The sequence below is a fragment of the Bidens hawaiensis genome, unplaced genomic scaffold (assembly GCF_021521415.1).
Source record: "Bidens hawaiensis isolate Kalapana, Puna unplaced genomic scaffold, B.hawaiensis_p1.1 tig00043463_1, whole genome shotgun sequence".
Taxonomy (NCBI): domain Eukaryota; kingdom Viridiplantae; phylum Streptophyta; class Magnoliopsida; order Asterales; family Asteraceae; genus Bidens; species Bidens hawaiensis.
Window position 1 is genome coordinate 16,288 of NW_027505831.1, and position 127,116 is coordinate 143,403.

At 37.1% G+C, this 127,116-nt stretch overlaps 7 protein-coding genes and 3 pseudogenes across 11 annotated transcripts; 7 read left to right on the plus strand and 3 right to left on the minus strand.

Annotated features, from left to right (window-relative positions):
* Positions 1-24,644: 24,644 nt before the first annotated feature.
* LOC143615511 (homeobox protein ATH1-like) lies at positions 24,645-27,695 on the plus strand. Of its 2 annotated transcripts, none has more exons than XM_077088618.1 (5): positions 24,645-24,765; positions 25,365-26,334; positions 26,920-27,257; positions 27,350-27,410; positions 27,516-27,695. In XM_077088618.1, the coding sequence occupies exons 2-5, from the start codon at positions 25,408-25,410 to the stop codon at positions 27,648-27,650; spliced, it is 1,461 nt and encodes a 486-aa protein (XP_076944733.1). In that variant the 5' UTR covers positions 24,645-24,765; positions 25,365-25,407; the 3' UTR covers positions 27,651-27,695. The 2 variants fall into 2 exon arrangements, with proteins under 2 accessions (XP_076944733.1, XP_076944734.1); XM_077088619.1 differs by having other exon boundaries at positions 27,498-27,635.
* Positions 27,678-30,861, minus strand: LOC143615512 (histone deacetylase 2-like). Of its 2 annotated transcripts, none has more exons than XM_077088621.1 (13): positions 30,738-30,861; positions 30,600-30,655; positions 29,622-29,739; positions 29,474-29,536; positions 29,310-29,378; positions 29,054-29,220; positions 28,910-28,974; positions 28,776-28,822; positions 28,638-28,682; positions 28,507-28,557; positions 28,339-28,425; positions 28,168-28,255; positions 27,678-28,089 (listed from the first exon to the last, which is right to left on the minus strand). In XM_077088621.1, the coding sequence occupies exons 1-13, from the start codon at positions 30,822-30,824 to the stop codon at positions 28,001-28,003; spliced, it is 1,032 nt and encodes a 343-aa protein (XP_076944736.1). In that variant the 5' UTR covers positions 30,825-30,861; the 3' UTR covers positions 27,678-28,000. The 2 variants fall into 2 exon arrangements, with proteins under 2 accessions (XP_076944736.1, XP_076944737.1); XM_077088622.1 differs by having other exon boundaries at positions 27,712-28,089; positions 28,168-28,250; positions 28,334-28,425.
* A 1,227-nt stretch (positions 30,862-32,088) lies between these two features.
* LOC143615515 (uncharacterized) lies at positions 32,089-34,301 on the minus strand. Its single transcript, XM_077088623.1, has 6 exons — positions 34,042-34,301; positions 33,374-33,444; positions 33,257-33,294; positions 32,688-33,158; positions 32,510-32,600; positions 32,089-32,406 (listed from the first exon to the last, which is right to left on the minus strand). Exons 1-6 carry the CDS (start codon positions 34,181-34,183, stop codon positions 32,320-32,322), a joined length of 900 nt encoding a protein of 299 aa, XP_076944738.1. The 5' UTR covers positions 34,184-34,301; the 3' UTR covers positions 32,089-32,319.
* Positions 34,302-39,317: 5,016 nt separating this feature from the next.
* Positions 39,318-45,245, plus strand: LOC143615510 (glycine dehydrogenase (decarboxylating) A, mitochondrial-like; annotated as a pseudogene).
* A 2,965-nt stretch (positions 45,246-48,210) lies between these two features.
* On the plus strand, positions 48,211-49,575 carry LOC143615513 (zinc transporter 4, chloroplastic-like; annotated as a pseudogene).
* Positions 49,576-74,011: 24,436 nt separating this feature from the next.
* On the plus strand, positions 74,012-78,677 carry LOC143615520 (putative splicing factor 3A subunit 1). 2 transcript variants are annotated; one of them, XM_077088627.1, is made up of 3 exons: positions 74,012-74,100; positions 75,772-77,967; positions 78,052-78,677. In XM_077088627.1, the coding sequence occupies exons 2-3, from the start codon at positions 75,865-75,867 to the stop codon at positions 78,319-78,321; spliced, it is 2,373 nt and encodes a 790-aa protein (XP_076944742.1). In that variant the 5' UTR covers positions 74,012-74,100; positions 75,772-75,864; the 3' UTR covers positions 78,322-78,677. The 2 variants fall into 2 exon arrangements, with proteins under 2 accessions (XP_076944742.1, XP_076944743.1); XM_077088628.1 differs by lacking the exon at positions 74,012-74,100 and adding an exon at positions 74,126-74,483.
* Positions 78,678-83,447: 4,770 nt separating this feature from the next.
* On the plus strand, positions 83,448-85,739 carry LOC143615514 (putative splicing factor 3A subunit 1; annotated as a pseudogene). The gene is made up of 2 exons (XR_013150489.1): positions 83,448-85,043; positions 85,141-85,739. The product of XR_013150489.1 is annotated as a putative splicing factor 3A subunit 1 (transcript).
* Positions 85,740-103,044: 17,305 nt separating this feature from the next.
* On the plus strand, positions 103,045-105,085 carry LOC143615508 (beta-fructofuranosidase, insoluble isoenzyme CWINV3-like). Its single transcript, XM_077088617.1, has 5 exons — positions 103,045-103,928; positions 104,009-104,167; positions 104,251-104,489; positions 104,694-104,784; positions 104,861-105,085. The coding sequence occupies exons 1-5, from the start codon at positions 103,047-103,049 to the stop codon at positions 105,065-105,067; spliced, it is 1,578 nt and encodes a 525-aa protein (XP_076944732.1). The 5' UTR covers positions 103,045-103,046; the 3' UTR covers positions 105,068-105,085.
* A 241-nt stretch (positions 105,086-105,326) lies between these two features.
* LOC143615517 (uncharacterized) lies at positions 105,327-106,119 on the minus strand. The gene is made up of 2 exons (XM_077088625.1): positions 105,546-106,119; positions 105,327-105,462 (listed from the first exon to the last, which is right to left on the minus strand). Exons 1-2 carry the CDS (start codon positions 105,807-105,809, stop codon positions 105,346-105,348), a joined length of 381 nt encoding a protein of 126 aa, XP_076944740.1. The 5' UTR covers positions 105,810-106,119; the 3' UTR covers positions 105,327-105,345.
* Positions 106,120-113,430: 7,311 nt separating this feature from the next.
* LOC143615516 (putative ADP,ATP carrier protein At5g56450) lies at positions 113,431-118,377 on the plus strand. The gene is made up of 2 exons (XM_077088624.1): positions 113,431-113,933; positions 117,309-118,377. Exons 1-2 carry the CDS (start codon positions 113,565-113,567, stop codon positions 117,942-117,944), a joined length of 1,005 nt encoding a protein of 334 aa, XP_076944739.1. The 5' UTR covers positions 113,431-113,564; the 3' UTR covers positions 117,945-118,377.
* Positions 118,378-127,116: the final 8,739 nt, after the last annotated feature.

The following is a 127,116-nucleotide window of genomic DNA, read 5'->3' on the forward strand; positions in this document are numbered from 1 at the left end:
TCATTATTTTAGTCAGGTAATAAGCCTTACCTTTCCTCGGCTTAATACTTCCTAGATACTCGAGCAGTACTTCTATGCCGCTTAGCCTTTTCAACACTCGCCTTGATCGCCACTTCACTTCGGCACGCAAATCGAGGCACCCAATCTTCTCGGCACGCACTTCGAGGTGATCGTCGGGTTGTAAAAATGGTACCACCTTATTGCTCGGAACGTCGTCGGGGAGTGGTACGAATATCGAGGTATGGCACGTTTATCAAGGAATCGGGGCACGGTTTTCGAGGTGTATCGATGGCACAAATTTCGAGGTTTAGAGAGAGAGTAGGGAGATGATTGTAAACTGAATTTTGGTGTGAGTTATGAAGACCCCGGACCATCTATTTATAGGCAAAAATTTGGGTCCCATCGCGGTACGCACCCGCCTTCTGGGCACCCGTCGCGTACCGCGACGTAGCCTTGGTGACGCACACCGTAGGCCTGCCACGTGTCGCCACGTGGCAGACGGTGTGCCACGTGTTGACATGTGGAGGACGATGTGCCACGTGTGGCCACGTGGCGACCGGTGTGCCACGTGTGGACACGTGGTGAAAAAGTGTCAGGCGTGTCAGGCCACGTCATCGCGGTACGCGATGACGTAGGCTCAACGGCGATCGCGTATCGCCGTTGACGTCTTCTAGAACGTTTGACCAAGCCCCATCGCGGTACGCGATGGGCTTGTTCTTTGCCCCGTCACGTAGCGCGATAGGACAAGAAATCAGATTTTTCATTTCAGCCCTTGGAGTTTGGAAGTTGGCATAATTGATCCCTAATATTTGGAAACTTGACATTTTTGGCCCAAAATTTCCCGTGATGTTACATCCTCCCCACCTTGAAATAAATCTCATCCTCGAGATTGCTTCACGAGAATAAGTGGGGGTATTTCTTTCTCATTTTAGACTCGAGTTCCCAAGTATACTCGGGTCCTCGTCGGGAATCCCATTTTACTTTCACTATTTTCAAAGTTCGTCTTTTGAGTTTCTTAAGTTTTGAATCCTCGATTTGAATTGGGCGTTCAACAAATTTTAATTTCTCATTGATTTCTACATCTTTTAACGACATCGAGAGAGATTCATCAGCTAAACATTTACACAGATTCGAGATATGGAATACATCGTGTATCCCTTGCATTTCCTCGGGCAGTCGCAAACGATATGCGATGGTACCAACTCGTTCAAGTACCTCGAAGGGTCCAACGAATCGAGGGCTTAACTTTCCTTTCTTGCCGAAGCGAACTACGCCTCCATAGCAAGACTTTCAAAAGAACTTTATCACCGACATTGAATTCTAACGGCTTACGACGGACATCGGCGTAACTCTTTTGGCGATCACGTGCCGTCTTAAGTCGTTCACAGATTTGGATAACTTTGTCGGTAGTTTCTTGGACTATCTCGGGTCCGGATAATTGCTTATCTCCAATTTCGGACCAACACACGGGCGTTCTACATTTTCAACCATACAACGCCTCGAATGGTGCGGCTTGAATACTTGCATGATAACTATTGTTATATGAAAATTCCATTAGGGGTAAGTGGTCATCCCAACTTCCACCAAAGTCTATCACAGAAGCTCAGAGCATATCTTCCAACGTTTGAATCGTCCTTTCGCTTTGCCCATCAGTTTATGGATGATAGGTAGTGCTAAGGTTTAACTTCGTACCTAACGCTTGTTGGAAGCTTTTCCAGAAGTGAGACGTGAAACGACTGTCTCGATCAGAAATAATGGACAATGGAACTCCATGTAAAGCCACAATGTTGTTAACATAGATACGCGCTAATCTATCCATACAATCACCCAGATAGCATTGTGTTGTCGAGTCGTCTTCGAGAGTTTGGTAATGAAGTCCGAAGTGATTAACTCCCACTTCCAAACGGGAAGTTCGGGTTGCTGAAGCAATCCTGAAGGCTTTCGGTTTTCAGCCTTGACTTTCAAACACGTCAAACATTTCGCCACATGCGAAGCGACATCTCTCTTCATTCCATTCCACCAATAGTTTGCTTTAAGGTTATGGTACATTTTGTCGCTCCCGGGATGCATCGTATATTTAGACTTATAGGCTTCGTTTAAGATCATCTCACGCAATCCTGCAACAATTGGTACCCAAATTCAGTTTCCCATTCAAAGAATACCATCATCACCTTTGACTAATGAGTCTGTAACAACGTGAAAATTTCGAGGTTCAAAGTATCAACTTTCCAAAGTCTAGGAGTAAAATTGCCAAATTCCAAACTTGAGGGTTAAAAATGAAATTATGGTTTTCCTGACCCATCGCGCTACATGATGAGTCAGAAGAGACTCCCATCGCGTATCGCGATGGGGTGTCTGACAATGTGTGACACGTGTGCCACGTGGCACTGGTTATCGCCACGCGTCACCACGTGGGCAACAGTGCGGTGCCTGCCATGTGTCGACACGTGGCAGGTCTACGCTGTGAGTCAGCAGACCTATATCGCGATACGCGATAGGTCTGCTGAGCAACCTATCGCGTATCGCGATAGGGACCAATTTCAGCTCTATAAATAGCAAGTCCGGGATTTCATATTTTCACATCCTAAACAGCTCTCTCACTTCTCTCTACCTTCTCTCTAAATCCCGAGAACCCGACTCACGATTCACCTCGATAAACGTGCCATATTTCATCGTAAAGCGTTGTCCCGATCCTTCATTTGTGTATAACGTTTCCTCGAAGTTGTGCCACCCTCCACCCACATACCAAGAAGGTGTTGTTATAATGGCAATGAATCTCGATAAGCGGTTGTCGAGAGTTGAAGTTTGGCGTTATCGATTGACGACCAAAGAGTTCAAGCGGCGTTGGAGTTCTGCTTGAGTCCCTAGAGTTTCTGTACGCCATTAAGGTTAGGCGTAATGATGAATTCAATATAATTCAATATTATATTAAAGGCTTAAGCCTTAAGTCGAGGTTATACTCGATACCTCGATAAAAGAAAAAGAAAAGAAAACATAACAAAGAAACGAATGAAAATATGATTATGAATATTGTTGAATACGTATATATGTGTGTAAGTATATATGTAAATATTCTTTGTTATGAAATATTATTTAATGAAAAAGGAGTATTCTTAAATAATAAAAGAAAATGATTACGTTTCTTGGAGAAGAAGAAACGTCGGGTTTTTAATATAAACTAAAGGTTTATAATTTACTTTTAAACTAAAGGTTTTCAAGTAAACAAGAATTGAACTAAAGGTTCAATCGAGGATTGAGATATAAGACTAAAGGTCTTAAGCCGGATCGTGTATCCGACTAACAAATATTTATACTCATACTATAGGTGCGAGATAAAGAAAGGGAAAGACCCTTGGACGGTGAGTGGAAGCCGATCCTAAAGAGACAAGGTGAATACGCCCCCAAACTTTTACTTATTTAAAATGAGTCAAACTTGTTATTTGAAATTGTTTACAAGGAGCTATGTGTTCCAAAAACCGTTATGAATAAGGGTATAAACCTAGCCCTCAGGCTGTGGTATACGTATGTCTGGATCCTTACATAGGTGGTACTATGTGATGTATGGGCATGATCGCACCACCCTTGGTCGTAGGACGCTCTCCTGCAGGGAGTACGACCTTATGTGTATATTTACGGGTACTTAACTAAGTCGAACGCTGTGGTGTTTGCTGAGGTGACCTAGCGTAGAGGCTCATATTTATAATGTGTTATTTGACTTTGTTATTCCTAAGCCACGTTGGGCCTAGGCAGGCGTAGTCTCGAGGTGTAATAAAGTAAAAGATAATATTTTTGCGTCAGCGTGTTCACCAGCATTCGTTGTTGACGTATTTTATTACATTTTGCAGTGAACAAAGTTAGAGCTTGAAAATGACGAAGTACTAATATCCGATGGCTCGGATTCTTTTTTTGTATAAGTTTAACATGGTTGTTTGTAAACATAAAACAAGTAATCTTTTGTTAATAACTTTAAATGGGTATTTATAATTCCCGTCTTTTGAATGTTTATATCAATTACATTTTCGATCCTTAAAGTTTTATAAGCCTTCCGCAACATAACGCAACTCTGAATTATTTACAAACACGATACCAACATGTGGGTCGCACTCCTAGGCCCTAGATGGGGGTTGTGACAGGCTTGGTATCAGAGCCATCGATCTTAGCGAATTGGGTATCATAAAACAATACCCAAGCTTCGATCCAAGTATAGGAAACTATTTGATTATTTGTTTTAAGGATAAGATAGGCTGGTAACCTTTCTATCCCTCTTTACATTCTAAACTACCCAAATTAATAGATGTCATTCAAGGCTCTCATGGAGAATTTTACTCGCAAGGCCATGGAAGCCGGTATAGCCGAACCTTACCCCGAGGATAACATGAGCGATGGATTTTGTGAGGCATACTTCAACCAAGATGTGGAACACGATTTGTTCAAACCCTTATACTACCCTGGAAGTTAGCATTACCCGATAGAAGTACCGATAGTCCACCCAAGCCAAGTGTTGAGCCACCGAGACACTCCAGCTATCACCCACCAACCATACGGATGTATCAACCATCACAAGAACCCACAAAACTATCCCACTGGATATTTCCCAAATGCACACCCATCCTACACTTTCCTTTCAAACCGACCCATGAAGGAAGAACCACGAAGCCCATCCTCCGATTGGATGCAATGTCATTCCGACCCATGCCGATGGTTTACCGGAAGCTCTACTTTCAATGATGTAAGCTCCCAACCAGAGAATAATGAAGGGCCGTCCCGCAAGCCCAAGATGAGGGTAATGATGCCCTACAAAAGCCCGAAGAAGATGAGGACCCTGTGGAGGAGTCCGAGGAAGAAATGGAAGAAGAGCATCCTGATAACTCTAACGAGATGACAAGCTCAATGAATGGATCACTCACTTCCAGAAATCCAAGCTACGGTTTCGTCGATCCGTATGTTCAATATTCGGAACAACTAAGGAACCAAGCTTCGTCAAGCTTCTCGCCATTTCAAGGGAGAATTCCATCAATTCAAGAACAAGCGGATGAAATTCGCGAGCAGAACCAAGCCGCCAAGACATACCTCTACCTTGCATCTGATCAGACTTATGTTCCGTATCCTGAGCCGCGGAACCATTACGAGATGGTAACACTGGGTTATCGCGACCCACCTCCGCAGTACGGATACCCTAACATAGTCCCGCAGATGTATGAGGAACATTTGGATCGTGCATTGCATGAGGACCGTTGACTGGAGAAAGAAGGTAGATGAGGAAGAGAAGAAAAAGAAGAAAGTTGGAAAAACACTCCTTCGTAAATGCAACAAACTAACGAAGGTAGTGAAGAAGTTCTTGAAGAACTGAAGATGGAAGAATACGATGTGAAGTTTGTGTAAAATAGTTTTGTATGTTATGTGTATGAATAAAGAACGTTTGAAACGTTCTCATGTAATGATAGGATGATATATATATCGTTGAAACGATATATATATGTATGTGTAATAGAAAATATTATATATATATATATATATATCTTTTACGATATATATATGTGTGTGTGTAATAAAAGGTGTGTTTAATAAAAGAAATGTTGTTAAAATTTTCAGAATTAATTGAAAAAGATAAAAAGAAAATGTCTGAACAAATCAATAATAACGAAAATGCTCGTAAAGAAAAAGAAATGAAAGACAAGGGGAAAGGCCCCTGAGAACGAGCGAGAGGAAGAAATTCCCGAGAAATATATGAATAAAATTCAAAATATGATTAAAGATGCTGTTAGGGAAGAATCCGCGTTTAGATCTCAATCTAGACAATCTAGACATTCTCGAACTGCTAATCCTTCCGTTCATCCTTCTCAAAAATCCGAAAGGTCTCGACCGAATCCGTCTCGTGTCGAGGAAAGTGTGCATGAGTCTAACGCCGACGGCGGAGTTAGACGTGAGTTCAAGAAACTCAAGATAAGTGGTTGTTCGTTCAAGGACTTTAAATACTATGGACGAAAGAGTTCCATGGTGACAAATGGGCCATCACAACTGTGAGATGGCTCGAGGAGATGGAAACTATTGTTATAACAAGCAAGTGCTCCGAGGAGGAGAAAATTCAATACTCTGATTTGATGTTCAAGGGTGTGAAGCGCATGAGTGGTGGAATGCGTTGTTGATGAGTAAGGGAAGAGATGTGATGTGTGGCCTGACATGGGAAGAATTCAAGGCCATGGTGATGGGAAAGTTTTGTCCTATGCACGAAACTGACCAGATCCAAACGAAATTTCTCAATCATAAGGTTGTAGGGACAAACCTTAGGGAATACAACACTAAATTTCTTGAATATTGTCGCCTTGTTCCCCAGCTGGTTAACCCTGAGTCAGCAAAGTCACAAGATACATATGTGGATTTCCGCGGGAAATCCGTGACATGGTAAGGTCCCACTTACCCCAAACCGCTGACTCGGCAATGGAGTTGGCTGGTTATTTGATGGGCGGCATGCTCCGCAATCGAGAAGAGGACAAGAAGGTGCCAACAACAACGGCTGCTCAAGGAAAGACTGGAGGAGGTTCCAACTTTAAAGGAAAGGGCGTTAAACCGAAACAACTCTACGCCATGCAAGACATGTAGGAGATACCACAAGGGCCGATGCAATTACGCCCCGTCTTCTAAAGTTTGTGAATCCTGTAATCGTACGGGACATGATGCTGATAGTTGCTGGAAGAAGAAAATGACTTGCTTCAATTGCAAGGAAATGGGTCATTTAAGTTTTGAGTACCCAAAGAACAAGCCCGATGTTGGTGGTGCGGGTGGAAGTGGTCAAAATAAGAAAGGAAACGCTCGAGTCTTTGTACTTGACACAAAAGGGTCGCTGATGTGCCCAAGACCATAACCGGTACGTTTCTAGTCAACGACACCTATGCGAGAGTTTTATTTGATTCAGGTGCCAATTTGAGTTTTATAGATTATAATTTATGTAGTCTATTAAACGAACCATTCCAAAATTAGATAAAACTCTAAGCGTCGAGACTGCTAACGGTGAAATCGTTAAGATCTCCGAAGCTCTTGAAAACGAAAAAATCCTTTTACCCGGTTATTTGTTACCTATCTGTTTGTTACCCATGAGTCTTGCTGGTTTTGATATTGTACTTGGTATGGATTGGTTATCCGATAACCATGCCCGTATCATCTGCAATAGCAAAACTGTTGAACTTCAAGCCCCCGATAAACGAACGATTCGAATTGAAGGGGAGAAAGACGCTGGCCAAGTTAGCATAATCTCCATGATTAGGGATAACAAATGTTTAAATCAAGGATGCCTCGCATTCATGGCCTACGTCATTGAAGAGTTTAAGCCAAAAGAAATCAAAGACGTTCCTATCGTTTCCGAATTTTCTGACGTTTTTCCTGATGAACTCCCTGGTATTCCTCCCGATCGCGAAGTAGAGTTTAGAATCGATCTTGTTCCGGTACTGCTCCGATCTCCAAAGCTCCATATCGCTTAGCGCCGACCGAAATGAAGGAGTTAAAGAAACAACTCGATGAACTTCTTGGAAAAGGTTTCATTCGACCGAGTTCGTCGCCCTGGGGAGCACCAATTCTATTTGTTAAGAAAAAGGACGGTTCCATGAGGATGTGTATCGACTATCGTGCGTTAAACAAAGTTACAATCAAAAACCGATATCCACTCCCTCGTACTGATGACCTTTTCGACCAACTTCAAGGTGCTAGTTTCTTTTCGAAAATTGATCTTCGTTCCGGCTATCACCAACTTAAAGTCCAATCCGAAGATATTCCAAAGACTGCTTTCCGAACAAGGTATGGACATTATGAGTTCACGGTTATGCCGTTTGGACTTACTAATGCTCCGGCTGGGTTCATGGATATGATGAACCGTATTTGCAAGCCCTACTTGGATAAATTCGTTATCGTATTCATCGACGACATACTTATTTATTCAAAGTCAAAGGCTGATCATGAAATTCACCTTCGTACTTTGCTTGAAATTCTTAGAACCAAGAAGTTGTACGCTAAGTTCTCAAAATGTGAGTTCTGGTTGCACGAAGTGCAATTTCTTGGTCACATTATTAACGTCAGCGGTATTCAAGTGGACCCCGCTAAGATTGAAGCTATCTCTAAGTGGGAGATTCCAAAGTCGCCAACCGAAATTCGAAGTTTCCGGCCGGCTATTACTGTAGGTTCATCGAAAACTTCTCTCGTATCGTCGTTCCCTTAACTTCTTTAACTCGTAAAAACATCAAGTATGAATGGGGAACGAAGCAACAAGAGGCGTTCGATATACTCAAACAAAAACTCACCCAAGCACCTATCTTGGCTTTGCCAGAAGGTACTGAGGATTTTGTAGTCTTTAGTGACGCGTCTCATTCTGGTTTGGGATGCGTACTAATGCAACGAAAGAAAGTAATCGCCTACGCCTCTCGACAACTCAAAGTACACAAAAAGAATTACACGACTCACGATCTAGAGTTAGGCGCCATAATCTTTGCACTTAAGATATAGAGGCACTATCTCTACGGAGTAAGATTTACCGTGTACACCGATCATAAAAGCTTGAAACATAATTTTGATCAAAAAGAGCTTAACATGCGTCAACAGCGATGGATGGAAACGCTCAATGATTATGATTGCGATATTGTTTACCATGAAGGCAAGGCCAACGTTATGGCCGATGCCTTAAGTCGCAAAGAGCATGAGAAGCCCAAAAGAGTTCAAGCATTGCGCCTAGAGCTTCAAATCGATCTTTTCGAACAAATCAAATCCGCGCAAACTCAAGTGATCGATGAAAACCAAATCTCCGATGAAAAACGCAATGGCACCATTGACTCGTTAGCCAAGGGTGACGACGGTATCCTTAAACTTGGCAATAGGATTTGGGTACCAATCGTTGGAGGTTTGCGTGAGAAAATCTTGAACGAAGCACACAAGTCTAAATAAATGATGCATCCCGGAAGTGATAAGATGTACCACAATCTAAAGGCGAACTATTGGTGGAACGGGATGAAAAAGGATGTCGCTTCTCATGTTGCGAAATGTTTGACTTGTTTGAAAGTTAAGGCTGAACACCAAAAGCCTTCGGGATTGCTTCAACAACCCGAACTTCCCGTTTGGAAGTGGGAGTTAATTACTATGGATTTCATTACCAAACTCCCAAAGATGACTCGACAACATAATGCTATTTGGGTGATTGTGGATCGCTTAACAAAGTCCGCACACTTCATACCCATAAATGAGTCATATTCTATGGATAGATTAGCGCGTATCTATGTAAACACCATTGTCATTTTGCATGGAGTACCGCTGTCTATAATATCTGATCGAGACAGTATTTTACGTCTCATTTCTGGAAAAGCTTCCAACAAGCTCTCGGTACAAAGTTGAACCTTAGCACTGCTTATCATCCGCAAACTGATGGGCAAAGCGAAAGGACGATTCAAACGTTGGAAGATATGCTCCGTGCTTGTGTGATCGATCTAGGTGGAAGTTGGGATGACCACTTGACCCTAATGGAATTTTCGTACAATAATAGCTATCATGCAAGTATTCAAACCGCACCGTTCGAGGCGTTGTATGGAAGAAAGTGTAGAAACGCCCGTGTGTTGGTCTGAAACTGGAAACAGTCAGTTATCTGGACACGAGATAGTCCAAGAAACCACCGACAAGGTTATCCAAATCCGAGAACGACTTAAGACGGCACGTGATCGCCAAAAGAGTTACGCCGATGTCCGTCGTAAGCCATTAGAATTCAAATTCGGTGACAAAGTCTTATTGAAAGCCTCGCCTTGGAAAGGCGTTGGTCGCTTCGGTAAGAAAGGAAAATTGAGTCTTCGATTCGTTGGACCTTTTGAGGTACTCGAACGAATCGGCACTGTTGCATACCGGTTGCGACTTCCTGAGGAAATGCAAGGGATACACGATGTATTCCATGTTTCGAATCTGCGTAAGTGTTTGAGTGATGAATCGTTGGCTATGCCACTTAAAGACGTTGAAATAAATGAGAACTTAAAATTTGTAGAACGTCCAATTCAAATTGAAGATTCGAAAACAAAGAAGTTAAAGAAAAGAACTTTGAAAATTGTGAAAGTTAAATGGGACTCGCGTAGAGGGCCCGAATATACTTGGGAACTCGAATCGGAAATGAGAAAGAAATATCCCCAACTATTCTTGTAAAGCAATCTCGAGGACGAGATTTGTTTCAAGGTGGGGAGGATGTAACAACGTGAAAATTTCGAGTTCAAAGTATCAACTTTCCAAAGTCTAGGGACTAAAATTGCCAAATTCCAAACTTGAGGGTTAAAAATGAAATTATGGTTTTCCTGACCCATCGCGCTACGCGATGAGTCAGAAGAGACTCTCATTGCGTATCTCGATGGGGTTTCTGACAATGTGTGACACGTGTACCACGTGGCACTGGTTATCGCCACGCTTCACCACATGGCAACACTGTTGCCACGTGTTGCCACGTGGAGCGGTGCCTGCCACGTGTCGACACGTGGCAGGTCTACGCTGTGAGTCAGCAGACCTATATCGCGATACGCGATAGGTCTGCTGAGCAACCTATCGCGTATCGCGATAGGGATCAATTTCAGCTCTATTAATAGCAAGTCCGGGATTTCATATTTTCACATCCTAAACAGCTCTCTCACTTCTCTCTAGCTTCTCTCTAAACCCCGAGAACCCAACTCACGATTCACCTCGATAAACGTGCCATATTTCATCGTAAAGCGTGTCCTGATCCTTCATTTGTGTATAACGTTTCCTTAAAGTTGTGCCACCCTCCACCCACATATCAAGAAGGTGTTGTTATAATGATAGTGAATCTCGATAAGCGGGTTGTCGAGAGTTGAAGTTTGGCGTTATCGATTGACGACCAAAGAGTTCAAGCGGCGTTGGAGTGATGCTTGAGTCCCTAGAGTTTCTGTACGCCATTAACGTTAGGCGTAATGATGAATTCAATATAATTCAATATTATATTAAAGGCTTAAGCCTTAAGTCGAGGTTATACTCGATACCTCGATAAAAGAAAAGAAAAGAAAACATAACAAAGAAACGAATGAAAATATGATTATGAATATTGTTGAATACGTATATATGTGTGTAAGTATATATGTAAATATTCTTTGTTATGAAATATTATTTAATGAAAAAGGAGTATTCTTAAATAATAAAAGAAAATGATTACGTTTCTTTGAGAAGAAGAAACGTCGGGTTTTTAATATAAACTAAAGGTTTATAATTTACTTTTAAATTAAAGGTTTTCAAGTAAACCAGAATTGAACTAAAGGTTCAATCGAGGATTGAGATATAAGACTAAAGGTCTTAAGCCAGATCATGTATCCGACTAACAAATATTTATACTCATACTATAGGTGCGAGATAAAGAAAGGGAAAGACCCTTGGACGGTGAGTGAAGCCGATCCTAAAGAGACAAGGTGAATACGCCCCCAAACTTTTACTTATTTAAAATGAGTCAAACTTGTTATTTGAAATTGTTTACAAGGAACTATGTGTTCCAAAAACCGTTATGAATAAGGGTATAAACCTAGCCCTCAGGCTGTGGTATACGTATGTCTGGATCCTTACATAGGTGGTACTATGCGATATATGGGCATGATCGCACCACCCTTGGTCGTAGGACGTTCTCCTGCAAGGAGTACAACCTTATGTGTATATTTACGGGTACTTAACTAAGTCGAACGCTGCGGTATTTGCTGAGGTGACCTAGCGTAGAGGCTCATATTTATAATGTGTTATTTGACTTTGTTATTCCTAAGCCACGTTGGGCCGAGGCAGGCGTAGTCTCGAGGTGTAATAAAGTAAAAGATAATATTTTTGCGTCAGCGTGTTCACCAGCATTCGTTGCTGACGTATTTTATTACATTTTGCAAGTGAACAAAGTTAGAGCTTGGAAATGACGAAGTACTAATATCCGATGGCTCAGATTCTTTTTTTGTATAAGTTTAACATGGTGGTTTGTAAACATAAAACAAGTAATCTTTCGTTAATAACTTTAAATGGGTATTTTATAATTCCCGTCTTTTGTATGTTTATATCAATTACATTTTCGATCCTTAAAGTTTAATAAGCCTTCCGCAACATAACGCAACTCTGAATTATTTACAAACACGATACCAACTTGTGGGTCGCACTCCTAAGCCCTAGATGGGGGTGTGACAGAGTCAATGGTGCCATTACGTTTTTCATCAGAGATTTGGTTTTCGTTGATCGCTTGAGTTTGTGCGGATTTAATTTGGTCAACAAGATCGATTTGAAGTTCTAGCCTTAACGCTCGGACTCTTTCGGCTTTTCGTGCTCTTTACGACTTAAGGAGTCAGCCACAACGTTGGCCTTACCTTCATGATAAACTATTTCACAGTCATAGTTGTTAAGAGTTTCCATCCAGCGTCGTTGGCGCATGTTGAGCTCTTTTTGATCAAAGATATGCTTTAAGCTCTTATGATCAGTGTATACGGTAATTCTTACTCCATAGAGATAGTGCCTCTATATCTTAAGTGCGAAGATTATGGCGCCTAACTCTAGATGGTGAGTAGTATAATACTTCTTGTGTTCTTTCAATTGACGAGAGGCGTAAGCGATTACTTTCTTTCGTTGCATTAATACACATCCCAAGCCGGAATGAAACGCATCGCAAAAGACGACGAAGTCTTCAATACCTTCTGGCAAGGCCAGTATAGGAGCTTGGGTAAGCTTTTGTTTAAGTATATCGAACGCCTCTTGTTGATTTGTTCCCCATTCGTATTTGATGTTCTTTCGAGTCAAGGAAGTGAGGGGAACAACGATTCGAGAAAAAATTTCAATGAACCTTCGATAATAGCCAGCCACACCCAAGAAGCTTCGAATGTCGGTTGGCGACTTTGGGACCTCCCACTTAGAGATAGCTTCAATCTTAGTGAGGTCTACTTGAATTCCGTTAACATTGATGATGTGACCAAGAAATTGCACCTCGTGCAACCAGAACTCGCATTCCGTGAACTTGGCATACAATTTCTCGATCCTAAGAGTTTCAAGTAACGTTCGAAGGTGATTCTCATGATCGGCCTTAGACTTAGAATAAATTAGTATGTCTTCGATGAATACGATCACAAATTTATCTAAATAAGGCTTACAAATACGGTTCATCATATCCATGAACGCGGCCGGCGCATTAGTAAGTCCAAATGGCATAACAGTGAACTCATAATGGCCGTATCTTGTTTGAAACGCAGTCTTTGGAATGTCTTTGGATTGAACCTTGAGTTGGTGATAGCCGGAGCGGAGATCGATCTTGGAAAAGAAGTTAGCACCTTGGAGTTGGTCAAAGAGATCGTCGATTCGAGGAAGCGGATATCGGTTCTTGATGGTGACCTTGTTGAGAGCTCGGTAATCGATGCACAATCGCATGGATCCATCCTTCTTATTGACAAAAAGTATCGGCGCTCCCCATGGTGATGAACTTGGTCGTATAAATCCTTTCTCGAGAAGCTCGTCAAGTTGTTTCTTTAATTCTTTCATCTCGGTTGGTGCAAGGCGATATGGAGCTTTAGCGATCGGAGCAGTGTCGGGAATGAAATCGATTCTAAATTCTACCTCGCGATCGGGAGGGATGCCGGGGAGTTCGTCGGGAAAGACATCGGCATAGTCGGAATCAACGGGAACGTCTTTGATTTATTTGGGTTTAGATTCTTCGGTGACGTAGGCCATGAATGCTAAGCATCCTTGATTTAAACATTTGTTAGCCCTTATCATAGAAATTAGGCTAACTTGGCCAGCGTCTTTATCCCCTTCGATTCGTATGGTACGTTTGTCAGGGGATTGGAGTTCAATGGTCTTGCTATTACAAAGGATACGGGCATGGTTGTCGGATAACCAATCCATACCCAACACAACATCAAAACCAGCAAAAGTCATGGGTAGCAATTGAATAGGCAAGGTATAACCGGCTAAGAAGATTTTTCCGTTTTCTAGTGCTTCGGAGATTTTAATAATTTCGCCATTAGCGGTTTCGACGTTTAGAGTTTTATTAAGTTTGATTAAAGGTTCGTTTAATAGACTACAAAACTTATAATCTATAAAAATTAAATTGGCTCCTGAATCAAACAAGACTCTAGCATAGGCATTGTTAACAAGGAACGTACCGGTAATAGTTTCCGGTGTCTCGGCCGCTTTCTTCGTATCAAGGACGAACACTCTTGCATTGCCCTTCTTGGGCTCACTCTTCTGACCGCTACCACCCGCACCACCAGCCACGGGTTTATTTTTGGGGCATTCAAAGCTAAGATGTCCCATCTCCTTGCAATTGTAGAAGGTCATCTTCTTCTTCCAACAATCGGTCGTGGCGTGACCGAATTTGTGACATGACGAACAAGGACGGGGAGTTAGATGGCATCGACCCCTATGGTACGTTTTGCAAGTTTTGCATTGTGGTTTGCCGGAGTTGAAGCCAGACCTTCGTTGGTCGACTCCCTTACCCTTGAAACGGGTATTTCCTTCCTTCTTCATATCTTGTGTCGTCACGACCCTCTTATATTCTTCTCTGTTGCGGATCATTCCGCCCATTAAGTATCCAGCCAACTCCATCGCGGAGTCGGCGGTTTGAGGCAAGTGCGACCTTACCATGTCACGAATTTCTCGTGGTAGCCCCCATATATAGCGTGTAACCTTGCTGGATTCCGGGGTAACCAGCTGGGGCACCAAGCGACAGTATACGTGGAATTTGGTATTATACTCACGAAGGTTCGTTCCGACAACCTTGTGAGATAGGAACTTGGTTTGGATTTGGTCTGTCTCATGCATCGGACAGAACTTTGACAATATCAATTCCTTGAACTCGCTCCATGACATGCTGTACATATGTACATATCCTCCCTTCCTCTACTCAAGATCAAAGTATTCCACCATTCTAAGGCCTCGCCTCTAAACATCAGGGCAGAGTATTGAATCTTCTCTTCTTCCGAACACTTGCTCATAATCACAATTATCTCCATCTCTTCAAGCCACCTTACAGTCGCGATGGCTCCCTTATCGCCGTGGAATTCTTTTGGCCCATAGTACTTGAAATCCTTGAACGTACACCCACAAATTTTGAGCTTCTTGAACTCTTGACGAACCCCTCCATCAGCGTTCGACTCGTGTACACTCTCTTCCATACGAGAAGGTATAGATCGGGGTTTGGAAACAGATTTTTGGGAAGGATTTTCAGAGTGGGAATGTTTTGTTTGTCGATATTGGGACCTAGCCATTGATTCTTCCCTAACGGCATCTTTTATCGTCTTTAGAATTCGATCCATAAACTTTTTGGGAATTGGATCTTCTTGTTCTTTTTCGGGTCCCTTTCCTTTTTCTTTTTGTTTATCGGCTTCCTTTCGGGGAGCCTCAAAGTTATTACTTTGTTGAGACATTTTATCTTTTTCTTTTTATTCTTTTTATCTGAAATTTAACGAATGCTCTTTATTACCACACATTTTTATTCCATCATTCGTATATACCATACAGGGCATATACAAGGATTATTACAACATACATATATATATACATTCACATTCGATGTATATATATTCTTATCCATACATTATTCATCACATTACACATAAACTTGAGTACACACACGCTTCTTCTCTTGAAACACACCATCACCACCACCCTCTCAGTCCTTCAAAAACTTTTTAACAACCCTCGTCAGTTTGTTGCATTTGTGGAGAAGCTTCTCTCCTATCTTCTTCTTCTTTTTCCCTACTTCAGCCATCTTCTTCCTCCAGTCATCAGTCTCGTGCAACGCGCGATCCAGGTGTTCTTCATATGACTGCGGAATAACGTCGGGGTATCCATATTGTGGCGGTGGGTCATGGTAACCCAGCGTCACCATCTCGAAATGGTTTCTCAGTTCAGGATACGGGACGTAAGTCTGATCAGATACAAGGTAGAGGAATGTCTTGGCGGCTTGATTTTGCTCGCAAATTGAATGGATCCTTCCTTGAAATGGCGGGAAGCTTGACGAAGCTTGGTTCCTTAGCTGCTCAAGATACTGAACATACGGATCGACAGAACCGTAGCTTGGGTTGTTGGAAGTGAGTGATCCATCAATGGATGTTGATATCTCATTGGGGTTGTCGGGATGCTCTTCTTCCGGTTCGGTTTCTTCCATAGGATCCTCCTCTTCGGGATCCTCCTCTTCTTCCTCCATAGGCTCTTCCTCCTCTTCCATATACTGAGTGGCTTGGTTGATCATCGTGGGCATCTTGAAACTCTCGTAAGGCATCGTCACCCTCATTCTTGGTTTGCGGGATGATCCTTCGCCATTGTTGGGTTGTGAGTTGACTTCATGAGCGGTAGAGCTTCCAGTATGCCACCTTCGCTGGTCGGAGTGGCACTGCATCCAATCGGAGGATGGGGATCTTGGTTCTTCCTTTATGGGTCGGTTTGAAAGGAAGGTATAGGATGGGTGTGCATTTGGAAAATATCCGGTTGGGTAGTATTGTGGTACTTGTGGTGGTTGGTAGGTGGGAATTTCCGAGGGGTGGTATGTTGGTATTTCCGTGGGTTGATACATAGGCATTGTTGGTGGATGATAGCTCGAGTGTCTTGATGGTTCGATTCTTTGTGGTGGTGGACTATCGGGTAATTTAATTGGGCATTGCTCAGTCCCGGGGAAGTATATTGGTTTGGGTCGTTCAATGTATTGGTCTCGGCTGAAGAAAGCCTCAAAGTAATCTTCACTCATGACGTCCTTTGGGAATTTGTAGTATTTTCTTGCTCTTCTTGCTTCACGATCATAATACTCCATTAATTTCTCATAAGACATATTTGGGTGGTGTAGAATGTAGAGAGGGAAAGAAAGGGTTACCAGCCAATCTTATCCCTATTCAAATAAACAAGTAAATTATTTTCCTATGCTTGGATCGAAGCTTGGGTATTGTTTTATGATACCCAATTCGCTAAGATCGATGGCTCTGATACCAACCTGTCACACCCCCATCTTAGACCTAGGCGTGTGACTCGATAGTTGGTACCATATTTGTAAATAAATCAGAGTTACGATTGTTAGCAGAAGACTTTATAAAATATAAGGATTAAAGTTGTAAAATATTTACATTACAAAAGTTGAGACGAAAGTCCTGATTGGATTTACTTGTTTATAAGTTTTAACAAAAACATCATGTTATAGATTTAAACAAAATTTATCCGAGCCATCGGATTCTTGAGCCTTCGTCCTTTAGCTCTAATCTTGGTTACCTGCAAAATGTTATAAAAATACGTCAGCAACGAATACTGGTGAATATGCTGACGCGAAAACATTTTCTTTTACTTTGTTACCCCTCGAGGGTTACGCATGCCTCTGCCCATCTTGGCTTAGGAATAACAAAGTTAAAACAATATCATTATAAATTCGAGCCTCTACCTGGGTCACCCCAGCAAGACACCGCAGCGTCCCGACGTACTTAGGTACCATAAATATACACAAGGTCATTCTCACTCGAACATACTTTGGTTCGGCCCATCGTGGCTGGAGGTCGTGACCAGGCGTGGTGCGATGTGCCCACCGCATTTTACCACATATGTAAGGATCCAGACAAACGTATACTACAGCCTGAGGGCCAGGCTTTTACTCTTATTCATAATGTTTTTAGAGACACTTAGTCTCATGTAAAGTTTTACACATAACACGTTTATTAATTTGAAAACAAGTTTGTAAAAGTGGGGCGTATTCACCTTTGATCGGGATCGGTTTCCAACACCGTCCTTGCGTACTCTTTCTTGCTATCTCGGACCTATAGTACGAGTATAACTTTTATTAGTCGGATATACAATCCGGCTTAAGATCTTTAGTCTTATTACCTCGATGAACCTTTAGTTCATTTCTTTTACTTTAAAACCTTTAGTTTTAGAAGCAATATTTATAAACCTTTAGTTTATTATAAAAACCCGACGTTTCTTCTTTTCTAAGAAACGTATTCTTTTCTTTTATCATATAAGAATACCCTTATTACTTATATAATATTCATAACAAAGAATTATATATAATTCACATATATAAATATACTTTCATATTCTTTCTTTTCTTTGTTATATAGTTTCTTTTCATAATCATCGAGTATAATTCCGATTTAGTGCATTAAGCCTTTAATATTATATCATTATTTTAGTCAGGTAATAAGCCTTACCTTTCCTCGGCTTAATACTTCCTAGATACTCGAGCAGCACTTCTATGCCGCTTAGCCTTTTCAACACTCGCCTTGATCGCCACTTCACTTCGGCACGCAAATCGAGGCACCCAATCTTCTCGGCACGCACTTCGAGGTGATCGTCGGGTTGTAAAAATGGTACCACCTTATTGCTCGGAACGTCGTCGGGGAGTGGTACGAATATCGAGGTATGGCACGTTTATCGAGGAATCGGGGCACGGTTTTCGAGGTGTATCGATGGCACAAATTTCGAGGTTTAGAGAGAGAGTAGGGAGATGATTGTAAACTGAATTTTGGTGTGAGTTATGAAGACCCCGGACCTGCTATTTATAGGCAAAAATTTGGGTCCCATCGCGGTACGCGCCCGCCTCTTGGGCACCCGTCGCGTACCGCGACGTTGCTTTTGTGACGCACACCGTAGGCCTGCCATGTGTCGCCACGTGGCAGACGGTGTGCCACGTGTTGACACATGGCGACCGGTGTGCCACGTGTGGACACGTGGTGAAAAAGTGTCAGGAGTGTCAGGCCACGTCATCGCGGTACGCGATGACGTAGGCTCAACGGCGATCGCGTATCGCCGTTGACGTCTTCTAGAACATTTGACCAAGCCCAATCGCGGTACGCGATGGGCTTGTTCTTTGCCCCGTCACGAGCGCGATAGGACAAGAAATCAGATTTTTCATTTCAGCCCTTGGAGTTTGGAAGTTGGCAGAATTGATCCCTAAACTTTGGAAACTTGACATTTTTGGCCCAAAAATTCTCGCGATGTTACAATAGTCGCTCAAGGCTTGAGTTATAATGTCGCCGTCGTTATGCTCGCTACGCCAGCCGGGCCCCTGCAACCGATTACATATCCCGGCAAATTTTTGACAATCGGCGTTAAGCCCCTTCCAGTGGGCTTGAACCGCTTCTTTTTCCCGGTAGTCTTCGGGTTTATTGATCATCGCGAGCCAAGCTTCAAAGACTTTCTTCCAAAACATCCCGGTGGCTTGAAAGTTAGCTACAAATTAAAATTATTTGTCACAATTAGTTCACATTTTAATAAACACTAAATACATTTTTAATAAATACTTAATATTAAAAAACTTACCGACGTCGGGATCCTCCGAAATGTTGATCCAAGCCCTTGCGAGGGCCACCTCCTCCTCGCTCCAATGCTTGTATGGATCACGTTGCGCCATCGGCAACCCCGATTGTTTCTTTTTGTGTTTACGGGTCGCCTTTTTGCTTGAACCGGAGGCCCGTGACGTTTGCGTCTCCGGCACCGTCACCGGCTCCGACTCCGGTGGTGTAGACCCGAACGCCGGCATTATGTTTTGCGGGCTGAGATAGTTGGCGTACATGTTTAGGTTCGGGTCGGAAAATTGATACGGATAGCTCGGTTGGTTCGGGTTCATCGGGTTCCATTGTAAGTTCGGTTGGTTCGGTTGGCTCGATTGCGAACCATACGTTTGACAGAAACCATGGAATTGGTAGTTCGGTTGGCTCGATTGCGAACCATACGCTTGACCGAAACCAGGGAGTTGGTAGTTCGGTTGGTTCGGGTTGTTTCTAGGATTCATTTTGTTTATTTTTTGTAAGAATTTGGGTATGATTTGTGTATAAAATGGACATAAAATGGAGAAGAAGAGTGTATGTTTATATATATAGTTTAATTTTTATTTTTTTAACATTTGACCGCTGTCAAACGGTCATATTATTATAATATCATTATTTTTCTTCTCCAATCGGCGACAAGTAAACCCCGCCCCCGCCCCTTTTCGCCCAATTATCGCCGAGGGGGGGGGGGGGGTTCTAGCCCTTCATCGCCCCATTTCGCCCCCAACCGTCGCCCATTACACATGGCCTTAGTGTTTTTCAGATTTTTTATGATAAATATACGATAATTGTAAGTATGTTGTTTAAAATATGTTGAGCTTAAAATTTAAAAGTTAAAAGATTATTTTAAACTTGATGGTTGAGTAATCTGGTTGCTAATTGATGAAGTATGAGATTGGGTCTTACCTTTTTGGATACAACTTTATAATCAATAAACAAGATTGTGGCTATCAAAACTGTCTCAAACATTTACTATGATTATCCTTACTAAATTGAGTATTATAAAATTTACACAAATCAAAAAAGTTGAATGAATACCGGTTGGGTGGTTGTCAATTGGTAAAGATAAAACTTTTAAACACTTTTGTTTAAAAGTGAGAGGTTTTTTATTCAAGTTTCAAAAAAAAGGATTAAAAGAAATTTGTCGTTAAATAAAATATATAAGTTGAAGAATAGAAAGTGTGAAAAATATCATTATAATGTGTTTTGTGTACACCCGATACATGTATCATAAATCTTTACTGAATGCGACATTGGATCTATCTATTTTTGAACGCGATAAAGTTTCAATCTAGTAAATTGATAAATGAATTATCCGTGTTATCAAAGGATTTCCTGCGATTCTTTCTAGTATGGAATGAGTCAATCATCCACTTTGGTATCTTATTGAACAAAAATGAGATTTTAGCCATTTGCATCAAGCTCAAACTTCCTTCTTGCATGCGTGCCCCTCCAGAAGCACACACTATAATAAGAGGTAGAAATTCTTTAGTAGCGTATTCAATCAAGCGGGTAATTTTCCAACAAAAATACATGCATCCACTTATCCAACAATAAAATAGCAAACGAAAAAGATATATAAATAAATAAATAAATAAATAAAAGATAATCTATAACCCGTCATATTCCATTTAATGAAGTCACGGAAAACACGTGAGCGTTATATATATAAATTTTTTTGAAACAAAAATTTCATTCAAAAAATGAAGAAGGCCTCAAAATAGACCAACCCACAACCCCTAATGAAGTCACGGAAAACACGTGAGTGTTATATATATAAAAATTTTTTTGAAACAAAAATTTCATTCAAAAAACGAAGAAGGCCTCAAAAAAGACCAACCCACGACCCCCACTTACAGCATGTACGACGGGTATTTCACCCAGTCTTTCCAATCAATCCTATTACATTTCTTTCTATATTTTAACCATACGAACGCCAAGGACTTAACTATGGAAACAACCTCTACCACCTTCGGATCAGAGTCTTGAAACACCACCTTGTTCCTTTCTTTCCATAGAGCCCAAATAGTCACCATGAAAATACCACGAATACGCTTCTTCTTCGCAGCAGAGATATTTCTCGAGTTCGGCCAATGTAACACGTCTTCGAGAGAGCCAAAATCAGAAAGATTCAGTCTACTCCATAACTAAACTTTGGTCCACACCTCAGACGCAAACCTGCAGTCAAAAAGAATATGACTAACCGTCTCGTCTTCCAATCTGCACATCGGACAACAGTAGCAAGGCAGCACGATCTTTCTTTTGCACAGCTCTACTCGCGTGGGGATCCTGTCTTTCACAATCCTCCAAACCAACATATTGACCTTAATCGGCACCCAATTAACCCAAGGAAAGGTTAAAATAAAGTTTAAAAAAAGAAATATCAACCTATGGATCAAATTACTGACAATTTTATAGTTTAATGAAAGTAACTATGATTGGGAAGAAGTAGGGCTATCACATTTACCCGAAACTCAACCCGAAAAAACTTGTATTCGAACCCGAACTGAAAAACGTGAACCAAAGAAATGACTAACCCGAACCTAAACCTAAGTAATTCGATGTTGGTTTACGGGTTTGATTTATAAGTTTCGGGTCAACCCGAATAAACTTTTAGTTTTGAAATTAAATATATTTTTAGGAATAACACGCTTAGTCTTAGCCACTAAAGTTATCAAAAGCTTACCTTAATCGATTGTTGTCATTCCAAGTTCCAACTATTATGGATCGATTGCTTATTGTTAGTTTATGTTTTACGTTTATTACTAATAGCAACCGTAATCGAACAACCAAATTACGTCTTATTAAAGAAGATTATGGTTCGAGTTAGTTACTTAGTTTTATTTTTCTTTTGAATTGTTTTATCAAGTTATGTTGGTTTATTATTTGATTATTTGCATTATGAGCAAAGAATAATATGTTGTTTTAATTTTAGTATCGAAGTTTTTAATTTTCTTTTTTTTTTGTTTTGTTTTCTAGGATACCCAAAATCCAATTAACCCAACTCGAAAAAACCCGAACCCGAAGAACCCGAAACCCGAAAAACGAACCCGAAGAACACCCTTATTAAGAAGGGTAGAAAAACACAATGTATTTTATCCGGTTTCCTATTTTTTAGACAAAAAAAAAACTTTTATTTCGTTTACTTTGGTATGATTTAGTTTTGAAAATAAATTTCTAGTTAAAAAGAATACATATGACTTATTATTTGTCTTATGTTAACAAAAAATAGTGAAGCTAACGCGGAATGAAAGCAATAAAAGTGCTATAGAAAACCGAAACGGAAGAAATATATCTAAGAAAATGTTTCTTTATTCATAAGTTGTGCTACTAGTTTGCACAATAAGTTCGGTATAACCGAACAAGGATTAGGGTTTTGTTGAGAAGAAAGATGATATGATAGTGTGGGACAACAATTGAAAGTTTAGTGTATTTAAATCTGGTAACCTTTTAAACAAATAATAAAAACCGAATTGTTAAAAACAAATTTTAGGTGGATTATTATTATTATTTCTTTTTTCACCTTTCTTTCACATTCCATCGATCCAAGTATAATATATTTCCTTTTATTTTTCCATAGAGAGGTATTGTAGTCTATTTCACTCACTTGACATATATGTTTAAATTTTAAAATTTTCACTCATTTTTCCTGCCATATATGTAACACCTATCTTTCATATATAGAGTAATTTTTTAAGCACTCCCTCACATCCTTTAAACGGCTACAATTTTTTTAAAAAAGCCCCTTGACTTCGTCGCCACAAAAGCAGGAAAGGCTCAATATGGTCAAAAACGCCCACTACACTCAGTCTTAGGTCATGTGTAATGACGTATTATGGGGTGTTAAATATGTATTTAAGGGCATAGAAGCTTTTACAATAAAACTCATATGTATTTTGAAACAGTAATAATTGAAGGGGGCATTAAGAGACATTATTCATTAAATATGAATTTTGAAATGGTATTGATTATGCATGGTCTTACCACCATCCAACAACATCACAAAACCCCTAAGGTGAAATTTGGACAAACTAGAGTTACACTTACCCAAGGTGTAAATTCATTTAATATTATCATAAGTTGGTAACTATATATATTATGCATTAACCAAACAAGTAAAAGAATAACAAGTGTGTAGGAAGAGAGTAACCGTACAAGGTGGTGGGGTGGAGAAAAAGTAATAAGTGAAAGCATTTATTTAAAATAGATCTCCTGCAAGATTTCATTCATCTTCATACCCACAAAACCCTCCATTTTAGCTTACATCATCACTTCACACCCCCCCCCCCTAGTAGAAACAAACCCTACTCACTGCAACCAAATAGTAGCCATTTGTAACAAAAGTAACCAACTTTCTTACCCAAGATTCACACTTTCCCCCAAAAATGGTTAAAAAAACCAACACCCTTTTTCTTCTTTCTTGATTCTTGATCATAATACATCATATAGATCATGCTCATCATACTCATCCTATAACCCTAATCCTACTTTGCTTTCCATTGGGCTTTCAAGTTCATATGTAATCAAGATTTTTAAGTGTGATGATTGCAGCTTTAGAGAGAGAACAGGAAGAAGTAAGGGTAATGGGTCCCCCCTTTTGTTTTGTTTTGTTTCTGGCTAAAGCCTGCAACAAGAAATGAGTGGCACTGCTGCACCATTTATGAGTGAGTAATAAGAGTTTTTTTTTTTAGAAATAAAAAAAAAAGTTTTTTTGAAATTAAAGGGTGTTCTCATAAAGTATGTGTGTTTGGTGTTAAAATTGATTGGGTCCATTTCCAGTTCCATTATTGTTTGTTTCCTATCATCATATAATGTAGTAATGTAATGTAATTTCTCCCCTCCCCACCCCCTATTCTTTTGGCTTTTTGGATCAGAAACAGACTGACTTTATATGCTTTTAATGGTGTACTCATAACACAAGTGACCTTCATTTTCATGACCAATTTGTCTGTCTTGTTTACTTTTAAAAAACCTGTGGGTATTCAGACAGACTTATTGTTGTGTTTGCGTGTCTGCTTCAACTGGGATCACCAGAGCAAATAAATAGTAGCAGTGATGATCATCATCATATATGATTCTTTACTCAACTTTCTGTTTCTTGGGTTCTGTAAAAAAATCATAAATATCTCATCTTTATTATTTCTTGTCCATGCAACAAACCATAATATTCCCATTTCACTTTTTTTTTTTATTATTTCTTCCTTGTTGTTATTGGCTCTAAAAGATCCTAAGCCACAGCAACCATAGGCCACATGTCTCTTTATTTGTCACTGTTTACATGCCTTTTAGCATAGTACTATTACTACTACTCTCAAACTCCATTTTCAAATGCTTGATGATTTATGTCCTCACAGAAGCTGTTTAATTGATCCCACATCAACAAACAACATCTCACCCTCTTCTTCACTTTAAACCTCCAAAAAAGTAAACATTATTTCAAGTCTTTTGTTGGAGGGTAGGCTACTGTTTCTTCTTCATCTCATCTTTAAATGCTTGCAAGGTTGGTTTACTTTACTTCATCTATTATTCTTGATTTTTAAGTGGATTTTGACATCCCAGTTGGACCTATATTATAAAAGGATGATTGTTGCTTACACAGTTAGTCACACACACTCTTGCCTCCTTTTATACCATAATAATATACTGATTACAAAAATGTTTAATTAACTCTTGCTTTTCTAGTCTCGTCTTTTTGTTATTTACACGATTTAGTTGTAGAATTTTGAAAAATTGAACCAAGACCCTTTATATTATAATTATTGACATGTTGGAGCATTGAGTAGCTATGATCCTTTTGAATTATTAGAAGATATGAAAAAATGATAAATAGTTTTTGGCACTGTTTAAACAGGGATATGATGGTGAGGGTTGAGCTTTGAGAAGTCACTTCTTGCCAGTGAAAAAACTTACATTCCAACTAAGAATGTGTCTTGTGTTTTATCTTTATGATGCACCATTTTTGTTTCTTCCTTTGTTAGCTACTATTTAGAACAGGATGTCTTGAATTATTATGTTTAAACTGTTGGTTATTATCCAATTTATTATAAAACATCCACTTTCAATATATCTTAAATTTATGATATTGTTTTGATGTTTTAGGTAGTTCAGTTGGAAGTTGAATTGTTTTCATCTCAATTTCATCATGGAGAACAATGGATTCAGTGTTCCAATGGGTATACCTGGAGAGAGTTTCATCATTCAAGATGAAAACTTTTTTGGTCAAAAATCATTTCTTGATCAAAACCACAATAGTATTCCAGTATTTCCTGTTATCCCAAATGAACCCACAAATGTTTCAGGTATTACAAATCCAAATGAACATTTTGGAAGTAATTATCTTCCAAATAACCATCACATAGATATTCCCATTCCCATTCCCATTCCCATTCCCATTCCCATTCCCGCTACTGCTCTAGCTTCCCTTCTTGCCTCTAGACACGGTCAAACCGAAAGCCTAGATCACCCTCCTTTTGACCCTCTTGATCAAGCTCCTAAAAGTGTTGTTCCAAACAACTATTTCCCTGATAATTTTGGATATGATGGAATGATGCTTAACGATATCAACAGGAAATGGGAATCTAACAAGGTTTTCACACCTACAACTGACCGAGTCGGGTTTAATACGCATCCAAACGGGTGGGTATCGCGCAATAATGATAATAATAACCCGAGTGCGAGTTCAGATGGGAATGAGCTATCTTTGAGTCTTGCCACGTGTTCAAACATAAGTAATCTTTCTTTAAGTGGAAGACAATTGGGTATTGTGGAACAAGCAAGTTCTTGCAACAGTAAAAGTATCTCTTTAGGGTTTGATTCTAACACCACTAGGCCACCAATTCAGATTTTGTCAACTTCATCTGGATCAAATGGGTATCTTCATATGATGCAGGAGATTCTTACAGAAATTGCAAGCTATTCTATTGGGAATCTTGATCATATGAGCTATAAGCAGATTAGTTTTGATGATTTTTCGGATGGAAGTAATAACTTTGACTCCCAATTCAATCCGGTTTTGAAATCGTATGGTGTTGAAGAGAAAAAGAAGCATTTGCTGGCTTTACTAGAAATGGTATGTAACCAAGTATTAAGATTTTTCTTAATTTTAATCTCTAACTGATTACTAGTTTAAAAGAGAGTAGATTTGCATCTCTTTTGTGTCTAAGACTGAAGATTTTTCTTGATTCTGACTTTTGACCATTTACTTGATCAAGAAGACCTAAAAGTCAACTTTCTTTTTTGTCAACAAGAATCACAATTTTCTTGATTTTATTTTCAACTTATCAAACCAAAAAGGGTTAATATTTCAAACTTTTTGAAACCAACAATCACATGTTTCTTGATTTGATTTGGTAAGAAGTTTTCAGTCTGACAAAAACTTAAAATTTCTAACTCTTTTGTGACAAAGGTTCACAAGTTCTTTGCTTTCTCTGTGACTGGAAAACAAGATTTTTGCATTTTAAATTAAGTTTTAACCAACTATTTATCAAATTTCTTTGTTAAACAGTGCATTTTTCTTGTTTGTAATTATGCATCAATTATTACCCAAAAAGACTTAAAAGTTTCCATCTTTTTCATGACCAAGAATTAAGTTATAACTTTTTAACTAACTACTTGTCTAAAAAGAGCAAAAGTTTCTGACTTTTTTGTGACCCAGGTCGACGAACGGTACAACCAGTGCTTGGATGAGATTCACACAGTGATATCAGCTTTCAGTGCAGTAACTGAACTGAATCCTCAAATCCATGCTTGTTTTGCACTTCACACAATTACTTTCTTTTACAAGCATTTAAGGGAGAAAATAAGTAATCAAATACTATCAATGGCTGCCAATTTCAATGCAAGGGAAGAAGAGCTTTCACCTTTTATACCAAAACAATGGCATCTTCAGCAACTAAGAAGAAAAGAACATCAAATATGGAGACCCCAAAGAGGGTTGCCAGAAAAATCGGTTTCTGTATTACGAGCATGGATGTTCCAGAACTTTCTCCACCCGTAAGCTACTTGCTAATAATACTTTAATTTAATCTTATAAAATATGCAGTTATATTATGTTTTATAATCTATAATCTTAAATTTGCTTGCAGGTACCCTAAGGATGCAGAGAAACAACTGTTGGCTGTAAAAAGTGGATTGACAAGGAGCCAGGTACCATACGCGAAGTACATTCACCAATAGTGTTTCATAACGGGTTTGGGTCAAAATGAGTGGGAATTTTCACTTTTTTATAAATAGTGTTGTGTATGATCACAGGTATCTAATTGGTTTATAAATGCTCGAGTTCGTTTATGGAAGCCGATGATTGAGGAAATGTACATAGAGATGAACAGACGGAGGATTCGTGATGAAGAAACTAGTAATCATAGAAACCAGCAATATCATATTTGAACATGACTGAATCCGTTATTTAGTCCTGTATTCTCCGCTTATTATGGCAAAACTTAAGCCATATTATGAACTTTAATCTAAGTATATATTAATTAATAATGATTTATATTATATCTACTATGGGTTTTAATCATTATTTCCATCTAGAGGTGGTTGGATAATGCTTGTATGGGTCAAATAGACTCGAATTGAAGTTCAAGTTAATGCAACTAAAATTTTATATCAGTCTTGTTTTTTGGCTTTTATTACAACCAACTCTATATAACATTCTTTGTTTGCTAATTTCCATGTTTTACCACAAGATTACTACAACATGTAGAGACACTTACCAGGTGGGGTTGTATCTTGGATTAGGTGCCACCCATGGTGATTAATGATTTGTTTGAAAGGTTTATAATCGAGTCAGCAATTACTCTGGCACTTGTCTTCATGTAACCACCTGAAACACACATTTTCTTTTTGTTGAAAGTGGAAAAAAATATATATTTTACACAAAACGATATGGTGGTTTTTGAACCTGATGTCAGCATTACGAGTGGGATATTCTTATCGTGAGCAAACTTGAAAACCTTCTCATCTCTAATTGTTACCCCTTGAGGACTAATCTGTTATAATTTAATCATCTTAACATAAATCTCATTGTTTTGTATGTTTTAGTTTAACTGCCAAAATATAACTATAACATTACCTTAAGTCTTCCTAATGGGTCACCATCTAAGATATCAGTTCCAGCATTGTAAATCACAAGTTCAGGATCAAATGCATTCTCTGCAACCTAGAATATCACTCCAAGTATCAATGACAATTCAATGAAAAATCCAGACACAATGATTTAAAACAGAAAACTAACATTTACCTTAAGTGCTTCATCCAACATCATCAAGTACTTCTCTGTAACGGTCCCACTCTGTCCACGTCGTATAATTATGTAAAGTTATGAAGCACGTTGTCACAATATATAGAAAATTTAATGAAGGAATCACTCACTGGAACTTCAACTCTCTGATCAATATATCTCCTTGCCTCATAATCCTAAATAAGATAACATCATGGTGCAGGATAATAAGTTAGTCCCACTATTTAGTAAATAAACTGAAATTACGTATGATCTAGGAGGAAACTCACAAGTGGATAGATGTTAGGATTATACATGTCCAGAATATAAACTCTTCCTGCAAGCAACAAGATTCAATATATTGACTTATTTGACCATGTATCATAATATGAAAAGAACACATATAAGATAATAAAAAGCCTACTGTCATTTGAAAAATCCTTTTCATGACCGTTTCCTTGATGAGCATCAAGATCAATTATCATCACCCTGAATGTATTAGAAATACAGCAAGTGAGTTTCATCAAATGCAGTTTAAACTTCAAATGAGTTTGTAAATACTAAATACCTTGAAATATTAAGACGGACAAATGCATAGAGAATGCAAAGAGATATGTCAGCATAAGCACAAAAGCCACCACCACGATCCGCACAACAGTGGTGGAAGCCGCCACCTACATTGATAGCGCAACCTCGTTCTTTAGCAAGTTTAGCTGCCAGAATGGTTCCTCCCACCTAAATCCGAAGTAAAGTTAAGAGAGAACATAATAAATAATATCAAATAAATTAAGAAAAGAAGATTATGAAATAAATATCCAACATACCTGTTTACGGAAAGGGTAAAGGACCTTCTTCTGAACGAGGCAGTTAGGAAACACTGCAACAGGAGGGACCTAAATTCACATAAACAAAAAAAAGAGCAAAAAATCAATTTCTTCAAAAATATAAGAACTGTGTAGAAAGGTGACAAGTGAAAGATTTACCCGACCTCAGTAATTACGGAGACGTTGAGACTGCTTTTGAGACTATTTAAGTACGATTCTGAATGCACCTGCCACTCACAATAATCATAATAAAGTTAGCTAAAAGAGGGAAACAAACAGTATCCATAATATTCTAATGGATGCAATTAATACCACTAGAAGATCATCCTTGGTTGCTTCTAGAGGCTCAACTATACGAGTTTTTTCCAAAGTGCCATTTTCAATGAGAAACCCGCAGATGCGACCCCATTTAGAAGAATCAAACGGGTGGCTGCATTATTTAGAAAACACATGCATATACATAAATATCTTAAAAGACTCACTTTCCCGGACAGTAGTAATGTCAAGTTGGGATAATGTAATACCAGATCCATTATACATAATGAATTATTTGAAACAGTTTAGTTGAATATATCAGATCAGGATGTAGTTTATCATTATCCTTGTTCATAGATGTAGTCTTAACTCACTTGTAATGAGCAAGTACATGTATGTTCTACCCAATTGGGATACAATAAAAATACCAGACAGTTTTCACACACCAACACTGTAGTATTCTTCAAAGAACTCTTTTAACCCAACATGGAACAGACACTTCTGAGTTCTGACTACTTTCCATATAGTTTCATATAACTATATGTGTGAAATTGTTATGATATGACTGTAGAGGTATAACAATTTCCTGTGCGTTATACCTCTACAGTCATATCATAACAATTTCACACATACAGTCATGAAATACGTATCGTGTATCCACATATTCTTGTGTATCTATATTTATTCACCTAAACACTAAGTGATTTATTATATTTGCAAAGTACAACACATCTGCGAATCTAATTAGTCAAAGTCATTATTATGAGAAAAAGTCCGATCCACGACTAAAAGCGTACATACGAAATCCAAGTATCTCATGACTAAAACACACCGATAAACGATAATATCGTAATTTTCCCTATCTTTCCTTACGGAGAAGTGAAAATGCCTATCAATGATGAAATTCTAAGTAACATTTCTAAATATTCACAGTTGAATCATATCAGTAGCATCATGTATTAACAGTTATACTTTGAAACTGTGAGTGAAGTGTAGAAAGTTAGGTTTAGGTATTCAATAATAATTTTCACTTACAGCTTCTCAATACCGAGAAACGAGATGTCGTAAGCAGTGGAGTAGATAATCGGAGCCTGATTGATTATCACAAAAATAATACTATTGAATGTGAAGTAAGTTGAATCCAAAATGAAGAAGAAACCATCAGTAGACTACCTTAGAGAGTGGTACATCAAAATAGAGGTTGCTGGACAGTATTCGGTTCCGTCGGAGTGCGTCGGCGGATGAAGGTTGAGTGGACATGCTGAGGAGACAAACAGAGGCTGACGTCACCCTGCGGAAGTTGATTAAGAATAGGTGGACTACAAGTGAGGTGGACAAGACGAAGGTACAAGTCTTTAAGCAAAGGGTACATTCATAACAAAAGCGGTTGCGGTGACGGTCCATCCATGGTAGTATGACTGACTTAGATGCATTTTTTTAAGCTTCTTTTGACACGTGTCTCAGAATTAAACATTTTTAATAAACAATTAAAATAGTTTTTTTTTTTAAATTATTAAATTTACTTAAAAAAAAGAATTTACTATATATTACTAGAGTAAAACAATTATTTATCTAAAACTATAAAACCAGTAAAGGAAATATGGATCAGTTGTTCGTCTCATGCGATTTTGCCAGAGACCATACGCTATAGGTATTATTGGGGGCTCTCATGGGGCTTCGAAGCCCCTCCACACCTAAGGAAGTGGTGATGGGACCATGTGTTTGTCTCCCTCTCATACACACACATACATATATATGTATATATTATATATATATATATATACTGGGGCGCCCAATGAGCTTTAAAACACAGCGAGACGTTATGGAGAAGGGCACCAAAGCCCCCCAATGTTCACGTGGTGCTGTCGTGGCACTGTGGAGAGGCTTCGATGCCCCCCACTATAGAGAACAGTATTAATGGTGTAAGATTCTATTCTTTTATACTTTTAGAGCTATATAATTATTAGAGATGCATAAGCACTTGGGTTATTTATTCAAAAGAGAAAGCGAATGTGTTTCATGTTATTATCCTTTTACACGGTTTGGTGTGTGAAAGGCGAGGAGTTCAAAGGAAAGACGGTTAATAATGAAAATAAAATCTATAATACATTATATAACTTTATGCATTGACTGTTCATAGTTGGTCTTTTGACATGGAAGTTAAATGACTAAAACAAATTTCTATACTTGGAAGAATTTTATTCATTAAATTGTTTGAACAAGTTATTTTGAGGTAACGACTGTTTTAATACAGTGTCAAACATGATCATTGTTCACTCTACGATCAGGCTCTTGATAATTCAGTTTTGGTTTATCGACAACTACATTAGACTTCAGTTTCAACGATGACGAGACACTAAACACATTTCCAACACCATTAAGTTTTCTTCTTCTTTTGGCCCTTGCATCAGAATATATATTTCAGATATTTGATTAGGTTTTTAACGGTTTGAGATTTTATGATTGTGGTGGCGGTTGCAGATTGATGTCCTTGTTTCTTAAAACGATATAACATACCGTGTTCCTGTTGCTAATGAAAGCAATTAATAAACAAATTAATGAAAAAAGTAGCAGATATCATAAATATAAAAGAAACCTAAAAGGCGATAAACTATCCGCTTATCAACAGGCAAACAACTTATTATACAGACGATGACATACTCGAAAGTAAAACGTTAACACACAAAACAACCATAAGCTTATTTAGAAAAGTCAACCGAGTCAAACTATTAGTTTATCAGAACAAAAAAGTACCTCAGGCTCCATATTTGGGAGCCTTCCAAAGCTTAAAAGCAACTTCATGAAGAAATCTATCAGCTGGTATTGTAAGGTTTCCATCATTCTACATCAATATTCAAAAATTGTATCAATGACATATACAGAATTTGCAAATAACATATTTGATTGATTGATATTGATATTGATATTTGATTTGAGTTATTTACCTCCTTAAAATCTTGAAAAGAGAACGTTTTCACTGCATCTTTTCGAGTAACAGCATCTTGCCATTGAGCAAACAACATTGGGCAATAATCTCTGTTAAACAACGCTAAAATTAATACAACCACAAGCCGCCATTAAACACATGTGATACATACTTGTAGCATTTACTTTTTTTTTTACCTTACATTACTCCTCGGGTTGCTACCTTTCATTGTGTAACTTTGACGAGGGTACAGTGAATCTAAACCTGACTTCATAATTCCATTATTATTCAAGATGGTAAAATTGGATTTATCATCTTCTGAAACTTCCCCATAGCTTAACACGACAGATAAATGAAGCCGAGAACCTATCTGTGATTTAGGTTTTGTCTTGGATATTATCTCACCAACTAATGAATTAATATATTCTTGTTCATGAGCTCCAATGTGTACAAAAACTAGATCAAACTGATTTGTATCGAGAACTTTATTTTCTTGAAATCCAAGCAGATTCAGCAACTTAATAGCAACAAGATTAACGGGTGAGTCAGCAAGTGAACGATCGTTGTTAACTAACTCGTTTGAGTCTAGCACCGAAAGTCCAAGTTTGTCTCCACATGACTTCAAACTTTTGTTTTCGGTAACTAATGCTGCTTTTACTCCCATAAACCTACATTGATCAAAACACGCAATATCTATTCAGTAAGCAAATCAAACAATTCGTTCACGAGTCTGTATAAGTAATAAGCATTATGGTTGTGATATTACCTCTCTGATATAGATGGTGTTTTGAGCTTGTCTTGATTCTGGAAAAGTAACAAAAGTTAAAAAGTGAAGTTACTATAAATTTTAGTAAAACAATATTCTAACGATAGAAAATCTAACCAAAGCGGGAAAGTCGTCGAATGCGTCCACTAAATTCAGAAATTCTCCAAGTGTTTGACCATCCACGTTTTCTGAAAAATAATGTCTTAAGTAAATAAGTAAAGATCCACAAGTATCAAATCATACTTACAAATTTCAAAGAAAAGATGAACATATCTTGCGGGAAAAATACTGATATGTAGTGAACAAACTCGAACTTCTAATGTAGTAAAATCGTCAAAATATGTATTTCATGTATGAACATATATAAAAAAAATTATCAATTCAATTCCTATACTAAAAAAAAAACCAGAAATATTTTCAATTTTTCATCATCTTGATCAACAATGTACAAGTGATTAACCTTAAATAATTCCATTAGCATTTGATACTTTTGGTTTCCTAGAGGCTGCAGAGCTACTTAGTCGAGTCCAACGGGCCATGAATAGTAATGTTACCGCCGCTAGATCTATGAATGTGATTTCCAAAAGACTTAGTTTCGTTATCCAAAAAGGGCTAGCTGCTTCTAATTCGATGTAAAAACATAAACTTTACACAAGAAAAAAATAAAATTCCTCAAAATCTAATAAACCCTGTTGGTGATCTTTGTGAAAAATAAACCTAATTTGACTAATTGAGCATAGACTCAAAAGATAAGTAACCAAATTGATGCACATTAAAATAAATACCAGTAGGAGGTAAGTGTGGAAGAGATAAGAAGCCACATAAAGATTGAGCTGCTAATGCATGGAGATGGGTGTGAGACGGGTTGACGGATCTAGCTAATCCGTGGCCGTACAACACCAATCCTCTGCTGGGTTTGTCAGCCATTGATTGAACTCCGATGGTGTAAAGGGGTTGCGTTGATTCTCAGTTCAAAAAGCCAGGGATTATTACAAGTTTGCAATTGCAACTAGGTTTGTCATAACAAATACAGTATTCTTTTATTTTTCTATGCTATTTGCAATGTGTTCCTAAGCTTCGTTTAACAAGAGAAAGGAAAGGAAAAGAAAGAAAAATGTGTGTTTTTAATTCGTATTTCCGAGTTTAATGAATAGAAAGGAAATTAAGCATTTTGTGTGTTCTCGAGATGGAAGGAAAGGAAAAGAAAAGAAATTTGCATTTTCACTATTATATCCTCAATCTTCTCATTTCAAGATCCCGTTTACTGCAAAACCTCTTTGAGGCTTTTTCACAAACACCTGGCAGACAATATTTTCAAAACAATATTTTGACCCGCAAAAGAAGGATCAAAAAATGATCAGCGGATATTAAAAGGAAAGCAAAGTGTTGAAACTCAAACCAATGAAAACCTGATTTAAGGAGAACTTAAATGGCGTGGAGAAGAACGAATAGACGGCGTGTTAGGTGATAATCGAATGGACGGCGCTTCGTCGGAGTAAGGTGATGATAGAGATGAAGATTTTCCGGTGAGTGCAGTGAGTTTAGAAAGATGATGGGAGATGGGTTGATGACAGTCTGCTGCTGATGATGATGATGATGATGATGAGGTATAACTGGAATTGAAATATGAATATGATGTTTGTGTTTCTTTTCTCCTCTCAATTCTTTCCATTCCTTTCCTTTCCTTTCCTTTCCTTTCCTTTCCAACCATTTCTTTTCATAAAAAAAACTCAAGAACACAAATTCTCTTACTTTTCCTTTTAAATCCTTTCCTTTCTCTCCTTTACGCCCCGTTCTTGAGCTTTTTTAAAGGAGAGAAGGGAAAGGAAAACTAAGGATAGTTAAAAAATGGGTGTTCTTGAGTTTTTTTAGGATGGAAAGGAAAAGAGTAAAAGGAGTTAGGAGGGATTAAATTAATGTATTTTTCTAATAAGTTATCCTCCCAAAAATAGGATGATTACTAAGGATAACTATTTTTTAACATAGTTATCCTTTCATTTCCTCTAATTTCCTTCCAGCTCAAGAATACACCTAATTAAAAAAAATTTCTTTCCCTTCCCTTCCCTTTCTTATCCTTCCCTCTCCTTTCATTTTATTTCCTTGGTTAAAAAACTCGAGAACAAGGCGTTAGTGAAGCTCTGGAACACAGTCTTGAAGTCAACAATAGTAATATTGGGCATTTGTAGAAAACTGGTTTTAAGCCGGTTTGTAACCAGACCTAACCCGTAGGCTTGGCACTGGTTCGTATTCTCATTCTTTGAAACCGGCTTATAACCCGAAATGGTTGTAAAAAAAACCCGGCTAAACCTGTATTTTTGTCCCAATCCGGTTTGTAAACCGACCTGAATCATTTTGATAGATTTGAAGTTTCGTCTTTAAAAACAAGTTTGTAACCCGAACTGGTTTGGCCCACTGGGCTATCAAAGCAGGTCGGTTCATAACTCAAAGTGGTTTGGGATAAAACCCGATTTGTACATGTCTACGGGCTACTTGCAAAACTCGATTTTGAATTCCAATTTCAGTTTTGAAATGCTTTTCGTTTTCGGGGTCAAGTTCACTTTCTAAGAAATTTTACACTACCGTACTTCACGATTGCATATATGTTTTTGGGATTATTTTTATAAAATAGCACGTGTGTAACACCCAGCTGCTTATACCAGCCATCCTTATATTCCTCTCTATCCCGTTATTAACAAATTATCATTTTCTAAATGCTACAAATAACACAAAGAAAAAGTTGGATGCACCACCTTCGGTTGTGTGAATGGTAATAACAATTTTTTCATGACCTCGAATATGATATTAAGATAACTGGATTTGGGATGGCCAGTATAACCATTTAAATAATGAGTCATATTCGGATTAACCCACAAATCCATTTAAGTTTCAAAATTATTTATTCATTTTCCTTTCTAGAAACAACTGTTTAATTACTTTAATTTGTTTACTGTTTACCGTAACAGAATTTGATTTATCATCAAAACTGGTATCCTTTTCTTTTCGGAGACGAAACTTCAGTTACTTTTTGGCTTATATAGTTATATTAAATGAAATTCATTTGAATTTCGCAAATTATGTCTTCGATTAAAAAATTCTTATGATATATTGATATACTTTTTTCGGTTAAAACTTCATATTAAAATCCTTTACAATAAGGTTGGTTGTTGTGATAAGGCTATTAAAAAAACAAAACCGAAAACCAAATTGTATCCGTAATGAAAACACCGAATCTGAATTTAGAAATCGATTTTCGATTTGGTTATAACGTAATTCCGAACTCGATTTACGTATTTGTTTTTCTTTTTAAGCGATAGTTTGTTTTATTCAGTTAACCGAATCGATTAAAACGTAAACCATAATAATTGTTTTGTATATGACACATTCATTTTTTAGCTCATTTACAATATGTAACCCAAAATCCATATCCATATTAGACCCTGGGCTATTTTAAGTGTTAAAGAATATGAATCATGTTAGATGTCCTGTTATGTTTAAGAGTTTTATGGTTAGAATGATTGTGTGGTTGGCTGGTTATATATTTAAGACTATTTAATAGTTTAGATGTTTTATTATGACCTTTAACTTTTGATTTAGGATGCATATTATGTTTTGTTTCTTTACTATGGTCTTTAACTATTGTTTGGATCTGAAACACAAGCAAAAATTAATTTTAGGCCAAATTGTTGTTTTGGATGAATTCAATTAATATGGTTTGAATCAGTTTGTTTGGTTTTAACCAAAACCGAACCGAATTGAATTCGATTCGATTACCCCCTTATTGAATTCAGTTAACTTTGGTTTTCGATTAGGGGTACAAAAATCCCATAACCGAACAAATCAAATAAATTGTTACCAAACCATTAAACACCCCTAGTGAGGGCTTTAAAGCCCAAGTTAAAGCGACTAGTCATGTTATAGCCTTACCCTTTTAATATCATGTTTTGGTTTAAAGTCTCATTATCACTTTAAAGTCCTCTCTCTTTAGCAATTAGGCTCCACATGTGTTGAAGCCCCTCATTTGCCTCTCGATAATAAGTTAAGCCCCTCCCATCAGGCTTTAAAGCCATGTCATATCCTATTTTAAAGCCCCTTTTACAACCCACAACAAGCCCAATTAAAATATAGTTGTAGTCAATGTTGTTAAGACTGGACCGGACCCACCAGTCGGACCGGTTTGACCGGAAATCGGTCCACCGACCGGTCCGGTTATGTGCAGCTCGCTCGGCTCCCAGTGAACCGGCTGGTCCGAATCGGTTCAATCAGTCCGACCGGTAAACCGGACCGGTTGAACCGGTTTTCTATGATTCTAAAAACTTTTTTTCGGCCTTTCCCGTCATTTTTTTCCCGAAATTGTTCGGCCGATCCGACCGGTTGAATTGGCGACCCGGTAGCCTGTCTGGTTTGACGTCCGATCCGGTTATGAAAACATTGGCTGTAGCATAATTCAATCTATTGACTAGACACAATTAACAATTAACACCTCATAATAATAACAATAATAGTACGTGATTCAAGTCATGACACTTGTAAAGTCCATAATATCAAACACTATTAAGTATTATCATAGAACTATTTATAAGAAACACCCAAAACATATACTGTTTTCAACACTTGTTCATCAACGTATATGGACCCCCTTGTCATTTTCTTCCGAGAAACTAGGAGAGATATTTTTATACGAATGATTGACAACACACTTGGTGTTTTGGTGTGAGGTTGAAATATAAGATAACGTGAGTGTGAAACAAAATCCAATATTACTTACTTCCACTCCAATTTTACCCTAAAATATCCCATCTAGAATTACATACTCCACTTAAACCCAATCCAAGATATCGATCCGTTGCACGCCACATGTTCGACGAATTGCCTAAGTGAATACATTTGCCCACTTGGCTTTGTCTTTGTCTTTGAGTCACACGACTGGCTTTAATTGCTCGCAGTTACACATCAATCGACTCATCTACACGTGTTCTTTGCTGTAATAATAAATTAATTGTCTCTATCTAAACAGTCATCCATCATGCCAGATCTCGTATCTATAAACTATACACACATTCATATCTGCTCCTTCAAATTTAATATCCAAGCTTGATTTGAGGCCGATACTCAAATAAAGTTTGTTTAGTTATTCGGTCCAAGCTCGTCAAGCCTTAACGCGCCTTGGGTATTTCCAAGTTTTACCCTTTCTCGATTTTATGTATTTATTTCACACTGTACACCCGAGCTTTGACTCGTTTAAGATTTTTTTTTTCAAAATATATAAAATAAATAAGAAACTATGTATATAAATTAATGAATAAATAGTATACGAGCCGAGACCAAGCTTGAAAAAGTAATTCACAAGCTGAACTCGAGCTTTAGAAAAAAAGATCGAAACAAGTCGAGCTTGTGCGCTCATAAGTCAAAACGAGTTGAGCTCGGGCTCGGTTTGGCTCTTTTACACAAATCCAACCTTTATTCAAAATAGACATAATGGCTGTAAACGAGTCAAGCCGGTGTGAGTTCGAACTCAACCTCGAAATTAAACGAGGTGGCTCGGCTTAGCTCGATCATGAGCTCGAAGTTAAACGAGCTTAAGATTATGACAGTGGCGAAGCTTGGACTAAGACAACCGAGGGGGGGCCCTCAAAATTTTGGCCAAAAACGACGAAATTTACACTGCGTATAAACTTTTCGGGGAAAAACGGGTAAATTTACACTAATACGCAAAGAAACAGGGGCGGGTCCACCCTGGCCCCAAGGCATACTTGGCCCCTGCGAGCCGAGCTTTGGCTTGGTTACAAAAATGAGCCAACTTGGCTTCGGTTGTTTGAAATCAAGTTTTTTTTAACTAGAATTATTCGAGCGAGCTGCGAGTTTTTTGAGAAGTCTATATTTGAGTTACAACATGAAACTTTGGGATGAAATATTAAAGTAAGTGTATACTTGAGGACCAAAAACATAAATTATTATCCTACATGATGACAAGTGACTAGTTGAACATCACATTTGAGGCCAGTGTAATACCGTTAACTCCTTTTTATCACCACCACCACCACCTTGAGTTGATAAGAAAAGTAGCAACAAACATAAGAGCATTCTTGCTCTTTTCTTTATTGTTATTGTGTTTGATTCAGTCAAGTTCATTAGAACTCACCATACACAATGGAGCGCGCGCGCAGGCTCGCAAACAAAGCCATCCTCGGTCGTCTAGTTTCACAAACCAAGCACAACTCATCATCACCAGCTTTATCTTCACCTTCACGGTATGTTTCCTCGTTATCTCCTTACGTATGCAGTGGCACACACGTTAGATCAGATAGGAACCTTAACGGGTTTGGTTCACAAACTCGGTCCATATCAGTTGATGCATTAAAACCAAGTGAGACTTTCCCACGTCGCCATAACTCCGCCACACCAAAAGAACAAACCGAAATGTCTGAATTTGTCGGTTATCCGAATCTAGATTCACTCATTGATGCCACTGTGCCCAAATCAATCCGTCTTGAATCGATGAAATACTCCAAGTTTGATGAAGGGTTAACCGAGTCACAAATGATTTCAAACATGCAAGATTTAGCTTCTAAAAACAAGATCTTTAAGTCGTTTATTGGTATGGGATATTATAGCACATCTGTGCCTACAGTTATTTTAAGAAACATTATGGAAAACCCCGGTTGGTACACGCAGTACACGCCATACCAAGCGGAAATTGCACAGGGTCGGCTCGAATCCCTGCTCAATTTCCAAACCATGGTTACTGATTTAACCGGTTTACCCATGTCAAATGCTTCATTACTGGATGAAGGAACTGCAGCTGCTGAAGCTATGGCTATGTGTAACAATATCCTAAAGGGTAAAAAGAAAACCTTTATTATTGCAAGTAACTGCCACCCGCAAACTATCGATATCTGCAAAACTCGAGCCGATGGGTTTGATCTAAAGGTGGTTACTTCGGATCTTAAAAGATTTTGATTACTCGTCTGGTGATGTGTGTGGGGTGCTGGTTCAGTATCCGGGAACCGAGGGTGAGGTGTTGGATTACGGTGAGTTTATCAAGAACGCACATGCGAATGGGGTGAAAGTGGTCATGGCTAGCGATTTGTTGGCTTTGACTATTTTGAAACCGCCTGGTGAACTCGGTGCTGATATTGTGGTGGGTTCGGCTCAACGGTTTGGGGTGCCTATGGGGTATGGTGGGCCCCATGCAGCGTTTCTTGCAACATCTCAAGAGTATAAACGAATGATGCCCGGAAGAATTATTGGTCTTAGTGTCGATGCTTCTGGAAAACCGGCTCTGCGTATGGCGATGCAGACCCGTGAGCAACACATTAGGAGAGATAAAGCAACTAGTAACATTTGCACAGCTCAAGTAATATTATAACTTTTTAATGGTGCTTATTACTGCAATAATACATTTGTTTCAACAATGTAACACATATTTTTAATCATATAGGCATTGCTTGCAAACATGGCTGCTATGTATGGTGTGTATCATGGGCCAGAAGGACTAAAGACCATTGCCAAACGGGTCCACGGTCTAGCTGGCACATTTGCTGCAGGTTTGAAGAAACTTGGAACTGTACAAGTTCAAGATCTTCCGTTTTTTGACACCGTGAAAATAACATGTGCGAATTCATATGCAATTGCTGACGAAGCTTACAAGCATAAGATCAATCTTCGTATTGTGGACAAAAACACTGTAAGTATGTTTCCAAGATGCTATTTAGTATTTGCATATTCATTTTTTACAACTTTTCCTCAAACATGTTCGCACAGATTACTGTCTCATTTGATGAAACAACAACAATTGAAGATGTTGATTCTTTGTTCAAAGTCTTTGCATTGGGGAAGCCTGTGAGTGTCCCCATTTCTTTGTTTTACAAATATTTGTATACCTTTTATGACAGAAAATTGAAGGGTTTTTTTCTTCTAGGTGACATTTACTGCTGCATTTATTGCACCAGAGGTTCAAGATACTATCCCTTCTGGGCTTGTGAGGGAGACTCCGTATTTGACTCATCCAATTTTTAACGCGTATGATTCTTTCTTATATTATTTGCTTCAAAACTGGATTTCTGAGCTTCAAGAATCTTACTTTTAGTTACATGTATAGAAAAAGAGCATTTATCGTATTGTTATATGTCATCTACATGATGATAAGTTGTAGTAATCAGAGTAACAATGAAAAAGTTTTCGTCTTTAATTCTTTATACGAAGATCGGTTTCTTTAAGTGTCAGCCTTCATTTTTATGTAATTTTTTTAGGTATCATACGGAGCATGAGCTACTAAGATACCTTAGTAAGCTACAATCAAAGGATCTATCACTGTGTCACAGTATGATCCCCCTTGGATCTTGTACCATGAAGCTTAATGCAACGACAGAGATGATGCCTGTGACCTGGACCGCCTTTGCAGATATTCATCCTTTTGCTCCTGTTGATCAGGCACAGGGTTATCAGGTAACCGTAGTTTTCATTTCTATTAATACAATTCATTTCCTTTTCAGAATTCCAGACTATGTTAAGTAATCTTTCTTAAAAATTTTGGCAGGAAATGTTCAAGAATTTAGGTGACTTGTTGTGTAGCATTACTGGATTTGATTCTTTCTCTTTGCAACCGAATGCTGGTGCTGCTGGAGAATATGCTGGGCTGATGGTTATCAGGGCATATCATATGGTATGTGTAAATTAGTTGCTGACTGTGGTCAACTTTAAGTGTAAAGTTATATAATAAGTTGCTGACTGTGGTCAACTTTAAGTGTCAAAGTAAAATAACTGAGTTGTTGACTTTGGTCAACTGTAGGCAAGAGGAGATCATGATAGGAATGTATGCATTATCCCTGTGTCAGCACATGGAACGAATCCCGCTAGTGCTGCTATGTGTGGAATGAAAATTATTACTGTGGGAACCGACTCCAAAGGTAATATTAATATTGAAGAGGTGCGCAAGGCTGCTGAGGCAAATAAAGACAAACTATCTGCTCTTATGGTAAGTAGATGTTAGTTAAATGTTTTTATTTGCTGCAACCGTATATATACTTAGTTTGTTTAATTGGAGTTCAGGTTACCTACCCTTCGACTCATGGAGTTTATGAAGAGGGTATTGATGAGATTTGCAAAATTATTCATGACAATGGAGGTCAAGTTTACATGGACGGAGCAAACATGAATGCACAGGTATATTAAATTATTGAAGCCAATGCTATAATTTTAGAAAATTTAATATATATTTGGGAGAATTTCTTATATATTCTTAAAAAAATGTCAAATATCTATATACCCAACCTAAACTTAAAATATCATATATACCCTTTATAAGATGAACATTTAGTTTATGACCTTAGTACCCCTCTGAAATATATTACTTTTTTAATCTTGTTCTATCTTTTCAATTAATCTAGTTTAGACAGTCGAAAATTATTACTAATGACACATGAATCATGTGAGATTAAGAAACTCGGTTACAAATAATTAATTGTAAAATATTTTGGCATTATAAGTTGTTAAAAATGAACAGAAGTAAGCAGTACTTATTAAATAATTAAATATAATATATCTAAAACAAAGAAATTCGATAAGAAAATAAATAGTCATCACAGTTTTTCAGTTCTCGGCTGCTTTTGTACTTTTTGGTATGCACGATATGAAATAAGTTTAAAGAACTTATAAGAGAGAATCGATAAGAAGGAAAATGACTTGTTTCTGATGAAGTGATTAAATATTGTATTTGAGAAATATATTTGCCAGTGAGTAAGTATAACGTTTAAAGTTAAAAATAAAATATGAAATTTTAAAGCGTTAAGAAAAATAAAGGTAAAAGGGTCATTTCAATTTGCTTTTAACAAAATGGGTAAATCTGAAATTATAATTAGTTTCTAGGGGTGTGTATGATATTTTAGAAGTTTTTTAGGGGTATATATGAATTCACCTTATATTTTTGGGTTGTTATTATAGGTTGGTTTGACAAGTCCAGGGTGGATTGGTGCTGATGTGTGTCATCTAAACCTACACAAGACATTTTGCATTCCACATGGCGGTGGTGGGCCCGGGATGGGTCCCATTGGTGTTAAGAAACACTTGGCACCATACTTGCCTTCACATCCTGTGGTAAGTACCACAAACAATTAGTTGTGAAGATGTGTTCTTACTTTCTATATATTATGTAATTGTACATCTTGATTCAGGTCTCGACAGGTGGCATCCCGGCCCCTGACCACGAACAGCCACTCGGTACCATTGCTGCAGCCCCGTGGGGTTCGGCTCTTATCTTGCCAATATCATATACATACATTGTCATGATGGGATCTCAAGGAATAACAAACGCATCAAAGATAGCTATTTTGAATGCAAACTATATGGCAAAACGTCTCGAGGTCTCATTTCTTACCTTTTTTAATAAACTACATATCCAATTCTTGAACTTTGTATTATTACATTGCAGAATCATTATCCAATTCTTTTCCGCGGTGTGAATGGAACAGTTGCCCATGAATTCATTGTCGATTTGAGACCCTTGAAGGTAATTTTAAAATTTTAATTAGTGATTACCTTAATCAAGCTTGTTGATGCAGGATCATCTCCTAATTTGAATTCAGTTTTTAATATCTTTTATTATTTTATGTTTATTTAGTTTCCATGATTATCTCTTTTTCGTTTTAGTATAAATAGGGTGTTAGGGTATGTTTGTTAGGTAGTTTTTGATTGAGTTTTAATATAAAGAACATTGTTCTTGGAACTTCGGTTCGATTTATCGTCTTTTGATTAATCATGAGTCTCTCGAGCCATTGATTGCTTCCGAAACTGCATCACTTGTTAATTTAAGATCTCTGTCATTTCTAGACTACTGCTGGAATAGAGCCAGAAGACGTTGCTAAACGTCTTATAGATTACGGGTTTCACGGTCCCACAATGTCATGGCCAGTTCCAGGAACACTCATGATTGAACCCACTGAAAGTGAAAGCAAGGTATGATGTGGAGAGTAAAGTTTTCATTTTTATTAAAGTTATAATATTATTTTACTTAAAGCGCGCAATGTTGTATTTGTAGGCGGAGTTGGACAGGTTTTGTGATGCTTTAATCTCCATCAGAGAAGAAATAGCAGAGATTGAGAAAGGAAAAGTTGATATCAACAACAATGTCATCAAGGTATTAATGTTGTCATCAGTTTAATTGTTTTGGGATAATGGTTTCTTCATGAATTGTTTTAGTGATTTGAGAGAATTTATGTTTGTAGGGAGCTCCTCACCCGCCACAACTACTCATGGCCGACAAGTGGACAAAACCATACTCTCGTGAATATGCGGCTTACCCTGCTCCATGGCTTCGTGCTGCTAAGTTCTGGCCTACTACATGTACGTCTCTCTTTCTCTATACACACACACACACATAAATGGGAGGGTTCCAGACAGAACACCAAAAATGGCTATGTTACATATAAAAGAACATTAAACAAATTTGTTTATATGTTTTTTTTTTCATTTTTATGCGTCTACCTACACGCCTACACATGTGTAGGTTATGTGTAGAAATATAGCCTGCCTACACATGCTTTACACATGTATAGGTTCTATAAACAATCCGTTTTTGTTTATATTTCAAGAGATTTATAAACATTGCATTTTAACCATTTTCTTATATTTTAATATTTCTTAAGATTGAAAAAATAAATGAATTATTGAAGCTGAATATTTGGTTATGATGTTTTCGATAATAACATAATCATTTTCAAAACACATATTCAAAATTTCAAACACCCTTGTAAATGACAAATGTCTTACTTTTTCAAAAGGTATACTTTTCTGTTGTGTCTTCATGTGATAAGTAATTAACTATCGCTTAATTGTGGTGACAGGCCGTGTAGATAATGTGTATGGTGACCGCAACCTCATCTGCACCCTTCAGCCGCCACAAGACTATGAAGAGAAAGCTGAAGCGACTGCTTAATTATTAATCTATCAACCACCACATGTGCTTCAAGGTTCTTTCTCAGATTTTTACTTCAGTCTGTTCTTTTATATACATGTTTCATGTTGTTACACCTTACGGCTGTTGGATTTAATGATACTAGTGTAATCATGATTATCGGATGCATTTATAACAGTTCCTTATAATGTACAGCTTTCAAATACAAACACATAACTAACTACATAAGCTATTCAATCAATGTAAGTTATCAGTAAAATCTAAACATTAACTTTTAAATGAAAATTGCGGTCAAAATTAAAACTGTTATAGACATTTTGTGCTTTGCTTATTGGAACTCGTCGGATTGGTTGACGCGAGACGCTTTTTTGTAAAAACACTTTGAGCAACTTTCCAACATGTATGTCAATTAACAAGTCATCTCTTTTTGAATGAGTGGTGTTTCTGTTATTGTGGATGGTCTTATAGGGATAGTAAAAAACATTACAAGTTTCGTAAATTAAATATATTGATTAAGATATGTAAAATCTGCTAAGATGTTAAATAAAACACCCTTCAAATTGTACCCGCCCAAACCAACATTCGTTCTTTTTATTCTCTGTGAATTATCCAATTGAACTTTGTTGCATGCAAACGGAATATTTCAATATGAGAGTGATCTTTTATTCTTTAAAGACATATATCCATGCCTTAATCACGCATTCCAAAACCACATCAATATCTCCATCCTCTCCACCATCATCTTCCGTGCCACAATCTCCAACCCTTGATACGTGCAAAGTAAAACCCTAAACAGAAATTTTGTGGTTGGTTGTTAGAATTAGAAGCTAACACATTCTTATGTCTACTTTGCGCGTGCGCGAATGAATGTATTTATTAAATATTGACACCCAATAGTGTCACGAGTAATGAAACAATATGTGGCGCCCCGATGTATAATCCGCCTTTGGTCGGGGTGTTACACGTGTCCCGGTTGCATGTTGTCAGATCGTACATGATGACTCACTACGGCCCCGTGCTTCCTGAGGCACGGCCCCGTGCTTTTTAGTGACATGTGCTAATTCTTTTTGTCGTTTCTGAAAGGTGAGCACGACCCCGTTCTTAGGTAGGCACGCCCCCGTGTTTTATTATGACATGTGCCAAATTCATTTTGTCTTTTTTAGAAGGTGACCACGGCCCCGTGTCCATTGAAGCACGTCCTCGTGTCTAGTTGTCTGCTATTTTGTCTTTTCTTGTAGATTTTTGTCTTTTCTGATAGGTAAGCACGACCCCGTGCTTTCAGAAGCACAGCCCCGTGTTTTGCTGTTTTCTTGGGTTTTCTTTGGTTTTTCTTCGGTTTTTCGTTCGTTTCTCCGTTTGAGGCTTGGATTCACCTGAAAATACATTTCAACATGATAAGTAGTTATTTTAACAATATTATACGATAGAAGTTGCAGTTTTTAGAGATTATTTGATGCTAAAAAGATGTATATTTTTATATACATCAGGGATTTTGACATAAAGCCTATTGCTTTAATAGTATAGTTAGATGTGCCCACTTTTAACTTTCAAGAGGGTTTAGACGGGAGGATGAAAAAGAGTTTTACGGTGATAAAAAAACCACATTGTTCGTGCCGGTTATCATTCTGACGAATACGATGGGTATTTATGTATGTCCCAAAGGAATTCACGTGAATGCCGTGATTGGCTTATATAGTAGAGTCCTTGTGTAGGTCGAGAAGCCACAATGTTGCACTTTGGTACCAAGCACATGAAGAAAAACATCACCTTCTTGGAAATCAGGAATGATGGCATTGACTATAGACATCTCGTTTGGAGAATGTGTGCCACCGAGTTACGCGGCCAGTATATGAAAGATGATTAGCAATACCCTCGGGTCATGATTGAAGTGGTTGCCTCACAAGATTTATGGTTTGACATGCATTTTGTGGTCTATTTGGGTAAAACAACAACATCAATGTTTTCGAAAAATCTCCAATATTACTGAACGGAATGGAATCACCCCTACGTGTCAATTTCATGTAAATGGGCTATTATACAAACATGGGTATTGTCTTACCGGCGTGATCTACCCTCCTTGGTTAACATTTGTGAAAACGTGTCCATATCTCGGCCTGAAGTGAAAAGAAGTTTAAGAAAGTACAAGTTTCAGCAAGAAAAGATGCGGAGTGAGCATTCGGTAATCTAACGGCAAAATCAGGTATTCTTAGATGACTCATGCGGGATATGATTGTAAACAAGATTAAGAGAGTGATGCATGTTTGCATTTTGTTGCACAACATGATCTTAAATGACAACGAAAATGTGATATTACAGGTATACATAAGAGATTCGCCGGCTGAGCCCGTTTTAACACCAAAGTTTATTGATGAAAACACATATTTTCGACTTTGATTTGATCTTATGGATCATCTTACAACTTTAAATCAATTGTCCCTCAACTCAGATGACTGGGTGGTTTAGTTTTATATCCATGTGTTTGTTTTTATTTATTGTGTTTAATGTTTTTTATTTGAATTACGTATTTTTTTTATTTATATAAAAATTTAGTTATATTTTATGTTCAGTTGTTTAATTTACTTTTAATGAAAAATAAATAAAAGAAATTAGATTTGGGTATTTGAAATGTTATTTAAGTCTATTCCGGTATGGTTTATTTTTCAATGTGGTGTAGTTGTAGAAAGCTTGAGTTTCTTAACGGAGACTCATGTTCGATTCCCACTTATAACACTTTGGGAAATGCATGAGGGACTCAATGAAGGAAAACTGAGATCTTTATGATATCCGGTTCGATTGTAAAAACGTCCGGAATTTATCATCAGTGGGCCTTTAGGTTAGGTGGTGTGGGTTTTTTCTAAAATTGGAGATAAGGGCTCACAGCAAAAGAGAAGGTTCTGAAGTCATTTTTCTGGAAAGGCAACTTCGGTAGCGTGCGTTGACGCCATCTTACTGAAAACTACATTAATTTTAATAAACATGTCACCGCTTCTTCAAGTTATCCTCTAATAATTATCCTATCCAAACCCCTAATCTTTCTTTCTTTCTTTCTTTCCGTCAGGATCTGTTCATCAATCAACACATCGTTTCTAGGTAATATTAATAATAATAATAATTGGAGAATGGGTTGCATTTATTGTTTGAATCTTGTTAATTTAATACATATTTTCATAGGAATATTTCAATATCAATGTCAACCATCAGTTGCACTGAGTCACCAGAATTAGAAGCATGCTGGGATGAAAAAGCTGCATTCATTCTCAAAACTGTGGCCATTGCTTCCATACTACTGGCTGGAATTGTTGGAGTATCGGTCCCGTTGCTTGGCAACAACTGTCGAATTCTCATATCAGATTCCGGTTTCTTTTCGGGCGTGAAAGCCTTTGCTGCAGGTGTCATCTTGGCTACAGGTTTCGTGCACGTACTGCCCGACGCCACGTCAGCATTGTCCAACCCGTGTCTGCCTCAATTCCCCTGGTCCAGTTTCCCGTTTTCGGGCTTTGTTGCGATGATGGCTGCTTTGTTTACATTGCTTGCCGACTTCATTAGCACTCAATATTATGAGAGAAAACAAGAAAAGCAGATTCAGAGTTTTGAAATTGAGGAGGATGATTTGGATTCCGTGGTGGTCCCGTTGGTGATGAAAGATTGCGGTTTGGATGAGGAAGGAGTCGGGAACGGGATTCGTATTGCGGGTATGGACGGTCAAAGGCAAACGCACATCCATGAAAACGGTCAAACGCACGAGCACTTGGAGAGCCATTCTCACAAACACGCATTTCATGACGATGATGATACGGATGGTGTTGTAAGATATGCTGTCGTTTCACAGGTAATCTTATGGATTCTTAAAATCCAGCTTCCACTGGTTTCCATCTTAATTATCTGTATTGGTGGGGCCCGTGAGTTTTACTGTTACAAAAAAAAGGTGGCTTACTCAACATAACTCATTTCAGGTACTTGAACTTGGAATCGTGTCGCATTCAATAATAATCGGTTTATCATTAGGAGTTTCACAAAGTCCATGCACAATTAGACCGTTGCTCGGGGCATTATCTTTCCATCAATTCTTTGAAGGATTTGCATTAGCGGGTTGTATCTCACAAGCAAGATTTGGGACGCTTCGGTCGACATTAATGGCTGGTTTTTTCGCAGTCACGGCTCCTGTAAGCGTGGGCATAGGGATGGGCGTGTCTTCGTTTTATGACCATAGTAGCCCTAAGGCTTTGATAATTGAAGGTATTTTGGACTCAATATCTGCTGGGCTTTTAATTTATATGGCTTTGGTGGGACTTAATTGCTGCAGAGTTCTTGAGTAAGAAGATGAGAAGCAATTTAGGGGTTCAAATGGAGTCATTTATTTCACTTTTTATTGGGGCTGGATTAATGGCTTCTCTTGCAGCATGGGCTTAAAGATGACTCTTTTTTAAAAAAAAAAAACTAATGGTGTAAGTAATTAATATTAACTGGCTTTATGTATAAATGTACAGAATGTTTTATAATAGCTCTTTGATTTTGGATTCATGTGGATTTAACTTTACATGTATGAAGTATGATTTACAACTATGGAAAAAAAAACCCGAGAATGCAGGAAACTTAAATAGTTGGGACACATTTTTTAGGAATGTGATTAGTTTTAAAAGTATTTGCAGGCATGGAACGGGTATGACATTAGGTGATATCGAGTCGAATGTCATCCTAAGTATTGACAACGTATATTATATTATCCGTACTTGGTGATTTTTTTATTGATTGAGTTAATGAAGTATACCTTTGACTATCTAGGGCTAAGTATACGTAGTTACTTTACTTTTGTAGAAGTTGCATAAAGTTGTAAACGGGCTCGGCTTTATAAGTTATTTGAGATCATCTCGCTAAAAAGCTTAAATCAAGTCAAGTTTAAATAAGCTCAAGCCCCGAAGTTTATATACTATGCTTGATTAGACTCATGAGACTAAACTATTATATTTATATAAATAAATGTAATAATTTTTATATAATATAGTAAATGTATAATTTACACAAAAAAAAGTAACTGTATAGGAGTAATATATTAGTTTATAGATAGTTTAACTAATTTATATATGTATTTGAATGAAATAAATATAAGCTTTGATCTTTAATAAGTAATAAACAAACTGAACTCAGTCGAGTTCGATCTTTAAGAATTATATTCACGAGTCAAGTTCAAGCTTTAGAAAAAAAATTCGAAATAAACTGACTTTGAGCTTAAATAAACTCGGACTCGAATTGTTTACATGCGTTGTGTTGATTACACAATATCAGATATTCACTTTTAAAAGACATCCTAATTCCTAACACTAATTAATGCCATTTACTATATTTTCTCCAACACACTTAAAAACCACAACCCGTAATGCATAAACTATAGTCAATAGTGACCTACTAATTGTATTATTTGCGCTCTTTATAGTGATAAGATTATGTGAATATTGTGTTACGTTATTCTTTCATCGATATCGACAATGCATGCATCATTTGTCACGTAAACCGACCCGTCAACCATAAACTTTTATCACCCTATATATAATAAATTGGATATACTAAGGTTCAATTCCATCTAGGACCATCGAAACTTGCTCAATATTATCAACATATCGCAACCTTTTCACACTTTTGAGATCTTGATGCTTTTCTTGGTCGTTGGTATAAATGTCTCTGTGTATTGGATATGCCAAGGTACACACAGAAAGCATATAAATTGTTTTATATACAGAGAATTAAAAGATTGTCTGCTTTTGTAACCAAAAGAATAAAAAAATCTTTAAATGTTTATAGTGTTTTAAAATTCATTAACGTTGATGCAGGAGGAAAGAGAAAATGAGAAAAGTTAGAGCTTGTGAGAAATTATTTATAGAATAAAGATAAATTATGAATTGAATATTTTATAAAAAAATACGTGTGAAGTGATATGGGTTATTTCTCTTAATATTTTAATATTTAGGATAGTTGGTCTTACTATTTCATTAGTTAATATCGAAGAAGTGGCAATATTGTAAATGATATAAAGACGAGATTTGGTTATCTTTAGTTTGAGCATATTGTATTGCTTGATCATTTAAAGAAAATGTTGGTACGCACCTAATTATAACAGTGTGTCTAAACTCATTACAATTATGCATATAAAGGCATATAAAGTTGTGCATTTACAATAACATGTCTAAGTTATGTGGGCCTAATATCTTAATGAATTATGTGATATTAACATTTCACATTCAAATATTACTTAATATAGAGATCGTATATACAAAAGTCTTCTCTTGAATTGGAACTTAATTACTTTCTCCATTTTCCTCATCATTATGACACGACACCCGTTAAAATGTATATCCTAGTTAAACTCCTATTACGTACGTGTTGATTTTATACATTAAATTTCGATAGTCTACATCAGTCTATAAAGAACAGTGGTGCAAATCAAGATTTACTGAGCGAAGGCAATTTAACACAATCCCAATCTTACCTTTGCGTTTCATTGTCTCTTTGAAACACAAAAGGTCAGTAAAACATAATGTTTGCCACCAATTAATATCACAAAACCTTTTATACAAATTGTACGTTAAATTTTGCACAAAAAAGAAATATTTTAAGGATATTCTATATGCATAAGAATATTTACATCAAAGTATTGGTCTATAAATTGTTTTCGATGTGAAAGTATTATCTAACAAGTTGCGACTGAATAGAAAGGTTTTTAAATGTATAGATGTATTACTGGGCAATTGCTCATTTGGCAGTAGTTTATTTTCAATTCTACTGCCAAAGGAGATTTGCCCAGCAATTCGTCTGCTACGACAAGTCACTCAGGCAAGGTAAGTTTTGTAGCATTTTGATTTAACACAATTAGAGTCCCATGTGATATTTGTTTCTTAGTGATAATACATTAAATTTCGAGATTATAGCTCAAAAAAAAAAATCATTTTGCTTCAATCATAGATACAATGATAAAAGATTTAGGTTTTTGCAGTTGAGGTGTAGGTTTTTTTTTTTACATATGTAACACAATATTCTGTGCAAGTTGAGATTTATAATATACTTCAACTTGAAATGAGATCATATACGTTAAGATATGTCACTAGTATTTGAATTGTATCACTAGGTTTTTCAGACTTTCTTTAATGCTCAATTATTCAAATCTAATTATGCATCAACATTGTGAATTTAAATAAGTAATGAACCGCAACCTACAATGCTGATTATTTACATTGATATGACATGACAATTATGTTACTGGATCATCTTATCAACGATTTTAGTCGTTAAATATTTTCACCATATTTTTACACAACCATATACAACCTAGTCTTCATGTTAACATGTTAATGGGCTACCTAAGAATATTAACATAGAGTAATTATGTAATTACTATATGATGTAAAATTACTCTACTTGTATATATAATTACCCTACTTGATTCTCACGTTTAGCACATTAATTTTATTTATACTTGATTCAAACCCGACTATATAAATATAAAAACTCTAACCTACACAAATAGTTTTTTAGTTGCGTGTTTAGTGCATAATAGTTTGAAATGATTTGTATTCTTTAGGACTTGTATAGATATCAATTAACAAGATAATTAGGGATGGCAAAAAAACCCAAACCCGATGGGGAAAACCGAAACCCGCCCCGAACGGGGCGGGTTCGGGGACACTTAATCGGGGACGGGTCCGGGTTCGGGTTTTCCCCGTTTAAGTTAATCGGGTTCGGGGCGGGTATGGTATAGCCTGTACCCGCCCGTATACCCGCCCCGTATACCCGTTTAAAACCCGTTTAATTAAATATAATTTTTATATTTATATATAATATATTATTTATTAAATATAATTTTTATATTCGGGTATGACTTATTATTTACATTAATTTAACTTTATTCATTAATTGTATTAACTTTATTTATATATTAGGTGTCACAACGGAGCTTGATTTGTATCTACAAGAGAAAGTTTGGATAAAAGAAACTGAGATTGACCTTTTAGCTTGGTGGAAAACAAATGGTGTCAAGTACCCAAGGTTGCAAAAGATTGCTCGAGATATATTGGCGATTCCAATATCTACCGTTGCTTCCGAGTCCGCTTTTAGTACAAGTGGTAGATTGGTAAGTCCACATCGTAGCCGTCTTCATCCAAAAACATTGGAAGCGTTAATGTGCGCCCAAAGTTGGTTGTTGAATGAAATCAAAGGTAAACAAACATTTTATTTTTTATTTTTAACTTAGCTACTATATAAACTTTTGACTTTTGTGATATGAATATAGCAACTTGTTTAGAAGAATCCGAGGCATATTGCCAAACTATTGAATATGATTGTGACGATGGTATTGAGGTAATACATATATATATGGTTTATCGTTTACATTTTAATATGGTTTAACATTGATTCTTATATAGTTTCCAATTAATATGTTAATGTTTGATTATCATAGCAATCCGGCGTGACAAGTGTTTGAATGGTTGAATGGGTGCGGTATGGACGTGTAAGAAGGATCAATCATGAAGTTAATTTCCGTTGTGATGGGAGAAATAAACATTTTTATGTATTAATAATGTCTTTTGTATGTGTAATGTGTTTGGATATTGAACTTTTTGTGTATTAATATTGTATTGTAATTTTGTATCATTTTCTTACAATCGGGTTTTAAACGGTGAACCCGACGGTTAAATGGGGATCCCCACGGGGAATTTAGCCCGTTTAAAAACCATTTATGCTAGACGGGTTCCCCGAATACCCGCGGTTTTCCCCGAATCCCCGATGGGGATTCCCCGTTTAGTCCCCGCGGGTTTTTAGACGGTTTTGGTAATGAGTTTTATAAACCGGGGCGGGTATGGGATTGGCATTCCCCGCCCCGAAACCGCCCCGTTGCCATCCCTACATAAGATAACATAAATCATCATAAATCAATATATTATAAATCATAATATTCGAACAGCAAAAACTTGTCTTGATACATTTTAATCTAGGTCCAAAATAAAGAAAACTTCCTATGTGTCCACAAGCTCCAAAACAGCTACTGCAAACCTGAACATGTGTTAAAATAAACGTCAAACACTTGCGTGTTGGTGAGAAATCAAGTTTAATACAATACATAGATAACAATAAATCTGCGCGCAACATGTGTATGTCTGGTTTTCAACAAGGGTGTAATCTGATCGGGACCAACTCTAAGATTCATAGACTGCCAGTGCTCACAATTGAGCTCACAAACAAGACAAACTGTGCATGTGTAAACAAAAGAGAAAATCATAAACGATAGTTCTCCCGTGTTCATCTAATGGTACCATGAGAACTGCGGAATAGACCGACAAGACGGTTAATGATCCACACATACAAATAAACAGCCAAGTCTATGTCCTCAACACATGGGATACTGCGCGACTAAAGTTCATAAACAAGTTTAAGACTCTAAGTTTGTATGAACACATGAACATCCCAAAACATTAAAAATAAAAAGGGACTAGGTACGAGATTACTCACTTGATAAACGATGCGGTGTAAGATAAAGCAAGAACCAACTTTAAACAAGCACAAGTTAACCTATAAATAAGATTATTGTTTTAATGATTTGTTTTAAGTCTTGATTATAAGTTAGCATAAGTAAATTATTATATATAATATATATATTACCGGAAAAGCAGGACAGAACAGGGAGGAAGACGGAGGCAGAGAGGGAGGCGGCAGAGAGAGCAAGGAGAACAGGAGAGATTAAGTGTTTTGTGTGTGTAGTGTTAGGAAAAATAATACTATTATTTATAGAGAAACCCTAGGGAACACAATCCCTAGAAAAAGGGGAAAAGATCTCAAAAAGTAAAAGATTCCAAAAGCAAAAGATATCAAAAGATATGGCAGCAGGGAAAAAGAGAAAAAGCTGACAGGGAACAGTAAAAAGGCATGGGCAGTTCAGAAAAAGGTACTGGTCAAGCATGGCAAAAGCAGATCTCAAAAGATAATGTCAGTCACTTTTTCTGCCAACCAATGGGGTTGGTGCGCATGCTGCGCCGAAAGTAACTTTTCAGACATAAAGCAGATTAGGTCAACAGCACAAAAGATAACACAAAAGTAAACGGCTAGATTAAACAGAAGAAAACTCAAAGGGTTCAGCGCGAGAAAGCTCGAGCGCGAAGGCAGACACAGAAGGTCAAGAGAGCGCGAGCGCGAAGGCAGACAGAACCAACCTTAACGCGTCGCGGAAAGAAATACATTTCTAAGCGCGCCGCGGGAAGAATCACATTTCTTAGCGCGCCGCGGGAGGAACTAAAATTCCTAGCGCGCCGCGGGAAGAACTATAATTCTTCGCGCGTCGAGGGATGAACTACGATTCTTAGCGCGCTGCGAGAAGAACTACAAATCCTTAGCGCGTCGCGGGAAGAACTACCGTTCTTAGCGCGCTGCGAGAAGAATTACAATTCTTAGCGCGCTGCGAGAAGAGTTCGTCTCGCGTATTGCTGAAACAGGTGGTCTTCACGCAGGATTCCTTGTAAGGGGTCTGGCGCGTGGAGCTGCGCAGACAACCTTAGGCGGGAAGGAACAAAGGACAAGCAAAGAGTTAGAAGAAAAAGAGTGAAACAAGGCGTAAGGGCGGGACGGCGACAAGAGGGAAAAGAAGGCGGAAAGAGAGAAGGAGAGGGACGGGACGGCGGAAAGAAAGAGAGAGAAAGAGGCGGGAAGGAAAATATATATTATTATTAAAAGTAAAATATAAGTATAAATATTAAATCATAAAAGAAAGAGATCGGATCAGAGAAACGGGTACCTGGGTCGGGTCGGATGTCACAGTCTCCCCTACTTTAAGAAATTTCGTCCCGAAATTTATCTCGAAGTAGGTTGCGCAGAGAACAGGCGCGGGTACTTGATCTTCATTTGATCTTCCCTTTCCCATGTAAACTCGGCTCCGCGCTTGGACTCCCAGCGAACTTTCACGATAGGGATACGACTGCGCTTGGTTTGCTTTACCTCGCGATCCATAATCTCAACAGGCTTCTCAACGAAATGCATAGTTTCATCAACTTGAACTTCATCAAGGGGAATGTGAAGGTTCTCGTCAGCTAAACACTTCTTGAGATTGGATACATGGAATGTTGGATGCACATTACAGAGCGCGGGCGGCAGGTCAAGTCTGTAGGCAACTTTTCCTACACGCGCGAGAATCTTGAATGGACCAACATAACGAGGAGCAAGCTTACCTTTCTTCCCAAAGCGGACAACACCTTTCCAGGGCGACACCTTGAGGAGAACAAGATCACCAACTTGAAATTCGAGAGGCTTCCGCCTACGATCTGCGTAACTCTTCTGTCGGCTTCTGGCAGTCAGCAGATGATCACGGATCTTGGCGATTTTATCGGTTGTCTCTTGAACAAGTTCGGGTCCTGTGATTTGAGTTTCACCCACTTCGCTCCAACAGATCGGGGAGCGGCACTTACGACCGTAAAGTGCTTCAAATGGGGCCGTACCGATACTGTAATGATAGCTGTTATTATAAGAGAACTCGATCAAAGGCAGGTGTGAATCCCAATTACCTCCAAAATCAAGAACACAAGATCGGAGCATATCCTCAAGAGTTTGAATAGTTCGCTCAGACTGACCGTCAGTCTGGGGATGATATGCCGTACTTATGTCCAAGCGAGTTTCTAGCGCAGATTGGAGAGATTTCCAAAAGCGGGATATAAAACGGCCATCGCGATCGGATATGATGCTCAAAGGAGTACCATGGCGGCAGACAATTTCCTTGACATAAAGCTGCGCGAGCTGCTCAACACGGTAGTTTTCACGAATGGGCAGAAAGTGAGCAGACTTAGTCAAACGATCCACTATTACCCAAATGCTATCATGTTTGCTTGCTGTCAAAGGTAACTTGGTAATAAAGTCCATCGCTATACTTTCCCATTTCCACGTAGGAATTTCTGGTTGTTCGAGCAAACCAGATGGGCGTTGGTGTTCAGCTTTCACTTTAGAACAAGTCAGACATTTAGCTACGAACACAGCAATATCCTTTTTCATACCGGGCCACCAATAAGTAATGCGCAAATCCTTGTACATCTTATCAGCGCCAGGATGAATAGAATACCGAGATTTGTGCGCTTCACTCAGGATATCAGCGCGAAGATTCTCATCAAAGGGAATCCAGATGCGATTGAGATAGCAGAGAATTCCACTCAGATTAGGGACAAAATGCGCTTCCGCGCCACACGCTAACTCGGCGCGAAGGTTACCATTACTGATGGATGCGCGCTGCGCGCCACGAATACGCGATTCAAGGTTGCTTTGAATCGGCGCGAAGTGAAGCTGGGTGCGCGGCAAGATACAGTTAAGCTGGCAGGGTTTTCGGCTGAGCGCATCGGCTACCACATTAGCCTTACCAGGATGATACCGGATCTCACAATCGTAATCGCTGATGAGTTCGTTCCATCGGCGTTGCCTCATGTTGAGTTCCTTTTGATCAAAGATATGCTGAAGGCTTTTATGGTCAGTGTAAAGGATGCACTTAGTACCATAAAGGTAGTGTCTCCAGATTTTCAAGGCAAAAACAACTGCACCAAGTTCGAGGTCGTGAGTTGTATAATTCTTTTCGTGAATCTTGAGTTGCCTTGATGCGTAAGCGATAACCTTGCCTCGTTGCATAAGAACACAACCGAGACCTTGGTTGGATGCATCGCAATATACGACAAAATCATCATTACCCTCAGGTAGCGCAAGAACAGGAGCTTCACACAACAATCGCTTGAGCGATAGAAAGGCTTCTTCTTGCTTCGAGCCCCAAATATACGGTTTACCTTTGTGCGTTAGAGCTGTTAAAGGCAAAGCGATCTTTGAGAAGTTCGAAATGAAACGCCGGTAATAACCAGCTAAGCCCAGAAAGGAACGGATCTCGGAAGGAGAGGATGGCGTAATCCAGTTCTTGATTGCTTCAATTTTGGATGGGTCGACATGAATACCCATCTTGTTCACAACATGGCCAAGAAACTGTACTTCATCAGACCAGAATTCACACTTGGAAAGCTTAGCATAGAGCTGCTCGGTTCGAAGCTTTTGCAACACCAACCGAAGATGTTGCTCATGCTCGGCCTTGGTCTTAGAATACACCAGAACATCATCGATAAACACAATCACGAATTTATCCAAGAAAGGCCTACACACCCGATTCATTAGATCCATGAAAACGGCGGGTGCGTTGGTTAAACCGAAGGACATGACCAAGAATTCAAAATGGCCATAACGAGTTCGAAAAGCAGTCTTCGGAACATCTTCATCGCGGATGCGCAACTGGTGATAGCCAGAGCGGAGATCAATCTTCGAGAAACAAGAGGCACCTTGGAGTTGATCAAAGAGGTCGTCAATACGCGGTAAGGGATACCGGTTCTTAATGGTGAGTTTGTTCAACTCGCGGTAATCAATACACATGCGAAACGATCCATCTTTCTTTTTAACGAACAACACCGGAGCACCCCAGGGCGAAGAGCTAGGGCGAATGAATCCCTTAGCAGTCAACTCTTGAAGTTGGCTTGCCAATTCTTGCATCTCAGCGGGCGCAAGACGGTAAGGAGATTTAGCTACGGGGGAAGCACCAGGGACAAGATCAATACGGAACTCGACTTCACGAGCGGGAGGGATACCAGGAAGATCATCAGGAAAAACTTCAGGGAAATCACGCACAACAGGGATATCGCGAAGCTTCTTTTCTTCAGCAGGTTTAACCACATGAGCTAAGAATGCAATACACCTTTTCCGCATGAGCCTTCGGGCTTCGGCGCAAGACATAAGCTTAAGACCACTGGAGGGTTTTTCGCCGTAGATGTGAAGATCACCATTTTCTCGAGGTATGCGAATCATCTTCTTGGCACAAATAACTTCGGCGCGATTCTTCGAGAGCCAGTCCATACCAATGATAACATCAAAGCTTCCAAGAGGCATGGGGATGAGGTCGATCAGAAAATCGTTTTCGTTAAGGTTAAGCGTGCAATCTTTAATCACAGAGTTAATTAAAACAGTTTCACCGTTAGCCAATTCAACTGAAAAATCTTCTTTTAAGTTATCGCGCGGTCGCGCAAGCTTCTGCTCGAAGGCGCGAGAAATAAAACTTCGATCGGCGCCAGTATCAAAAAGTATAGAAGCATAAAATCCGTTAAGCAAAAATGTACCATTAACTACGTCATTATTCGCTTGCGCTTGGTGCGCGGTTATGTTAAAAGCTCGTCCACGCGTCACTTGGTTCGAAATCTGGTTCACCAGATTCGCTTGTGTGATTTGCACTTGTAGTCTCGGGCACGCGTTCCGGAAATGACTGGGATCACCGCAGTTATAGCACGACCTGGGTCGTGGGTTTTGGTAGGTTGGTTGTGGGTTCTGCGGGTAGACTGGTGGTGTTGGCGCAATTGGATTGGCGGGAAGGACTCTACAGTTTTCTGCAAGGTGACCAGCGCGGCCACATCGGTTACAAAGTCGACATGGGACTTGAGGTGGGTGGTGGAGTCTACAGGTTGGGCAGAAGGGGTGGTTTCCTGTGTAAGGTTTCTTAGTTGGCGGGGCAGGGAGTGCTGGATTGGTTAAGGCATAGTTGTGGGCTACAGGAGGTGTTGGGTAGGCTGACAGAGGGTTAGGCGCGTAAACTGGAGGTTGGTAGATGGGTTGCTGGACAATGGGCGGGTTGGTAAGCGCGTAAGCTTTTCCTGCGCTTGAGGTTGTTACGGTTTGAGGGTTCTGATTTGGTCTCTGCTGGTTCAGGAACAGTCTTGGTGAGTTTGGTCTTCTCAGATCCCCGCAGGAACAGGGTTCCTGCTCTGACATGGTTGTCGCTGAGCACAGCGGCCAACTCGATGGCGTCAGAGAGGGTAACTGGGTTTCTAGCCCATACAGAATCTTGAATTTCCATGGGGAGACCCCCAAGGAATTTCTCTATGGCTCGGCGGGAAGGGGTAACAAGGTGAGGGACAAGCAGGCTTAGTTCATGGAAGCGCGTCGCGTACTCGCGCGCTTCACCGCTGTATTGCTTCAAGTTCCAGAATTCTTCCTCCAGGCGCTTAACTTCGTTGGGAGGGCAGAATTCTCGCGTCAGAATTTCCTTAAATTCCTCCCAGAGCATGCTGGAAGCAGCTTCTGCGCCACGCGCATGAGCTACTCCATTCCACCATGTAAGCGCTCTAGATTCCAGGACACTGGAAGCATATAGGGTTCGTCTGTCTGAGGGGCATTGGGTGTGGAGGAAAGTGTTTTCTATTTTCTCAAGCCACTGGAGCATCACGGTGGCTCCTTCAAGACCTGTGAACTTTGGAGGGTTACCCGCATTAAAGGACTTAATGTTGTAACCAGAGGTGTTAGCATTGTTTTGGCTCAAAGCTTGGGCTATCGCAGCGGCCATTTCCTGGGAACGTTGCTGTCTACGCCAGCGCGAGGCTTCTCTCCTCTGATGACGGCGAGATAGCGGAGGCATTCTATAAAAGTTTTAATTTTAGTTAATATCTTGGTTTTAGCGCAAAGTATAACCTCGAAAAGCTTGGTTTCGCGGAGTCAGTTACTGTCAAAAGTTAAAGTAAAATAAATGACCCTAAATGCAGACTTAATAAAGGTAACAAACTCGAATCAAGAATCGACAATTCATGTATCACCATGACTTTCCGAATTCCCAATTTAAAATATACGAGCAAACGAGTATTGGGGATTGACGATTCATGTATCACCATGACTTTCCAATCCTCAATATAAAATATACAAGAAAATGAGTATTGGAGGTTGACAATTCATGTATCACCATGACTTTTCAAGTCTCCAACCACAGAACATAATCGTAAATGGAAACTGAAAATCAACTATTCATGTATCACCATGACTTTTCGGATTTTCAAATCCAACAAACGAATATGTAAGTAAAATCAATAAAAATCGAAATTCAGCAAAAATCGAAATATCGTGAAATAAAACATAAAATCAAATACTGCGCAGGCGCGAGCATATTCATAAATAACGAGTAATTAACAATAAGCGCGCAAACATGAGATTTCTCTCATGCGCGAGAAGGGACTCTTAGGTATTCTAGGCCGTTACGTCTAACCACCTATCCTAAAGTCAACGAGCTCTGATACCAATCTGTAACACCCCGACCAAAGGCGGATTATACATCGGGGCGCCACATATTGTTTCATTACTCGTGACACTATTGGGTGTCAATATTTAATAAATACATTCATTCGCGCACGCGCAAAGTAGACATAAGATAACATAAATCATCATAAATCAATATATTATAAATCATAATATTCGAACAGCAAAAACTTGTCTTGATACATTTTAATCTAGGTCCAAAATAAAGAAAACTTCCTATGTGTCCACAAGCTCCAAAACAGCTACTGCAAACCTGAACATGTGTTAAAATAAACGTCAAACACTTGCGTGTTGGTGAGAAATCAAGTTTAATACAATACATAGATAACAATAAATCTGCGCGCAACATGTGTATGTCTGGTTTTCAACAAGGGTGTAATCTGATCGGGACCAACTCTAAGATTCATAGACTGCAGTGCTCACAATTGAGCTCACAAACAAGACAAACTGTGCATGTGTAAACAAAAGAGAAAATCATAAACGATAGTTCTCCCGTATTCATCTAATGGTACCATGAGAACTGCGGAATAGACCGACAAGACGGTTAATGATCCACACATACAAATAAACAGCCAAGTCTATGTCCTCAACACATGGGATACTGCGCGACTAAAGTTCATAAACAAGTTTAAGACTCTAAGTTTGTATGAACACATGAACATCCCAAAACATTAAAAATAAAAAGGGACTAGGTACGAGATTACTCACTTGATAAACGATGCGGTGTAAGATAAAGCAAGAACCAACTTTAAACAAGCACAAGTTAACCTATAAATAAGATTATTGTTTTAATGATTTGTTTTAAGTCTTGATTATAAGTTAGCATAAGTAAATTATTATATATAATATATATATTACCGGAAAAGCAGGACAGAACAGGGAGGAAGACGGAGGCAGAGAGGGAGGCGGCAGAGAGAGCAAGGAGAACAGGAGAGATTAAGTGTTTTGTGTGTGTAGTGTTAGGAAAAATAATACTATTATTTATAGAGAAACCCTAGGGAACACAATCCCTAGAAAAAGGGGAAAAGATCTCAAAAAGTAAAAGATTCCAAAAGCAAAAGATATCAAAAGATATGGCAGCAGGGAAAAAGAGAAAAAGCTGACAGGGAACAGTAAAAAGGCATGGGCAGTTCAGAAAAAGGTACTGGTCAAGCATGGCAAAAGCAGATCTCAAAAGATAATGTCAGTCACTTTTTCTGCCAACCAATGGGGTTGGTGCGCATGCTGCGCCGAAAGTAACTTTTCAGACATAAAGCAGATTAGGTCAACAGCACAAAAGATAACACAAAAGTAAACGGCTAGATTAAACAGAAGAAAACTCAAAGGGTTCAGCGCGAGAAAGCTCGAGCGCGAAGGCAGACACAGAAGGTCAAGAGAGCGCGAGCGCGAAGGCAGACAGAACCAACCTTAACGCGTCGCGGAAAGAAATACATTTCTAAGCGCGCCGCGGGAAGAATCACATTTCTTAGCGCGCCGCGGGAGGAACTAAAATTCCTAGCGCGCCGCGGGAAGAACTATAATTCTTCGCGCGTCGAGGGATGAACTACGATTCTTAGCGCGCTGCGAGAAGAACTACAAATCCTTAGCGCGTCGCGGGAAGAACTACCGTTCTTAGCGCGCTGCGAGAAGAATTACAATTCTTAGCGCGCTGCGAAAAGAGTTCGTCTCGCGTATTGCTGAAACAGGTGGTCTTCACGCAGGATTCCTTGTAAGGGGTCTGGCGCGTGGAGCTGCGCAGACAACCTTAGGCGGGAAGGAACAAAGGACAAGCAAAGAGTTAGAAGAAAAGGAGGGAAACAAGGCGTAAGGGCGGGACGGCGACAAGAGGGAAAAGAAGGCGGAAAGAGAGAAGGAGAGGGACAGGACGGCGGAAAGAAAGAGAGAGAAAGAGGCGGGAAGGAAAATATATATTATTATTAAAAGTAAAATATAAGTATAAAAATTAAATCATAAAAGAAAGAGATCGGATCAGAGAAACGGGCACCTGGGTCGGGTCGGATGTCACAACACGTAGACACGAGGCCGTGCTTAATAAAGCACGGGGCCGTGCTTCTCTCTCCAGACAGCCTATAAATAGTGGCTCTTGTGCCATTTGAAGGGTGTGCCTTAAAAAGAGTTCTATCCGGTTTTCTCTTATAAAAACACACACTAACACTCACATAGAAGATTTAGTGAAGAGTTTTAAGGCTTGGAGGTCATAACCATCAACCATCATCATCATCCATCATCTCCATCATTAAGAAGGAAGATTCATCTACATTTGGTTAGATCATTCCAAGTTTAATCATGTATTTGTTATCATCATTCATCTTAATGTTTATCATCATGCTCATTATGAGCTGAACTCCTTTTACCATCTAAAATCTATGAAAAAGCTTTGTTTTACTTGATAATTATATAAAACATGTGGTGTAGTCTAGTAAAGTACATGGTTATATTACAATTATCTTTTGATGAGAAATGTTTCACCGTCTTAAATCACTAATTCAAAGTTGGTGGTTGTCAATTCTATTGGCAATCATTCATGATCGATTCATGTTCTTGAAAGATAGAAATACTTTGATACATTATTGAAACACGGATCCTTATATTGTACTTAGAAATGATGAGATATAAGTTGTGATGTATTTCTCTAAGTCTTGGTAATCCGAAAATGGCTTTGCTTAGGATATCATGCTAGTTAAAGAAATCATATGTTAATGGAATGTGTAATTATAACCTACATAAATCAACCAAGGGGAGGTTGTGTGAGTTAACTACAACCAACCGAAGTTGTTAGAATTGGTATTTGAGAAATCGAAGTCAATCCTAATCTTTCTACTTTACGAAACTACTTGCCAACTTAAATTGACATCATTGAGATGACATGACATTAGGAAAGGATGGACTTTAAAATGCGCATGTTATCTCCTTAGTGCCAAAGATGCTCACTTAAGGTTTAAGGAGCTATCTATCATATATTGCTATGGCAAGTTTATCACATGTTTAAATATTAATTATCAATGTTAGAATGGAGTGGATTTTTGATCTTAGATGGTAACCTTCGCATAATTGAACAACTCGTTTAGAATCTCTCATCTTGGTCACCTATATATTATATATAAGTACTTATATTTTATAAAAAGTTTGAAAATTAACCCCAAAATGATTAAAACCTCCAATTAAAGTAAAACAAAGATTTATCATTAGAAACATTTGTGTCCATGGATCGATACTTGGTTCTTACCAATACTATTCTACATATACGATAGGTACACTTGCCTATTTTGTGTGTGTTTAGTCTTTGTAGAAATCACTTTTATAAATTTAAAACACGATTTTGTGCAAAAGCAATTCATTCAACCTCTTTATATTTTACAAGCCGCACGTGCACGCACATCAAAGTTTTGGCGCCGTGCCGGGGACACGGTACGTTTCTAAGAACGATCCAAGTTTTAAATTAATCATTGTCTATAGTTGTACAAATTTTTTACTTCTATTTTATTTTACCTTTAATTTTTTATTTTTATTTTTACTAGATATTAAAATATATAATTTTATGGCTAGCCTACTTTTTACCTTTACTTACCTTACCTTTACTTTAGCATTAACCAATTTAGACCTTAGTATAATTTAAAATAGCTTAGCCTAACTCATAGTTTAACTTAGACTAACCTTTAGTACTAACTTTAACTAACTTTTACTTTAGTGCTTAATTTTGATCTAGTCCCATGTATGTCCTCTACTTTTGAGCCTAAGCTTGTTTCTCCAATTTCTGAACCGGAACGACTCTTTCGTCGACGAACTTGTAAACGGGCTACAGAAAACGCCGAAGCAATCAAAGACGAATCAGTAGACGCCACCACATCAGGAGAAAATCAAACCGAAGAAATGATGGCAGTCCAGAACAATGAGCTAAACATGAGCCAGTATGCCAAGCCAACTCTCAAAGGCTATGGCAATGGAGTGGCTCCCCCCGAAATCACCGAAAATTTCGAAATCAAATCAAGCACCATTCATATGGTGGAAAATTCAGTTCAATTTCATGGTCTCCTCGACGAAGACCCTCTTTCTCACATATCTAGATTCCTACGAATCTGCGGAACCTTCAAAATTCAAAACTATTCAGATGATCAAATCAAGCTTAAACTCTTTCCTTTCTCTCTAAGGGGCCAAGCCCTAGAATGGATAGAATCTATTCCCTCTGGTTCCATCACCACTTGGGACCAAATGGTTGAACAGTATCTCCTAAAATATTTTCCGCCTGACAAAACCGCCATATACCGAGCCAGCATTACCGGATTCTGGATCGATGATGATGAATCGTTACACGCAGCATGGGAAAGATACAAAAGTCTTCTGAGAAGATGCCCACACCATGGACTGAGCGTATGGTTACAAGTAGAAACTTTCTTTGACGCACAATCCAGTCAAAACAAACAGGCCATCGACCAAATCGCTGGTGGAGACCTAGGATCCAAATCACCTAACGAAGTATTTGAAGTCCTGGAGAAAGCTGCAAAGAAGAGTTTCGCTTACAACCCACCAAGATATACACTTACCCATAAAGGAATACACCACGTTGATTCCAACACTCTTGTCACAGCACAGCTTGAAGCCCTTTCTAAAAAATTCGAACAACTTCAAGCCGAGCTATCAAAAACCAGACTCACCTGTGACAACTGTGGCGGGAATCATAAGACGAGTGACTGTAAACAAGTCATCATGACCATGGAAGAAGTCGATTTCATCGCTCGACAAAACAACGCTTTCAGCAATAACTACAATCCAGGATGGAGAAATCACCCGAATTTCAGCTGGAAAAACGGAGGTAACACTCAACCTTTACCCGGATTCGAAAAGAGACCGATGAATCAACCCTTCCAGCCTAAACCTCAATTTCAAGATCAGAGTTCTAGTAGCCATCAAAACCCAAACTACTCTAAGATCGAAGAAATGCTAATCCTATTGATGGCCAAAACAAATGAAGCAGAAAAGAAAGCCGACTCAAGAGCTGTTGATATCAGCGGAGTATTATTAAAACATGAAGCCGATCTCAAAAGTCAACAAGCATCACTTCAGAACCTAGAAACTCAAATCGGACAAATTGCCCGACAATTATCCAAAAGACCACCTGACACTCTTCCAAGCAACACAATCACCAACCCTAATGCAACAGCTAACGGCGTTATACTCAGAAGCGGTACGACCACTGTTGTCTCACCAACTTCAGAACCAGTTATGGAGAAAAAGTCTCCTGATGAAGCACAGGAGAGGCTGACCCCAACAAGCACAGTGCAGCCCAAGGAGCTAGTTCGAACTTATGTTCAACCTATTCCATACCCTGGAAGACTGAAGCAGGAGCGATTGGAAGCTCAGTATGGGAAGTTTCTAGAACTCTTTAAGCAACTCCATATCAACATCTCTTTTGTCGAGGCTATTGCTCAGATGCCAAAATATGCCAAGTTTCTCAAAGAAGTACTGACAAACAAAAGAAAGCTGGAAGAGCTCTCGCATGTCACCCTAAGTGCAGAATGTTCAGCTGTCCTCCAAAGCAAGCTACCAACAAAGATAACCGATCCAGGGAGCTTTACTATCCCTTGTCTCATAGGAAATTTGTCTGTTAGCAATGCCCTGGCTGACCTAGGAGCTAGTATTAATTTAATGCCTTATGCGGTTTTTGCAAAACTAGGATAGGAGAACCAAACCCACCCGCATGAGCATTCAATTAGCTGACCGATCTGTTAAATATCCTCGGGGCATTGTTGAAAACATGCTTGTCAAAATTGACAAGTTTGTTTTTCCAGTAGATTTTGTAATTCTAGACATGGAGGAAGACAAAAGTGTACCTCTGATTTTAGGAAGACCCTTTTTAGCCACCGCAAAGGCTATTATTGATGTTTGCACCGGCAAACTCACTCTCAGGGTCTATGACGAGGCAATCACTTTTGACATAGGAAAATCTATGCAATATCCGCAACAGCACGATGACACATTATACTGTGTTGACATCATAGAATCCATCGTAAGTTGCTATATGCGAGATTCCTCCATCAATACTCCCCTAGAAACACAAGTCTTAGACAAAACACTCAACAAACCCATTTTAGAAAACGAAAATCTCAATAATGACTACCTCGAAGAATCAGAAATGATATATGAAATCATTGAAAACAATGAAAAATCAAAACCATCAATCGAAGAACCACCAGCCTTAGAGTTAAAAGAACTACCAAAACATCTCGAATACGCCTTTCTAGAAAAAGATTCTCAACTCCCAGTAATTATTTCATCTCACCTTTCTAAAGAAGAGAAAGACGAACTTCTTAAGGTCCTTAAAAACCATAAGAAGGCTATCGCATGGAAGATCATGGATATCAAGGGCATTAGTCCCTCCTTTTGTACTCACAAGATTCTCATGTAAGAAGAATACAAACCCGTGGTCCAACATCAGAGACGTCTCAATCCCAACATGCAAGATGTGGTGAAGAAGGAAGTAATCAAACTGCTTGATGCCGGATTAATCAACCCAATCATAGATTCACCTTGGGTTAGTCCCGTTCAAGTAGTACCCAAGAAGGGAGGAATGACGGTCGTAATGAACGAAAAGGACGAGCTGATACCAATGAGAACCATCGCAGGCTGGCGAGTTTGCATTGACTACCGGAAGCTTAATGACGCCACAAGAAAAGATCATTTTTCACTTCCTTTCATTGATCAAATGCTTGAATGTTTATCTAGAAAAATGCTCTATTGTTTTCTTGATGGATTCTCCGGATACTTTCAAATTCCAATTGCTCCTGAAGATCAGGAGAAAACCACATTTACATGTCCGTATGGCACCTTCGCCTACCGAAGAATGCCATTTGGACTATGTAATGCTCCAGCCACATTCCAACGTTGCACGGTGACCATCTTTCATGAAATGATCGAACACTCTATGGAAGTTTTCATGGACGACTTCTCAGTCTTTGAAGACTCCTTCGATCATTGTCTGAAAAACCTCGACAAAATGTTGGCTAGGTGTGAAGAAGTAAACTTAGTACTCAACTGGTAAAAATGCCATTTTGGTCAAAGAAGACATCGTTCTAGGTCACAAGATATCCTAAGCAGGACTAAAAGTTGATAGGGCCAAAATAGAAACCATATCCAAACTTCCACCACCAACTTTAGTCAGAGCCATTAGAAGTTTTCTAGGTCACGCAGGATTCTACCGTCGTTTCATAAAGGACTTTTCCAAAATTTCTAGACCTATGACCAAACTTTTAGAGAAAGACGCACCATTCGTCTTCTCTAAAGAATGTGTTGACTCATTCAACATATTAAAAAACAAACTTGTCAACGCACCAATCATGACTACACTCGATTGGACCCTTCCAATCATGACTACACCCAACGCACCAATCATGACTACAACATTTGGTACCAAGCTTAATAACATATTTTCATATTTAATTTATTTATTATGTTTACTTAAATTTATATCATTGACTTTTGTAGGAATTATTAAAAGCTTTTTTGAGGCAGTTTTATGGTGATGACGCCCCATGTGGAGTTATAATGATTATGATGAATAATACTATTATACAATAGTAAGCTTCAATTACTACTAAATATTTAAGAACCACTAAAAATTATTTTATTCACCTTTTGTATGTATTAAAAAATGAATACATTATTAGTATCTTACTAATGGAAAATAAGATGTCAAAAGGCTATATAAGCTATCATCTCATGCTCAATCTCTAATCGGGTGTTAGGTAAAAACCTCAATTTATTTGGTGTTTGTTGTATAAGGTTTTTTACTTTATTTATCGAAAGCTTTATAAACTATTTTTTTATTATAATTACATATCAGGAGCTTGACAGTGGAATTTGAATACACGGTAATTTCTTAGCTTATATTCATCATTGCGTAGTTAATTTAATTTTGACCTTTAAATTGATTAATTACTAATTAGTTAATTAATATTTCTTCCATGATGGTTTAGATACAACACTGCCCATTTTGGAATTCCAAAACAACATTAAAGTGCTTACAAATTGCTTATATATTTATACTGATGGCCAAATATCTTATTTACCTTATCATTACTATACAATTTAATATTTTCATTATTAAATTTGAAAACTTTTTTACATTATAATAATTAGCAGGTCCTCCAAAGATAATACTGTTGTGGTTGATTTCATTTCGCAAAAATAACACGGAGAAGATGTTAATGGCTAAGTGCATGACTTTTCGGGAGGAAAATAAATAGATTGGTTGCATATGAACAAGATTTAGGTAAAGTTTATTAAACTCATTTCTAAAGAGTACTATAAAAAGATAAAGTTCTGTTTCTCTAATATATTAAACTACTTTCCAGCCAAGATCATTGTGCAATTTGATTTTTTATTATCAATATATCATATGTTGTAGATACTTGTCTTCATGGATATAAAGATTATTAATACAGATTAATAAATAAAACCAATATTTTAAGATTTATACATACTGTTAGGCTCAATGAGAACTACTAAATATTTAAGAACCACTAAAAATTATTTTATTCATCTTTTATATGTATTAAAAAATGAATAAATTATTAGTATCTTACTAATGGAAAATAAAATACGTCACTATATCGAATGGTTGCTACATCCGGACTGTTATTAGACGCCATATGCATATGTAGTTAGGCATGTCAAATTGTGCAGGTTCATGTCATGATTTAGAACATGTTTGAGCTAATATGGGTTATTAACAACTTGAGTTCAAGTCACAACAAGTTCAAGTCAATATTAGAGTATATACAATTTATAGCTCTATGAATCGCTAAACAAGTTATATAAGCTAATTGATATTTGTAACTGTTTATTTATTAGCTATTAAAAAACCAATTTGTTCCTTTTTATATTTATCAACAACGAAATGCTACAAATTAAAATATAAACCTTATATACAAGGAAGTATTTAGGGAGTTGTAAATAATAAATTTATGATACTTTTGTTAAATAAATAGTTAAATTGTATAGAATTTTCTTCATGTTTATTTTAAATTACACTTCAAGTAGTTCTTCATACACCTTGTAAAAGCACAAGGTACTTAAACTATCAAAAAAACACGAGGCTCACAGTTAGATGTCAATCCTTACATGTTGAAGAGATAAAATAATTTGCGAATTGACTATTGGATATAGGTGAAGGGAATGTTGGGGGGGGGGGGGGGTTCAAATGACGACAGATGAATGTACAAATTCCGATGATCTTCTAATTAACAATTCATTATATCCAATATCTGATTTAATAGACTTTGTCTATCCTTCGAATTTAGACAAGTTCTATTAACTTACTTTCGAGAACGGGAAATATTGTCGTTTGAAATTATATGTGTTTATTAGACGATTTCTATATTTCCACCCGTGACGCCCACGTGACAATAACCTAGTATAATATATAAGTTCTTAATCAGCCCACATAAGCCCAACCCAACCCAACCTTAGCCGACCAAACAAAAAACCAACCTATTATAAAATACCCATGATCGTCGGTTTGTCCTGGTTAATCTTAATCTTAATCTTCCACATTCTCCTGTTGCGATTCATTAAACACCCCTCTAACGCCACCGTCAACCCTACGTCGAGGTAAGTTTTTGTTTTGGTTCTCTGACATATTCTTTATCCATGATTTTTTATGCATGCCTAATAACATATCTGTTGCTTGACATATTCTTTATACATATATATGTAACATATCTTCACAATTATTATTCTCTTCTCTACCATTATAAGATATACATGTAACATGTATATATTCATTTAACTGATCGACTACCAGTTTCTTGGCTTATCATCTTCATATTAATATCATTCATATTAGATGTTCATGGCTGAATGAAATCTTGTTTTTATTTTTTATTATTATTTTATGATCTTTCTAGTTGCTCTAAATTAGTAACAATAGAATAATTCACAAACATATAACCACACTTGGTTCCTATATATATGCTTTGACTTTGCTACTAAACAACGTACAATATATATTTGCAGGAGTACGGAAAATTCTGCCACTGCAACAATTACTACACACAATGTGATTATGCATCCTCCCCCTGACATCAGAACCATTGTCGACAAAACCGCAAGCTTTGTGGCCAAAAACAGACCTGAGTTTGAGAAAAGAATCTATGCTAGCAATGCTGGAAATCCCAAGTTTAATTTTCTGAATGGTTCAGATCCGTATCATGCATATTATAAGAACCGAGTGTCTGAAGCCCGGCAGGGGCTCTAGTCAACCTGGCTACTGCAGATGGCCACCATGCAGCCAAGAAATCTGTTGCGCGAGGAAAAGTAGACACGACTTCAAAAGGGTGTCTCTGTGTTTAGTACTTGAATGTATAGACAGCTTGAAAAGACTATTTTCTTCTTTTGTTCTGTTTAGTACTTAAAACTGATGTGACAAAATGATTTTTAGTAAATTTTGTTTTGCTTGTAAAATGTGTTTTACTTCTTAAATAGTAGAAGAAAAGTGAGATGTGTGTTTTAAGTTTCTTTTGAAATTAATATACTTTTACTCTTAAAAAATCTGACTAAAAAAGAAAGTGAGAATGGCTACACATGAGAATTTTAGTAAGCCACTAAACCATATAATGGTTAGTAATCGAGACCAGTCGTTTTATACTTGTAGCATAGCATGTGAGGAAAATATGACAAGTAGAGTCGCATAGAAAATGCATTTAAGAACTAAACTTATATGGATATCAACTTGCGCCAGCCAAGTAAAGTACACTATACCCGTATTCATAACTCTAGCATAGATTTTTTTTTTTTAATTTCTTTTTATTTAACATGACTACAAAAATATCCCACGTACTAAAATAATGATTAGTTTTTTTTTAAATCTCTCTAATAATTAATGGTTATAGAGTTTTAATTTATGATCATATCAAAGCATAGGACACAAATAATCTAACTTAATACTTTAGAGGTGCACAAAACTGGATTTGGGGTGAAAGAATACCAAAACGTTCAAACCTTTGCTATTAAAGAAAATATTAAAATTGAGCTCGAATTAAGCTCGTTTAACTTACATAGAGCTCGAGCTTAACTCATTTACTATTATTTAATTAGTTTTTATATATTTATAGTCATTTATATAGATTTGTTCTAGTGATAGTTTTATATATAACATAATAGTGTAATTATGTAAAGTAGTTGTTCTGTATCATGTATGCAATGTAATTACTAAAATTATACATACAAGTAGTGTAATTATATACTATTTAATTAACACTTTTAGCACGTTAATTTAATTTGTATTTGATTTAAATCCTAACATAGTATATATTATTCAACTACTTTTTCTAATAACTATTATATATATATATATATATAGATAAAGGATCAAATACAATAATGGTTTATCATACAATACGTACGCGACTCGTATCCCCGTTGATTTTCAATTTAACGCGGTGGCAATTTTGTAATTTTCATCAAATCTGATTCACTGCTTCCATCGATTCCGTCCACCTTCATCGTCACCATTCAGCAATCTTCATCGTACAACGATTTTGTCCACTGCCGAAGCCACCATCCACAATCATCATACATCGTCGTCTATTATTCGTTCACAGGTTTGTTAATATTTTGATAAAATTGAAATTGAAATTGAAATTGATGAACCTAATTCATCAATTAACCTTTAAATTGATCTAATTAATCATCAATTTGAAGATTTGGTCGATTAATTTTTTCCGTTTTTAGTGGGTTATGCTTGAACGTTTAAACTCTTTTGCCTGAACGTTTAAACTTTTTTGCTTGAACGTTTAAAGGTTTAACATTTGAAAAAACACAATTAATATTTGTTAGTTTTAGAAGTTCTGTTTAGAAGTTCTGAACTTCAGGTGTTTAATTTTTATTTGTTAGTTTAGAAGTTCTGTTTAGAAGTTCAGAACTTCTAAACCTTTTTGAACACCCAGAACTTCTTAGAACGTTTAAAGATGTCCATTTTTTTTGAACACCCAGAACTTCATTGAAAGTATTAGAACGTTTAAAGATCTTCATTTTTTTAACACCCAGAACTTCATTGAACGTATCAGAACGTTTAAACATAATATTTTGAACCCTAATCAGAGCTCGACTGAGTGCGTTATTTATGCAATTACATAATCGATTGATGATTCTAAAGCCTCTTACACATCAATTCGATTGATTAAATCATCAATTTTGGTGTTTATTTTGGTCAGAACGTTTAAACTTTGAGCAGAACGTTTAAACATGAACGCTAATCATAGCTCAATTAAGTGTGTTAATTTGTATTTTCATAATCGATTGATGATTCTAAAGCCACTTACACATCAAGTTGATTGATTAAATCATCAATTTTTGATCAATTTGAAGATTTTTAATGTTCAGGGACGTTCTGATTTCAATTTTGATTTTTGACTTTAGAGATTTCATACTTTAAGCTGTGATTAGAGTTTAGAAATTGGATTAGATTGAGCGACAAGTTCCGAATTTGGATAAGAGTTGATTTGTAATCGACAAATTTGATCGCGAACTACTGTTGGGTTATTTACGAAATTGCCACCGCGCGTTTTTTAATCAAACGTTTTGGAATGTCGCGTACCCGTGAGTCCGTGACGCTTAATAGTTTTAAGTTTGTCTACAATTAAGTCCTAAAACAGCCCACAAAGGCCCAGCCCAACCTAGCCCGTATTATAAAATACCACCTGTATATACAATACCGTACATACACACATACACACCCCTGGTTAATCAAATCAATCTTCTGCTGCGATTGAACAAATACCCGCCCGCCGGTGCTATAAACCACCAGCCAACGCCACCGTCAACCGGCGAGGTAAGTTTCTGTTTCGTTTTATTCATCATTACATTTTTACTGATTCATCTACGTTACTTAATTTTATTGACTCCTCAAATTAGGGTTTCTGTAAGCCCTAACATTAACAACATATTCTTCTTTTGCTTTAATTTCAAACACATTTACTGATTATTTTTGTTACTATATTATTATTATTATTATTATTCAAGCCATAGAAATTGAACTGAGATTGTATGCAAGGTGTTTGATAAAATGCCTCAATGAAATCTTGTTTTGTCATCAACTTAAATTATGTATTCTCGCGGACGGTTATTTGCTCGGTTAAGAACATTGATTAGTTTTTGTTTAGTCTGCTAGGTATCTAGATTCATGAGGTGCTAAACTTATGACATTGTATGCTGGTCTATGCAGTTGATATGGTATATCGGTTATCAGTCCTTTGGTAAAATATCGGTGCAAAGACCACGATATTGACCGATATATCACCGATATTTTCGATATCTGTGTTTTAAGTTATTGTTCTCAAATTTTTTATGTTTAATGTTAGTATTTTAAGTCTTAGTAAGTTCCTACTTGCTACAATTGTTAGTGTTTTGCAAGTTGCAAATGGTTTATATGTTAATGTTAGGAATTAGGATAGTATACTGTTAGTGTCAAATTGCCATATATATAAATTCTGCATGTTATTAGTATTCCTGACTGATATCCCACCGCGATAACCGATATCTTATATATCGGTTCTTGACTGATATCCGGTATTTTTCCGCATTAATTGCATAGATGCTGGTAAACGAATTAGCATGCTTGGTTCTCATAATGCTGGATTTTGCTACTAAACAACATTTGTCAAATTTAAGATTCGTATAAATTCAATCAATCAATCAATCAATCAATCAATCATACCCAGTGTAGTCCCACCAACAGCGAAGCTATAAGTAGGGTCTGGGGAGGGTGGGATGTAGGCACACCGTACCTCTATCCAAAGGGATAAAGAGGTGGCTTCCAGAGAGACCCTCAACTCTAAGGTACATATGTATGAAGCAATACATATACATCAAAGTTCAACAGTAATATAAACATTAATAATAGTAATAATAATAATAATATATGTAAAGAAAATATCATTATGGTGGGTGACAAAAAAGGAAAATAGAAGCCCTAGGGTAATCGTTTATTCCTAAAAATCCTTAACTTTAATTCTACTTCTCCAAGAATTCCTATCCTCAACCATGTCCTCGGAGAGGTTTAGGTCTATCAAATCATGCCTAATCCTTTCGTCCCAAGTCAATTTAGGTCGACCTCTACCCCTCTTCCCCTCTATAATAATATTTTCTACGGTTCTAACAGGACTCGTCGTCTGTCTTCTCTTCACATGTCCAAACCATCTCAATCTCCACTCTCTTATCTTGTCTGCTATGTTCGCTACCCCTAATCTCCACTCTCTTATCTTGTCTGCTATGTCTGCTATGTTCGCTACCCCTAAGATTCGTATAAATTCAACACTTCAATTTTCTGAGGGGCAAACAGACCTTTTATACTTATTTTTTTTCTACAGATACTTGTGAATTTGTATCAGTGATTTACTTATGACCAGTGTATATTGCTACTGTCTTTGTGTTTTCTTGTAAGTATTATATATTATTTTTATTCAAGTCACAGCAGATCTAAACTATAGCTTTTTATTTGCAGGGTAACTTCTGGAGTATGTTAAACTCGTATTGGAACTAAATCTTGCTGTATCACTGTTTTAGATTTTGAAGCCTTTTTGTTTTTTTTTTCAAAATGGTGGGCTTTACACCGATATTGCCTCTTCCAGCACCACCAGCCGATGGTGATCTAGGTCCTCTGCCTCCATCCCAAGTGGAAAATGATTCCAAAGACGAGCAAATGCAGGATGCCGATGATGGTCAAAATAAGTCATGTTCCGCTCCTGCATCCGTTGCTACACACACCCGAACAATCGGGATTATTCATCCTCCACCCGACATCAGAACCATTGTTGACAAAACCGCTAGCTTTGTGGCAAAAAACGGACTTGACTTTGAAAAAAGAATCATTGTTAGCAATGCTGGAAATCCCAAGTTTAATTTTTTAAACGGATCGGATCCATATCATGCCTATTACCAGCACCGACTGACCGAGTTTCGAGCTCAAAATCAAGCCCCGGGTCAACAGTCAAACCAAGCGTTTGAGGCGCAAGATTCGGAGACAATCTCTTCTTCAGGTCCTGAGGAGAGCAATGATACAACCGAGAAAGTTGACCAGTCAAAGTTTAGAGCTGTTAAGAAAGTTTTGGATCCCCCAGAGGCTGAGCAGTACACAATCCGGCTCCCTGAGGGCATTACTGGCGAAGAGCTGGATATTATTAAACTTACTGCACAATTTGTGGCACGAAATGGAAAATCTTTTTTGACTGGATTAACTAGTAGAGAGAACAATAATCCCCAATTTCATTTTTTGAAGCCTACACACAGTATGTTTATGTTGTTTACATCGCTAGCAGATGCGTACTCGAAAGTGCTGATGCCGCCTAAAGGGTTGACCGATAAGCTGAAAAAAAGTGTGACCGACATGACCACGGTTCTTGAACGGTGCTTACACCGGCTTGAGTGGGAACGGTCTCAAGAGCAGGCGAGACAGAAGGCGGAGGATGAGATGGAACAGGAAAGGCTGTTAATGTCCATGATTGATTGGCATGATTTTGTTGTTGTGGAAACCATAGATTTTGCGGACGATGAAGATGATGATTTACCGCCTCCAATGACAGTAGATGAAGTTATAAGGAGGAGCAAGATGTCAGCTGCTGTTGAGGAAGAAATTGTGGAACCTGGAAAAGAAGTTGAAATGGAAATGGATGAAGAAGAGGTACAACTTGTTCAAGACGGTATGAAAGCTGCAAGTATAGAAGAAAGTTATGAAGTTGAAACAATCAAGGAAGAAAACGAGCCACGAATGAGGATTGTTAAAAACTATAAGAGACCCGAGGAAAGACTAGCAGCCGCAGCTGCAGCTGCTGAAAGAAACCCGGGTAATATGGTTGTCTCACCGATTACTGGTGAGTTGATTCCGGTCAACGAGATGTCAGAACATATGCGGATCTCACTTATTGACCCGAAGTATAAGGAGCAAAAGGAGAGAATGTTTGCAAAGATTAGAGAAACTACGCTTGCTCAAGATGATGAAATTTCTAGAAACATTGTCGGGCTTGCTCGGACCCGTCCCGATATTTTTGGGACAACTGAAGAAGAGGTTTCTAATGCAGTCAAGGCGGAGATTGAAAAGAAAAACGATGAACAGCCACAACCAAAGCAGGTTATTTGGGATGGTCACACAGGAAGTATTGGTCGCACCGCTACTCAAGCAATGTCACAAAATGCAGCGGAAGATCAGATTGATGGGGTTAGTGACGGCCGGAATCTTCCGGGTCCTGCTGCACCGCCACCTAGACCGGATATTCCATCACTTCGTCCGCTTCCTCCTCCTCCTGGGCTAGCTTTGAATCTTCCCCGTGTCCCACCTAATGCTCAATACTCCACTGTAAATCCGCCTCCTCGGCCTGGAATTAACATGATGGTTAATCCGATGCGTCCGCCACCGCAGCCAATGCAGATGAGTTACGGTCAGCAACAACCTTACATGATGAATCGGCCACCACTACCAAGTATTCCGGTGCCACCACCGCCTGGATCTCAGTTCACACCGTTTGCACCCCGTCCATATATGCCTGGCATGCCTATGGTTCCTCCACCGCCTATGCCTCATGGGATGCCACCACCGCCACCTGAGGAAGCACCTCCACCACTTCCTGAAGAACCCGAACCAAAGAAGCAAAGGCTTGATGATTCTTTACTTGTTCCTGAGGATCAGTTCTTGGCTCAACATCCGGTACGTTTTTTTTCAGTATTTATAATTCTTATCACTTTTAAGCTTTGTGTATAATCCTGTTAATGTGAGTGTTGGTTTTGACAGGGGCCTGCTCGTATAAGTGTGTCGGTGCCAAATACTGACGAAGGAAATTTGAAGGGTCAAATACTGGAAATTACCATTGAGTCCTTGTCTGAAAGTGTAAGCAGTTTGAAAGAGAAGATTGCTGGGGAGATTCAGCTGCCTGCAAACAAGCAGAAACTGAGTGGGAAGGCGGGTTTTTTCAAAGACAATTTGTCTCTGGCTTATTACAATGTTGCTGGAGGTGAAATGCTTTCTCTGTCTTTGAGAGAACGTGGTGGTAGGAAGAGGTAAGTAGTCGTTTATGTTTCTCGGAACATTTTATTTAATCTGCTTTTGTTGATGAAGTATGGAGGATTATACAGACAGCGAATGGTGTTGTGTTATTGATTTTTGGTTCTGTTACTGCCACTGCTACTTATCATATCTGTTTCTGCTCTCCTCTTTTCTAGTCTATTTTTTTTTAAAATTTTTATGATAGATCACGAAACAAATCACTCATACATTTGTGATGCGCTACTTTATGGATTTAACGTACGTGTTAATCAGTTTTATCGACAACTATGAAAGAAGATCACATAAAAAGTCTAACAACAGGATCATACTGTTCATTCTCAATCTTGCATTTTTCTCTTTTGAAAGTGTGCTTTTGTTTGTATGTATGCATTTTTCAAATTGACTAGTCCTTAGTTTGTTATTCTTGGTCGTCAATCCATCTCCATTGTCATAATGTCTGTTGGTTTCTTGTATAAAATTGAAATGTCAGTTTTTTGAATAAAAGTTAGAAAACTAGCAAGCCAAATCTTGAAATATACTGTAACTACTAACTATCCCCCGATCGCATGTGTCTAGAGGTGAGTTAGTTATGTCTAGTGAATTGTGGAGGCTATCTTCAAGTTGAATCTGTCAAGTACAAGCAAACAAGGCTGTTGAAAGTTGAAACTGATTCATTTGAACTTATGTGATCCATTTAAGGAGACGCTCAAATAATGACCTGTTGTGGCTGTTGGACCGTTAATAGGTTTTATAATATATGTTATTTTGATCTGTTGACTAACAAATTTTGAGTAGACCTGGTTTGACCAATTGGGCATTGGCTACTTTAATGTGTCCTAGTTTGACTCGTTGACTAATTTAAGGTGACGCAAATGGGCCTATATACAACTTAGTTTTGTCCAAATGAGTTATGATTGACACCTCTACTTTTCTTGGGTTTTTAATAGAGTATACTTTTGATCATCTAGGGCAAAATAATTAGTTTCATATACATAGTTACTTGAATTGATAGAACTTGCAACGAAAGTGGTTATATAATAACAAGAAATGTATTTTTATCATTCTCTGTTAATATTTTGACAACCAACATTTTGGATATACTAAGGTTCAATTCCTTTGAGGACCATCAAACCTTTTTACATTTTCTGAGATCATGATGCTTTTCTTAGTCGTTGGTATAAATGTATGTGTGTGTATTGGATATGCCAAGGTAGTGTGTATAGGATATGCCAAGGTACACACTTAGTTGAGGAAAGCATGTGAATTGTTGTATACACAAATAGCTAAAAGATTGCTTGCTTTTAAAACAAAAGAATCATAAATCGTTAAATATCGCGTTTCACTAACAAGTTAACGAGAACTAGAATTTGTGGGAAATTATATATAGAATAAAGATAATTTTTGAAGTGAAAATTTATATAGAAAGCGCATGAAGTAACCTGAATCGTTGATCTTACTATTTCAATGGTTAGAGTCATTAATCTTTTTATTTTAATGGTTAATATCAAAGAAGTGTTATGATCGTAAATAATATAAAATATAAAGGTACAATGACCGAAAGAGAAAAAAAATGAACTAACTTAAATTGCCGGCTCTTTTTATTTAAATCTTGTTCCACTGATTTTATAAACTTAGATAGCTTTTATATATTTTTTATAAATACATAAAGACGAAGATTGGGTATCTTTATTTTGAGCATGTTGAAATTACTATATTATTTTAAGAAAATGTTGATACATGGTTGATTATAACAATGCGTCTAAACTAGTTGATTACAACATGTCTAACATAGTCACAACATTTAAATCAATTATACCAACACATCCAAATTATCAATGCCTAACGCAACAAAATGATATGACAAGAATATATCTTATATAATCTCATATTATGTGTTGATTTCATACACTTCAAATTCTGATGGTATTTGTCAACCTAATGGAGAATGGTTGTGCAAATCAGATTTCTTGAGCCAAGGCAATTTCATACGATGGTCATCTTATCTTTACGTTTCATTGTCTCTTTGAAACACAAAAGGTTAGTAAAACATAATGTTTGCCACCATTATTCGTCACAAAAACTTTTATACATATTGTACGTAGAATGTTGTACAAAAAGAAATATTTGAAGGATATTCTATATGCATAAGAATATTTGCCACAAATTATTGCTATAAATTGTTTTCGAAGTGAAAGCATTGTCTAACCAACTGAGATATAATTGAAAGGTATCACGTATATAGATGTATTACCGGGCAATTGCTCGTTTGGCAGTAGTTTATTTTCGATTCTACTGCCAAAGGAGATTTGCCCAGCAATTCATCAACTACAACAGGTCACTCAGACGAGGTATTTTTGTTGCATTTCGATTAACAAAATCAAAAGTCATTGAATTCTATGTGAGCATTTTTTCTTTATGATAATGGTTCAAAATTTTCCTAGAGTCGGAATTTTACATGTGTAACACAATATTCCGCAAAGTGAAATTTGTAATATACTTATAAAGAAGTGATATCATATAAGTTAAAACATGTCACTATTAATTGATTTTTATCACTATTCATCAAGGTTATTCAAACTTTTTGAAAAATACGGCAAGCTACATTACCAATTATTTACATTAACATGAGGTGACAATAATAAAACCAAATCGTCTTGTCAATTTGTTTTACACATTATTCATCATATTTTTACACCACTAAGACGTCCTTTATTTGTAATGGGCCAACACAACACACCTAAAGGAATTTTAGAACACTATACTTTAAGTTACCATAGAACAACCACCACCCACAACTTTGAAACAATTTATAACAATAAAAACTTGATTTTATGTTTCCGGTCACGATATGATACCCAGTTAAGTATAATTCAAGTTAAAACACGCCAAATCCTTAGATATTTAGGTTACGTGTTTCGTTGCTCGCATTCTTAATAGTAATAAGGTGTTTGATTGTTTGGATGTAAAAGTTGATTATGATAATTAGGGTGAAGTAAATTGTTTTCAATACATACATATTTAGTACATGCTTATTGGAGTTTCATCATACTAACAACATCACTCTTCTCTAATCGTTAAGTAATAATAACAAGGATCTTTTTTTTTTACAATTGATCATCTTCTCCGCGCTACTAAACATATGGGTATCATCGACAAACAATTGTGGACGACAACGTTCCATCGATAATCCCTGGATTACTCATGGAAACCATAAAAGAAAATTCAATCCATTTTTTAAGGTTAATGCTATATTTAAAAATGTGTTTCTTTTGGTGAGAAAGCATTATCGACGGTGATAGTAGTTGATTAGATTAAGAGATTGGCGTGTGGGCCCATGTTCCATTAGTAATATATCCGTCAAGATTTCCGATCAGAACCATTAGGCTGTCAATTTATGACACAGACCTGTTAACACGACACGACATGAGTTTTTAACAGGTTTAAGTTTGAGCTTAACAGGTTTTGTGTCTTAAACAGGTTGACCTGCTTAAGACATTTTAATTTCGTGTCTTAACAGGTTAAAGACTAGTTAGTAACCTGTGTTGATTTTAATTTAAAAAAATAAATAAATATACACTCCTAAAGTCCTGAACCAAAAGTCATACTTATATATGACATTTCACTCATGCACGTCGAAAACCGATATTATATTTTTATTGAATGTTATGATTTGCTTCTATGGTTTTTTGTCTTTAAGTATGTATGGATTTCTGTTTTTTCGTTTCAAATATGTTATAGATTATGTATTAATTAAGACTTGTATGCTCGTTTTGAAATTTTTTGTTTCATTACATAAATATTATTCATTATATATTTAAACATGTCCCTTAACATGTCTTAACATGTTAACACGTTACTAAACAGGTCTGTGTTCGTGTTTGGAAAAAAATGACATGATTAGTTATCGTGTCGTGTTCGTGTTTAGTACCGCATGTGGTCGTGTCTTATCGTGTCGTGTCTAACATGTTACGACAACCCTACCACCCATTCTTTTTACGCTGTGTTCCCGAGTTTATTTATGAAAAGAAATGCAAAGAAATGAAAATTTTCTCTTCTTATCTTTTCTTTTGGCATCTCCTCTTTCTCTTCAATTTTCTTTCCTTCCAAATCTTTTCATTTTGGATAGATACAAGTTCTCGTATTTTACTCATAACTTTCTCTCGATCCCCTCCCCTCCTTTTCTTTCTTTTATCTTTTCCTTACCTTTTCTTTCTTAAATGAAACTCGGGAACACAATATAGTTTTTCCATCTCTTATTTTCCTTCCATTTCCTCCTTTAACACTTGATAGTTTCACTTCAACTCCAGAAAGAAGAATCCAGTAAAATTTTTATTTTACTTACACAAAAGCATCCATATATCATATATACGGGTGTCTAGATAACATTTATATGGATTCAGTTAGTTCTTTTTATTCTTGCTTGAGCCGGATGATGAAAAATTATAATGTCCGGTTTCTCCGAGGAATGGATCTATAAGAATTCACCTATTCCAATAACAAAAAAAAAAAAAAAAAAAAAAAACTAAATGAAATTGAGAAACAAAGTGTTAGTGATTGTCAAAGTTAATATAAATATAATAAAAGAATAAAAACAAAAACAAAAACAAAATTTCGGATATCCGAGTAACTGAATCCGGGTGATGATTTGCATTGGCGGTTGCGCAAGCTATTTAAACTACGATCAATCCAATCCTGTCACAATTACAAAATCATCATCCGGCTGTTTAATCCTAAAATTCGTAGGTAACGTATGCATCTTTACAAACTTGTTATTAATTCAGATTTCGTCTTTAATCTTTCATCTTCATGACTAATTACTTTGGTTCTATGTCCATATATTACCTGCAATCGCCAATAGTTTGTGGTTAAATTTAGCGTTCAAATTACGGTGGGTTTCTGCAAACCCTAACATGAGCCTCTTTGGTTTCTGTTTTTCCAGTTTTATGCGCACCCCTGCCTTGCCTAACACTAACTTATTCGCACAAATATATATGATTATATATAAAAAATGAATAGACAAAGCTATATATGTCTATATTATGTTGCTTTTATTCTCTTTATGATTTAGTGTTACTGATCTAAACTCAACCTTTATCTTTGCAGGTAACTTCTGAAATACCAAATGGCGTTCCAAGTAGAAAATGATTCCAAGGACGAGCATATGCAGGAAGCCGATATTAAAGGTCAAAATCAGTCAAATTCACCCCTTGCATCTATTGCCACACACACCCGACCAATAGGAATTATACATCCTCCACCGGACATCAGAAACATAGTCGACAGAACCGTAAGCTTTGTGGCAAAGCACGGACCCGAGTTTGTGAAAATAATCATCGATGAAAATGCTGCAAATCCCAAATTTAATTTTCTGAATAATTCAGATCCATATCATGCGTATTACCAGCACCGACTGTCTGAGTTTTGTGATCAAAGTCAAGCACCGGGTCAGAAGTTATCTAAGTCATCTGATGCAGCCGAGAAAACTAACACGTCACCAAAGTTTATACCAGTTAAGAAAGTTCTGGAACCTCCAGAGGCTGAGCAGTACACAATTCGGCTTCCCGAATGTATTACGGGTGAGGAGTTGGATATAATTAAACTCACTGCACAGTTTGTGGCACAAAATGGATCTTTTATGACTGGATTAACTAGCAGAGAGACAAACAATCCTCACTTTCAGTTTTTGAAGCCGACCCATAGTAAGTTTAAGTTGTTTAAATCATTAACAGATGCCTACAAGAGAGTGTTGAGGCCGACTAATGGATTGACTGATAAGTTAAAAAATGTTGTGACTGATACGTCTACTGTTCTTGAGCGGTGCGTAAACCGGCACGAGTGGGAAATGCACCAAGAGCAGGCGAGACAAAAGGCTGAGGATGATAAAGAACATGAAAGACAGTTGATGTCCAAGATCGACTGGCATGATTTTGCTGTTGTGGTGACCATAGATTTTTCAGATGATGAAGATAATGATTTACCGCCTCCAATGATATTAGACGAAGAAGAGAATAATAATATTGATGGTTCAATCAATGAAGAAAACGAGCTGAGAATGAGGATTGTTAAGAATTATAAGAGACCTGAGGAGAGGCTAGCAGCTGGAGAGAGACGCCTGGCTAATAGTAATATTGTTGTTTCACCGATTACTGGTGAATTGATTCCGGTCAACGAGATGTCAGAACATATGCGTGTTTCTCTTATTGACCCGAAGTATAAAGAGCAAAAGGAGAGAATGTATGCCAAGATTAGAGAGACCACATTGCTCGGACCCGTCCTGATATTTTTGGGACCACAGAGGAAGAGGTTTCTAACGCGGTTAAAGCAGAGATTGAAAGGAAAAACAATCAAATTGACGGGTTTACTGATGGCCAGAATCTTCCAGTCCTCCACCATATGGGCTAGCTTTGAATCTCCCTTGTGTGTCGCCTAATGCTCAATACTGGACTGTAACTTTGCCACCAATGCAGATGAATTACTTTCATCAACATCCTTACATGATGAATCGGCCGCCTAGTATTCCGGTACCACCACCGGCTGGATATCAGTTAACACCCCTTGCACCCTGTCTATATATGCCCGGCATGCCTATGGTTCCTCCACCGCCTATGCCTCAAGGAATGCAGTCACCACCACCGTCTGACGAAGCTCGTCCTGCACTTCCTAAAGAACCTGAACCAAAGAGGCAAAGACTTGAAGATTCTTTGCTTTTCTCCGAGGATCAGTTCTTGGCTCGACATCCGGTATGTTTATATTAAAAATATCATGTTTCTACTTACATTTAAAATTTATGTATACTTATATTCAGTGTGCTAATTGGAGTTGTTTATGTTGTGACAGGGACCTGCTCGTATTAGTGTGTCGGTGCCAAATGCTGAAGGAAATCTCAAGGGTCAAATGTTGGACATTACCGTGGAGTCCTTGTCTGAGAGTGTAAGTAGTTTTAAAGAGAAGATTGCTGGACTTGGAGAGATCCATCTGCCTGCAAGCAAACAGAAACTGGGCGGGAAGGCGGTTTTTCTTAAAGACAATTTATCTCTTGCTTATTACAACATTGGTGGAGGTGAAACACTTTCTCTGTCTTTAAAAGAACGAGGTGGTCGGAAGAGGTAAGTAGTCGTTTCTGTCTCCTGGAACATTGCATTTAATCTGTTTTTGGACCTTTTGGTTGATGGAATAAGGAAGATTATACCGACTGTGAATGGTTTTATGTTGTTGATTTGATTTATAGTATAACATATGTATGACTATTTTCTTGATTTTATTTTGTTGAAGTTATTGGTTGCATTGGCTGTTGTGACCTTTTTCTTATACATACTTGACATGTTTAATTGCGCGAGGTACAATTCAATGGATCTGGAAAAGAAGACAGCGGGGCTTTGAAGAGAACGCGAAGGTAGGAAGAGGTAAGAAATACTTAGTGTCTCCTGGAAGCTCTCATACTTGATAATGATGAGGTTTTGTAACATGTTATGTAACTTTATATTTGATGGTGTGTTTTCTAGATGGTCATGAAATCCTAACTACAACTTCAAACATAAATCATATTCAAGAGATATTTATGCTTCTTCTTGAGGGAATTATTTAACACCCACTTTATCAAAACCTATTTAGAAAGATATTTAATGTAAATCATGTCAAAGCGAAATACCTTTTGATAAATTTATCATAGTTTGCAGTTCCAATTCATCTTAGGGTTTAGGGTTTAAAATCTCAGTTTACAATCATATATTTATCATAGTTTCTTGTTCCAACTTCCAATTCACCTTGAAGTTATTTTCTCAACTTTATAAATTGGTGTATCATAATATGATTGCACATTTAGGCACCAGCAATAAATGCAATGATGTAGTAATTGAGAATCTTGTTATTGTGTACAAAAGAACCATAGGTTATGGCAATCCGTTGTCGATATATTCGGATAAACATTTAAATAGTATTTCAAGCTTTTTTTTTCTGATTAGTCTGTTCGTAAACCATATTAATTATAAAGTCCACAAATGAGTTTTTTACGTACCCCAAATTTTGCATTCTCATCTCATTGACACTTAAAAACATCGTAATTAAAGAAAACACTCTTCTCAATTGCCTTAAATTCATTTTTTTGTTTAAAAAAGTGAATTTCGATGATGATGGGTGATTAGTCCCCCCTTGCAAAAGATAATCATGTTACCTAAAAGCATCCCAAACGCTAGTGTTGTGGATGCGTTTGTGCGCTTTGTCGAAACACGAAATGAATCTGACCTGATCCATGACGATGTTTCCATGGATTTTCGAGATGAACGAACCACGTCTTGATCTTCTTCTTCTGCTGCTTGAGACCTGCGATGGCTTTTTGGAGGTGTGGAGGTGACTGCTAAGAAATCCTAAGATCTCTTGTTTACAGACACAAAAAAGTGGTGGTGGCTCTTATTGAGCATGACCCCTTAATAAGGAGGTGAAGACCTCCTTATATAGAGAGCCTCATGGCCACCATCATGATACCCTAATGGGCCTAGCCCAGTTAGGGTTACCTCCACAAAACCCCCTCAGCCCAATAACATTGTATTAGTCCATGTAATAAAATAAGCCAAACGTAATAGATTTAGGGTCGTAGAACCGGGTTTTAGTACCATACCCCTACAAGCCCCCCAAGTCCAGCGTTGCTTCTGGGCGCGCAAGCGTCTAGGTGGAGCGCTGGACTTTATAAGGTGTGAGGCGGTTTTTTCCCTTTTCTTTGGCCTTGTCTTTATTGTCTTTTGAGTTTTGGGAGGTTTTCTTCATGATGGTGACATGTTGTAATAAAAGCCTGCGCGCGAGGCGACTTACAAGCTATGAGAATAATAAAGCTTGCGCGCGAGGCGACTTACGAGCTATAGGAATAATATAGAGCTTGCGCGCGAGGCGTCTTACGAGCTGTAAGAATAATTAAGCCTGCGCGCGAGGCGACTTACGGATCTATGAGAATAATGCAGCCTGCGCGCGTGGCGTCTTACGAGCTATAAGAATAATAAAAACCTGCGCGCGAGGCGTCCTACGAGCTACATGAATAATAAAAGCTTGCGCGCGAGGCGACTTACGAGCTATAATAATAATGAAGCTTGCGCGTGAGGCGACTTACGAGCTATAATAATAATGAAGCTTGCGCGTGAGGCGACTTACGAGCTATAATAATAACAGCTTGCGCGCGAGGCGTCTTATGAGCTGTATGAATAATAACAGCTTGCGCGCGAGGTGTCTTATGAGCTGTATGAATAATAAAAGCTTGCGCGCGAGGCGACTTACGAGCTATAATAATAATGAAGCTTGCGTGTGAGGCGACTTACGAGTTATAATAATAACAGCTTGCGCGCGAGGCGTCTTATGAGCTGTATGAATAATAACAGCTTGCGCGCGAGGCGTCTTATGAGCTGTATGAATAATAAAAGCTTGCGCGCGAGGCGACTTACGAGCTATAATAATAATGAAGCTTGCGCGTGAGGCGACTTACGAGCTATAATAATAATGAAGCTTGCGCGCGAGGCGACTTACGAGCTGTATGAATGATAAAAGCTTGCGCGTGAGGCGTCTTACGAGCTATAAGAATAGTAACAGCTTGCGCGCGAGGCGTCTTATGAGCTGTATGAATGATAAAAGCTTGCGCGTGAGGCGTCTTACGAGCTATAAGAATAGTAACAGCTTGCGCGCGAGGCGTCTTATGAGCTGTATGAATAATAAAAGCTTGCGCGTGAGGCGTCTTACGAGCTATAAGAATAGTAACAGCTTGCGCGCGAGGCGTCTTATGAGCTATAATAATAATGAAGCTTGCGCGTGAGGCGGCTTACGAGCTATAAGAATGATAACAGCTTGCGCGTGAGGCGTCTTACGAGCTGTATGAATGATAAAAGCTTGCGCACAAGGCGACTTACGAGCTATAATAATAATGAAGCTTGCGCGTGAGGCGACTTAAGAGCTGTAATAATAATAACAGCTTGCGCGCGAGGCGTCTTATGAGCTGTAATAATAATGAAGCTTGCGCGTGAGGCGGCTTACGAGCTATAAGAATGATAACAGCTTGCGCGCGAGGCGTCTTACGAGCTGTATGAATGATAAAAGCTTGCGCGTGAGGCGTCTTACGAGCTATAAGAATAGTAACAGCTTGCGCGCGAGGCGTCTTATGAGCTGTATGAATAATAAAAGCTTGCGCGCGATATTGGACAAAATATTAGATTCTTATCGTTAACAAAGTGATGTTTACCGTTAAAAAATATCTTTAACCGACTTTAAATTAGTTTTTTTAATAAAGATGATTTTCTTGTATTTAGGCTACTCTCCATTCTAGAGTGTTGGCCAACTTGCCAAAGCTCATTTTTCTAGTGTTAGTCTGGCGCAAAACAACGAGTTGTAGGGATTTCAGAGAGATGAGTTGTAGGGTTTCTTAACGCCATGCTAATGGTCCATGTCCAAAAAGCCACGTGATCACAACTGGGATATTTACAAATTACTCAATTGTGTTGTGTAACTTTGATTGATGGTTGTATTCGACCATTGAATTTATATTGAGTTGTGTTATTTGGGATTTTATTTTTTTCAATTTTATACTTATGAAACAAGTTGAATATCTCCATCAGTATTATCAAGTAAACAAGTGGCATCACAACATTATTGAATGATATTATGCTTAACTAGGGTGTTCAGTATTTGAATCGGGTTCGAATAACTCGAAATTCGATTCAACTCGCATTCGAATTTTAAGTTCGAATTCGATTTTCAATCATTTGAATCGAATATGATTTAATGATTTAAAATTCGATTTGATTCGAAAATTCGAATTCATATTATACATTTTATTTTTTTAATATATACATACTTATGAAAATATAAACCATATAAATCTTTTGAGTTGTATAGATTAATAATTGAAAGTTCATCACTTTGGTCAGTAATTAATGTCACTGGACATTACCATTTTGAATATTTAGGATGCGATAACATTGAATGATTTATTTATTCTATTTGTTTGTACATTTTATTGTTAAAAGACTCAAATTTGTAATGATTTTGAAACTTAAATAGATTTGTTTTAACTGAATTCGAATCGAATCGAATTTCGAGATAGCTTTTCTGAATTCGAATCGAATTTGTCAAATCTATTTCAAATTCGAATCTAGCTTCAGAATTTCAAAATTCAAATAATTCGATTCGAAAATATTCAAATATTCGAAATTCGATTTGTTGAACACCCATATGCTTAACTATCTTAACAGTGGTAAGACTATTCTTTGTGGAGGGGGCTACAAAGCCTCTCCACAATGTTAAATCACTGGCTGCAACAACACGGGTTTTCTGATTATTATATAATATCCATTGTTTGACCCGTTTTCGGTTACGAGTTAATAATCAGTTATTATATATTATATTTATTTATTAGTCTTAAAGAACTTTCAAATTTATACAATTTACACTCTAAACTTGAATTTTAACCAATTGTAATCCTAACCTTAAAAATTAAGGATCAATTTGCAAAATTTGTTATAACTCTTTTACCCATACCCAAACCAGGACCGAACCCGTATCCATGATTGGTCGAGACCCGTTTGACTCCTTGCACCATAATCTTCGTATTAGTTGGAAAGCATAATTGCAAATCGTATATCTCATTATAACGACCTCACCGACGTGAGCAATTAGGAAACAAGATCAAACATAACGCGTTTTGAATTCGTTTTTGCACCGCCTTCATTATTTAGGTATTATATTATCTAGAGCCTACAGAAATTCAATTAAACGCGTATGCATCTCCTTCCACACCTCGCGAATCAAACCAATATAACGGATTACGTTCTCGTGGCCTGTGAGTGTTGTTCTAAGTCGCGCATATGGCCGACGGGTCTAGTCTTTGTTTATCTACAATTCGTAACATTATAAGGAATCATTGACGGTATATTCCGACGGACTTATCTTTCTCTCATCATCATCACTTATATTATATCCGATCAGGTGAGTATCTCACTCCCCCTTTTAACTCATTTTTTTAACCGTTTTGGGGACATATGCGTTCTATTTATTTTATTACTATATATTACTCAACTTGCAATTGTTGTCACTTGTGTTGAACAATTTATGCATTACTTGTTTATGTGCTTACTTGCTTTATATGCTTCCGCATTCGGAGAGGTCCAACATAATCTCAGTCTAGTATGATCATACGAACGTCGTAGTGGCCAGCGTCCGACGCATTGACAATGGTTTCACCGACACCTCATTTTTGGTAACCAATGCCCATTCGCATGGCAGCAGTTTAGCCCTTTATTTATGGTTTGATTGATTGTTTATATGTTATGATTAAATTGTTTATCTCACTTGACACGGTCTGCTCTTTTATTTATTATTATTATATAATCATGAAAATCTGGTGTTTTACTCACTCAACCTTGTGTTGACAAAACTATTTTATTTTCAACGAATATGCAGGTCATCATATGATGTAGTTGAAGTTAGAAGATCGTTTAAGGACTTATGCAAGAAGAAATTTAATGAGACAATTAATTTTATGATTTTGATTTGTGTTTGTTTTGAGATATTGTAATAAATAATTGTTTATTTGAAATTATTAAATAGATATTGAAACTTATAATGTTGCATGATAGTAACCTTGTGAGCTGTGACAATCAGTTCACGCCCCGGCATTTCCGCCGCAGGTTGGGGTGTGACAGATTGATATCATAGCCGAAGGTTTAAGATAGGTCGTTAGTGGTGCCTTAGTAATATGCTTAGGAACCCCATACGTGCTTATTTGTTTACCTGATGTGTTCTATTTGATTGTTACAGCTTACGTAATTACTTGTTAGATTAAATACTTATTTAACTGTTTAGCTAATTGTTTATTTTATTGTCATGCAAACACACACAACTCCGAAGCTATGCTTCACTTTCAAAATATTTTATGACTCCGAGACTACGTCTCATTCTCAAAATATTTTTATAACTCTGAGGCTACGCCTCAACCTCAAAATATTTCTATTTAAATTTATTAAATTGCTTTTCATTGTCGAAAATTTTCTTGAGAATTTACTAGCTTTGTATTTGCTCTTTTTCGCTTAGAACTAGGGAGTGTGACAAGATTCCACGTGTGGGAATTGTTATGCGACCGACACTTTAAGCGTTTAACGTAATCGGCCAAACGGTTACACCCTTTATTGTGTTTTATTGTTTTTTAAAATGTCTAGTCGGGTGTAAAACCCATGGGACGCCATGGACACGCCAACTGTACATTTGCACAATTTGTTATATTTGCGATATTTTGTTGGAACATTATCATCCGTGGTGATACCTGAGATGTTTCAACTACTTGTGCTTGAGTTCGTTTATTCGTTATTTAGTTTGATCGGTCAAATCCCCATGTAATGCTCATGGGCCGACAAACTCAATTGATTCGTTGATTCGTTAATTAAGTTGGGTCATTCACATTGCCATGTAATGCTCATAGGAGGCTGACTAACACATTTGTTTTTGTTTCGGTATGCTAATAAGTTGGGGAAACAAAATATCACGGAAAGCTCATGGGAAACCCAACACCTCAAAGAACATTCATTAATTGTTTTATTTGTTTGATTTTAAACGAACCAATTCATGATTTGATTTAACTATTCAATAATTCTATTATTAAACTATTCAATTCCTTATTTACTAAATTATTTTTGAATCAAGATCTATTGATTCGATCTACTCATACACTCAAAACATTTTTATTCTCCTGATCGGATACAAACCCTTCATTCATCAAGACTCGGTTATCACGAGCTAATCAAAACAATTTACACTCATTGAAACCGGTTTTCACCTATTCATCTAATCAAAATATTATAATATTAATACCTCAATTAAATTAAATAATATAGCATAATTTAATACTCATGACATCATATACATAAACTATCAAACATATTCAAGTATTCAATCTCAAATTGTAATTTGTTAAAACATATTAAACGTTGATAAAACTTTTTTCTCATCGAATCAACTCATCAATTATCGATTTATATTCTAACTTATCCTTACGTTATAAATAAACATCAACATAACATATCTAAGTTTCATTTTACACAATAACTCATATGAAATCTACACAACAATCCAATCCTCTCATTAAATAACATATTTATTAATCATAGAATGTTTTCTCAGAATTAAACTACATCAACCATTTATTTTTCTATAACCGCCTCATGGTCACACGTTTAGTCAAGGAGACAGCTCCTGCGATTTCTAAAATATACACTCAATTTTCAAAACATATATACAATCAATTCAATCTTGTTCATTAATTCTTCACTAATAAATTAAATTCCTTTACCCCTACTCATTCTCATAACAACAACAACAAACGCAAGCCTAAAACATTAACTATATGATGCCAATCAAATTAACAATCAATTTCAACAAACATAGCGTCTCAACCAAGAAACCTTACGTCAAAACCCACTCATTATGTTTCACTTGCCACTATCACTATACAATTCAATCCTCATATCGTTTTGCACCCAATGTAATCGTTCGATTATCTTGTTAATAATTGCCTCTTACCACAAGACATTCCTCAACGGTCTATGCCGTCTAATTTTAGATCCATGCTACGACGTTTGCTCAATTTTTATACCCTACCACCTGTAATTGTCACAACTATGGAAACCATAATTATCTATACCATTTGTGCCCTCTATTCAATCATGTTCATCAAGCTCAAAACTTTCAAACTTATCCTAACAAACCCTACCTTGCAACTCAATCAAAATATTTCAGTTCAATCAACTTTAATTATTTGATTTTTTATAGACTAATTAATCAAACTATTTTAAACAGATAAATCAAATCAATCATAACTATGTTCATCAAAGAAAATGTTTTGTCATTTTATCTAAACCTATTTTTCTCAATCGTGCATTATAACAAATCGTTATTCGAGTTTTGGGTTTAAACAATTTCAATTCTAATAATTTATTAATATTAAGTGATTATGCTCATACAATAAAATCTATCTTTTCAAAGACAACTGTTTGCAATACTATAATTTCCAAAAGATGTTTTGCAATTTTAAAACAACTTAAAATTCAATTCATTGTTAGCAATGTCTTACACAACGGCTATCTTTTATTTATAATAAAACGTATCAAGATTCTTGTTTTCTCTAAAGATCATGTCTTTCAAATGTTATGTAACCTACGTGATGGGACGGTCCGAAGATCTAAGTAATTATGGAGGCCTACATAATTATCGAAGTCCTCGCATGGAAATCATAAAGCGTACAATTATGTGTCATAATATAGAATCGTAAGTAGTGGAAATAACGGTACAAATGTAGAGATGATAAGGACATGGTGGATACGCCGCTGGTACATCCTATATATAAGTGTCCTTAACGGATTTTCATTTGAAGCGTAGTTTTGACTATTCAAAGTTCTGTGTTATGATAAATTTTAAAATTTATATTTAAAATTTTTCTTTTCCTCGAAATCTAATGGTGTTGTTATAGTATATTTTAATTTCGGGACGAAATTCCCTAAAGTAGAGGAGACTGTAACAACTCGGGTTTTCTAATTATTATATAATATCCATTGTTTGACCCGTTTTCGGTTACGAGTTAATAATCACTTATTATTTATTATATTTAATTAATAGTCTTAAAGAACTTTCAAATTTATAAAATTTACACTCTAAACTTGAGTTTTAACCAATTGTAGTCCTAACCTTAAAATTTAAGGATCAATTTGCAAAATTTGTTATAACTCTTTTACCCATACCCAAACCATGACCCGAACCTGTATCCATAATTGGTCGAGACCCGTTTGACTCCTTGCACCATAATCTTCGTATTATAGTTGGAAAGAATCATTGCAAATCGTATATCTCATTATAACGACCTCACCGACGTGAGCAATTAGGAAACAAGATCAAACATAACGCGTTTTGAATTCGTTTTTGCACCGCCTTCATTATTTAGGTATTATACTATCTAGAGCCTACAGAAATTCAATTAAACGCGTATGCATCTCCTTCCACACCTCTCGAATCAAACCAATATAATGAATTACGTTCTCGTGGCCTATGAGTGTTGTTCTAAGTCGCGCATATGGCCGACGGGTCTAGTCTTTGTTTATCTACAATTCTTAACATTATAAGGAATCCTTGACGGTATATTCCGAAGGATTTATCTTTCTCTCATCATCATCACTTATATTTCGTACATCCAATCAGGTGAGTATCTCACTCCCCCTTTTAACTAATTTTTTAACCGTTTTGGGGACAGCGTTCTATTTATTTTATTACTATATATATTACTCAACTTGAAACTGTTGTCACGTGTGTTTAACAATTTATACCTTACTTGTCTATGTGCTTACTTGCTTTATATGCTTCCGCATTCGAAGAGGTCCAACATAATCTCAGTCTAGTATGATCATACGACCGTCGTAGTGGCCGGCGTCCGACGCATTGACAATGGTTTCACCGACACCTCATTTTTGGTAACGTAAGGACCCATTACCGGTACCTCACATTTGGACGTTGGATTTACTCATCAATATAGTTCTAATAATCAGAGTTAATAAAAACTTTACGCGGAATATAAAACTTTCATAAAACATTACATATCAAATCATAAGCATGTCTTGAAACATTTTTCTTGTCTTTCAAAATCAAAACGTAACTTATAAAACATAATATATTTTCAGATGCCAGGATCTTATTCTTCTTCCATGTGTCCCCGCTCAAGCCAGCTGTCTCATTCTACTCGCCTGTGTGCATACTAAAAGTCAGCTACGCTGAGTGAGTTCTAGTTAATCATACATCATACAATACATATACTTACCTTCCATTATGCGTCCAAAGATACATAATAGATACTTTACTAAGTTACTATCATTACATAATTTCATACATATGTTCATACTTTATTACCTTTATACTATATAATTATTGTTCATTCTATCTCAGATATTATTAGGGTCTGATCCCTCTTTCCTTTGTCTATCTCAGATATTATTAGGGTATGATCCCTTTCTTGTCTATCTCAGATATTATTAGGGTCTGATCCCTCTTTCCTTTGTCTATCTCAGATATTATTAGGGTCTGATCCTTTTCTTGTCTATCTCAGATATTATTAGGGTCTGATCTCTCTTTACTTCTCTATCTCAGATATTATTAGGGTCTGATCCCTTACTTCTTCATCTCCGTACATACTGTCTTTACCTACCCGTAACATACATATACTTTCTTTTATCATTCATACATACTCATATGTTATACATATATCTAACATACACATTCATCTATCATCATACCTCCCTTGTCAGTACGTGCAATATCCGATGATCGTTCACGTATCGACAAGCTTTCATTCACATTCAAAATATACATACATAAATAACATATAAATCTTACATGGCATACACTTACCTGTAAGTGTATTAACTATCACATCGAGTATGCACACAGCCCCGAAAATATAACAAGGAAATGGGGCTAGATACTCACCTGAATGCGGTTACGTTCACCGTTTATGGTTATCCCCTTCTTGAGTTGTGCACGACTAACTGTATAACAATTACACGTATCAATTTAACAATCATTTCCCATATTGTGTTTCTAGTTTAATTATTGCCCTCAACGAACGGGGGTCCGGGGGCAGCGCCCCTGGCAGCGGGGTTCTAGGGGCGGCAGCCCCTAGCCCATAGCGTATCAATTTAATTTTCATTAACTATCTTAAAACATTTTCCATTAACATTTTAAATTATTTTCTAAGTTGGGCTTGCTTAATTTAGATGGGTTATGGGCTTAGGTCAGGCTCAACCGTCCATTAAGCACTTAGGCCCAACTAGAGTCAGGCCCAAATAGAAATTGGGTCAGCCGAGAACTCTTGGCAGAGAACATATGTTGACCGAGAACCCATGTTTGACGAAATCCTTTTTGACCGAAAACCCATGTGTTTGACCAAGAACACAGGGTTACCGAGAACACATATTTCTGACCGAGAACACATGGTCACCGAGAACTCTCGTGTTGACTGCTGTTGACCGAAAACCCTTAGATTTAGTCGAGAACCCCCAGTTCAGCTAATCTTCTTATCTTACGTGTCCACCTTGCCCAGTAACTTGTTCTATGGTTCAAATCATGAACCTTTAACCCCTTATTAACATTATTCATAACCGTTTTACACTCATTACTACCACGACTTCAAGATCTATCCCGTTTTAGGCATAAAGCTTAGACCTTTATAACTTTAAAACGTTCTAGGCTAGATCTAGGGTTCATCTACGAGCCGTATATTGCCATAGGTCCATCAAGTTCATTTAATCATAAAGTTTGTATTTTTATGAAACATCTAGACCCGATCTACTCTAGGGTTAAGTTTCATGGCAAAACGTTCATAAAAATGTAACCTTTAAATGTAAAGAACATACCTTTATATGGTTATTAGGTCACGACTAGCTTGTTATGAAGTATTGATCTTGTATCTAGCTTGTATTCCAAAGATCTATCATTAAAAGGTTAGGTTTTTTATCTCGGTTTTCTTGCTCTAGCTTGCGGCCGAAATTGGAAAGTATGGGTGTGTGTTTTAGGGTGTAGAGAGAATAAGATGGATAAGTTGGATGGAAATGGAAAGATTTAGGGTTTAAGGGGTATTTATACTCCCTTAAGCCCATGGACCTAAGGCCCATATTTCCTTTTTAGTCCATGCTTAATTCTCTTTAATTAGCATACTTATCTTCCCTTTGTACCATTTTACTATTTATTTATTAACTCAAGTAACTTTTTCGTCATAACGAATCAATATACTATATTACTTATTATACAAAATTTTAGGATGTTACAGGTAACCAATGCCCATTCGCATGGCAGCGGTTTAGCCCTTTCTTTATGGTTTGATTGATTGTTTATATGTTATGGTTAAATTGCTTATCTCACTTGACACAGTCTGCTCTTTTATTTATTATTATATAATCATGAAAATCTAGTGTTTTACTCACTCAACCTTGTGTTGACAAAACTATTTTATTTTCAACGCATATGCAAGTCATCATATGATGTAGTTGAAGTTAGAAGATCGTTTAAGGACTTATGCTAGAAGAAATTTAATAAGACAATTAATTTTATGATTTTGATTTGTCTTTGTTTTGAGATATTGTAATGAATAATTATTATTGAAATTATTAAATAGATATTGAAACTTATAATATTGCATGATAGTAACCTTGTGAGCTGTGACAATCAGTTCACGCCTCGGCATTTCTGCCGCAGGTTGGGGTGTGACACTTGCCACGTGAGCACTGAGGGAAACAAAGCCACAACCCCTCCCTATGTTCCCTCTCTGTGGTTTGCCTACCCGAGGGGCTAAAACTCTTTTTTTAAATAAAATTAAAAAGAATAAGAATACTTAAACTAAAATTAAAATAAAAAACATGCAAGCCAATTAAAAACATAAATACCTACTTAATTAACTAAAATAAAATTAAAACTCGTCATCATCCTCGGCCTCGTCTTCGATCACGTATCTGACTAGGATTCTTTTTTTTTCTTCAAAAAAAAACATGTATGTTTGGTTCTAGATGTGAAAGATCTTTTGCAAGGAACTTGAAATCTATATCTCGTTCCCGTTTCAATTGTAATTTTTTTGTCTTTTATCATGAATCGCTTTATATTGCGCATGCATCATTCTTCTTAGTGTATCCTTTTATTTTCTTCTTTTGTTTCTTTTTTTAACCGGGACAATCTCGACAGGTTAAGCTCAAAGTTGTCAAATCTCGAGCTCAATTCGAAACTCATCGTGGATGCCGTTCTGGACGAAGACCCGAGCTTAATTCCATTTATTGTAGATGGTTTTCTCGTTGCGGTATTCACCTCGACCCTTTGTCTCATAGAACTTAGCACAAATAGTCTCCCAAAAATGAGGAGAAGGATTACCGTCATCTTAGATGAAAATAAAAGGCTTGTATTAGTCGGCAAATACATAAAATATGTAACATATATAAATAACTTTTTTTTATAATTTACCTTGAACCGAGTCTTCAGACAAGTCAATCCACACACGTGTCAACGTAATCTCCTCATTCGTTTGCCACTTCATTCAATCGCCTTTAGCTTTGGTTGTTTCACCTTGAGGTTTTTTTATGATTTCCTTTCGCTTTTGACGTGGTAGAAGCTACTTGTGGTTCGCATACTTGGGTTTCGGCTACTTGCGAAGACATATATGGTAGTTCCGGTGGTAATAACATATCGGCGAACGTTTGCGGGGGTTGAATTACGGGTCGGTAAAGACCTCGTTCGTTGGCATAAAAGGGTTAGTAGGGTCGTTATTTGCAAGCAAACAACTCCACCAGATTTGAGTCGGATCCCACGGGTTTGGGTTTAGGATCAGGTTTGTGTTCAGGTTCGGGTTTGTATTTCATTGTTGTGAAATGGTGAGAATTTTTTTGAAAGAGAAGGTATATTTTGGATGAGAAGATGTGTGTTGGAGAAGATACTTTTTGGGGTTAAATAAAAAGTTAATTTTATTTACTTTTTTTTTAATATCGGTATATGACCGTTGGACTTGCCTAACTCGGCAAAAGGCCCATAGCCCCACCCCAAAGTCGCCTGGTCTTCACACCACCTCCCAACTCTTTATCGCCAGTCCCAGCCTGCCCCCCCGCCCCCCCCGGCGGTGTTCCAAGGGGATACCACCCTTTTGCCGCCCCCAAACTCGACCATAGAGAATGGTCTAACCATAAACATGTGAATATAATTAACTATTAGCATGCGTTTAGTTTTGCGTTCAGGGACAGACCTAACTTTAAATTAGGGGTAGCCTCCGCTACCCCTCAACTTTTCATTTTTTGGGTAGGTTTTTGTATTTCATTACCCCTGAAAAATATAACGTTCTATTTGTTTAAAGCTTAACCAATTTAAAAGTTCAACTCAATTAAGTCCAATCAAAGTTTAAAGCCCAAACCAAATAAATCTCATTAGCCATTTTCAAAAATTATACTCGTTGTTTGGAAATTGGAAACTAGTCGGACATCAAACAACGTAGCACCAAACACCACCACTCGACATCATTTTGAGGTTGAAGTTTTTAATATGGTTTTGGATATGCAAATTCAAGAACATGAAAATATAAATCTTTTACATAAAAATTCAAACAATTCAATAGATTGGCATGAATTTAGATTCAGTGAGGTCTCGACTAGTTTGCTAAAAAAAATATGTCTGGTTTAAACCCTTGCGATTCAATTTCTAAGTTTGATATATCTAAGATAGTGACATTTTATTAGATGCATCCGAATGATTTTAGTAATGAAGAAAGATGGTGTATTTTGGGGGATGATCTTACGCCATTTTATCACACTTTAAAGGAAGATGATAAATTTGCAAAATTGGGTATAATGTGTGACCTTACTCGTATAATGGTGGAAACCAGAAAGAACGCCGCTTTTCCTTTGGTTTATCAAATACTGAAGTTAGCGTTGGTTTTACCGGTTGCACCGCAATCGTTGAAAGATGTTTTTCTAAAATGAATCTTATCAAGAAAGATTAGTGCAATCGAATGGGTGATGAGTATTTGAACAATGTTTTAATTTGTGCGGTCGAAAGAGAAACGTTTGATAAAGTAAAATAAGATGGTGTAATGAGTCGATTTCAAGCTTTCAAAAACCGAAAGAGAAACGTTTTATATATTATCGTGTTTCTATTTTTGTTCGGTTTACATCAAGGCCGGCTATGAAGTTGGGCCCGTGGTCGACCGACTCCGACCCGACACCCAAATAGGCCTGAATTTTATTTTTTTAATTATATATGTAATTTTTTTTAAATGTGTATTTTTAATGTTTTAAACTCAGTTACTCAACTAATTTAAAGCCCAATATTTTTTCGTCTTTGGCCTAAAACATTTTCATGATTCTCGGAGATGACCATGGTTTACATTGTATGAAAATGGTAAAAGATATATTTTAGAACATTACCCCTGAAATTGATGTTTAGATCTGTCACTGTTTGCGTTAGTTTGATAGACAGCTTAGTATACGCCATTTGATTGTGCATAATAGACCCCTAATTAACATAGTTAGTGAACAAACAATAGCATTGTAAGTACGTAGATCATGCTTTAGATTAGTGGTGAGTATGAACTAAGCTACGTGTCACGGACCAAATATTTGAAGATCGAGATGCTTAATTTGTGTTGCAACGCTTGGGTTTGTTGGCTCGTCCCGGACTTCATTGGGAACGGCCTCAGCGGGAAGGAAGGCGTACATGCATAGTCGTGCTGGAACGACGAACGCATCGCTGGTTGCGAGCTGTTGCCGCTCGCCTGATGAGTCCAAGGCAGGACGAAACCAGCAAGCCCTGATCATGAGCGGACCGATTGGCTGGTCTTCGGGCGCCACACAGAGTCAAAGGGATAGCTTCGTGACAAGTGGTATCAGAGCAGGTCGAACCTCGGATACGTTGGAACGTGTACACTCAACCAAAAAGAGCTTAAAAATGTCGAGGATGAATTATGCAATGGTGGTAGGAGAAGATCGAATGGTCTTTGTAAGCCGCGAGTATGGGATCGTGAGCTCCGCCCTAGTCCAGTGAGGTGAAGGACATCGTGTTCGTGTTAAAAGTTTTACGGTGTGGCAGAGCCGTAATCTGGGTTGAAGTCTGCTAATTTGGCTAACGTCGGCGTCATATAATCTGACGGCATAATTAACCGAAGCGGCTAACTCACATTTTGGCTGAACTACCGGGTGTCCCATTTATCAAAGTGAATCATTCTCAAAACGCATGGCTTCGGCTAGTGAGCTAGTATGGGACGGCGAGCTTGCCCTTCAGACATGCATGGCATAGGGGAAGACCAACGTCTAAGTCTTGCACGTCGGTATGAGACGACAAGTGCATGCACGAGGACGTGCATGGTTATGGTGGTGGGAGAGTGTCATGGACCAAATATTTGAAGATCGAGATGCTTAATTTGTGTTGCAATGCTTGGGTTTGTTGGCTCGTCTCGGACTTCATTGGGCACGGCCTCAGCGGGAAGGAAGGCGTACATGCCTAGTTGTGCTGGCACGACGAACGCATCGCTGGTTGCGAGATGTTGCCGCTCGCCTGATGAGTCCAAGGCAGGACGAAACCAGCAAGCCCTGATCCTGAACCGACTGATTGGCTGGGCTTCGGGTGCCACACGGAGTCAAAGGGATAGCTCCGTGACATACGTCTATGTAGCTAATTAATTAATCAGTGTTACATTAAGTTAAGTTTGCAATGTCATAGCCATATTGGTACCGGAAGTGAGTGTTTGTTCTTCGTATTTGTGAATCGATCTCGTGTTATTGCTTCTTAATTTCATTGCAATTTAGTTTTGCGTTAGTTTAATTAAACCCACAATTAAACTTTTTGCATTTTTTTATAATCAAACAAATAATCAAATAAGACGTGTTTTACTAACATATTGTGCGTGAACAGGGTTCCTTATTCCTTATCTATCTAGTTTATTTAAGTTGTTTCATGACTTAACAATGAGTCACTCACGTGAATATACAAATATTGATTACATTGTATACAATATCTTGTATCTCATCAGTCGTGAAAGAAGTGCGTATCTGAAGGCATTTGATGTGCCACTTGGTAATAATAGTACAATATAAAATACGAAATGCTTATTCATCATGAAAGTTGCACACTTGCACAATAAATCACTGTAACAAAGTTTGGTTTCGCATCCAAATTAGATCTGTCCGACTTTTTATGAGATGAAATGTTGAATAAACAGTTTTTAGATTAATAGATTATTAATTTAACTATATATTTTAATGCTAATAAGTAATTTATCTCAATAAAAATAAATTATAATATCAGTTTTAGGATATATTTACGTACGGCAATATTATTCATCTTGAACAATATTATAGTTATGATAAAGTTAGGAAAATAAGCAAACAAATTTCTTTATATTTATTTATCTTTAAAAAATGTTTATATATAAAACGACTGACTTTTCTAATATTTTAAAATTTTTACTTTTGAAAATACTTGGCAAGAAAACGTATTAAATTCGTTAAATATACATATCAAAATGATGAAGTAAAATAGGTGACGTTTGTTTCTTTACGTGTTTCAGAATATAAATATAATAAATAAAAAAAGACAGATAGCAAATTAATGTATTTCTATATATAAGATGATGATGACTTTGGTGGGCAACACACACGGTCTTAAGAGAGGATTATATAATTTACTTCACAATAGTTATAATAATAAAAAGATCTTAATCTTGCAACAACGAGCCGCAATGCATTCTTCAGTCCTATCGGTATCACTTCCGGCCATCTCATCGGAGCAGCCGTATAGGACGGCCTTTCATTTTCAGCCTCCCAAAAACTGGATGAACGGTTTGTGATCAATAACTTAATCATTCTCTTCCATGTTTTTACTTTATTTAATTCTTTCTCTAACTATTGATCTTTACATGACGCATGGTTGATGATGGTTTGATTGGTGGATGATCGATCATTCCAGATCCTAATGGTACGTACTTAATTCTCACCACATGTTGTTGTTGTCAATTATTGTTCCTATCTACTTTCTTTTGTTTATATAATATAATATATATAAGGTAGTTAATTAATAATTAATCATAGTAGTTCTAAAATATGTGATTCTGAAAATTAACAAAGAATTGTTGTTGCAATGAAACAAGTAGACTGAGTTTAGGCTTAATATCTTCTTTATTTTTCATTGTTCATAACATAACTATGGGTATAATATATATGTTAATGATTTATTCAGCACCAATGTACTACAATGGAGTGTACCATCTCTTTTATCAACACAACCCATTTAACCCGTTCTTCGATTGTCGAATGTATTGGGGCCATTCGGTATCACGTGATTTGATAAACTGGACCCAACTCGACCCCGCCTTTGCCCCAACCCAACCCTTCGACGTCAAGGGTTGTTGGTCTGGCTCCGCTACGATTCTCCCAGGAAACAAACCTGTCATACTCTACACAGGACTTGATACCGAAAACCATCAAGTCCAAAACCTCGCGGTACCAAAAGACTTATCTGATCCTTATCTCCGAGAATGGGTCAAGTACACTGGCAATCCCATCATAAACCTCCCTGACGGGGTTAAACACGACGAGTTTCGAGACCCAACCACGGCGTGGTTGGGAGACGATGGAAAATGGAGGATAATTGTTGGAAGTCAGAAGGGTAAGACGGGGATCGCGTTTCTTTACCGGTCTGAGGACTTTGTTAATTGGAGTATACACGAATCATCACTTTATGAAGTTGCGAACACTGGGGTATGGGAATGCCCTGATTTCTTTCCCGTGATGGTTGGTAGCACCAACGGAGTCGATACGTCTGTGAAAGAAAATTATTTAATGAATGCTAAGGTAAAGCATGTGTTGAAGGTGGGAATAATTGAGGGTCAAAGAGACTACTACTTGATTGGTAGTTACGATCCTGATAATGAAAACTATGTTCCTCACAACAAATTGACGCTCGACTCCTTAAGATTAGATTACGGGAAGTACTACGCTTCGAAATCTTTCTTTGATCCTGCGAAAAACAGAAGGATATTAATTGCTTGGGTGCATGAGTCTGATTCTGATGCTGATTTTATTGCTAGAGGTTGGGCAGGACTTCAGGTAATGAGAGATATATTGACATTATTTATTACTTTAAAAAAAAATTATGCTAATCATATTTTTTGAATGAAATCATGCAGTCGTTTCCGAGGACTATTTGGTTGGATCAAAACCAGAAGCAACTCATACAATGGCCTATTGAAGAAATTGAAGAGTTACATGAAAACGAAGTTAGTTTTCAAAATAAGATTCTTGAAGGTGGATCGTTACATGAAATTCAGGGCATTACTGCTTCGCAAGTAAGTTATGATGTCTTAACTTAATGGTCCAACTTTGTTTTGGGTTCTTTTGTGCGTACTCGTGTTAATTTGCTATTTTATAGGCTGATGTGGCGATATCATTCAAACTAAGTAACTTAAAAGAGGCTGAAGAACTGGACCCGAGTGGGATTGACCTGCAGCTTCTGTGCAGTGAAATGGGTGCATCAAAGAAAGGCAAATTCGGGCCGTTTGGACTGTTAGCTTTGGCTTCCCATGACTTGACTGAACAAACTGCAATCTTTTTTCGGGTTTTTCAAAATAAAGGACGATACTTTGTGCTAATGTGTAGTGATCAAAGCCGGTTAGTTTTTTGTTCCAACTCAATTATCTCTGCTTAACCTTCAAGGGGTGGCACACTAATCCCCTTGTTTTACTCCTTGAAGTGGTCCAACTAGTTAGCATAGTTTTCTTTTAACGAGTTCTCGTAGTTATGTAAAAAAAGGTTTTCTCTATTCTATAATTCAAATGTTAACCAATTAACCTATCCAAAACTTGCATATTCCAGGTCTTCTACAAGAAATGGACTTGAGAAGACGACGTATGGAGCATTTGTTGATATAGATCCTCAACAAGATGAAATATCACTCAGAACATTGGTGTGTAAAGGGTAAACTTTTTTTAAATATTTTTTTAATTTAAGGTCTAATGTAATTTTGTTTTGGATATGCACAGATAGATCACTCGATAGTTGAGAGCTTTGGAGGAGGAGGAAAGACTTGCATCACATCTAGGGTTTATCCGACACTAGCCATTGGAGATGATGCCCATTTGTTTGCATTTAACTATGGAACAGAAAGTGTGACGATCTCTGAGCTGAGCGCTTGGAGTGTGAAGAAAGCAAGTATTAACATTGAGGAAACTATTGGGTTTACAGATTAACTGAAGATGGCTGGCATCTTATTTTGGATATTAATTATGTGATTTGAATTCTTTGAATACTTAATGATTATTATCAGTACTACATTACTTAAATTTAATGAACTTCCAATATTCTCAATAAGCAAAAACCCAAATTGAATGATTATAAATTTCAGTTTACAATCGGTACTTTAAAATATTATATTGTCTTATCAACCATTTAAGTATATAGTTCAAATCAATTTATATATCAGTGATCAAATACAAAATACCAACACTTCAACAATGTTGAAACAGAACTAAAATCGATAGCTTCCACCGTTTGACCTTGTACTAGAAGTGTAGGTTGTAGATGTAGATTTCCTTCCCAACGATGTTCCAGCTTGACGGTAGTGAACCGAATCTCTCTTTGTTTCCTTGAATCATAAAACATAGATCGATTATTAGCCGAATCTCTTTATGGAAAAGAATTATATGATGAACAAAAGTAAATTCATACCAGATCTAGTGAACCTTGGGATATGATCCTGCCATAGCCATTAATCGAACCGTTGAGTTTCTTCTCTTCAAAGCCTGATTTTCTGGCATTCATAAGCTTATCCACCATCCTGCTTCCAAGAATCTGCCCTCCGTTACTTGATTGAAACATTCTAGTGCTGCCCTTTTGAGCATTCACGGTGGCCACACTTTCGTCACTGGTGGGAGCCACTTTTCGACCTCTGGTAACACTCGGTGAACACGACTGCCTTCTTGATGCTCTCATATTGGAAGCCTCAGGCTTCTGGCTAGCAGCTGTGAGGGTGTTTTGAGTAGTCTGGTTAACCACTCGTCCTCTTGTAGCCGAAACAGATCGGTCCGTTCTTAGATTAGGCGGTGTTTCATCTGAAAATCCAGGAATTTGGGTTACCCGAGATGTTACAAGAGGCGAAACACCTCTTGGTTTCTGTGTGGTTCTTGATTGAGTCAAACCCGAGTGATTGAAGCGGTTGTCTCTTTCAGTTATCGGTTTTGAAGTTGGAGTTATGATAGGTTTGTTAGTGAGATCAGTAACACTAAGCTTGTTGACACTGGCGGTGATCGTGGAGCGGTTTTTATGTTCTTTTTTGGGTCGATGAACAAACCGCTTGACCTCCCACTAGGGGTTACCGATCTTGCGGGAATCCTTGGTCTAGGATTAGTTGTTTTTGGCTTTCCTGCATTGGATCCAGTGGTTGTCTGTTTTGTTTCTTTCTCTTCTGGTTTTCCTGCAAACTGAACTAGGCGTTAATTAGGCAAGAAAATAATTTCTAACACATGACCAGAAGTGACAAGATGGCTGGTGGTGTAGGTTGAAATAAGTGAAACTTTAGTACTGTCTTAGGTAATTAATGATTTGTTATGTGCTTTTACTAGTTAATGTTTTAATTATCTATTTTTATTAATTTTGCATGTAGTGGGTGGTTAGTTTGACCCATGTTCTCACGTTTAGGGTCAGTTCCTGTTTTCTTGTTCTTGTAATCCTTTTTAAGGAGTTTAGGTTTAGTATGAAGCTTATGAATGAAAATATTATGATTTGATAAATCAAAGTCTCTTCCAAAAATCTATGAATTCTATTCTAGTTTCCGTCTATTTTCTTTGAACCATTTAATTAACGAACAAGGTTCGTAACAGTGGTATCAAAGCGGTCTTGATCCACTCTATAGACGCTCAAGAATGGAATGAGTCGTTGGATCGTATCATATCAACTATTGCTGAGATGATCGATCTTCTCAAAAGCATTCGGTACTAATAATCTTCCATTAAAAATGATTTAGAAGGCTGTATGCATGAAAAATAAACTTTGGAGGACTTTTATCTTATCTTGACGTGTTCCGTAAATTTTTTTGGTTTAACTAGTCAAAGTTAAAACTAAGCCCAACGAACCCGTTGATAAGTATATAGGTCGAGATTGCCACATATGGTTATAATAACGTTACACGTTAGAAGAAGCATATACAAGTTATTAGTTTGTTACATGTACATACCCGCGAAAGTGGTTGGGTGACTGGCAATTCACGTTGAACCACGAGTTCATGTGCGTTTTCTGTTTCCATCTCTATGGATGGAAAGAGTGGTGTGGCGGGTGGCGTCTTCAACCTTCGTTACAATCACAACAGTTAGTTAACAAAGATTACAAAAGTAGATGAATTATCTATCTCTTGGAACAAAAGAAGATCCGTCGCTCACGACCACTTTGCATTTCAGTTATGTTAGTTTGTGTATAACTTGTACTATGATTCTAGTATAATTAGTTTGAGTTATTTAAGGAGGGAGGATGCTCTAGATAATTGGTAGGTGCAGACAAAGACGTGTATTTTGGGCCGGCAGTTTTAATGTGTGTTTTTATATGGTGATGAAACCAAAGATTGATGTTGTCTAGGAATGTTGCATTTGGCAATCGTGGGCATGTGTTTTTTTCAATAACGTATGTTATGTCTATCTTTGGTCTAATTAACTTTTACTAACTAACTAATAATATACATGTTACAACATTTATTTCATATGGTTAATTCGGACAAGTTTCAGATCTTTTAATTTGTAGTATCATCTTAAAAACTTGGCGGGGTAATACTTAAACGTAAATGGTATAGCCGGATAAATTTTCTATTTGTAGGAGTATTCATATAGGTTTCATGTTCTCAAATTATCCTGGATAGCTTTCTGAATAGTGTATAATGAAATAAATAATTGGATATGACATAATGTACTGTTACAAAGAACGAGAAATTCTTTTATGTGAAATTCAAAGCGTTATCAAATGATGAAATTAGACCATATGATTCATTATATAGATATTGAATCATCACAATGGTTGGGATGACGCATTGCAACGTTTCTAAATAGTGTTATGGCAGCTTGGGGGTGTAACCAAGCAAGTACCCTTAATCGGGTATGGTACCCAAGAAAAGAATATTGCCGCAGTTCATTTTGCAATGACAAGTGTCACAAAAAGTGACGTAGTAAAGCCTCAAAACCCCCCTTGCAATCATTACCATTTCTTCCTTATCTCTCACAAACCACCGTTCTATAACCCAAAATGAGCATCACAACTAGGGAGAAGCGGTGTGTGCCTTGTTTTGCCCAAAACGAAGCTCCCAACGAGCATCAATACGTATGGTCTAAGTGGTAACATCATTTAATTATCAATTAAAAAATACTAGCAAATTATAATTTTAAAATTAAAAACATAAAATTAAATAAAGTGCATAAATTTCATTTAAAAAATACATAATAACTATCTGGGTGTGGAAAAATGTAAAATCTGGATAGAAATATAAAAGAGCAAAAACGGTCGTAGAATGGCGTGTAGGAAAATAATATAATGTGTGAGTTTATTTATAATGGAAAAAACAAAACAAAATTAACTAAATTAAACACTCAAAGAGCTCTTGCTTAATGGCTACATTCCTTCAACTTAGCCCCTTAACCGTATCTAGGTGCTGCCACGGACCCGCCAATAGACAGTGCCCCTTGAAACCCCTTCATGGTACAAAGTTCATGTAGAATATTAGTAACGAGCCATAACAACGTTGATTGATGTGTACTTTACACTTTCTAACTCATATAAATATTCAGTGCGGAGGTACAACATGGTCACCGGGTTCGTCCAAACCCGGTCTTTTTTTGGTTTTATATGTAGCTATAGTACCGAATTAACGAGCAGCGAACCCATTCTATTTCAGTGAACGAACGCATTAGAAAAAGAAAACGTGAAAGAAGTAGAAAAGAAGTGTTCATTGGTTGTGTTTTGGATTTGCCGGTGATGTGCTGTTAAAGGGAAGAAGAAAGACTATTGTTGTATTCTTATTCCATGATCTTTTATTTATGGTTAAAACTTAAATGTGTGTTGGGCTTTAAGCCCAACGAAATACTTTAAAAGTGCAAGATAATATATATTTACTATTGTTATTTTCATTTAGTTTAATGAGTAAATTGTACTTCAAAACGATTTAAATTCTTTTGATGATGGTAAACAAATTTATTATATGGTAATGAATTTTTAGGTTTGAGTAATATTATTTCTATTTGGTAGAGTCTCTTTTAATGTAAAAGTCCCTTAACTTTTTGTTGTTCGCTTACCCATTATCCAGATGTAGCTCGGTTTGTGTTATATATAAAATGAAATGATTAACACAAAAAAAATAAAAAAAAATAATCAAATCCTATATAAGTTCAAAAAGAAAGGTTAGTTTTTTTTGTGACGATTATATAAATGATGTTTGCATTTGTTATATTGAAAATAAATTCCTTTTTAAAATCGTGATTGAAAGTGTTAAGAATTATTTTTAAAACATGAAAACGCGTAAAAAACAATTATGTTGCATTCTATTTATCCGACTCAACCCGCCCCAGCCCGAAAATTTTAATGCCGGAAAAAATCTAAGCACTGAAAAATCTCGAATTCATTGGAAAAAATTCTTGATTTCGTCACTGTCAATATTTATTATGATTTCTCATTTGTTCTCCAGATAAATCTCCATAACCTAACATAGTTTCACTAGGGCAACCATATAATTAAGGAACTCCAAATGTGGGCCGTCAATAATATTTATTATGAATTCATAAACGTCTCATGTATAGTTTTTAAATTCCTGTTAACTTCACAAGATAAAACGTAAAAAAATAAAAAATAAAACTTTACAAACCATCTTTACACGTAATATATAATATCATATGTAATAAAAGAAGCTACCACTTTCTGAATATTTGCAACAAATTAGCTGGTTTTCACAAGTTGAACTGTGAAAACCCATAACCCGAAACTTCAACAAAATACTTTTTCTATTTCAGATTAACATGACTAGTGGCCTAGTGGGATCAATAGTTCATGAGTAATGGGTTCACGTGATACATTAAAAATGAATTAAAGCTCAGGCAAATTGGTTAGCATTGAAGACATTCCTCAAATGCTTGAAATCCTATATAACAAAATTAAATTTACTTATAAGAATATAAAAATCACTTCCTTTTTAACGACTTGGCATTCATAGGTGCTGTAAGAATGTTACAAAGCTTAAATCACACTTCCACATTAAGATATGCTTAAATCTAAGTTGGTTACACAAGACATGAAAAGAAAACCAACTTAATCCATACACAAATAAACATTGATCAACGTGAATATAAACATCCATTAAATGTAACATTGTCATATATTAAGAAATAATTTCTGATGTAGGCTGTGAAAATCAATTTGATTTAGGGCTAAGCCCATTGGGCCGCCCCTTAGCTAGATGACAAGTCACACTTGACACTACAAGTCTACAATTAGAGGTGCACAAATCGGGTTTTCTAAATACCCGGGTTCAGGTATAGAACCGGGTTCAGGTATGACCGGGTATTGGTAATAATCGGGTAGGGTTCGGGTCGGGTATTGTCTCTAAAAATCATACCCTATGCATCGGGTTCGGGTCGGGTATAGAACCGGGTATTCTAAAACCGGGTATTTGAATACCCTATTATCGGGTATTGAAAAAACTCTATTTACGGGTTTTTTCGGGTTTTTTCCGGTATTTTTTTTATAGATTGGATTTTTTAAAAGTTTACACTTTTTAGGGGTATTATTCGGGTATTTTTAAGGTATTTTTCGGGTATACATCGGGTTCGGGTTTTAGTGCTAAAATGCATACTCTATCCGGGTAGGGTCGGGTTCGGGTTTTAAAAACCCGGGTATTAGAAAAACCGGTTCCGAGTATTTATTTCGGGTCCGGTTCCGGGTTCGGGTTTTTTGTGCACCTCTATCTACAATCACCAACAATTCAACTAATCTAACACCGTCGTTTATTTTACTAGTGAGTTGGTGTGTTTTGACATATTAGTTGGTGATACGGCTCTTTTACTCATTCAAATGTATTTTATAAACACGAGTGAATTTTTGTGTGAATTTATTTACCGGAGTTAGCTCTAAAAATACTTAATAATCGTAAGTACTGATAAAATCACACTCATAGCAAAGTTATAGTAGGGTTTAGGAGAGTGGGATGAGTCTTTCCTCTATCTTTAAAGATAGAAAGGTCATTCTCGTTGAGATCCCCTGCTTCATAAGTTTTTTATAACGTATAGTAATCTATGTAACATAAAGTATTGCTAAGGAAACCAAAACAACAAGAGAACTAAAAATTACTGATGCTGATACTGATAATAATAGTAGTAAACTATTAATAACGATAAGTTATGAAAGACTAATAGCGTATCATAAAAAGGAATAAAAGCAAAGAGACAAGATAAGATAGTGAAAACCCTCTTGAAAATACTTAATACACTCATTTAATATCTATACATCAAAACTACATTAAAGGAAAGCTACATCAAAACAAAATTAAGTTTAAGTAAAGCTAAAGGATTAAAAAAGAATGGTCCAGAGAAAATAAACTTTAACTTCCTTGTATCTTTAAATCATACAAGATCTTCTATTTTATATAGTATTCCTTCTTCCTTTTTTACAAGGCATGATCATACAAATGGTTGAAGGTATCAAGAATAAAAAATGATACCTTTTTTATATAGAATTAGCTAGGTCATGAGTAATTGAGTATGAGATTGTTTTTTTGTGTGTTATTTTATTTGTACTTCATTTTGACCTTTTGGTTATTTAAAAATTCATAGTGACGTAAGAGATTATTATATGTAATTGAAATTAAATAATAATAATAATAATAATAATAATAATAATAATAATAATAATAATAAAGTAAACTATACCTTTCTTACTTCAGTTTTATATTATAATTGAATCTCGTTTTTAAAACTTAAAAAACTATCATCTTTTATATATGTGTGATGTCAATCATTCTCTCTTTGGTCTAATGAACGTTAGATTTAAGTGTTTAAATTTAACACACGAGGACGATTTAATTATTTAACCTTTAAATGAAGAGAAAATGAGAGTAGAGAGAGACGATTCCCGCTTTTAATATCTAATTTTGTAAGAAAATTTAGTTTTTTGTTAAAAGTGTACAAGACTAAATTGTCATATGTACAAGGCATATAACTGAATTTAATATTGAAGGTTAATGAGGAAAATCGAAACCAGTTATGAACCTAAAGGACGAATGGCGCTATAGGGGATTTTTGGTTTACTACGGTTCAATGAAAATAGAATATAAATCCTAACATTTCCAATAGCTAAAATTCCCTAGAAATGAAATTTGAAATTAAATGACAACATGATCTGACAGTGAACGAATAAAATTGAGATTTGATACTTTCCCTCAAATTCGTTAAATCAAAATATTGCTTCCAAACAATAAACTAAGTTATATAAAAGGAATTAATCTCACTCTCACCCTTTTAAATTCTTGTTGCTCTAGTGGTGAATCCTGGGTGTCAAAAGAGGACGGTGGAAGATGGAGGAAGAGAGATGACAGACAACGATTGTGGTAGAAACTCGTCAACAATAAAAATTGATGGTTAGACATAAAAGATGATAAAAAGATGTAACGCTAATAAGAATATAAAAAACAATGTAATATAAAGGTATTCATAGCATAAAATTGTGGAGGAAATGATATCTACGTTTATGTATTTAACTTTTTTCTTACTTCTTTTATAGCACTTAAATAACCATAAATAAAATTCGGGAAATTTTATACATTGTTTTCTAACAGTCAACGAATCATTCAAATAAGTTACGGGTTAAATTCATCACATCGGATACACTCGTATTTCAATCCAGAGAAAACCCTTACCTAAGGCCAATGTTCATTAACACTCGCCCGAATGCAAAACAGTGCGTTGAGATAAAATCCGTTCATTTCAATGATCCAATTAGTGAACGCCACATACTCGCCTAGTCTCCCATCATCACCCTGATGTGTTAAGCCACCGCACTCTCCAATTTGGAGAGCCCAATTGCCCCACTCTGGTCAGACTATGTTTTCTTAACCGGGTTCACGCTGGCTTTCAGAGTTTGGCATTGGCATTCTCCCGGGAAACCATACCGTCGGACATTCGTTGTGCCACCACAAGAGCAGAACTATCTAGCGTAACATACGGTGAGAAAAAACCCGGATAAACTCGGGATTCGAACTGATAACATCGCAAGACCTAACTCAAAACTTTCATTACCAATATCCATTCAAAATATCACAAGTTAAGTATCCATCAAATAACCTAAGCCTATTAGTATTATTGTTACTAGTATGTCACAATTGAGGGATTTTCTTACTTCTTTTATAGCAATTAAATAACCCATAAACAAATTAGAAAACTTTATACACTACCCAATAATAATAATAATAATAATAATAATAATAATAGTAATAATAATTATTTAATACAATAAATATGGATAACATAAAGACGGAAAGTTTGGGATGGATGAGTGGTAAAACACAACTAAAGAAATAAAATCAATACTCAAAACACACTTGATAAACAACAACGAATCATATATCGTTAATTATTATTAAACATCGATCAATCAATCGTACAAACAATTGTGGAATCAATTCCAAGAATCTAATCTAATCTAACACAGGGTTTCGTTTCGGCGGCGGCGATGGCGGTGGAAGATGATGGTGGTGGATCAAATTCAAATTCAAAACCCCCAAATTCAAATTCAGAAATGGTAATGATGCACTCTCACTCATCCTACTGGTTAACCAATTTCCCAAGAGATCTAATGGCTGGTGCGATCATGGGTGGGATTGTGCACACCGTCGTGGCTCCAATTGAGAGAACCAAGCTGCTCTTGCAGACCCAAGAGAGTAATATCGCCATTGTTGCTGGCAGTCATCGGAGATTTAATGGTATGATCGATTGCATTGTTCGTACGGTTAAGGAAGAAGGGGTTTTGTCGCTTTGGAGGGGTAATGGGAGCAGTGTTCTTCGTTATTATCCATCTGTTGCGCTTAATTTTTCGCTCAAGGTATACCCTTTTCGTTAAAGTTTTGATTTTTATCAAATGGTTTTGATGTATATTATTATTAGGGAGTGTGTATTGTTTGATGATAAGTGAATGGTAACTAACTCGAATGTTTGGAAAGGTTGTAGTAGTAGCTTAGAACCGAGATGATAAATAGAGGAGTGGTGTTCTTCGGTATTATCCGTCTGTTGCGCTTAATTTTTCGCTCAAGGTAGCATTTTTTTGTTGAGTTTTTGTTTCTTGCATACGGGATTGTGGTTAAAGTTCTTTTATTTACTGTAGATTTTGTTTTTTTTAAAGTGATTTTTGATATCCAGGGCTAGTATATGTATGAACAGTATGGACTAGGCAATCAGAAGTTTGAAAGAAAGCTGCAACCTGATAATTGATCCCCGAGATTGAAGTTTTGTGTAGAATGTGATTGTTTTAGACTTATTCGCTCAACGAATTTTGTGTATGGAAACATGAATTGGGTTTGTTTCTTATTTGGGATTGGGCGTTCTTTGGTGTGTGATAAATGAACAATAACTCAAGTGTTAGGAAAGGCAGTAGTAGTAGTGCTTAAAACCGAGATGATAAACAGGGTAGTTACGGTTGAGGTTCTTAAGGAATTAAGTGAAAATATGTAAGAACTAGGTGTGGTTTAAATGGGCATTTTAGTTTGCATTTTTGGTATTTAGTGTGTCATTAGGATTTTCTGGAAATGGATACATCGGTTGAAATGCGGTTTATTCTGGTTGTTTTTGTCATGATATGGAGTTTTCACGTTACGGCTGTCAGCTGGTGAAGATGAAGATTACTGGTGAACATAAATCACTTTAGGAAGTGATTGTTAAATGACAAAACTCATTGAATTTGAGATTTATAATACTCGGGTAAGATAAGTGTCTGTCAAGGGGAGACGAGTATTCAAATTTTGAAGGCTTTTTTTATTTACTCTTTTTAGCGTAGCATTTAAATGAATTTTTCCATAGTGGTGGAAGATATAGAGAAGTTTATATGATGATGCAGACTTAGAAGAATGTTAATGAGCTTAATCATTAATCACCAAAAATGGGATTATAAAAAACGTAAACGGGCCATTAACTTATGCAGAGTATGACCGTCTTTTCTCTCTAAGAACTAGATGTAGTTTACGTGGCCATTTTAGTTTGCGTTTTCGGTATTTAGTGTGTCATTAGGATTTTCTAGAAATGAATACACTGGTTGAAAGTTGAAACACACTGTGTTCTGGCTGTTTTGTTATGATATAGAGTTTTTCACGTGCTACTGTTATATGCTTGGTGAATGGTGAAGATAAAGATTATTGCTGGATACAACTCACTTTAGGAATATTTATTGACTTACTTCTCTTATTAATCATTGTTAACTGACAAGCTCTTCAAGATTATTAATAAGCAGGTATGGTAAGTATCTATCAAGAGAGAGACGAGTTTCCTAACTATGAAGCTTTTTTTCTTTCTCCCTCTGTTTTTTTTTTTTTTTTACTTTTTCTAGCATAGCATTTAAGTGAATTTTCTCATAGTGGTAGAATCTATTGAGAAGTTTATGTGATAATGTTTACTTAAAAAGGTGTTAAAGAGTTTAGTCGCCAAAAATGGGATTAACTGAACTGAAAGCATAAACGGGCCATTCACATACGCATAGTATGACCATCTTTGCTCTTTAAATGGTATTACTTTCTAAATGTGTAGTTTCAGTGTACCGTTGATAAAGTTACTCAAAAAACACTCAAGCTTTAAGTATCTTTTATTCAACAATTAGTTACTAATCAAAGTGGTGAGGGTTACTTAAGCACTGTGTAATAATGATCAAGCAAGATGATAAAGCGTGTGTTCTAGGTGAAGTTAGTTGGTGAATCACTACGGAAATACGGGGTATTTTGGTAAATCTGCTTGACTAGCTATATTTTAACGACATCTGTATGGAGGTGTGAAGTTTTTTTTATTGGTTCTATCTTTGTACTAGGTAGTGGATCTACGAATCAAAATTGAGTGTATATGCTAGACTAGTTGGCATTGTTATGGGTAGTTTTATCGGTTAAGATATAAGGACCATTCTTGATAGATTCTTACAGAGAGGGGACGAGTTTTCTAACTTTAAGGGCGTTTTTTTCTTTTTCATTTTATAACATAGCATTCAAGTTGAATATGCCATAGTGATGGAATCCACAGAGGCATAGAGAAGTTTGTGATAGTGTTGACTAAATAGTGTTTAAGTGCTTAATCACCAAATCTGGGATTAACCGGAAGCATAAATGAGCCATTTACGTATACAGAGTATGACCATCCTTGAATTATGTACACGTATGACCTATGCAGCCGATATCACCGATATATCAGTTATCGGTCCCTTGGTAAAATATCTGTCAGAATATCGGTACCGATAATATCGGCGATATTGGACCGATATATCACCGATATTCCCGTTTTAAGTCTTAATTATCAATTTTTAGTGTTCAATGTGTTTTAAGTCTTAATTAGTTCCTACTTGCTACGGTTGTTAGTGTTTTGCAAGTTGCAAAAGGTTAATTTGTTAATGGTAGAAGAGTATACTGAATTATTAGTGTTAAATTGCTATATATATGAATTTTACATGATATTAAAATTACCGATATCCCATCGATATCTCACCGTGATAACCGATATCTCAAATATCGGTCCTTGACTGATATCCGATTATTTTCCGTATTAACTGCTTAGCGTATGACAATTAAAAATGCTGTTACTATATTATAGTTGCTTTCTATATCTCTAGTTTCATTGTACCATTGATAGCATTACTCAAAAAATAACTCAAGATTCCCCGTAAGTATCTTTTATTCAACAATTACTGTTACTAATCAAAGTGTAGAGGTTCACTTAAGCACTGTGTGATAATGATCAAGCAGGATAAAGAAATATATGTCAGTGCTAAGTAGAATAGTTATGTTTTCGGTGAAGTTCGTTTGGGGAATCTTTAAAGATATATGTGACATTTTTGATAAATCTGTTTATTTATATGGAGCTGTAAGATCTCTTTTTTCATGAATTATAGTACCAGCAGTGGATATTAGAATGAAAATTTATTATATGCTAATTGAGTTTATCTATCAGATTATATGTATATTTGGGAATATTTGTTAACGTTTAAAACACATGAAGTAATCTGACTTCTTTAATGGTATTCTAATTGGAAACAAAATAAGTCTTTAATAGGTGTTTGGATGTGTGTTTGAATGTAATTATGTAACGCTGAATAATCATAATATGGTAATAACTTAAGCTATACTAGAACGGGCTTTCACATTACAAAATGACCAAATTAGGTTAATCAGATAATTTCACATTACATTTTAATAAAACCGTTTATTTAATTATAAATATCTACATCCTGCAGGATCTTTACAAAAGCATCTTGCGAGGTGGCAACAACTCACAACAGTCGACTTTCATATCCGGACCATCTGCCAACTTCATAGCCGGGGCTGCAGCCGGGTGCACCACGCTAGTCTTAATCTATCCTCTAGACATCGCACACACCCGTCTCGCAGCCGACCTCGGGAAAACCGACTCCCGCCAATTCCAAGGCATCCGTCACTTCCTCGCCACCATCTGGGCGAAAAACGGGATCCGTGGGGTCTACAAAGGCCTCCCGGCGTCCCTACAAGGAATGGTGATCCATCGAGGCCTTTATTTTGGCGGGTTCGACACAATAAAAGAAAAAATGTCAAACGGTCCACCGTCTGACGTGGCATTATGGAAGCGGTGGATTGTAGCTCAAGCAGTTACAACTTCAGCTGGATTGTTTTCATATCCTATGGATACGGTCAGGAGACGAATGATGATGCAGTCGGGTATTGACCGGCCCATGTATAGCAGCACATTGGATTGCTGGAAAGTGATTTACAAAACGGAGGGGTTCAGGTCGTTTTATCGTGGGGCCCTCTCGAATATGTTTAGGAGTACGGGTGCTGCAGCGATCTTGGTTTTGTATGATGAGGTGAAAAAGTTTATGGGTTGGAGTGGATCATAATGTTTGTAGGACAGAGTAGGTAGTAGGATTATAGGCAACAAATACAGAAAACAACAGTAGGTGAAGTGAAATCATACACATGTTTTGTTGGTGCCAACAACTTTGGAGATTTTGTTAACGAGTAACTATAGAGTTGGAGCCGAAATATGTGGAGATCGATAAGTTTTTTTCTTTTTTTTTTTCGGTTTAAGGTTGTTGGAAAGTATTGCAAATTTGCAACAGTTAATAAGCTATGCCATTCGTAGAACTTTCTAATTGGACTCGTTATTTTCATTTATTTGGAAAGAAATTGTACTGCGATCGGAAGCTATATAGTTTGTTAGTTTGTTAGATTACGGGCGAGCATGTTCGCTCGGTTCACAATTTGTTGCTGTAAATAACCTCAACACATGTTTGATATTTTATATTTTGGGTTTTCATTATCGTTTGTCGGTTATTGCTTGGAAAAGATAGTTTGGTTAACCATCAGCTTGAACTAATAATCTAATTTAATTTATAATAAAGGAAAATGAAATAATGTGTATTTTATAAAATAAAAGGTTTTAAATTAATATTTGTTATAATTTAATATTGATTCTATGTCTTTTTTAGATTTTTTGTGTAGTTTGTTGGTGTAGTCACTCCTGGCTAGAGGTTCCTGGTGGAGTTGTATATTTGCTTATGTTAATTGAGGTGCTTTTGGTCTTTAGCATTATATTCATTGGAGGGAATCGTACCAAACATTTGACACAAAACCAATTAATAATTATGTTTCTTTTTGTTGAGTGGTAGTGATATATTTTAGAAAGTGAAATGTTAGTGCATTTCAGAAAAATAAATAAAGCTATAACTGAAATGACTTAAGTTGCATAAATTATTTATTGGAACTATATATACATAAAGAGAAAATATGACATTAATATCTTTCTTATGGTCACCAACTAAATAAACCATTGTGTCTACCCTTCTACAGGCTTGATGATTGGCCATTTGGCCCGTGTCTTTGAATATAATACATTGTGGTCATTAAAAAAAAAGGGGGGGGGGGGGGGAGGATGTGTCTTTGGGTTTTTACAAGTTATGATTTATGTTACAAAATCAATCATTACATATTACATATTTGTAGCTTCAAGAGATCAACAGTGACTTAATTATGTTAAGCTTCTCAAGCTCCAATAGCATGCTCCAAAATTAGTCTTGTCACAAAGATAAGGTCCAAGCTACGACATGAAAATAAGCATGCGTATTGAATGTGTGAAAATAAAGTGCAAGGATGTTATTATGATCATACAACTAAGATGTCTCGTACAATATAGTGGCATGCTATGGTCCTCCATCTGAAACGATATTGTTACATGTTGTTTATAAGTTGATGGTTTGTTATTGATGGTTCTAGATTTGTTAAGATACTACATTGTGACATTGTCCTAGGGATGAGATTCTTTTGTTGAATATTGGTACCAACTAAAAACTAACGGTAACGCTGCCAGTATTTGTTTTCATCGATTTTGATTTTGGTATTTCCAGTGATACTAGTACTGACCATCCATAATTGGTACGGTGCTTACTAAAGAGATTAGCTTATATTCGGCTTTCTTACATCGTAACAAAAACATCTCATTGGATATTAAAGAATGAAGTAAAAAAGATACAACAAGCATGGAGTTAGAGGATATTGCAACATATAAAATATTATGTCATATGTTATTTATATTTATTGTACCCTTTATTTACTAATAACGTAGTTATTTAATATTCGAGTTACGCCAACTTATCAAAACATTTTACAAAGTAATGTTAAGAGTATCTTCAATGATGTTGTCGTCTCCCTCCGTCTAGCTCAACGTCAGACACCACCTCTTTTGTCGCATCATCCCCTTCTGTCTCTTCTTTCCCAATTCTCCTCACAACAACCGTCCGCACTGCATGACACTTCTCTCTCTCTCTCTCTCTCTCTTCCAACGAAGCTCTAGGTGGGATTCGGACGCTTGCCGAACTCTCCATTGAAGATGCTCTAAGTGAATATGGAATCCTATTACAAAAAAGGGGCTGCCTAGGTGACGTGGAACAAGTGAACACAAATCGTGCACTAAACAAGCCCATTGATTCATTAAAGAACTTGGATCCATTTTGCTTTGCACTTTCCCAACTTTGTTATTTCCTCAATAATGCGCTTTATAAGATTCAACTTTTAGATTCCTCACATCATAAGATGCAACTGATATTTTATAATAAAAATATAAGCAAATGTAGAACAGTATATAATCCAATTTACTATTGTGTTATAAAAGGTATTCATTAACTGGAATCATTTTGGTGAAGACATGCAATTCATCACTAAATGATAGATGATACTAGCATACAATCCAATTTACTATTGTGTTACATTATAGTCAACTAGATTCACACCCAACATCACATTCATTTTGTTTCCTTCAAGTGATGTTGCTTTTCCCTTGAAAATCCCTTGAAGATGTATATTTTGATGCAATCACAACATAAAGATTAAACGTTATGGAGTTACATGGCTATGCGTAATGTGGCGGCAAATCCAGGCGATGGGGGCGATTTTGGGGGGGGGGGGGTTGTTCTCGCCCTGCATATCAGTGTGTTTTGTTTGTTTATATTATTATTATATATGTGTGTGTGTAAGATATATATATACATATATATTATTACTATTTGTAGCCCCTACACCATTACACCCCAAAAACAAAAACTCACTCTTTGCTGACTAGGCGCCACATGGCGCAAAACGCCCCAATTTGTAGCCCCTCCACTACACATAGCCTTAGGTTACTAACATCGAGTAAGTCCGGGATCAGTTGTAGTATAAAGATCTAATTGTAGTATACATTAAAAAAAAGGTAATAACATCACATAAAAAGTGCATTGCTAGTCATAAGGATTTGAGATGTTAAAGTCAAATACTTTAATGTACCGTTTTTTCTGGTTAAGCTAATTATATGGCTTTTACTTTGTTTTAACAAAATTAACTCAAAGTTTTTGAATTAGTTAGTTTAAGCTTATCAAGTATCAAGATCAAACCATATCAAGATTACAATTCTACATGACACTAACGCATTTTCTGTAATAAAATTGTAAAATTATAATACCTAAAGATTTAAGATTATGACCTTCACAACCAAACGTCTAGTTACACTTATCAGTGGATGAACTTTTATTTTCAGATAAGGTGCCCGTGAGTCGTGTCCAACTTGATTTCAACACATATGTATTATGTTACAAGTCCTGGAAACTTTTTAATTGCTAGAGGCTTAAACCTACATTGTATCCACTAAACGTCGATTCTTTAAAACCAGTCATACTATACATGTGTGTGTATTGGTATAATCCCATCAGGATTTACCTATGAATTGTTATGGTACGCTTGTTAATCACCTTTTCAAATACACTGTCGCCGGGACATACATGTAGCATTCCAACAGTTTTCATACATAGTAACTACATATATTTGTTTCCTAGGTGACCAATAAAGAATATGGCACAATGCTAAAAGGGTGTTGTCTTTAATCTTTATGGGTGACGTAGACCAAACCACCCCATTAAGGAACTTGGATCCATTTTGCTTTGCATCATTATTTCCACAACACCTTAAAAGATTCATTATTAGATTCCTCTGTTTATGACGTCATCATCTTTCTTTTGTTCCTTGTTAGATTCACTATACCTCGTGTGTTAGTGAGAAATAAAGCAAAGCAAAGCAATAGCATCGCTAATTTGTCGTTAACGAAGTCTGCCGGCTAGTAGCAATATGTAGTGGAGAGGAATTAGTCATAAAGCAAAAGCGGAAAATAATGGGTCGTGTTTAAAATATTTGGTCGGTTAATAATATATGGATTGTAATTAAAGATCGTGTTTATTATTATAAAATTAAAAACAGATGATAAAAATGTTTACTTGCGAATGATCATCTGCTAAAAATCTAATATTATAATGTCATGTGTAAAAAGATAACAAAACAACAAAAGAATCATGTAACACAATACACATCAAACATACGATGATTGATGGAAAGTTTTAAGCTTTGATCGGTGGCAATCTTGTGCGGAGCGAATTGCAAATCGTGAAGACTAATTTTCAGTCAATCGGTTGGTCCTAATCCTTTGACCCTGAGATGTGGATCATCCAAGGCACATTAGCATGGCGTACTCCTCCTATTCGAACCAGGGTTTAAAACCAAACTTCTTCTCAGGAGGATAGATGGGGCGATTTAGGTGAGATCCAATGTAGATCCAACTTTCGATTCACTCGTGGGATCCGGGCGGTCCGGGGGACCACCATGGCTCCTCTCTTCTCGAGAATCCATACATCTGCCCTAAACTACTTTCAGCCATATTTGGATAGTTTTTGCAAGTCGCCAAAATCCTAACCAACTTATTTTTTTCCTGTTTTGGTTCTCTTTGACGCCACGTTTTGGTTTTAGGGCAAACCTAAGACCATGTATTATGGTTCGTGGGTGTCGAGTTGGGGCTACAACAAAAGCACTGTCGTCACAGAAGCATCGCATCGATGTTCAGTAGTTGTAATTGTGGATGTGGTCACGTGGAAATTCAATGGTATTGAGAATGGTTTTGGTGTGGGAGTCGATAGAGTCCTTGAAGAAACCGTATATAATCAAAATTCTTACCTTAGCCTCGTTTAATAACTAGCTAACACAACTTGTAATGCTTTTGTGTCGGATATCCAGTACCTTTGTACTTCAATTTGACTGGATATCATGAGAACAAGACATCTAACACTCAAGCAAAACCTTCACACTTTTCTAAACACAAGAACGGGCTCCCAAAGGGCGAAGCAACACTCAAGAAAGGGGCTCAGGGTTATATGAGAGTCGAAAGAGAAAACGAAACCAAATGCATTCCTATTTGATGTTTCGCGACTTCCACATCTTAATTGTCACGATACATCGCATATTATAATATCGAGTCGTTACATTTTTTCATATTTTAAATTTTAACCCTTGACTTGAACTTTGGCTTAATTACATATAAGTCCCTCTACTAAAAAGATGTTCAAGTTGGACCCGAAATTTGACGGGTGTTACAACCAAGTTTGCGTTGGTGTTGTTTTAACATTTGTATTCATTTGTTAATTTGTGTTTAAATTAATCATATAATACTCATATAATTTTGTTTTATAGTTACTAATTTTTTAAATATATGATAAGGTTAGAAAAGCCATTAATATATACACGTGTGTGTATGTATTTTTAAAGTCATTCATTAAGAAAAGCCATTAATATATACACGTGTGTGTATGTATTTTTAAAGTCATTCATTAAAATATATTAAGAACCTTTAATGAACAAATATTCACGGACGTAAATGAACGTAAACGAACACGTTATCAAACGTTTACGGACACAAATGAAAGAGCATGGACTTTGTTCATGTTCGTTCATTTTGTTAATTGTTCATGTCCATTCATTTATTAAATGAACTGAACGTTTATTCTTATATATTTGGTTTATTGATTCTGTTATAATTAACAACGGAATCTAAGGTGGCATCAGAGATCATATTGTTCGATTGTCTACAACATTTTCTTATTAAACAGGTTGTTCAGTAGCATCGCAGATAAGTTTTGTTGTGATAGTAGTTTGATTCCTTGTGCAACAAGTCGTAATTAAACAGTAACCGCCACTATTTGTTAATTAGTAGGAGTTAGTCGCGAGAAGGGGGATTATAAGACAACAACTACAGTTGGTCGATAGACTGGTTCTCATAAAAAAACAGAAGACAAAATCCGGTTTGTTGCACGGCAGGTAACCTATGGTTTTGGTTTTTGGACGGTCATGATACACAAACACAACATTTTTTGACGACATTAAAGAGTAAATATGTTCTCTTGCTTCTAGATGTCATGTCATTTTCTCGTTTTGTTCAGTTCTGTCAATAAAGTTGCCTTTTCACTAATATTATTTAAATACATGTAATGAAATGAAACGTGTTAGACTGAGGGTAGTGGGGGTGAGGGGTGGGCGCGGCCGCCACGTGGCTCGCGAACACCGCTACACCCCTCTGGTGAGCGAGGGCGCGGCCGGCCGGCGTGGCTGTGGTCGCGGCTCAATATAGCCGTTGGAGGTGTGTTGACTGGTCAACATTACCGTTGGCCAGTTTAAATTTTTTTTTACCTATAAATACAAATCCACACTTTCTATAAAAACTCAAACCATACATTCTCTCTATCAAAACTTCTATTTATATATTTATAAATGGCATCGTCGTCATCGTCTTCGTCTTCCTATTCTACCGAAGAAGACGAACTCATTTGTCAAGCGGTTCAAACGACGATAAGCTTTTTGAGAGATCAAAATCGCCCCCGAGCCCTATTGTTCCGCCAACCGCGTATTCGTGATCGAAAGACCGCTAACGAAACTTTGATACGTCACTATTTTAGTCCCAATCCCACATATGGTGAGGATAGTTTTAGAACCCGTTTTCGAATGACTAGACGATTATTCATGCGTCTAGCAAATGACTTGCCGGAGTACTTTGAGTATTTTCAACAAAGGGATGACGCTAGAGGTAAGCCTGGGTTCACGGCTACTCAAAAAATTACCGCCGCTCTTCGACAACTAGCGTATGGTGTTGGATCGGACATGTTGGACGAGTATCTACAAATGGCTAAAAAGACCGGACGCGATGCGCTTAACCACTTTTGTAGAGTTATATATTTTTTTTACGTTTGTTTATATATTTTTCAAATATTTACATAACTTATATAACTTTAATAATTATATTTAGGGGTCATATCGCTATACAAGCGGAGATATTTACGTAGACCAACAATGTATGATATCCAACGCATATACGAGGTGCACGGTGAAAAGCATGGTTTCCCCGGGATGCTCGGTAGCCTTGATTGTATGCATGTTGGTTGAGCTATGTGTCCCACTGCTTGGCGAGGTCAATTCCATCGAGGTGATCACCCCGGCCCTACTATCGTACTTGAGGCGGCAGCGTCACAGGATCTTTGGATTTGGCATGCGTTCTTTGGGGTTGTCGGGTCTAATAAAGACCTCAATGTTATCGATCAGTCACCGATAATCGATGACCTTATCGACGGGGTAGACCTCCTCAAGCTTTTTTTGCAAATGGAGAACATTTCAAATACAGGTACTACCTCGTTGATGGTATTTACAACGAATGGGGATACTTGTTCAAGCTTACGCGGCTCCAGTTTCTGACAAACGAAGAATCGGCAAGGAAAGATATTGAAAGGGCGTTTGGAGTCCTAAAGAAAAGATGGGCAATGTTGGCGAATCCAATAAGATTTTAGACAAGGGAGAAGATACTAGAAGACGAGGGTAAAGCTATTTGTCAAAACTACCAATGTGATATTCCAAGACAAGAATCGACGATCACCAATGAACAACGACTCGCCAACATAAATATCATCAAGAGCCGTGAGTTACATGGCAACGTTCGGCATGAGTTGGTCGAGCATTTGTGGGATAGAAGACCCGATGATCTTGTATTAGACTAGTATCAACGTAATGTTTTATATTATTATTTAAAATAATTAAATAAATAAAAAATTGGATCAAGCCCCTGCTCACCTGGACCACTACACCTTCTGGGGCTTGGTTGAGGGGCTTGATCCATGGCTATGTCATCATCTACGTGTCAGATTTTGCTTGGCTCACCTGAGACTCAACCAAGCCCATTACCCTTTGCCTTAAGACTTAGTATTTGTTAATCAGTTTATTTCTAATAATTTAACTAGTGGACGGCATTTCACCATTTCACCGTTGTGACACATTGGTAATAACTATAACATGATTACATGAATCATGCTTCCACTGTCATTTTCAAAATAAGTATGTATTAAAAAAAGTATTCTCTTTTTTTATTTTAAAATGATTGTTAGGGATTCGGGTATTGCAACACACACACAAACACAAATAATCTGCAAGAGAAAAATATAAATGAAGATGAACACACGAGATTTACGTGGTTCGGTCTAGACTGACCTACGTCCACGGGCTGCAACCAGGGTATTTTATTATTGCTACTACATCACTCGTGATGAGGAATTACAAGTACAAGATATCTATTTATAATTACAAGATTAGGGTTAACAACTTGTTCCCCAAGAAAACAATTACGGGCCTAATATAAATTAAAACCGGGCCATCTGCCTATTTAATTAACTGCCACCAATTTAGTCTTCTAAAATGAACCGGCCCAACACTAATCGAGCCTCCATAACCCAACATTCTCCCACTTGGAGTCTTGATAATTTTCAAACTGCCTACCGATGATCGCTTGTACCTCTTGTAATCTTCCTCGTCTTCCTGGTTGCATCTGCCTTCTCATCAGTTAACCTGAACGCCCGTTGAAGCTCCCTCGAGCTCCAACACATCAGTCATGGCTACAACTGCCACCAACTCGTTCTCTATCCCTACCGGCTCCCACTTACACGAACTACCGAATCCTGGAATACCTTGAGAACAAACAACACTCTCCATATTAAGCAGGTAATCTTCTGGAGAGACTTTAACCGCTGAAATACTGGTTCTCTTAACCCACTGTCTGGTAACTCTGGCTATAGCATTGACTGACTGACTGCCAGTGCTTCCACTGCTCTGACTGATTTTCTAGAACCTCTTCTAGCACGTTCACCTTGAATCTGACCTGTGGCTCTGGATTTATCTCCTGCAAAACAAACCTTCTTCTGCCCACTAGACTCTGTGAACCGAACTTTGGTCTTCTTCTAAACTGGGTTGGTCACTCCCTCAGATGATAAACTGACCATATACAATGAACCCCTCTTTCTTCCTCGAGTTATGACAAGATTTCCCTTCACAACTTTCCACTGCCTGTTCCCAAATTTAACTTCATGTCCTTGTTCATCCAACTGCCCGACAGAAATCAACTTTTTTTAAGCTTTTAATCACTCTGACATCCTTCAAGGTCCATGAACCGGCTAAAGTAACTAAATTCATGTCACCCATGCCTGTAACATCAAGAACATCATTGTTCGCCAGTTTAACCTTACCAAAATCACCTTCCTTCAGATTCTGCAATGCTTCACTGCTGTGGGTAGCATGAAATGAAGCACAAGAATCCATGACCCAGGAATCAACATTATCCTCAACACTAAGAACTAAAAACTCATCCTCTGAGCATTCTTCTGTAGTGTTGACTTCTTTCTTTTTCATTCT

Bases quoted from the DNA above. Each gene is read 5' to 3' on its own strand.
- LOC143615517 (XM_077088625.1), bottom strand. From the start codon at position 105,809: ATGAGAGCATCAAGAAGGCAGTCGTGTTCACCGAGTGTTACCAGAGGT. The intron at 105,463-105,545 runs GTATGAATTTAC...TTATGATTCAAG, and splicing joins CCCAAGGTTCACTAGATCTG to GAAACAAAGAGAGATTCGGT.
- LOC143615511 (XM_077088618.1), top strand. From the start codon at position 25,408: ATGGAGAACAATGGATTCAGTGTTCCAATGGGTATACCTGGAGAGAGT. The intron at 26,335-26,919 runs GTATGTAACCAA...TTTGTGACCCAG, and splicing joins TGCTGGCTTTACTAGAAATG to GTCGACGAACGGTACAACCA. The intron at 27,258-27,349 runs GTAAGCTACTTG...ATTTGCTTGCAG, and splicing joins TTCCAGAACTTTCTCCACCC to GTACCCTAAGGATGCAGAGA.
- LOC143615508 (XM_077088617.1), top strand. From the start codon at position 103,047: ATGATTTATTCAGCACCAATGTACTACAATGGAGTGTACCATCTCTTT. The intron at 104,168-104,250 runs GTAAGTTATGAT...GCTATTTTATAG, and splicing joins AGGGCATTACTGCTTCGCAA to GCTGATGTGGCGATATCATT. The intron at 104,490-104,693 runs GTTAGTTTTTTG...TGCATATTCCAG, and splicing joins ATGTGTAGTGATCAAAGCCG to GTCTTCTACAAGAAATGGAC.
- LOC143615516 (XM_077088624.1), top strand. From the start codon at position 113,565: ATGGCGGTGGAAGATGATGGTGGTGGATCAAATTCAAATTCAAAACCC. The intron at 113,934-117,308 runs GTATACCCTTTT...TACATCCTGCAG, and splicing joins CGCTTAATTTTTCGCTCAAG to GATCTTTACAAAAGCATCTT.
- LOC143615515 (XM_077088623.1), bottom strand. From the start codon at position 34,183: ATGGCTGACAAACCCAGCAGAGGATTGGTGTTGTACGGCCACGGATTA. The intron at 33,445-34,041 runs GTATTTATTTTA...ATTATTTTTCAG, and splicing joins TCCACACTTACCTCCTACTG to AAAACGTGGATGGTCAAACA. The intron at 32,407-32,509 runs GTAAATAACTCA...ATATTGATGTAG, and splicing joins CTTTTCAAGATTTTAAGGAG to AATGATGGAAACCTTACAAT.
- LOC143615520 (XM_077088627.1), top strand. From the start codon at position 75,865: ATGGTGGGCTTTACACCGATATTGCCTCTTCCAGCACCACCAGCCGAT. The intron at 77,968-78,051 runs GTACGTTTTTTT...TGGTTTTGACAG, and splicing joins AGTTCTTGGCTCAACATCCG to GGGCCTGCTCGTATAAGTGT.
- LOC143615512 (XM_077088621.1), bottom strand. From the start codon at position 30,824: ATGTCCACTCAACCTTCATCCGCCGACGCACTCCGACGGAACCGAATA. The intron at 29,221-29,309 runs GTATGTTGGATA...CTTCGGATTTAG, and splicing joins TTTACCCTTTCCGTAAACAG to GTGGGAGGAACCATTCTGGC. The intron at 28,426-28,506 runs GTAAATGTTAGT...GTGATATTCTAG, and splicing joins TGTTGGATGAAGCACTTAAG to GTTGCAGAGAATGCATTTGA.